A 121896-nucleotide genomic window follows, 5' to 3' on the forward strand; every position below is an offset into this window, starting at 1 on the left:
TTGTCATGTCCTGTGGCGGGTGGGGGTGGGGTCTTTAGGACATAAGGTTAATACTTTTAATAACTTATAGAATAATCTACCAACATGTTTGCACTATTATAAAGTCTATACATTGTACTTATGTATTCTTTTTACTTAGAAAGATGATGCTGATTTAGGTTTTTTGTTGGTATCAGATAGTTTTGTGTCAAATACAGTGGCCAATTTTACACAAAAGTTATTAGACATTTTTACTTTCATTTTCAGTCAATTTTGCACAGTAAAGGGGCTTTCACATATGACGTAAGTGTAAAGGGGCTTTCACATAGGACTACAAGAGAGCTGCCAACCTGCAAAGGGTAGAGGCATTTAAAGCTTTGAAGAGGCTGATTGGGCTCTGGATGTACGATTAAAGCTGCTGCACAGGGTCGGGGCTGGTGGGAAGCAAAAGCTGTCGTAGGGTTTTGTGTCATTTGCAAACGATTCATTAAAAACGAACAAATCTCCCGGGTGGATGAACTGAACTGAATCAGTTCCTGAAAGGACCCGCTTCACTTGTCAGTTCAGTTGAGCTCTCACAGTACGCCATCGGCTCGTGTCGGCTCTGTCCCGCTGGTCGCTTGTGGTTGTGTTCCTGTGCTCACTACCAGCCCCCACACACAAGTGTTTTATTTTTTAAAAAAAATCAACAAGACCAGCTGGAAATTGCTGCTCCACATGAACTGAGTCTAATGATTCAGTACACAGAAAAGAGCTGCTTTGCCCTTCACTAGTCTCCGGTGGAGCCCCGGTGAGGAAAACCAAGCGTGTGATTGAGGATGAAACTAAATTTGCTGCGTAAGAACGGGGGAGATTTCCATGGCATCACTTCAGCTCAACCACTTCTAGCCAGTGAGCCTTTTTGTGGCTCTTTACGGTCAAACAGCATGTAGTCAGCTTTGTTTTTTAACGCGCTGGAACATGTGATGAGTCCAGGTGTGAGAAAGGAGCGAGAAAGCGTAAAAAAAAAACACTTTCAGTATGTGTGTGTTTAGCAGGTGCTTTGCTGGAAGTCATTTTGATTTGATCTCATCATACAGACATGAAGATCTTGGCAGGACTCCCGGTCACATACAGACGACTGGATCATCTACAGGTCACGACTGGATGATGTCAGCCCCTGGACCTTAAACTGGACGCGAGCCGAGAACATATTCCTCATATTCTTCGCACTATATAGACTGAATAATTACTCAGGTGCCACTAAAAGATAATTCAGACCCACCTCTCCTACATACGGGTAGGCCACCTCAGAGTCGATGCCTCCGTTTTCCTCCACGTACTCGAAGGCCTTGGTCATGTATCCTCCGCCGCAGCCGTCGTTCTCCTTGACGCAGTCCACCAGGTTCTGCGGGCTGAGGTCCACCAGCTGCCCGGTCTTCTTGGCCAGCTGGCCCTCGAGGGCCCCGGCAGAGCTGAAGGCCCAGCAGGAGCCACAGGAACCCTGAAGTGAGGCGCAGGGTTGATTCGTTTTACTTGAGTAAAGCTTTTAGTTTGCATGACACCCTTTTCTAAAATAAAATGCAATGCCGTGTGCTTTACAGTTAAACAAGAGAACATTAACGAGAAAAAAAAGAGAATAAAACACAAGAATCTAGGAACAGACTCCTATGCATGTGCGGCCTACCCTCGGGTATGGTGACAGTATAAATAGATAAGGAACAAAAAAATGAAAAACAGTAACGTGTTAGAGCCTGACTGCACTGACAGGAAGTTCATTCAGGGAATTCATTCAGTGTACAGCAATGATATCCGAGTGTTTTCACATTACAAAGAGGGAAAGAAAGTCTGCATGCCTGAGTTGTAAAGGTGTGAAGGGATTGCAAAGGGTGCGCTGTAATCAGAAGTGAGGAGCTGTGTAATGTGAGAAGTCATTGTACAGTAAGGTGCTACAGTCTGTGGTGGTGCATTAGGGCTGTGATGAGCAGTTTAGCTATCGATTTGATGAACTCAGGGGAAGCAGCTGCTCTTGTTCAATTTTTCAGTTTAGCATCATTTGCTTTGAATAATAAAACAGAGACGAGACAAGAGAAGAAAAAGAAAATCAAGTTGAAATAGAAACAGGCAGCTGAACTTCTCATTTAAAAGAAAATATGAGTAAAACTCAGCGGGCAAGGCAACAGTATAAAAGCTGCAAAATACTCAAGTAAAGGAGACAAAATGCTGAAAATAACATCAGTCAAGGTGCAGCAGTTGGTGTCTTCTGCTGCCTGTCCACTAGGGGGAGCACTTTGACTTCTTTATGTCAACAGCCCAAGCAGAGCCATTTCTCTTAGTTGGACCAGAGAAAGTCACTGTTGTGCACAAGTGGGCGGCACAGTCACTGTTTGACAGGCACTTTGAGGGGCTGTCACACAATTTTACACACATTATTAGAATATTAAATATTCAGTGTCCAATATTAAATATTAAATACAATGTTAGAAGTTCATTACTGCTGGAACTCTGTTTGAGATGGGCTTGACTGATACAAGCACATAGCAGAAGTCTTAACATATGGGAGGCAGTGATATTGAGTTACTTGATATTTATAGATAATACAGAATCATTTATTTCAGTGGGTTGGGTGTCGGTTTAACCAATGTAGGGTTTTGAAAGGTGATGCTGACAGGGCCTACCTTTAGACTGAACTAGCAAGAGGATTCAATGTTTCTTCCAGAATGTTAGTGGGGAAAAGCCCCTGAAACAGCATCTGGACAGTAAGTGGGAAAGTAAAACTGGACCAGTGAAAACCTGTTTAGGGTTTGCAGCACTTTTTAAAGCAACAGTGGGACACGTCTGGCACACTTCAGCGCTTTAAATGAAGAAGTCATTTACAAAAAACAAACAATAACAACTAAACAATAATGAATAATAAAAGAAGGCCCACGCCCATCTGCCAAAATGAATACACTTCCCTTTTAGAGATATTGAGTTTCATGAAACAACATCACTTAATTTCTCACAACAATATTACAACTGTGCAATAAAATAGAAGTATTTATATGACTTAGCCTCATTTCTTTGGTAGTGAAACACATTTTAGAATTACAAAACCTATTTATTATTTGGGTGTTTTCCTTTAAAGAACAGGCTGTAGACCTGACACACATACACACACACACACACACACACACATACTGCTGAAGCTTACAGAAGCCCATTCAGTGTGTAATTAATTTCCCTGCTGTTGTGTCTCTATGAAACACTGCCTGGCTTTGGGCTTTAATGACTTTGCCACGTTTCTTAGTTTTCCTCAGAGGCTCTCAGATGACCGAAATTTTGAAATTTGTGATCGCAAACTTCAAGGGAAGAAACAAAGTCTAGGAACTCTCTGAATTTCAAATCACCGTGCCGGCCCACATGTAGGATGGCTGATAAAAATTGACAGTGTTCACAAAACGCACTTGAATCCAGGACCTTTGTGTCCTCGAGTGTGGTGACTTGCACTGTGAGACAGAGGATGTGGTTTGTCACATGCCTTCTCGTTCTCATTCATTTTGAGGAAACAAAAGGGCCAAACGGGAGCATTTTTGTCAGTTTAAAAAACACACACTCTGCTGACGTCAGGTGTATTGTCAAATATTTTTATGACGTTTGAGCAAACATTTGGTGAAACAGAAATTGTTGTGCACCCATCCATCCATCCATTTGCTGCCACTTATTCAGCACCGGGTTGCAGTAGCAGCACGCTGAGGAGTTCAGCCCAGACATTTCTTTCCCTAACCTACATCCACCAGCTCCTCCTGGGGTCCTGAGGCATTCCCAGGCCAGTCGGGACACATAACCCCCCTCCAGCATGTCCTGGGTCTGTCCCGGGGTCTCCTCCCAGGTGGCCGTGGCCAGAAAAACCTCCACAGGGTGGCGACCAGGAGGCATCCTGACTAGATACTCCAGCCACCTCAGCTGGCTCCTGTCAAAGCACAGGAGCAGTGTTTCTACTCCGAGCTCCTCCCAGATGTCTGAGCTCCTCACCCTCATCCTGAGGGGGCGCCCAGCCACCCTGCTTGTCTCTGTGATCTCAGTCTTTTGGTCATTACCCAGAGCTTGTGATCACAGGTGAGAGTTGGAGCAAAGATCAACCGGTATATTGAAAACCTTGCCTTCTGGCTCAACTCCTTCTTCACCACAACAGTCCATTACAGCGACCACATGACCACAAGTCCACCTGTCAGTCTCCTGCCCCATTTTACCCTAACGAACAAACTCGGTGAGGGCAAACCACCATTTTCCTCAGACTCAGCCTCAGACTTGGAGGTGCCGATCCTCATCTCTACCACTTTACGCCCTAATGTATGCTGAAGCCAAAACAACCACATCATCAGCAAAGAGTAAGAACGCCATCCTGAGGTCACCAGGCCCAGCAATCTCCATCCTCCAACTGCACGTTGAAATCCTGTCCATGAAAATCACAAGCCAGGCCTTTGTCGAGATGATCGCAAAAACATACACTTGGTTATTACAGCGCCGTCTTGGATGAGTGTTGTTTTATGTGCCTGAATAGCAAGGTGGAATCTGCAACCCACCTGCCAATTTTTGTGTTTTTTAGTCTTACATTTTCTGGCGCACAAGCACCTTTGACCGACAAAAATCATTAGAGGAATAAAGAAAGAAAGAAAGAAGGAGAACAAAAACAAGCAGCTTCTCTGCTTGGACCCCGAACTATAATAACCTTTGACCTGCTGGATAAAAGACCTTCTACCTCCAAAATGAACATGCTCACCGTTCAGCTGACTCTAATGTCCACAACAGCTTAGCCAGAGCACGCTCAGTGTCTTGCTCAAGGGTACTGAGGTCAGCCACCTCTGTTAGCATCACAGCCTATCAGCCGTAAGTGCTAATTTACAGCGATGTTCATTAGGTAATATACTATAATTCTGGGACTAATCTGCCTGTTAGCGGATGGCACAGATGTACTGCATATTCTAATCTGTGTACATTATGTCCCACTGAACTCAGTCCCCTTGTTTACATAAACAAGGCCTCGCCATCCAGCCCGCTCATAATGACTAATTGCCTTTAACAATCAAAGCTGTTCTCTTGTTGTCAAAGTCCATTAGCATGAGAACGGGCTGTTTTTTTCTGTCCGCCGGCACGTTACGTGATTGTTCTGTAACTGCCGTGTCCTTTCCTGGAGAGGGAGGAAGGACGGCGGCACCGATTAAATTACAACAGCGCCGTGAAATAACGAGACGTTCAAAGGTACAAAATGAAAAATGTCACGGCGAGATCAACAGAACGCATTAGAAACAGCCCCAGCCATGCTGTGGCTTTTTAACTCGCTTTTTTTTTTTCCAGATACCAAGAAACAGTCCAGTGGGACTTCTGAAGGGTTTCATGAGACCGAGATGCCAAAAAACATTGTCGAGGAACCTTGTGGTGTCTCAGCTGAAGCTAAAACATGAAAGTCACCAGAGTTGGACTTACAATGTTTGTAGATAACAACAGCAAAGGGTTGGTGGTATCTCTTGATGGTTCCACCATTTCACACGGCATAAATACTGACATTTTTACAGTTTTATTATGAAGTGATGATACACAGACTTTATTTATTTATCTACATTTATAGCACATATATTTCTGGTAATTCACATTTAAGCAAGCAGTCGTGACTGCTGGTAAACTCAGTGAATAAAAACTGTTAAGCAACTGCAATAACTAACGGTGTTAAAAATGTCCTTAACATGTTACTTGACCACTTCATTATTTTGAAATGATTAATGCCAAATACGGGCTCTGTCCTAATTTGTGTTTATCAAAATGTATTGTTAATTTTCATGTATATTTTAGAAACTGTGGCAATGAATATAAAGGAAGTGGAACATGAACAAACTGGCTCGAACAGTTGGAGCAAGTGAAGTTTTTGTGTCTTCACTATCATCATGCAATGCCACATTTAACTTTTAAAAGTTAACCTGTGTAAGATATTCACTTTAAGCCAACAACCTTCTCATGTTGGTCTAAAAATAAGGTGGAAAGATGAACTTGTGCTCACTCTTTTCTTCGTCTGTTCAGCCATGGTGGCTGTTGCTGCTGATGTCAGATACCCAGTTCTGCTTCCCCGTCTTATACCAAACAAAATATAACATGCAGCACCTCCTCTGCAGCAGAGGATTTCCATGAGAAAAAGAGCTTCTAGACAAAAGCTTTCATGAACTGGACGTTTAACTATTACTGCATTTCATCAGCTGGAATCAGAGATCAGGAAATTTAGCAAGAAGAAACTGAAATAAGGCTTTGACAGTGGCTGTGCAGGTGTGAGATGACCTTTGCCCTTTGCCACTGACCTGATTCTTGACCGGGGTCACCATGCCCTTCCTGCGGTAGTCGATGGACTTGGGCAGCCTCTCCAGCTTGTCGTCCATAGCCATGGTGAAGCTGCGGTCCCGGTTCAGCGGGACCTGGAGGCCGGTCATCTTGTCCACCACCTCCTCCGACGTCTGGAGGGACAGACGAGGCAGAGAGGCTTCACGCTTTGTGTCACGGTTTAGAGGCTTTTATTCACAGACTTACAGCGAGCATTAAAGAAGAACAAGCCTCATTTCCTCAGTCATCAATGTTACAAGTTACCAATAATGAGGAGGTCAAAGGTCACAGTAATTACAGATTGATGGAACAAAGTAATTCTGTCTCCCTGTGATGTTCATGCAAGATAGAGACGTTCTCGGGAAAGAATAAAAGGAGTAACACTTTTATATGTATGAGGAAAGACGTGTAAAATATTTATTTTTAGACTTGAGACAAGTAGAGGACGAAGACATGGGAGAGAGGGATTTGCTCCGGGATGTAAAGTATTTAAGAGATAAGTTTAATAATAAAGAGTTTCTCCACCAGAAATCTCACTTATCTGAGGAAAATACAGTGGGCTACTCTTATTAAGATATTATCACATCACAGAGGCATTAAAAATGTATTATACATGTTTTATTTATGTAATTTAATTTATATGAAGTGCTCTGAAACTTTAAAAGTGCTATTGAAATAACGCTATTATTATTATCGTCACTATTAAAACAGCTGCAAAGAATAACAGTGGAAAAGATGATAAAAGATGTGAGAAGAAGAGAGAGAAGGGAAGGAAAGTGATGGAAAGACTGAGATGAGAGGAGTGGAAGTGAAAGAGAAAAAGGACTTGAGGAGAAGGATGGAGGGTTATGAACATTTAGATTTTGTCGTCTCCTCGGAGGAGTTTCCTGGTGCCTTCATCGCGGCTCCGTCTGAACGCAGGAGGAGCTCAGGATGGAAGAAATACACACCATCTGCTAATTTTCTTTCATTTCACTTAACTGCTTTGAGTCGAAATGAAAATGGAAATGTGTCGTTCATTTCCGAGCCACCTGTTTCCATGTAAATATGAAATTGGCCATTTGCACAGAGAGCCTCAGTGTATACATGTTGCTGTCGAGCATAAATGAGGCCGAACCAGTAATGAATGCAAAAGAAACAGGAAAAAAAAAGAAAAAAAAAACAGGCGTGCTATATTTCACAGATCCTGCTTTCCATCCATTTATGATCTACAGCGTGTTGCACTCTGAGCCGCCATCAGTCACGACCGGCTGACGTGCTCGTCTCAGGCTGCAGGTGATTTAACGGCCACCAGGCTTTTATTTTGCCTCAGCAAGCAGTGTGATTTGGTGAGGTTTCCAGTCTGTGGAGCTCAAACTCTTCCTCCGCAAGGGCTGTGGATAATTATTTGGGGTATCGGTGTCTTTGTTTTTTGGAAAGAGCAGCCGCTTTCAGGTTTTTCACGTGAATTGTGACCAGTTTGAACTCCACAAATGAATAAACATCCAGCTCCGTTTTATCAGGGTGAAAGGAAACCTTGCCAAATCACACAGAAGCTTTCCGACTGCACTAAGAGGGAAAATATCTTTTCTTTGTGTTTTAGATGAACAGATCCTTCACTTCAAGTGGGCTGACGCATACAACCCAGACACAAATTTCCTAACATGCTAATACTCAGATATCATGATGCTCCAAATGCAGCGATGCTCTGTTCACACTTTCATGCCCCAATTTTGATTTTTTCCTCACCTGTGACTCAGACCTGATGTTTTCTAATCAGTGCGATCTGGATCACAGGGATGTGGTAAAAAAAAAAAAAAAAATTGGATCCCAAGGTGTGCGACCTACTTGCACCTTGTGTTTGAAAGCTCAAATTGGTTTTTTGGCAGCGTTGCCATGACAATAAGTAAATCCTCGGCTGCTTGGCTGAGCATCGAGAGCAAAGAGACAACAAATCAGAAAGACAAATATTGGTATTTGTGGAGACGCCTAAAGCTGTCGAAACTCAAAGGCACATAGCATATCCTAAATGTGTAATAAAATAATAAGTAAGAGTAATAAAAGATAGAGGAATAGAGTGATAAAAATAACGTTGAACGTCCACTCACCATGTCTCCCAGGTGGTTCATCCCCAGCTCGTAGGAGTGGATGCCCAGCGCCGCCTCCTCGTTGTGGGCTTCGATCATCCTCATGTTCTTCTCCCAGATGGCCCTGCGGATCCCCTCCTCATCCTGACACATGCAACACAGATGGAAAGTCAGTAACACCCCCTTCACAGCATCTGCATATGAATCTGTGACTTTTTTGTAAAATAATCCTCTTGGTGAGCTCTGAGAAAATCAAAAGAAGGAAATGATTACATGAAATTAGACAGTTTGACAGACTGTAGGGTGAGGCCTGTTGATGAAGATTTTTATGCTGTAAAAATGTTTGTCCTTTCCAATTTGCACCTTTTAACCCTCCTATTATGTGTTTGGGGTCAATTTGACCCCAGCCAATGTTTAACGTCTCTAAATAAATGATTAACATCATTTTTTTTGCTTCATATTTAATGAGTTTTCCTAATGTAATGGGCACTACCGGGTAAACATGAAATTGACATGATGATATGTTTTCAATGTCCTGTACACACTTTGTAACACATTGGTTATAAATAACAAAAATCTGTACTTAGAAATAATATAAAGCCATTAAAACACCAAAAATTAAAATTTCTTTCCAATTTTAGATCAATCAGTGAGATTTTATGGTGATTCGCATATTTTTCAATTGTTGCGTAATATGAGTACTGGATGTAGTGGGGGTGGTGGGGAGTTATGTTTTATTTAAAGGGCTATTTAGGTAATCAACAAAGAAACATAAAGTACTTGACACATAAACTTTGATAACAATTTTAGTTATAATAATTTTGTGGAAGTTTAAACTGCAGGGGTCAAATTGACCACAAACATAAAAGATGTTCAAAAATGTGAACATAACAGGAGGGTTAAACCAAATGTAAGATGCTCTGTGTGCTCCCATACCGTCCCATTTTCCTCAGAAGTGGTTAATCTTTCATTACTGTTGTCTTTTAGAAGCAACAGGAGACGGGAAAACAGATTTTTGCAGCTGCACTCTCTCACTGTGCATGTCGGGCCGGCCCAAAGGGCAGCGAGACTTAATGCTAAATGATCTTTAGAGCCCAGAATCCCCGTAGTGTCACATCAAACTGCACACGGCACGCTCGTTTACACCAGCCCGGCCACTTTAGTGTCTCACACTGAAATTTGATTTGTCACTTCCTGATGCCAGAGAGGATTTCCTGCCAGTGACCGTGCTGTCAGCAGAATTTAATTCAGGCAAAAACATCTGAATCTACAGCGTCTCAGTGCATCCAACACTCCTCCCTGTTGCTGCTTCATCTTAACGTCTGCGCTGACAAATTGGATTTATTTGATTTACATGAGAATCTTGTTTAGTCTAGCTTTGACACACACACAGAAACATGACTGTCTGTGAGGTTTGCGAACACGCCACGCTGTGCTGCTGATGCTGTTAAAGGTTGAAGGTTGAGAATCCGGGTCGCTGACTTTTGTTCGCTCCTCCAAACACAACAAGGTACGGCCACGCGACGCGCCTGCTAACCTGAAGGGAAAAAAAAAACTACTTTGTATTCGCGGTGTTGACAACCATTAGCATAAGTATAATCATCAGTTTCTATCTTCATATCCATTCCAGTAATGGAATATGCAAATGTTGCGAGCGGCGTTTGATTCTATTACCGGGACGTCAGCTGAAGAGCGGCTGAATTAGACCAAGAACTGTTGGGGGAATGCTGATTAACACGTTTTATAGCGACGAGAGAGCGAGCGCCGCTGTGTCCTCTGCTGATTATACAGGAGTATAATCAGCACACACACACAAGTAAGACATACCTACATGCTGGGGGTGCACGTTCACACACACAGAAAGACACGCACAGATGCACGCACAAACAAAAAAAAAAAAAATGGAAGAAACACAAAGCTACAGCATCCACCTACACACACACACACACACACGTTTCTCCAGCTGTGCAGCAGTGACCTCTAGCCTGAGGAGAAGAGCAAAAGAGATAACAGATGCTTGGTTACGGCCCAGGAAAATAAAACGGAGGTTGGCTCTAGTTTAACAGCCACTAAACTACATTTCCCGTCTTATTTACAGCCAGAAAACTGAATGGGGGGAAAAAGACGAGTGGAGCGTTTCATCACGTGGAGGTGGGAGGAGAGACCTGCTGTTACACATCCATTCACAGTGCGATATAAAAGGAAATGATGAGATTTTGGATTTGTGGAAGCTGGTCTAAGTGGAGGTTTGAGATGCCATGACATTAAGGGACTTCAATACCCAGAATTCATGAAATATGACATTTCTAAACACTAATTTACTAATGTAACAGGCTGTGTTGACACTGCTCTGTGATGTGGGCAAAATCACGATATTTTTGACTGAATACCTCGTTATCAATATTGTGCTGGTGACTGATGTGAATATGATGCCCAAGAAGGTGGAGGCAAATAGAGAACAGCTAGGACCGTCTAAGAAATTCAGAAAATTGCTGTTATAAAGCCTTTAAAACCAGAATATGACAACACATGTGGCGTATCATGATATGATGATATCGAAAAACTCAGACGATATCTAGTTTCATATAATTACCTGATCTAGTATCGATATACTGAACATTAACAGTGTAAAAAGTCTCATATTCAGTCTTAAAATCTCATTTTCTTAAAAGCAGTGAAAAAATCTGGTGGTGTGAGATAATCCCACTTGTTTCCAGTGCAGTTTCACTTGTTTGAGGAAAACTCTGCTTGGCGTTGGAATTAAGTTGGAAAAAAACAACAACAATATTTTAACCAAAACTATGAAACTAAAGGACATGTTCAGATGATTTTTTTTTTTTTTTTTTTTTGCAGTGTGCATTTCAGGAGACCACCGGTGGTGCAGCACACACACTCAAAACTGGGTCGTCATATTGTTCGAGTCACATCACTCCTCCAGCACAACATGAGCACGAGGGCCAGATATTTTCACGTGCAACTCAAAGCAACTCTGGAAATATTCCAAAATAAGGGTTTTCAAACGTCTTTTGAGGATTTTTCAAAGTAAAATTGCCGGTGCCTGATGAGGGAAAATGAATTCAGGCACGTCTAAATTTTGATTCTTCATTTTTTTTTGCTAACAGCCAATGACAGTATTGACACCAGAGTTTCATTTGAGCAACTAAGGTGAAACTGCAGCGTTTAAATGAGTGGGGATGAGATTTTTTTTTTTTGCTGTCGCTGCCCCGCTTGAATAATAAAATGGTTATATTTCTGTTAAAATCTTGTCTGGGTACTGTTTAAAGGACAGCATGCACACTAAACCACAGGCTGGGAAAATAACACACAACTAAATGCTTAATGTTTGAAAGAGAGCCTGTTTAAGGATGAGCTATGGCGATGCTTTTGTTTTCTCAAAAAAAAAAAAAAAAAAATGGATCTAAAGCCTGTTGCAGAAAAACTTCCGAATAACTGGATGCGGATGAAAAAGTTCGAGGAGGTCATTGTGAATTCTCATTGTGCGTGTCCTGCTTCACTTTTACTTCTCTGCTCTGTAACTCCATCTGCTTCATTTTCATTCTGAGCCAAAACAAAGAAGTGGAGCTGTCACTCTGCTGTCAGCACATTCCCGTTTTTCCCTGTTCGTGCTGCCTCACACACACACACACACACACACACACACGTCTTGTCAAGGACAGCACAACATTTTGTGTTGATTTTTAGCATAAACATATATATATCTGTTATTCAGAGCAACTTTGAGTGAGTGATTGGGTATGTGTGCGGCGTTTTGCTCAAGGACAAATCACACACACATTTTTTTAGCGCTGATTCTTGTCGAGCAGCGAGTTGATGTTCTATCAGCGGCTCAGAGAAAATTGCCTGAACCAAAGTGAACGTTTGAGCTGCAGTTTCCCCAACAAATATCCGCCCGACTGGCGTACGTCTGCAGGGACAGACGGAGAGTCGAGACTAACGCCGAACTGACTGCCTGGTAAATTGAGTCAGACAGAGACAGACAGTGAGTCAAACACAAAGGCGTCCACATGTCCATGGTTAGAAAATCACCTGCAGGAGAACAACAACAAGCAGAAAAAGGGGAAGTGTAAAAGAGACGGTGAGAAAGAGGGAAGCGCAGAGAGAGAGAGAGAGAGAGGCAGAGGAAGAAACCAGAGATAAACCACATAAATCCACACATCCAGGCCCACACTGACCAGGCCGTTGTATTCCCTCCTGTGTGTGAGCTTCCATTGCTCCCACTGGGCGTCCCGGGCGGCTTCGTCCACATGCAGGCCCAGGGTCGAGGCGGCCAGCAGCAGCACACACACACACGGCAACATCCTGCAAGAGCAGCGACACAGAAAACCTTTTGTTTGTATCAGGATGCACTGCAAAACTCCACAAAAATGACTGACAGCAGATAAAAAGAGATTAAAGCTGCAGGTTCGTCCACTGAGTCTAAACTGTCCTCACTAAAATCTGCTCTCAGCAAGTTTGATTATTGCAGCTTTAACAGAAAAACAAATTGCATGACACCTGGGTATACTGTCAATCAATCAATCAATCAATCAGACTTTGTTCATATAGATCTTTTCATACAGATACATGCAACACAAAGTGCTTAGTAAAACAATAAAACAATACACTTCGCTTTGGATAGAAGCATCTACCAAATGACATAATGCAACAGAAAGTATCGATCAATCAATCAATCAATCATTCAGTGTAAAACAAAACAATATTGTTTGGGTTTCAATGGAGAGTCGTAGTGTCACATGGTTTTCATTCTACCCGAACACCACAGCAGCTGACCTGGAAAGAAAACCTGCACATTTCGAGTCACCCTGACACCGAATTCACAGCCACTGGCCTCTGGACTCATGTTTCACAGGATTTTCCACCCAGAACTCTGCAGAAAACACTGAATGCATGTCCGTTTTTCGAATGGTTTTGGCATGAAATGCTCTAGTTTAGAGGTAATAAACATCGGCTCCCGGCGGCTTCATTCCAAAAGTGTCGGTGTCGGCCTCCCAAGAAACAGCTGAACTCTTCACTGAATAAATAAAATAGTTTTTCTGCTATGCGTACAGCGTACTGGGGTCTGTTTTGGATTAACTTTCCTGTGATTCAGACACTGTCTCAGCACTTTTATGCCCAGACTCAAGCCTCATTTATTCAACCCAACCTGAACCTCCGCTCCTCCTTTTCCTCCGTCTGCCTCCCTGCCGCCTTTCATTCACTCTCATCTCCCCTGGAGCTCCTCGTTGATTTATTCAATCTTGTTTTTAGCTGCTTTTTTGTCCTTTTTTTTAATCCTGCAAAGCCCTTTGCAGCAAGCCCACCTGATAAAGTAGCTCTAGAAATAAACCTAACTCGCCTGCATGCAGAAAACACAACAGTGCCGTCTCCAAACGGTCAGCAACTGGATCTGGAAACTGTAAAAAACACACTTGGCTGGAATTTTACTCAGGTGGAACTAAAACTACCAGTGTAAAAAAAAAAAATCAACAATGTGATCTTTTCCATGCAGTTCTAAGAAGGAACTAGACTCTTTTTCTATGACTGTAGCAACTAGAAAGTGCAAAATGAAGTAAAGGTAGATTCCTCTTCTCTGTTTGCTGTTTATGGAAACGCTTTGTCAGTTTATGTTGGTCCACTTTCTGCTCATGAAGAAGCCAAAAAGAACCTCCTCTCTGTAACGGATGGGGTTTAAAATGCAACAAATGGAGTAAAAGTGCAGTTACTGACTTTAATACTCAGTATTTAATTCCAGTAACTGTGTATTTACTGAAGTACTTCCTCCTTTGCTGTTGACAGGTTTCAGCTCGTACAGGTTTCATCCCTGAGTGACTCAGAGGAACTTCACAACATTAATAGCAGCCCGGCTCTCCTTCCTTATGCAAATGATTTCTGGGTAATCTGAACATGTGCAAAGGAACGGTAAGAGTCATCATCACATCAGACTTGTGGTTTTGTTTCGATTGCGTCTATTGTAGTTCTATTGTGTCCTGTCCTGTTTACACTCTGCAGCGCTCAGTCCAGGCTGCAGAAACGTCTGCTCTTACTTACAAACAACTGTGGTTGAAATCATTACAGCATAATCCTAATCCTATTAGGATGCATTCACTTTCATAGCTGAGCTTACTTTAAGAGTATAAATCTGAAGGTAAAAACTCAGTGTCTTTATTAGGAAATTAGCACCCATATTTATGCTGAACTCACCAGCAGTTCAGCTATAAATTAGTTTACCTTTTCGTCCAAATTACTTTCAGTCTCTCCTAATCCTGTTATGGCTGATTTGTTCTGTCTTAGCTGGCAAAAAAAGTCATGAATTTGCTTCCTCTAATCCTTACTCTGAACCTAACCCTGTTCAAGAGAAAGCACTCTCAAAAATGAAAGTAGGAGGCCTCAGCAGGAAATTAATGCTTGTAAATATGGCAAAGTTAGTTTACCTTTCGGTCCAAAAGTGGTAGGAGAGTCGGCTGAAGTCCTCTGAGTCTGACGCCTTCCTTCTGTCTGTGCAGCCGAACTGGGTCACCGTGTGACTTTATATTGTTTGGAGTATGAGGAAGTAGAATGGGAGCTCCAAGTCTGGGAGGAGTTTTTCTTTTTTTTTCTTTCCAAGAGGGGAATTACATCTGGTTTGTGTCAAATAGCAACGATCCTCAAACCCAGATGATGTCAGGTGTCAGATTTCAGGCGAGTGTGAGGAACTTCAAAGGCTCGTCAGTGAACCCAGCAGTCTGCCGCAGTCTGCCGGGTAAACCCGCACCCATCTGTGTACCAGCTTGATAAATCACTAATGAATTGAGATTTTGCATGAAAACATCTTGGTCAAAGCTATAGTTAAACTTAAATATGAACATTAGTTATCAGGGCAAAGTAAATGAGAACGAATGAATGAAAGTTCTTTGCTCTCGGCTTGTCTGTATCTACGTGATGCGATAAGAGGAATAAGCTTACTGCCTATAATGAAGATTTATCTTGGGGGAAATAAACTTTGAATAACTTGCGAGTAGTTTCATTAAATTCTGAACCAGTTTAGAGAATATTTGTTTTGACATGACATGCACCGAGGCAGGGATGGACATTCAGCTGGTTGTTTTGATTTGAACCTGATAACCATCGGGATACTTTCTTTAATTTTCTGGATATTTACAACTTAAACGTTTCCTCACCTGTCATGTAAATGGAAATCAATGCACATCCACATGGCGTGCTCTGAGATCAATGCAAACACTGACTGAGCTGAATATCCTGTTTGCTGTGTGAGAGCAGAGAGAAAAGTCCTTACTGCTCTATAATATCACCGACATGAATCTAATCTTTCACAGCTGCAACCTGGAGCAAATGAAATAGATTTTTTTTTTTTTTTTTATGGTTCATGTGAGTCTGCACATTGATATTAAAAGTACACCAAGTCTCCCTCTCCTGATTCAGAATAAGATAATCTGAGTGCAATCCATGGAATTCATAGAAAAGAAAGTGGAAGCTTCCACAGTTGCAAAAGGACATTGCTGATGTACAGAATCAGACTGTAAATGCCACTTTATTCATGCACATTCAACATGCATTCACTATGTGCATTTAATATGGTTGCCTGGAGGGATGAGCAGAGTCCAGCACTGCTCTGAGTGCACAATAAATACAATAGAAACAGGATGAAAGGCCAGCTATGTAATCTGGACATGGCCGTGATCTACTTATTAAAATACATTTCCCAAGCTGCGGCTATAATAAACCTTTACGATGCTTATTTTCACCACCATGCAGTCTGATTTGGGTGGTGGGTACTTCCCGGCGGTGTTAGTCAACAGCCTGAGTCCATGTGTCAGGGCTGAGTGTATATATGAACGAGTCGCATGACTGCAGCAGCTATACAGTCACACAGCAATCGACCACATGCATCAACCGTCTAAATACGGCTGCACCCCGTGTAGTTCACTCACACGTCCGGCTTGTTGCGACACACATGCATGCAATCAGGTTTGAATCAACACCAATATCGGTTTTGAATGGACAATACTCTACTACTGCTTCTCCTGCTGCTCCTACTACTTTTTTTTTTTTTTAATTAACCCCAAGAGATTTGACCACATCGCACCTTCACTGGCTTGGTCTCAGAACTGACTTAAAGATTTTATCGATGACCTTTTAAGCAGTTTGGGGCCAGGCTCCCAGTTACATCTCAGGCTGTCTTAATTCCCTGTGAGCCGCACAAGAAGGCTCTGCCGGCTGTTCCCAAACCATGCAGCATTACCCAGGGTGACGGGGCTTTTGCCTTTAGGGCCCCTAAGCTGAGGATTTCCCTGCTTGAGAGAGAGAGAGAGGGAGAGAGAAAGAGTTTCCTTGGTGATTTTTGTGCAGCTGCGGCGCCTTTGAGCGACAGGTCTGCGTTTGTCCCATATCTGTCTGTCACCGTTTGGGCCTCACTTATGATTCAAGGTGCGGTTGTGGTGCTAAAAATGCCAGTGCAGGATTTATAAACACAGCATCTACAACCTTTCATTTTAATTGCACACCGCTAAATGAATAAACAGGAGACACCGGGGAGGGTGCTCGCTTCATATTGACGTTTTATTTTCTTATTTCCTGCTTTATTTTGCAACATTTTACTCTATTTTAAGATACTTCACTTTTCTTTTATGATATTTTTAGTCCTTAACTTCTTCATTATTATAATGCACTTTGTAACTTAGTTTTGAAAAGTTAAATTAAATAAATATCATGACTAATATGACACATGCTACTATTACTGCTGCGGTTGCATCATTTCTACTCCTAGTACTCCCACTGCCACTACTAATGCTGCAACTCCTGGTTATATTATGCCTACTGCCACTACTTTTAATAGCATAAAATTTGATGACGGAGTAGAATAGAATAGAATAGAATATACTTTATTGACCCCTGGGGGAAATTTATCATGGACTCAAGTGCATGGTTGTAGCTGCCTAACAGACAATAAATATACATAAAATACAAATAAAATACAAATGGCAGCTAGAGACATACACGTACATACACACTCATGACACATCCAATAAAAGATTAGAAAAGGAAAACAGACAGAACACCAAGTTACTGCACAGTTCCCAGGCCCCAGCGTGCACAGCCTCAAGAGCTATTTAAAAGTTTGATGGAGGTGGGTGCAAAAGAGTGTTTAAAACGGTTCAATTTACATTTTGGGACTCTGTACCTTCTGCCGGAAGGCAAGAGCTCATATTCTGCGTGAAGGATGTGTGACGGGTCCAACAATACCCTCCGCACCTGCCTGAGTACAGACTGCTCATAGATGGACTGAAGGGAGAGCTTCTCAGTCCTCCCCATCACCTTCATAGCAGTCTGTACCAGGCGCTGCAACTTAGACTTGGACTGTGCCGAGAGATTGCCAAACCATGCCATCATCCCATACCTAAGAACACTCTCTATCACTGCCTGATAAAATAAAAACAGTCTATATTGACTCAACTGACAAAAAAAAGGTATGATAATTCATAGTTTAGTGTGCATCATAGTCATCGTTGGCTTGACTTGCAGATAAATTTTGTTTATTGCATGTTTCCTGACAGGTGAGTCTACATTCACTTCAGCAGAACCCGCAGGTGCATGGTGCACTTTCAAGTATTTCTTGTCGGATATTAAATATAATAGTTATATATACACTACTCACAAAAAGTTAGGGATATTCGGCTTTCGGGTGAAATTTCAGGATGAACCTAAAATGCATTAGAACCTTTACAGGTGAACTTAATGTGACCTTCTGTAAACTTTTGAATGCACATGTCCAACTGTTCAGTGTTTCAGTACTTTTTGCACAAGTTGCTGTTCTCTAACAAGGAGTTTAACGGCAAAATTCACATCAGGTGTTTGATGCTCCAGCTCATCGAGGTCGTATCATTAGGGAACGGCTGCTGGAGACTGGGGTACCTCAAATGGAGTGGCCTGCACTTTCTCAGACCTGAATCCCATAGAAAACCTATGGGATCAGCTGAGTCGCCGTGTAGAGGCTCGGAGCTCTGTATCCCAGAACCTCAATGTCCTGAGGGCCGCCCTTCAAGAAGAGTGGGATGCCATGCCTCAGCAGACAATAAGTCGACTTGTGAACAGCATGAGACGTCGTCAAGCTGTAATTGATGCTCAAGGGCACATGACAAGTTAGTGACACTGACATTTTTTGTTGTGGTATATCCACCACTGTTGTTGGCTTTTGTTTCAAGAAATTGTTTGAGATGAGGAAATCACCAGTGCATGCTTCTACTGAAATGCCCTACTTTCATGATATAATATCACTGTAGCGTGAACTTTTTACATTTTCCATAAATTTCACCCGAAAGCCAAATATCCCTAACTTTTTGTGAGTAGTGTATAATAGTTGATAGTAGAGTTTTACAATCTACGCCTCAGATTCATCCATTCCACTCAGAGGCTAACTCGTATTTTTTTTTACATCGCCACTTTATTAAAGTGCATGGTGAAACTAAGGCTTTGTAATCTCACAATAAGATTGAAAACGTCACATGTGAATTATTCCTTTTCACATGTGCTGGGAAATATTCACATATGAACTTTAATATTTCACATGAGATTTCCAGTTTTCACATGTTTTTCAGAAAACAATGTCACATGTGAACGAAAATATTTTCATGTGTTATGTGCTTTTTCGCATGAATTGAAATTTTTACACATATGAAAATAAAATTGGTCACACAAAGTCATGTGGAATTAGCATCTTCACATGTGACTGGCTCCTGAACTAGAATTTCCACATGTGAAAACATCGATCACATGTGGATTCCACATTATCACATGGGACTAGTTTCTTCACGTGAACTGGATTTTCTAGATGTGAACACATGAAATCACATGTGAGATTTACGTCTTCACATTGATTCCTCACTTTAGCATGTGACTCCATTCTTCTCATGTGGATTATAATTTTATGTGAAAATATGTTGCATGAAAATTACGTGATATTTGCATCTTCACATGTGAATTGCACACTTTCACATGTGACGTCATTCTTCTCATGTGGACGATAATTACATGAGAAATAATCACGCGTAGTTTCAGACCACATGTGGAAAAACCAACAGGAAAATCACATTTATTTCACCTGTCATTTTTTCATAAAGCTGACCGGTGAATAGGAACATGTTCTGCCAGAAAGCACAACACACCTGTACTTTCCAGAGGATTCCAGGAAATGTTTTGGCTGAAAATTCCAAGATGTTTTATGGGTCGGTTGTGGTTTTAGGGTGAACTGTCACTTTAAGTCAGTTCCCGACAGTCGTGGTTACCTGTTTGTCTTTGTAAAGCCCGCAGCGAAAAATAAATAAATAAATAAGTAAGTAAATAAATAAATAAATAAATAAATAAAAATCTGGGAGTAGTGGTTGATGCTTTTCAGTATTTGAGTTTAATTTTTAAGTCACCTTTCCTATAGCTACAAAAAACAAATTTGATATTTTCTCAGTTCGTGTTATTAAAAGATAATGCCCCTTTTTTCCCATCATGTCTTGACTATTCAAAATCCGTCATTTTCTATCCACATAAACTGTTGGGAACAGGTAGATACAGCCATTATACCTCCATTTTTGCTTTCCTGCACTGGCCTCTGCTTATCGTGATTCGAGGCGACTCCTCGAGGTGCAGCCCGGACCCTCTGACCCGTCGCGGGCGTGAGCACGGCCTGAGCTCCTCGGGCGGCGCCCCTCGTCCTCAGATTCAGGGTGGATCAGCCTGGACGACGAACTGTCCATCACCTTACAGATCCCAGCTAAAAAAATCCTTTGTTTTGTCATTTTGCTGTGTTCTATTGATTTAACTCTTACTGACTTTTAAAGGATTTGGTCATATTGATTTTTTTACTCCACTGCCCTGAGCTTCTGCCTTTATTTGTTGCCTTTCGCCTGCTTCATTGTCTCTCCGTAAAGCACTTTGGTTCAGAGAGTTATATAAAAAGACGATAATTATTACTATTTCCATCACTGCTACAACACTGCAACTACTGGCACTATTACAGTTGCTGCTGACACTACTACTACTTCTACTACCACCAGTGTTACACCACAATGCATTTATCTAATGCACTGCACAATAATACTGGGAGTGCAGATATTTTTAGCTGGACTGACCAACTGGGATTTGAAGCCTCCAACTCTGCCTGGTGCTGCACTGTGGCCACTAAACTGCACACAGACAAATTATCCTGCACAATAACAGCAAAAATAAAGTCCTCAGCAGAATGCAAACACTTTTTGCAGACCTGATTGCTTATATTTTAGAGATTTTGAACAATTAACAGCAAGTAACTATGATTTTTTTTTTTTTTCTGTCCTGAGGGTTTTGGACTATTTCTTTAATTTATGGAGAGGAATTATTACGCCCTTGCATGTATGTGTTATTGGGCTCCGTTTTGCTGCTTTTTAATTATTTTTTGAGCACTTGATTTAAGGCTTATTTGCTATTATTATTATGAACAGGAAGATTAAAATGGATATTTAATTGTATTCACCTGTGTCACTGGGAGGCGGCTGTTGCACCATGAGGAAGGCTGTACCAGCAGCGTGTTGTTGCATTTTTTTTTTTTTTTTTTTTTTTTATTATTATCTTTTTAAAATGATGTAACAGAGCCAAATCTGTTTCTACCATGGAGGAGTCTACCTTGAGATCCTTCCTCTTTGCGCTCTCTTTATGTCAGGGATAATCCGTGACAAGGTGTGTGTGTATTAAAGGCTTTTAATGCACAAGGTGGAGGCACACAACCTCCCGATGGAAAGTGAATGGCAGCTCCGCAGAGTGCATTAAAACCCTTAATGCCCACCTCCGGCTGGATTATCCCTCTTATACCATGGCTACTTGCCAACAATAAAAAAAAAATAGGGAGAGATAATTAATTTAATTTAGAAGGCTGTGAAAATTTAAAAAATAAAAAATCATGCATATCTACACAATAATGACTCATCTGGCTCAGTGTTAACGTCACGCCGGAGTCGATTGCTGGAAAGTAATAACAGCAGATTTGAAACAAGTGATTTTTTTCCATAGCTAATGTGAGCTAATACAGTTATCTCTATGCTTTATGTTTCAGTTTGGTGCTCTTATTACAAAGGCTGGCTGAGAGCTTTTATGGCCAGTGAATGAATTTAGAGCAAGTGATTAAACCACACGTGCATTGCATGGTGTGCACGCCCGTCCTCCGGCCAATCAGAAGCGAGTATTCACCTGCACCATGTTTTAAACAGGTATGCGGTTTCTGGAAAAATCAGTTTATGGAGTGTGTCCAAAGGATCTTCTTCCTCTTGGTGCTGAAACACCGCCCCCTCCCTCCCTCCCACCGCACAGTTTGATGAGAAATTCATGTAAATGGAGCCATCAGTCTGTCAAGTCGGCAGCTCAGCGCTTCTCAAGGTCACAAGCAATCTCCTGTGCGTTAAGTGCAGCGCGGGCGCCTCCGTAAACGAGCGGGCCCGGCCTCCCGTCGATGACCCCTCGCTATCTATCTGATCTATGGGCTTCTTGCGGCATCCGCTCGCTGGATTCCCTCAGCCGGGAGAGTCGGCCTTAAGCTGCTCTAAGAGTCTTAGCCCAGGTTCCTGTGTAGTCGGCCACTTTAGATAATGAGACTGGGGACCGGTGTCTCCATCGATCCATCAAGCAGGCGCCCAGCCCCCCTCCCAGCACCACACAACATACCATCAGCCTGCGGGTCATGACCTGTGAGTGTGTGTGTGTGTGTGTGTGTGTGGTCGATGGAGATGGGAATGGGTTTGGGAGGTGATAGATTCACAATCCAATATGCCTTACTAAGGCGGTTAGCAGCCGGTCAATTGCTCTATTTTTATCTGGAGCTGTTAATACAAAAAAATGTATTAGTATCTCCATCTGCTAGTTGGAGTTGAGTTGCGTAATTTTTTTGTTTTTTCCTAATTGCTGAGTAATCCATATGCATTCACACTGATGTGATCGGTTGCCGCCATTATCTTATCGCCGCAGATTGAATTTGTGTTAAGTCTGACTCCAGCTACAGTACGAACACTGAACATATTGTAAGCCCCCGGGCTCGGCTCTGCATTCTTGTTTCCTTCCTTCTCCAGTTTCTTCCAGTCGCTCTCTCGCTCCGGCAGGCCACATCTGCTTTCTATTTCAGCGCATACCGCCGAGACCCACCACAAAACTGGAAACAGCTCATCTCCCAGGGTCCTCTGCAGCGGTCATATGACCAGCCTGCTGACTCAGACTGTCATGGGACGCTCGTTTGAGTCCATACGCAAGCAATAACAAGAAGTAATCTTACATCACCGGAGTGCGGAAATGCAAAGATAGCCAAACAGCATCCCATTTTCTATATGGGTCCTGATCCGTTTGACTACCTCTGTCTCAGATTACGTAATCCTAATGCGGTGGGAGCTGCGGTTGGATGAACCTGAGGCCGGCTCCTGTAAAAACGTATCGTGGACAACATCACTTCTGTTCTCTCCCAGTCGCTCATTCATATTCTTTTGCCCCCGCTTATCGACCGAGAGAGCTCCACAGGCTTTAAATCCTGATTTGAACTGTGTGCACTTTTCACTGACCAGTTCAGAGATTAGTGCATCAGCCACCAAACAGATTAGATTGTGTTTGTGTCTCTTTTTCATTCCAAGCTCAGCTGCCGAGGGACAAACTCGCTGTCTATTCTGGTGATGAAATGTTTTCTCCAGTACAGAGCAGAAGCGTCTGTATTGGACTCAGTTTGTCATTTTCTGTTTCTCTGCACGGCTGTGACTCTTTGACTAATATCAAGTTTAAGGTCTGACATGCACAATGTGTTACATATGAGTTTTATTTTCTTAATTTGCCGTGGAATAACGAGGGAAACGGTCACACCTGGCCACGAAACTGCTTTTTACTCGTGTCCAATGACTTTTGAGCCTCTGAAAATGAACCTACAGTGTATAAAAGTGGCTGTCATTCCTAAACGGTTAATGCCCTATTTTTGTTCAGCCCCTTAAATTAAAGCTGAAAGTCTGCACTTCAGTCACGTCTTGATTACTCCATTTCAAATCCACTGTGGTGGTGTACAAAAGCAAAATTATGAATATTGTGTCACTGTCCAAATACTTATGGACCTAGCTGTATATCAGTAAATGCCAAAAAAAAAAAAAAAAAAAAAAAAGGGTAGAAGTAAGAGGTTCTGCTGGCCAGATTAAAAATAAATAATAATCCATACAGGCTTGGAATAAAACCATCTCAAATTAAAAGAAAAAACAAACAAACAGAAAAACTGATTGAGGGATTCTATAATAACATTGTATTATTATAGAAGACTCTAGACTCTAAAACAGATGCTCACATAGCTTTCACCAACAACAATAGACATTTTTTTTTACTTTTAAATTGAACAGTGGCTGATTATGAATCAAACACTGCCCACTCCTGGAGAGAAGGAAGACAAACGACAGCGGGAAGTGAACTTTATTGCCTCTCTGACCCCCATAAAACCGGATTTACCTGCACCACATTCTTCCATAGCTCTGTCATAAATATAACAAGCCGGCATTGTCACCGTCAGCAGTGATGACTCAGAGTCCTCTGATTCCCCTGATGAGGGTGATGAAAGTAGGTTGGACCTCATTAGCAACAAGAGAAATAGATACTGTCCTTTTCATTTATAAGGATCTTCTCAAAAAAAAAAAAAAAAAGTTCCCATCCCGTCGCTGCTCATTGTTAAAACTTGTGTCGGCTGCAGCAGAACTCATGACAGCTTCTCTCTGTCAGATGAAATGAATTACAAAGGCCTTTAAAACCTCACCACCTCGTCCCTTTGGGTGATTTTGAAATTTTAATCATGGGCCTATTTAATGAAGCCTGTGACTGTTTCTGATGTTCTCATGTATAAGTCTGTTGCATATGTTCCTGTGACTGAATTAAAGTTGACTTTTATAATAATTACCTCCGCCGAGGAGGTGAAACTTGCGGCAGAGGGGCTGTGTGGTCGCCCGTTTGTCTCTCCGCCGTTATCTGTCAGCAGGATGACTCAAAAACTTCTGGACAAGATTTGCATAAAATTATTTGGGAGAGTCAATCAAGTGATTACTCTCGAGGGGGCGGGGCTTAGCAAACGCAGCCGTGCAACACCATGAAACCTGACAGGGAGGTTCGTCAAGGGCCTAAAAAATGACGAATGACATCTTCAATGGGGTCTTTTCAATGACTGGACAAGGAGTCAAGGCAGCGCTGACCAACTCTCCCCACTGATTGGCCAAAAGGGGCGTGTTTCATGACATTGGGGGCGTGGCTTAGCACCTGCTGCAACATATGCCAAAGATCTGTACTCCAGTGAGTGTCTTCTTGTTTAATTCTGTGTTTTTAATCTTAGCCGCTGTAAAAATTGCCCCCTCTGGAAACGAGGCCTTGCTCTGAATAAAGGTTTGATTTGAATTTGAATTTGAATGATGAGGCTGAAGGCGATGATGATGATGATAACGAGGAGGAGAACGTGGACGATGCTCATGAATTATTTGTCGCTGCCGGCGAGATCTTGAATCCCCGAGTAACAGACTGCACTGCAAGAAAACACCACTCCTATTATCTCCATTTGTTTGTTATCTTTAATGTAATGTGCCATGATTCAGTTTGAATATCAAACTCAACTGTTACGTTTTTGTGATTTTGAACTTTAAATCATTCCATGTCTTTACTGTGTGAGACTTTTCAGTGTTTGGTCAGTTCAATCTTGGAAGTTAGTGGAAGTGGTGGAGTGGCGTTTCCCAGCATGCTTTTGGGCAACAGACATCTCTTTAGCCCCTATTTACTTCATTAGTTTGTCTGTGTATTGTTTATCATGTTGTTTTTGTGTTGATTTATTAAGTTTAAGGATGGTTCTACATTATTTGTGACTGTAATTGTCTATTCTTTTTGGTTTACCTCTATCCGCTATGAATTTGGCTAAACGACATCTTGGTTAATGTTAGTTCAAAGTGAAAGTCTGCACATTGACGCCAACCAAAGCAGTGTCATTGGTCATAACGAGATCCAGGTTGTGAAAATATAAGTCATTGCAAATTGAATTTTTAGAAAAATATGGGGAGGATAATTTCTTCATCGGAAAGCCATTATTGGTGACTTGCCAGGTATGGTTTGGGATTCGGGTGCAAAGCGTACAACAATTAACGTTAGTTAAGGCCGTAATAAACATTAAGTAACAGGTAATAAACATTAAGTAACAGTTAACTAACTATTAACTAATGTGTCTAAGAATCATGTACTAATGCTGTTCATGCTAAGGTATTAATTTATGTTATTTAAGGGTTATTGTAGATATTATTAACATTAGTAAATGCCATAATCATCATTAACTAACAGTTAATTAGCCATTACGGCATTAACTAACATTAACTAACGTTAATTGTTGTACTCTTATTGTAAAGTGTTACCACTTTTTCTTATGAGTCTTTTACATGAGAGAGTAAGGTTGAGTTAACAAATAATCATGACATGCTTCACCTTTACAACTTAAAGTATTGCATTGAAAGAATGGAGTCCTAGCAGCTGTGTTAACATTTTCAACTTGAGTTTGTAAGTTGAAACAAATTCTACTCTTAAAGTTTATTTACTCCTGATCTTAAGGCAGCGGGAAACTTAAGTTTTTAAGTTGAACTGCCTTGAATTTTTTTGCAGTGTGTAGGTGTAAAGGTGGCCCCTCCTCTCCTCTTGACCGGCCCTTTCTGGACGTGACGGCGGTATCTGTCCACTCATCCTGTAAACTGGGAGTGTTCTCAATAGCCGGAGAGCCGGGCTTCGGGTATGAAATCTGCCGTGTCTCTCCTCACGGTGAACCCAGCAGGAGCCTGAATCATGCAAGAGGCTCCAGCGAGAGAAAGCCAATGAAGAGGCTTCGGGTGGATTGAGACTCCGCCGAAGAGTCTGCTGTCTGGTCCCGCAATTTCAGGACACAGAAACTCCAGAGAGAAGAACAGGGAGGAGAGCGATTCAAACTGTGCTGCTGAGAGGCCGATGCGGTCCAACGATTGCGACTCAGATTAAAAACTGCCACTCACTGTCGCCTCGGAGAGCCCAGATCCCCAGTCATACACTCTTAGCTTGAAGGGGAGGACTACTGGGAGCCCGGCATTTGCATACCGCGCTCCTTATCTTTGAAGCACTCCTCCTGCTTCCATTTGGATGGCAGACTCAGTTGCCACATTGAAATCAAGCCTTAAAATGCATAATTTTGTTCACTATTTTATGATCGTCGTCTGTCCAACAAGCCGCGCTTTGAACGGCAGAGTTTGTCTTGTTCCATTTTTGGTTGCTCATAATTTATTTGTAGAGCACTTTGAACACAAGGTTACAAAACAGTGAAAATACACATCAGAATATACACAATCATGTACAATATACATACAATACACACACACACACACACACTTATATATACATTTGTTTTGCTTTTGCTATATCCTCATGATACCTATTTAAATCTAAAAAACAGAAAACAATAAAACGTGAATGTAAGTGTTAGGGAAATGTAGTCACGCATGTGGATTATAGCCATTTATATATAATAAAAATGATTCAAAAGGTATTTTTCAAGGATACAAGGAAGTTTATTGGTCATTATACAACAGGTTGTATAATGAAATTAAAATGTGGTTCCCTCTTGACTGATTAATTGATTGTATAATAAAGAAAATTGTATAAAAAAGAAAATTATTAAATTTTTAAAATTATTTAAAATTATTTTTTAATTATTATTTTGTAACACTTGTTACAAAATTGTTTTGTAACACTTGTTAAAATTATGTGGCTAATTTGCTAATCTCACATTGTGGATTACGCCCTCTTTGATTGTGTTTTTTTTTTTTTTTTTTTTTTTTTTCTTTCTTTGTGCTTTTGGACTTTGTGTTTTTTCCACTGACCAGTGCAGAGATTAGTGCATCCGACCCCAGAACGGGTTTTAAACTCTTGTTGTCATTTAAGCAGATTACAACAAATAGTCGCTTTTTTTTTTTTCCATTCTTGGCTGATACTGTTTACCAAAAGGATCGCTCAGTGTCTATTCTGTTTTTTTTTTTTTTTTTTATTCTTTATCTCTTGTGTTTGTTCCCGTTTGTAAGTACAATGCACCAAGGGACTCATTCCAAACTGCTGTGTTTGGAAAACGGTGACCTGATTTTTTTTTTTTTTTTTTTTTTTTTTTTATTGGTGTGTAATAATGTTTGGACAGACTGAGGGCAGCCGGCGCACCGCTCTGAGTCAAAGTGCAGCACAAAACAAAGGTGAACCCGGCTCCAGTCATTTCATCTGCATGGAAAACAAGGCCTGGAAAACAAAACAGGTCGGATTCACTCGGTTAATTAGAGGCGGCTGAGCGGCGGATTCCCCCAGAGGAGATCCAGAGGTCGGGGTTAGGGTTGGCACAGGGGTCGGCGACCGTTTGAACCCTTCCAAAAACAAACATACAACGGGCGATTTCACCGATCCTGATCCTGCATTTACTCGGTGTCCCCACATCTCATCCATACAGTTATCAATCAAACCAATAATAGCCTAACTATCAATCAACCTTCAGCTGTTTCGGGGTGAATTTGTGAAAACACCATGGGAAACTGAATGCCTCAGCACTATACTTATCAAGGAATGCCTCTTAAATTTGTCTTTGTGGTTCAATTTTGGCCTAATTATGTGAAATTTATGTCTCCGTGTTCTGTTTGGTGATGATCGAAAGAGCAATTACGTCAAAAGTTGGGCAATTTTTGTTTCATCTATTGCTCTCTTTCAAACCTTCAGGTGCATTCAGGTGCTTCTTCTTGCAGGGAAACTCATTTACCTGGTTAATCCCTCGCCGTGTGAATGCAGAGTGAGCACTAAGCAAACACAGATTTACCTCACATCTGCTGCATGCTCTGTATAAATCTGTGAATGCAAGAAGGAGCAAGAGCTTGACAGTACTACCTGAGGAATGGGAGAGCTCTTAATGATGTCACTGATGATGACAGAAGGTGCAAAGATAATAGATAATAGTAGCCTTTTGTTAAATAACAGCTGAAATCACTGGACATCATATCCAACAGGAAAAAAAAAACTGTGGGTTATGAATCACTTTGGCCACTTATGTTTATCCCTCCATTCTCATTCCCAGGTTGTTAAATACTGCCGCCTGGTCACACCTAATGGCTGTTATTAGAGGCGAAAGGCACCATTTGGCATCAGGATGAAATGGAGAGGATGGTGACGTTGAAAAAAAAAAAAAGCAAGAAAGTCTGCAAAGAGCGGTGGTTTGGTTTGGGCCGTGTAAGCCACTGGACAAGACCCGAATTTAAGTCGTGCTTCCAGTGTGCGACTGACACCGTGTCCAGGTTCCATTTTGTTGCCTAACCCTTTCTCCAGTATCGTCTTTTTAACTTCTCAAGTGCTAAGAACTGTGGGTAATCTCCTCAGACAAAGCCTGTGGAATCGCAACTTGCTGCTGAAAGTCTGCACCGGGAATCCCTCACACGTTTGCTTTTAATTTACCAGGGATGCACATTGATATCATCAACAGTATCAGCCGATATCCGCTTTAAAAATGAAATACCGCATCGGCCTGAAATGAAGGTTTGTGCCGATGTGACGTGCCGATATGTGAAATAGGTCAAATCTGCCTGCGCTGTGGTTGTTGTCAGGATTTTCTCAGGCAGAGCATCGTCCAAGCCTGTTTAAATAGGATGAGTCTTACAGTTTTGTTTGAAAGAAAATGTTCTGTAAACATAAATGCGGCATGTTTTACATGATCTAAGTTGACGTCATTTTCTTATTTTGCCCAGCGGAATGTGTGCGTTTTGAAATGAAGCGTATTTCACGTCTGCATCTGCCAGTGCGCCTTCACAATAAGAGCAGCCGTAATAAAATGTTAATTCCACTGCAGGAGAGACTTGATGCTCTCTCTCTCTCTTAGGTGGAAAAAAAATACGTGCACATACCAGTATCGGCCAAAAGAGTTGGAAAATATCGGCATATCGGACATCCTCAAAAATTCCAATATCGTGCATTGCTAAAATTTATAGCCTCGAGCCATCATGGATTATTGGGATTTACACCTGAGTGTCCATAAGGCTGGCAGTCGTACTCTGTATGGTAGAAAGCAATCATACCAGATATGAAAACGCCCTGAGCCACTCCGCTCTGTAAAGATTCATTTGACCAATGCTAAAAACGAGAAAAAACAAAAACAAAAACAACAACAGAGTGACCTCTTTCCACGTCAGGACTGGAGGACTCAGACTGCTGGACGGTGTGGTGGAGTCTGCAAATCCCTGTGTCCAAAATCCTGTACAGTACACACACAGGCACCCTGATCACACACGAGTGCACTGAGTGTCGATAGCCCGGCCCGACCAAGGATTAAAAAGCAGTTTCATACGTTCGGTGTACTGACATTGAGCACAATTAGCACATTTACAGCCCCCCGGGGGAACAGGCAAAGTTATCTCCCTCCTGTTGGAACTGGAAGCGTTTTAAACACGTCTACCTTTAATATTTTTGTCCTTGAACACGTCCAGCGCAGGAGGGGAGTTCAAAGACACAGCTTTTGTCGAGGGATCTGGGTTTTCACACGATGCGGTGTAGCTCTGGACTTTGGGGAGTGAAGGTGGAACTTCACTGACTTTAAACTCCGGCTCTGTTTTGATTCAGTAATAATTAATCTCTGGGTATAACCTTGAGTCCGTCCACCTCTGAGTTAAACCGAGCGTCGGCCCTCATCCCCGAGCCTGTTCATTATCTCTTTTTCACGTTGTGTTTCGACAGAACAAATTCTAGTAATTCGGTGTTCCTGACTTTTTTTGGAAGGCTCCTTTTTAATGCAGGCAGTGGCTTGTATCTGCATGAGGGAAATTTGTTCCTGTTCCTTTTTAGGGAGGCAGCCAGAGTTGCAGAGGTACGTCAGGAGGATAAGCCACTCCTGAATTAGCCTTGGAGATGGGCGCGCTGACAAGGCTGGAGCCGTTCACAGATGTGCTTGAAAGCCTGCTTTTCTCTTCTGATAATTGTCAACACACTTGGTATCCGGAAAATTATGCACAGTGTGGGCCCGCAAGTGCTGGCTTCGTTCCACCCAGATCCTCCTCTGCAGCGGAGCAGGTGATGCACCAAAGAGCTCCACAGACCTTGAAGCCTTTTACTATTTTCCTCCTCTTTCTGACTGTTTGCACCATCAGAAATCCAGTCTGATTGGAGGTTGCTGGTTGCTGGTCATGTAAAGATCCAATCCAATCCAATCCACTTTATTTATATAGCACAATTTAACAAACACAAGGTTTTCCAAAGTGCTGCACAGCAAGATAAAACACCACAAAATAACACAACAAAAGCAGAATAAAAAGGTAAAAAAAACACAGTAGGATAACACGATAAAATAAGATAAGATCAATTAAAATAAAATCAGATAAAGTAAATAATAATAATAAAATAATAAAACAAAATAGGATAGAATAAATAAAATATATAAAAAATATTAAAATAAATAATAAAATAAAAATAAAATAAAATAATAATACAATTATAATTTTAATAGAATAAAATAATGTAAAATGCACTGCCCGCACAGCATAAAAGAAAAAAAAAAAAAAAAAGATGGAGTTAGGAGGTCTCTGTTTAGGATTTGGCGCCACTAGGGAGCAGATATACCTGGGTGTAAACTGTCTCTGCATCTGCATGATCATACTCCAAGATTTTTAAGTGGATTTTTTTTTTTTTTTTGTGAGAGAAAATGCCGCTGATTAAACAGAGAACGTCCTCAGCCTGTTGAAAGCACGTAGAAGCCGCTCCCCTGCAGACGGTCCATCCAGCTACAGTAGACTTCATCATGTGTGCTGAGAAATCAAGCGTGACCACTGGCACACAATCCAGGCCTGACAGCTGTGTGTGTGTGTCTCATCAACCCGGGCTAACCCCGCGGCCTCGGACCACAAACACGCAGGAGGCCTTCCCTCTTCCCACAACTGGCACGTGCTGTCAAGAAAATTATCAACGAATCCTGCCGGAAACCGTCGGCGAAAACAAAGTCATTCATGATTCCTGATGCATAATCGCTTTATGCGGCCTGGTCGCCGTGCGTCTGTTCCTCCTGTTGATGCACACATGTGCTCCGACGTTTAAAGGATTAGTCGGCAACGACGGCAACCCCCCACTCACCGCATATCACACAGACAAAAAGATAAAAGCTCATTGCACAAACACAAGCCGCATTCATGATTTTTTCCGATGGTTGGTGCCACGTGCTGAGCCATCTCCAAGTTGGCTCTTGAGGGATTAGTCGACGACACGAGATTTAGCCAAAGTCCTTCGTGCCTTATGCTTCTGTCCCCTGATGCATATTTTTAGAAGGGGGTCAAGCCCGAATTGCTGACATAAGAAAATTAAATGAGCCGGGGCCTTGCAGCTTAAGCGATGCTCACTTTATAGCGGTGCCAATATTTTAACCTAAAGAAGAGTTGAGCGCCGAGCATTAGGTGGACCCTCATTAGGGAGCCGCATGAGAGAACAGCTGAGGCCTCAACAAGGCTTTAAAAGCTAAAGAGGTCTATTTGCGCGAGTGTGCTTTGATCCGCAGAGCAGCATTAGTGCGACCTCGGAAACCAGTCGACGCTCCACCTCGTGCTCCCATTCATAAAGCAGAGAGATTTACATCAGCAGGTTTGCGGGAGGTTTTAATTGTCGGGAGCGTCTCCTGGCCCTCTGCGAAGATCTGTGTTGGAAAAAATGATTAATAGGAAAACAATACCAAGGGGATTAAGACAAACTCTTACTGCCAAGCGTTACTACATGACCTTTACATGAATATGGTGTGCCAGCTCATTATTGAACAGGGCTCGCTGAAGGCTTTGAATACAGATTTGGGAGAATGGGATTAGGTAGTGTTAAGGAACAAGTATTTATCACAGAGGTGTGTTGATAACAGATTCCCTGAGGCCACCTCGGCACAGATACGGCTATTTTTGAGAATGAAACCTGATACCTCCGCTGCCTCTGAGGCGTTTTTGTCTCTGTGTGCCAAAAAACAAAAACCACACAGTGTTGCTGGCATCACAGAATTAAAAATGCAAGTACAAATCCAGTTAAAACATCCTAATCCTGATGATATGCTGGATAGGTCAGATGAACAGACCTTGGAAATAAATACAAACTGGAGCGCCGAAAGTTGCAGATGTGTGAGGTCAGCGTCTCTGCTCTGAGCATGTGCAAAGAAGCACAGCGGCGGCGTTGAAATCAGGATCAAATTTTACTATTTGTTCTGAAAAAGGGGAAAAGGATCACTTTTAACCGCTCTAAGAACACCTCCCAAGTGTTTTCAGTGACCAAAAACACCCTGTTTGTGCGGACAGGAGGGAAAAACATAAGGAAACATGCATTTTACTTCTTATTTACTACTAATTTATTCTTCTACATGATGTTGGGCTGAGTTGAAGGAGCCGGGCTTTTTTTTTTTTTTTTTTTTTTGCTTCCCCTTTCCCACTCCAGAATCTGCAGAAACTAATCCCAATGTAATATTCATGGCTATGAGAACAAGTGTACGACCAGATGGCAGTGGCAGCCTTCACAAAAGGGCGAACACTTAAGAAGGGCGCTCTTTCTTCATTTCAAAGGGTCGTCCGCTCTTCTCACTCTCGCCCCGCCAACCCCACGACTCCCTGTTGGCCCGCCGAGCCGAGCCGAGCTGCATCAGCCCCGTCTGCTGCTGATACGCCGCCGATTCCTCCCTGGTGATAAATGTTTATTTTCCCTGCACGTTTTACAGCTGAGAAAATTATTTTTGATTTACAGTGAGTAGATCAATCCCAGAGTTTCTGTTTTATTGACCAGATGTGATGGGTTGCCGGGAAATATTATTAGTCTGTGTTAGAGTAGATTTTAATGTCCTGTGATGGTCTATGCACACAGGATAATAGAGTTCCTGGGGAAATGGTGAAAATTTAAACATTTTTTTGGTGTGGAAGAAAACAAAAGATACTGAATATCAGCACCACATATTGTCCATAATTTACTTAATACTGAAAACATGTTTGTTATTATGTGCTTGCTTTGAAAAGGCAACACATCTTAATGTTGTGCGTATTTATTCTTATTATTAGTGGGCAAGCTGGCAGCTTGCTACTATTTCTTTCTTTCTTTCTGTCTTCTTTCTTTATTATTCCGTACGTTTTTCAGCCTGTTACTCTTCCTGCAGCTTTTGTTTTAGGCCCACACAATGAATTGGAAAAATGTGCTGCCCCATTTGGAGACGTTTGGAAATTACTTTTATAAGGAATCCCACTCACGGAATTTTCGCAATTCCAATTTTGCTGAAAATTTCGGCCAACCGAAATGAATGGCCAAAACTTCGGAAGGCTCCAGGGCGCAGAAATTTTGACCTGCGTCCACGCACCAAATATGAAAAGCGTGCGTCTTGTGGAGAAGAAGCGGTGTGTCAATTTTCAAACCGATCAGACTTTCCGTTTTTCCGAAATTCCAGTTTGAAGCTGGAATTTCAGACGCAATACACACTAATGGTGTCAGTGAGTGACATCACGGCTAGAGTGCAGCAGCCCTGAAAAATCGTCTAAAAATTTGGTCTTTTACTCGCTCCACTGGCCACAATTTTCACTCCACATGCATAATTCTTGGTAAAGTAGTAGGGAAACTAGTTTTGCTCTGAAAAATGTAAATACAAAAGCAAAGTAGCTTCAACTTTTTAAACGCTGACACTTAACGAGGCAGGAGTGCCAGCTCTCTCCCCCATAGACTCCCATTATATCTGGAACCCACAAGCTGAAACACACACTTTTTGAACTCGCTCTAGGGCGGGCATTTTGGGGAGTTGAAAAATAATTTTGACACAGTTTGAAAGCCCAAAGCCTCACCTTTCTCATGATGCATTTTATTTTCTGCTCGGAAACCGCGCACCATGGTCACTCTTCCAGCCTGCCCACGCAGTTTCCCCAGAAACTGCACTTTTCTAGTTAGTGTGCAAGCTGGCACCTTGCACACTCACGTTCTTCCTACTATTTCTTTCTTTCTTTCTTTCTTTCTTTATTATTCCGTACATTTTTCGGCCCATTACTCTTCCCGCAGCTTTCGGTTTAGGCCCACACAATGAATTGGAAAAATGTGCGGCCCGATTGGGAGACGTTTGGAAATTACTTTTATAAGGAATCCGACTCACGGAATGTTCACACCCCACTCCCCCCAACTCCCACACACACTATCCACCCCCCCAAAAAATAATAAAATTAAAATAAATAATTATTATTACTGGCTATCATCCCTTAAAATCCTATTCAACTTTACTGTGCTAACCTAAGCCCAACCCTAACCCTGATACAAAATTGATAGTAGGTTGAATATTAACATTAGACAGTCCAAATAAAATATGATCAAATTGGGTTCATGGTCCCTGGTCTGCACTCGCTAATCAAACAGAAGTAGCATGAAAAAGACTTCACTTTCCCTCTTTCTCTCACTCTCTCCCTCTCTCTCTCTCTCTCTCACACACACACACACACACACACAAACAGAGAAAAAAAAAAACAAAACAGCGGAGGGCATCGAGAGGACAATCCCACAAATAATTCTCCTCACATACGTACGGACGTGATGTACATCAGCTGTTTGTTTGCATCGAGCAAACGGCCACATGCTGCCGAGAATCTGGTCACACTTCTGTTCCACCGTGCAGAAACTGCCTTCTTCATATGAAACTCATTTGCAAAATTGGGAGCAGAAATAAACTGGGATCAACATTTGTCCATTAAAGAATTGCAATAATTCTATTATTCATATTTATAATACGATTTTCCAAATGGCAGTACCGCTATGTGAATATAGGCCACTCTTTGTTCGGCGACCTCTCATCAGTGTTACTTCAGTACTTTTAGGAATTTAGCAGGAGCTCCTCAGGAGGCCGAAGGTCAGGCTTCATGATTCCTAATTCCTAATTGGCTCCAGTTCCCATTGTTCATTTCAGAAATTGTCCCACAGGGACCAAATCTAATTAAACCCCTCCGGAGTTTTCCAAGAGCAGCCCTGTCCTCCCACCACACTGATGGATGCAGCTCTAAATGTAGACTGCCACTTTACTTCAGGCTACACCGGCCCTTCCACATACAGTCATTGATGATGTGCCTCCACGTTACACTGTCGTCTCCGAGCCTCTCTGCATCAAATATAGCTCAAATCCCTCGTCCAACCTCAAAAATGAATCGTGGCTATTTAGAAATAAATTAGTTTTCTTGACTCCCGGATAGGTGTCCTTTCAATATGCGCAGTTTTCACCCCAAAGCAGCAAGCAGGTCATTGTTGAAGATTATAAAAATCACATTCAGGTGAACAGGGCAATGTGTTAAATTCCAAAGTGAGCCGCCACAGTAAAAAGAAATGGGAGGACTTTTGTTCAGTCCTGCAGTGTTACACAGCATGAAGTCTTTTATCCATATTTTACACGGTCTACTCCGCCTGCTCTGGGTCCTGCTGCATCAAATATGGCAAAAACCTCAAAACAACTTCAAAAATGCATGCTGGTTATTTAAAAATAAGGCAGTTTTCTTAGCTCCTGGAAAGTTGCCCTGTGAATATACACAATGTTCACCCCAAAGCAGCGATGAAGATGTCAAAGATGAAGAAAAAAATACCCTATTTTGGGCAAATAGAATAATTTGCCAGGCCGGTGACAGCATACAGTACGACATTACAGGGCGCACTGCTTTAGAAAAATGAAATGAGAGAGCTGCTGTTCAATCTACCGACGGTACACACTGTGAGGTCTGTTCGCCACTTTTTCAGTTCTCAGGTCTTTTCTGGATGGTTGCTTGGATACACAGGATCGTCCCAAATGCATTTGGACAAAGCCTCAGGCAGCCAGCCTAAATTAACAAGGCCATGTGTTGAGTGTTGTTAAACTTAATAACCTCTTGCACCTGCCTCTGTATCAACCACAGTTTCCTTCCTCTCGTCTGTCAAGAGCAGCCTCCTGTCTGGCAGATGCTGCGCGTTCTGCTTCAGGGAAGAGAGGAAGCGCTAGGCTGCCCGGATCTAATCAGGGAACTGCAGGCAAGCGGATGAGGATTAATTAAAATGGAACGTGAGGTTGAACCCCAATCTAGCATTTCCTAGCGGGAGCCACGATGCAGAATTCAAAGCGTCCTGAAAATCTGCTTACTTTCTGGGAAAACAATCTCAGCGTTGCATGGAAAAACCCTCATTGAATACACCTTTCGACAGCAATTGAGTGGATGCTTGTGTGCGTGTGTGTGTATGCGCACGAATGTGTACTTGCAGAGGCGTGCATGTGCTCACACACTCGCACAAAAGCTTCACACAATTTGTGCGAATCTCTGCCACAGTTGTCGTCGAGGTACAATTCTGACATAACAAACACGTAACAGTGAAATAAACGCCCCAGACGTTGTTTGCGGGTGATTGTTTTTGGTTGAATTCCTCCATGATCTGCTGGCAAAGCAGCTACATTATGCGCTCATGTTTTAGCCCTGATACCGTGGCAGATCCCTCACCTCCCCGGCCCATCTGACGGCCTGACAATCTCCATCCGTCACAGTGGGGACAGCCGGCGCTGCTGTCGCCTCAGTGCACCGACACCGATAAATCACAAACTAATTACACTCTCACCTGCACCTTTTTGCGAACTCTGTCTGAGGCTCATTACAGCGGGGCTGTTCCCTCCTGTCAGGCGGTGAAAACAGTTATTGGAGATGATCTCGTGATCGGATATGGAGAGGCACAGATGAGCAGAAAACATGGCAAAATATAGGCCGTCTTGTGACAAGTTACAAATAGGCTGCTTGCTCATCAACTGTATAAAAATACATGTTATACTGGAACTGTACAGACAAAATGCACCTCAAATATTACTATATTTGCTCTCTTGTGGCACATTCTTCAACAGCACAAATTAATTATGCACAGGCACTAAACAGCTTAAGTGAAGTCACTAAAGAATAAATGAGTAGCCTACAGGTGATGGCACTGCAATGCCAAAACCGTTTCCCTTGCTTCCCTTAAGCGATAAATTCAATGCAGTATATATCAAATTTATCTCTTACCTGTCAATACTTGGACCTGCAGAGAATATTAAGGCGGCTGTAGCCTCTTGCTGCTAACAAGAGCACAAACTTGTCAAAATAACACCAAAAAAGTTTGTCTTCATTTTCCCAGCTCAGCAGGAGGCGCCATTTTCGTTCTGTGGTCATTCTTCTGCCAAACCACCCGACTCTGTGTTCAACTGTTGTTTACAATCCTGTAACCACCCGAACTGAATCCTGTTATCCTGTAACTGAATCTGATGAATGCTTTTGCGCACTTCAACCCCAAAACATCAGAGAAAAACTATGTGATCTGCTGGTTAGTGGCATAGTGGCATGTTTTAATGGCTTAGTCTTTACGAAGTTGCTGAGTACATTCATGAATCCTACTGATATAGATAGATAGATAGATAGATAGATAGATAGATAGGTATACTTTGTTGATCCCAAACTGGGAAATTCCCAACATGTGACCCCAACCTCTGGCGCCACCGTCAAGTCAAACCGAGTTGGTCTTGGGGACGTTCACTGCTGTTGTACGCCGACAGCACATATACAGCTGTGTCGTGAAGACAGGACTCAGAGGCTGCTCCCACCTGGTTTTAAGATCCGTCCTGCAAAATCTGAGTATAAGCTGCCACCTGCAAGTCCAGGTGTAAACAGCAGCTGAGTGATTGGATCTCAGGACACATTTGAAGGTCTGGGACGCTCGTGTCCGCATCGCATTAGAGGTGTAAACAGAGACATGTCCCAGGATGGATTGAAGGACGGCCCACTCACCTGACGTCCCACTCACCTGATTGTGGCCAGCAGCTGAACCGTCAGCTGATGGATCAAATCAAACTGAAGTGCAGCTCGGCTACAAAGCAGCTGGTTTATGAAGAAAAACTCCCCGTAATAAAACATGGTGCACGAAATTTGGAGGGGGTCTCTAAAATATGTATCGACAACATACAGGGTTTTTTCTTTCATATAAAATTTGGAAGCAGCCGCCTTTCTTATTCTGTTGTACTCAGATCTTATTCTGTTGTACTTAGATCTTATTCTTTATTTTTTTTTAATCTTTTTTATTTTATTTAATCTGTAATCTGTGGATACTGCTGAAAAACTGTGAATTTCCTGCGGGATGAATAAAGTATCTATCTATCTATCTTTCTTAAACTTCATGCCCCGGAGCAACTAAACATAACCTTAGACGGAGAGTTACCACAGAAATATCACAGGTTGGCTGATCCACCGGAACGGAGAACCTGACCCTCTCCTGCTGGAATACTAATTCAATAATCTGAGCGTGAAGGTGATCGGGTCGAGCTGTGACAGAGGTGAAATACGTCTTCTGTGATTGACAGCTGCATTAAAATGAGGCTGCGGCGAGCGAGGATGTCTCCTTAAATACCTGCTGCCTGTTAAATGCCATTTAGCCTACAACTGAACCACGTCAGAGCCCAAAATGATGTTCTCATGTTATTTTTCGAGGGGAATGTATTTTTCGTCGTGGATTACGTTCATCACAAGAACGTCTCTCATCTCTTTGTCTCAGAGCTAACAGGTAGATGAGGAGCCACGTGGGTCAAACAAGGGTTTTTATGCCTAAAACCTGACTGTGGGGAACAATACGGCTGCTAATTATTCTCAATTGTTTAGATGTGTACTCAGCTGTGTACAATATTAAGTCTTTTACCGACACTTCCAATAATGAGACATGCATTTTTAACCCTAACCCTAACCCTTTTCTACCAATGTCCTCATTTGCGGTTACCGCCTCTTCCAATAACTTTCAATCTAATCAGAAATTAAATATACTCATATTAAAAACCTCTGCACACCAAACAAAAATTGTTCGCTTCTCTCTCATGATCAACGCCTGTGTTTACTGGCAGCCTCGGCCTTGACCGTGCGCCACCTAGTGCCAGGGAGGGATATTACATCTCACTGCAAACCTTCCCCTAACCTCAAACAAGTACTTTTGGTGATGAAAATAGCTGAAAAGACATACGTGACATGGACCATTTTCTATCTGACTGAGCCACCAGAGAACCTTTATCCACTTTTCAAATAACATTCATGTCAAAATATTCATTGTAGTGATGTATATTTCCTATAAAGTAATACTGTGCATGAGGGGTCTTGCACATGCCTGATGTGGTTTTTAACAGCACTGGCATTTTGAAGTATTGCCGAAAAAGTCCTGATTAAGCTCTGTGGTGGCTTGGTGCAGTGGTGCAGCGGCTAAAACTGGTTTACCTTCAGAGTCACATGTGGCCCTGAGGAGGAAGTGCAACCTGACCAGAGATCCTGCAGCAAGGTGAGTCCTCGACAAGGTGAGTTCAAAACAAACAAACAAACAAAAAAAAGACCCACATAAAATTGCATGAAGATGTTAAGAGAAAGCACATTAAAAACAGCCAGGAAGGACAATTTATTAAAAAACATGGAAAGAAAAAAAATAACAAAACTGACAGAAAAATGAAACCCTGTCTCCTGAAAACTGACATTTCCCATTTGACTTAATAGAAATGTGGCCGGTTGTGTAAAGCACTGTAATTTTAGTCCTCTGAAAAACAAAATTACTCTTTCCAAAACTATCTTTGCACAAATTCATATTATTATTTTTGATCTCCAGCCAAACGCAAATTACAAAACATATAAAAGTAGGCTAAACAGATACATATTTCAAAACGCATTTAATTAAGCTGCAGACAGCGCCTTGGATAATGAGCGCACCCCTCCCCCGATCTCGCTTTGGCCTGTTTGGCTTGTTAGTGTGCGACTGTGTGCTCTGCTGCTCTCGCCACCCGCAAACTGGGTCCAGACGGTCGCCACAAGTTCACACCCAGAGGGAAGGTCTCCTAGGATGGGTGAGTTTATGTTGTAAACCAGACTGACCTACAATAAGTGCAACAGTAACCCAGATTTCATTTTTTTTTTTTTTTGCTATAATTACAAAGAAAGCAGTTATAATGAATGTGGGCGTCAAAGCATCATTAGCTTTGGGGAAATTTGGGTTTCAAAGCTTTTAATGTGTAAATACGCCTGTCGGTCAGCTGGAAACCCAAACGAGCTGCAACAGAAAGCCAAGAACATCCAACAAAAAGCACTGTACTGTTTTGCTGAGAATGCATCCACAGGAAGGGAAAAGCACATTGTTTTGACATAAAACATAAATGTCAGAACCTCTTATTGGCATTTTAAGCATTTATCTGGTGCTCTTATTCTGAAAAGATGCTCTAGCACACCAAGCTGACTGTGGCTGAGTGTGGCTGCACGCTGGCCATGTTCAGACCGCCAGCCCAACTTTGTTTTTGTTTTTTTTTTTATGTCATATCCAGATTGATTTTACACATGAAATGCAACTTTTTGCAAATCAGATCCTGTTGGAAGTGGAGGTCACATGACTGGTAGTGCAGAGAGCACAAGAGCTCAGTCCTGAAGTGTGCACAGGTGTGTTACCTGGAGACGGGAGCTCACACAGGTGTGCTATCTGAAGACGGGAGCTCACACAGGTGTGTTACCTGGAGACAGGAGCTCACACAGGTGTGTTATGTCTCCTGAGCTCCTTCACTCTCTGCACCTCAGGTGAGGAGGATGCCTTTGTTCTTGTTCCAAATCATTTGTTACATGTCATGTTTATTTTTCCACTGTTGCTTGATTAATAATGTCATTTCATTTGTTAGTTTTGTTGTTTGATTACTAAAATATAGGGCTGTATCGATCAAAGTGATTTAGTAATTTCTGTATGTAAGATTAGTGTTTCTTTGCTGCAGAAATGACACATCTTCATCCTCTCTGACTGAAAGTAAAAAACAGAAAAGAAAATGCTGGAAAATGGAACCTGCAAATCGTCTCTCCTTATTCTGTGCTCATGATAATCGAGTCAGGTCCTGTGAAACAGATCCGAGCCACATTTGCAGGTGGTTTGAAATGCGATCCCAATCAGATTTGTAGAGATCCGTCTCAGTCCGGACGCTCTGGACACTCCAACAGGATTTCAAACTGTCTGACGCGTGACTCGCAGCGGGAGACACAGCGACGATGTGAGGGACGTGCGTCAGAGCGGCTGAGCAGAACCACGTCGCTGCTGGCAGAGCGACATGCAGGACAACGCAGAAAACACGAGTCCGTGAAATAAACTGTCAGCTTGCGGACATTTCTCATGTCTCTGCGTTGGAAAGCCGCATCACCAGTGAACACAGTCACCGACGCCGACATCGTTAGCCATGCAGATCGGCTGGTGATGTCTGGACACACAAATCCAGTCAGATCACAAATCTAATCTGATCACTTGAAAATACGTAAGAGCAGACAAGATCTGATCTGAGGAGCAAATCTGATTTGCCGGCAGTCTGAATAACAGGACAGACAGGATGTGAATTAGTGGCAGAGGCCGTCAGCGGCAGAGAGCCTTCTGATTGGCTGTTCAGAAATCAGTCAAATAGTTAACAAGCGAGGTAAACAGAGAGAGCTGGCTGTGGTAAACCCTCCACAATAAAAGACCTTCAGGCTGACAGTGATAGTGCAGCTGCTACTCAGTTTGTATAAAGAAACAAACTGAAACGATGAGCCGCTGCCAGCCTGGATCCAGCCCTCGTGAATCTCCGTGTCTGCAGTTTTGAATTGTCTGGTGATCAAAAATCAGTGTGAGATGCCTGATTGGCCAGTCAACAAATTCTCTGATGCCGCCGTCATGTTGCGCGATGAGAAGTGAACAAATACAAGCTGTGATTTTACCGACAGCAAGTTCAATCTGGCAGTTTCTTCTTTCTCGACAAATAAATTAAAAGACAAACAGGCACTCATTTCAGTCAATCAGGCTAGGCTAAAGCTAATTTGTTTCTGGTTTAGTCGACGTGGCTGCTGCCCCCTCCTGGTAGGGAGAGTTATTCCCTCTCACGCCGGGCTAAAATGTGGCAGCTGCAGTCTGTGCGGTGTGTTCACGGTCAACCTTTAGCAGGAGGTGTGCGGCGATCTGACCGTCAGTGTCTCGGCTTGTGGCAGTCCTGACTCACTGTAAAGCAGAATAAGCCTCTCATCCATGATTGACACCGTTCTAAACAAACAGTAGCAGCTAATAACTAAGTCGTAATGCAACGGTAAATGAAAATGAATCAAGCAAAATATCAGGAGACGTGTTTTTATGGAGCAGTCAGAGTGAGCGGAGAGGGGAAATGGTTTTGTGAGGAGCGGGGAACGTGAGGTGCACGCTGAGCAGGTGAGCCTCCAGCCCGCGGGGGGGAGGGTCTCCTGTTCGACCGGGGCAGGTCAGTCCACCTCTGGGGACGCTAAAAAGAGAGGAGACGAGAGGATGGCACGTTTTTCTACAAAATAAAATGAAGTAAAATGGCCTGCTGTCTCCGTAACGTTCATGCAGAGGAGCCGCTGCGCTGATAAGTGGCTGCTGCGGCGCGTCGGTCCATTGACTCTGGAGTCTTATCAGCAGATGTTTGTCTGCGTGGCAGCGACTTGTTTGAAACCACGCTTGGAAAATACATTTACTCTGTGAGGTGACTGAACCAGACGAGACCGGGCTGGACCGAACTGAAGGGAAGAGAATGAGATGAAATGAAATGGAACAAACCTTCAGTGGAGTGGAAAAGACTGGACCTGAACTAAATTGAACTGAATTGAACTGAATCAAATGAAACTGAATTTGTGTCGGCTCAAATATGAACTGGGACGACAGAGTCAGAGCCGACTGGGTGACGTGATTGGACATGAGGCGTTACATGAATGCTGATATCCAGTACAACAGCACCCTGACATTTCACTGTTATGTATTACTCTGCTTTTGCGAGTGTTGTGTAATCACCATTAATTACATCGACAGCTGTGATCTACATTGTGGCAAACTTCAAACCGCGACAGCACAACACACATTTCCAAGAACAGTGGAGTTAAATTATGAATGGTTGTCAGGAGATGACGGCGAGGGGGGGTGTCAAATGACCTGGAAGCCAGACAAAAAATGAAAATAAAAAGACTGATTCATGGTTGAACCGTAGTAGCGATTCAGTTGAAAACAAGGAGAAAGAAGAGAAAAAGAGGCAAAAACAGAAGCAGCAACATTCCTCGGTATCAGGTTGTTGTTTAAACTCACTGATGGAGTGGACTGAACCGCTTTATACTGGCTTTTTTTCCAAATTATTATTTTTTTTTTTTTGCACTGGTCAGAGGGCACTTGCCTGAAAAAATATTTGAAAGGAGGTACAATATTTTTTAAAAAAAGTTTGAGAACGACTTTGTTAACTGATAAATGGCTTTATTTGTAAAAGCGACATCATACTCGAGGTCGTGCTGTTACGCTGAATATCAGCACATCTTTGGTTACTTGGCCTGTGACTTTGTGCCTGCAACCAAAACACTGTCGTGCTGATATTCAGTGTAACAGCAATCCCTCTCATATTGTTTCATTTCACAGAGGTTAGTTGAATTTTTCTCAACGGAAAGAAACCAAACTAAACAAAATAGACTCGATCTGAATTTTAACAGAGCTGACATAACTGAACTGAAATGACATCACCTGAACTGCACTGAAATAAAACCCAGTTGACTTGAACCGAGCGAATTAGCAGGAAGTAACAGAACTGTGAAGCAGGAATGTGCCAGGAAGGTTGTTAGTGAAGGTTTTGAGTTTTCTGGGTTTTGAAGATGTTTAAGTTTGCGGTATTTTTAGATCCCTGATGTGCATCTGATGAATCAGCACAGGTGTGGAGTGTGCTTGTATATTTCTGTGTGTGTGTGTGTGTGTGTGTGTGTGTAGAGGCAGGGTGGGTATTCCTAGCCTCGACTACAGGGTCGGAGCTTACTCATCTTTATAGTATCCAGCTGTTGTTCAATCCAGAGATTTGGCTGACCCATGCATATCTGCCCATCACTCCCTCCAAGCTGTGATAGTAATGTACTGTCCTGGAAACATGCCAGCACTCCCTCAGTGTAGCGGATGAAAAAAAAAAAAAAAAAAAAAAAAAGAAAAATCACAAATCCCCTCAGAGCTGACAGCTTGGGGATTTTGCCACCCATATTATTATTATTTGCACGTCTCCGGCACCCTGGACCGTTTTTACAGATACTCTGTGGGCAAAACGCTCCCTGCATGTGGATGTGGATCAACTGGGCTTACTGGGCTCAAACTGGGAATGCATCACTCCTTCATCTGTGCTTCTTACTCATTGCTCCTTATTTATTAACCACATCACCACTCTTATCACTTCCTAGGCGCATACATTTCTCCTTATGACTTTATTTTACCTCAATTTAGCCTAAAAAATCGAGGATAAGTCGATTTACAATCTCTGTGGATTTTTATGAAATCAAAGTGTTTGTATGGGTCATTTGTCATCTAACAGGAGGGGATGCCACTAATTATGAGCAAAACAAACAGAAGGGTGGGATTAATTAATCATAGATGTCGGTTAGGCCTAATCAGCTTGTTTATTTATTTATTTTTCTCTAGGATTGTAAGAGTAAAAGTTGTTTGGTAACTGCAGGGCGTCCAAAGTTGGTGTCCCGACTCGTTACTGGGGAGAGTAACGCGTTACCGCCCAGCATATGGCGCTGATCCAGTCTTAACTCCGCGGGACTTGTGTGTTGATCCAGTTGAGGCGCGGCGAAGCGGCGGGATGGAGATGCGGAGGACGCAGCAGCATCAGCACCGCGCACGGAGCGCAGCAGCAGCAGCAGCAGAAGCGGCGGCCGCCTCTCCACAGCATCGGCACGTTATAAAGGGGAAGTCGACCTAAATTATTTCAGTAGCGCAATTATCGTAAAACTCCCTGGAGGTATTCCGCAGTCGCACAAAAAAAGAGAAAAGAAAAATGAAGAAGGAGGGCGAAGAAGTAAATTGCGCGACTCTAATGTGGCAGATGTTTTAAAGTCTCGTCAACATTTAGTCCGCAGCGGGGAGGAAAAAGAGCTCCTGTCCTGTCCGGGGAGGAAAATGTCTTTATGTGGCGGAGGGATGGCGAACATGAAGAGGATGGAAACGCTGTTTTTGCGACGGTCCCCTCACTGAAACCTCCAGCTGGTGAGTTGTGTCTTGGCGCATGGGGTTGTAATTTCCCCACATTTGTACTTTTCCTCGCCACTTTTTTTTTTTTTTTTTTTTTTTTTTTTTTTCCAGTGACCGTCCTCACCTGAAACTTCTCTCAGGTGTTTAACCAGTTTATAGACCACAGAGCCGAACAACTCATCATGAATTTGCACATTTTGTTCTGCAGAAAGAGAAAAAAAATCCTTATTCCTGGTATAATCCCCCTATAGTGCCTCACACTGTATCTATTGGATTCAGTTGAGTTTTAAAGCGACAATATCGTGCTTTATGATATATAGGCTATATTTTTTAAATCTCCTATTTCCTCCTATGTGTCCTGCAGAAACCAAGTGTCACTGTGGCACACAATAGGCTTCTGTATTCATTGTGATTTTATTGTAGCCTACTTCTGCATTTTTAAATCCCATGATATCACTATTGTCCTGTAATATTCCTATTGGGATTTATAATGTGTCTGTGATATTAAGCAGTGCGTTAACAGATTTTTTTTCTCTCTTTTTTTTTTTTTTATCCCCTGTGGAATTACTGTAGGATTTTCTCTGGCAGAAATGATGACCTATAATAGCTGCACGGCATTTTCAAGTTCTGCTTTGATATTTGTGGCTCTATTAGAAAGGAGCCTGAGATTTATGATGGGGTTGTAATAGAGTTGTTCTGTTTTACTTTTTTTTTTTTTTTTTTTTTTTTTTTTTTTTTTTCCATGTGGGCTCCGCGTAAAGGCTGGAGTTTCCCTGGACAGTAGTCCAGTTGTTTAGCTCTCATTTTCTCAAGTCTTCATGTTCATCCAAGTGTCAAACAAAATAAATTCCTCAACAAAAATGCTCATGTTGTCAATAATACCGCTATAATTTACTCTAATATCGCCAAATATAATTTTATCTGTGTCTGTGGTGCTCTGCGGTGAGTTTATGGCGTCCCTTTATAATATTCCCGATGTGGACTTTGACTTTTTGCTGTGATGAAAGCTCGTAAATGTATCATAGGATTACGCAGCCTAGTTCTTTTTCGCTGGAGTAAATCTTTTTGCTGTTGTTGCTGCTGCTGCTGCTGCTGCTGCTGCTGTTGTTGTTGTTGTCACTGAGCGTCATTCACGTGAACAGACATGGTGCAGTAATCCGCTGGATAGGCCTAGTTTGTCCCATAAACCTCAAAATGGAAAAAACAGACGCGGTGGAGATGGCAGGACGTGTGTGTGTGTGTGTGTGTGTGTGTGTGTGTGTGTGTGTGTGTGTGTGTGTGTGTACCTGCGTTTCAGCGGGATTACGCTCACAGTGCGGACCTGTGAGGTGCGTCCTCACACGGGCCAGGCGGATACACTCAAGAATCTGTGATCGCACCTCCATCACCTCCAGCCTCACCTCCAGCCTCACCTGCAGCCGGGGTGGAGAGGTGAGGCCAGCCGGGCAGCAGAGAGCCCCCCGTCCTCCCCCTCCCCCTCCCCGCTGTCATAATGAGGACGCATATCACAACAGTGAAGTGTGGCAGGGGAGGCAGATCAACATCAAGGGAGCGCCAAGGATTTGACGCTTGGGACTCTGCCAAATGGGCAATTTAATCAGAGGGCATTTTATGCACAGGAAGTATGTCAGTCTCCTTGTTAGGGAATGATTTATCTGAACCATTATATTGGGCGTCCAGTCCAGACCTCAATCGATTTCACCCTGAGGTGATGTATGCCACATTTCTTTTATCAAACTCTTTGCTTGGTCATGGGGGTAGACATCCACAGCCAAGCTGTGAAGTGGATTTTTGTAGACTTTTACAGTTTCCAGTGGACCAGTGTATTATTTAGCTGATAAACTAGGCCAAAACAGCCATAAAATGTCACATATTGGACTGTTGGACTGGAGGTTCCTCCCTCACCACAGCACAGAAAAACATGGCATTTCTTTACTGGTTAATTCCATTGTTCGACTGTGTTTTTGTAAGTTATGTTTCATTTAAAGGCAGCAGCTATGTCTTGTCTGCTGTCCTGTGACTTTAACAACGTCCTACGTGGCTTATACGCTGCTGCACACCAAATTGCCCTTGTGGGCCAATAAAATAAATGAATAAATGAATTGAATCAGTGGGGTGGGCCATCCTGCCTTAAAGAGCTGCTAACCTTTAATTTCATTAGTCTTGGTTTCCATGGGAAGTTTTCATGTCCCCACAGTGGTGAAACACTGTTTGAGTGCATTAATGCATGCACACTGAATATATGAATTTATTTTACCATGAAAACTGAAAAAGCATATTCTGCTTTAGAAAACATGTCAGCCATTGGCCTCTTCCGTATTAAAACATATCGTCATCGCCCTTCAAAAAGCCGATTGGTGGACCCTTGTTTCCAGGGGGGGCGAGGCTGCCTGCACGCTCACTGTCACGTTAGAAGAAATGAGAATGTTCTCTGAAAAGTGTTTTACTGCAGCTTTGACTTTCCTCCAACGGCAGCCCATTATAACAGGCTTAGCTAAAGAGCTTTGGACCTGTCTGCAAGGATGTGCATCTGAGCCTGGAACAATGCGCGTGCAGATCCAGTCAAAAGGTTTTTTACACTTACAGGCCATGAGATTAACATCACATTTACATTCCAAACCCTTCTTTTTGTTCCAAGGGATAAACCTGGCAGTGGCGCTGTCCCGGGTCGGCTGTCTCTAAAGGTTTAGGTTGTTCTCTGTCTTTCCCGTGTCATCCGGGAAGCCCTCAACCAGACCTGGCATTTGCAGGGATTGTGCATAAAAACATGTATCCAGGACAGGATCTGTGGCCCGTGGCACGCTGCCCGCCGCGCACACAGGCTCTATTCAGGCCACGCAGTCATTTGACGTTCGCCACCGATATGGCCTTTTGTGGATGAACTGCAAGGTCAGATGCTCACAACCAGCGGAGAAATTCAGTCAAAACACGCATGAGGACTTGAATGCCACCGGCCCGGGGCTTCAGTCCACAGTAGCTCTGTGCCGCGCGGCAGCGGTTTGCAGATCCTGCAGCTGAGAGGCTTTGCGTCTTTATTCCTACATGATTCTTTCATGCCTGACAGTTTCTATCATGTCATGCTTTTTCTCTCATGTTACATGTTTTCTTTCCCAGTTGATTATGTTTCGCTGCTTTTGAGTTCGTGTGCTATGGCTGCCTCATACTTTGGTAGCCAACTTGGGACAGAATTAAGTCGGGTTTCATCAAAACCTTACACTGGTAGCACTGCAAAAAAAAAAAAAAAAAAACGATTTAGTCTCATATTCAGTGCTAAAATCATGATTTTCTCAAAACAAGACAAAAAATCTGCCTGTGGGATGAAATAATCCCACCTGTTTCCATAGCAGTGTCACTTGTTTCTGCTCTTTCTCTGGGAGCACGTTTAATTCTGCTGAAACGAGGCAGAACGAGGCATTCAGAGGTAGCGGGAAAATGACGCTCGATTCAGGAAAATTCTGCAAACGAGTCGATAAGTATCAGAAACAAATGGGATTATCTCGTCCCAGGGGCAGATTTTTTTCACTTGTTTGAGGAAAAACAAGATTTTCAGACTGATTATGAGACTAATGACTCGTTAAGATGGGGGATTTTTGCGATGATACGTCGGGAGACAAGTGGTTTAATGCGCTTTCAAGGCCCATGATTACATCAGACGCTTTTATGAACGCACCTGTGCCTCCCTCAGTGTTTTCAGCGGCAGCGCGCCCACGCTTTAGACAAGTTTTGGGCTGCTATAGGGTAAACACATCTCGGCTTTAGCTGCGCCGTGCATTACATCACTGTCACACAGAGAGACTGCTGACTTTCTCATTTCTGTTGCGAGCATCATTATCCCCTTTGTTACTTCAGGTTAGCGAGCTGACGCTTTCTAGATAATTGCGTAGCAACAGGAATGATGTAACGCTTGCCGTGTGCCCTTTCAGCCGCCGCGCTCTGTTACCGGCGACGCTCACAGATGAGCTTTGCTTTGAGCGTAAGTGGTAATCTGCAAAATCCCTGTTTTTTCATCATGGCGGCATCTTTGGCAGCATCTTCGGTGCTGAGAGCTTCTTCTTTTTGTTGTTGTTGCACTTCACTTCCCAGAGATCAGTGCTGCATTTCTGTGAGTTTCTCTACTTTGTCTTTTTTCTTTTTCTTTTTCTTTTTTTTGGGTTGTTGTCTGTTCATCCATGGTGGCTGTCAGGGCTCACGCTAACTACCCAGTTCTTCCTCTTCTGTTTATTCCAAACAAATCACAGCTGCCAAAAAACACAGACGCGTCACTCTGCAGCGGAGGATTCAACCCACAAAGGAGCCACCAGGCAGCGTTGAGTGTCGAGAGCCGCGGAAAACAAAAGCTATCATGAAGTGACCACGTCTGAATCACCGCTGAGCCGCAACATGAACATTTATTTACACCAAACACTGATAAACCAAATACCACGTCGGGCTGTTGCATCATTTCAGTGGAGAAAACATAAAAAAATCAGGGTGTGTGTTTCTCAGAGCATTTCCATTGCCACATTCAACACACTGTAATTAGTTTCAGTGCATATTTAATGTAGAGAGGGGTCAGAATCCGTTTTACTTGCCCTGTTCAGTGAGAAATCACAAGCAGGTCCTATGTAAACTCCTAAAAGTAGACGTTTTGCTTCGTTTGAGCGGAAGTATATGAAGTTAAGTTGTGTATAAGTGCAGTGTTTTTCAGCTAAATCGAGAGAAAAGGAACTTGGAACCTGAATGCTGCGGACGTAAACAGGAAAACATGCAGGGCTACAAAATATTGCACTGGATTTCCGGGTCTAGGTGCGTATTTCTATGTAAGTCAGGGGTTCGGTGCCTTGCTCAAGGACGTTCTGACCAGAATTTGTGTGGCGACTGCCAGTTATGGGATGCTCTCTCTCTCTCTCTCTCTCTCTCTCTCTCTCTCTCTCTCTCTCTCTCTCTCTCTCCCACTATCTCTCCAAATGATTTGCCTGTCCCCCTTTTGTTTTGCCTTTGTGCCACTATGGCTGCCTGACTGTGCTGGAATCCAGGTGGGATTGCGGACCAGCCGCCTCAGATTAGGAGGCAGGTAAAGTGTGCCAAAGAGGGAAAGCTCCACCTGTCCACGTGTGTGTGTGTGTGTGTGTGTGTGTGTGTGGTGGTGGGGGGGGGATTATGGCGTTGATCGCTTTTCTGTGAGACAGCGGAGTGAAAGTGTGACAAACTGTAGTGACTTCCTTTTCTTTTTTGGTCATTTTTTTTCTCCTGTTTTTGCTGTGGAGAGGTCAGCTGGACTGTTTCCTCTCAGCCTCAACATTTCATGGAGCTTTAGGTCGGACGGAGCTTCCTTTGTCGGAGCTTTTGAAACTTTTTGAAGAAGTTGTGGAAAAGTCCATGCCACCGACGCTTGAGTCCATTTGTTTGCCCCTTGTCGGCATCCGATGAAATATCCATAGGCTGCTGGCCTAGATTTGGAGACGACGCGGCTGCAGTTGAAGTTTGGAGTCAGTGTGTGCAGGAGTTTGGCGAGAAGTGGATCGGTTTGATCTGTGTTTTGTTACATGACTTGTTCCGGGGAAAGAGCCTTTTGTCTTCCAGTCTTCCATCAATAAGTTTCTCTTTGATAACCCCCCCCCCCAACACACACACACACACACACATGCACACACCTCTATGGATCCGACCCATCAGTGCTGTTAGCTGAAACGACCTAATTTGTCACGTCACATCGGCGCTGCACTGAGACTAATTCCCTTCCCTCATTTATTTGTGCTATTATTAATATTGCAGACGGTGCACTTTGCGCGGCGTTTGCACGGCGCTTTGACTCTCTCCTCGTCGGCGTAAGGAATTACAACAAAAGTGCTTCACCCGACGTGGCCCGGATCTGCAGAACAAGACTGATTGGAATGGGCTGTCATTGTGACCCACTTCCACCTCACACTGCATCGGTGTAAACGCTAAAAAAACACGCGGGTGCGCATCAATCCTTAATGCATCTCTCTCTCTATCTGCCCCACACGCTCATTTACTCAATGTCCATATAGCTTTCTCTCTTACAAACACACTTACTCGCTCTCTCATATGCGCACAATCACACTCCCTCACTCTCTGTCTTTTTTTTTTGGGTTTTTTTTTCGATTTCAGTTTCAACTCAGCTTGAGGTGAATACTAACGGTGTTGCCAAAGTACACAGAAGTCGAAACAGCTGATAAATAAAGGAAAATAGAGAGACAAATATTGGTGAAAGCGACAAAAACAAAGCAGGAAAAAGTGGATGTGCATGCGGTGTGTGAGTGAGAAACTCACTGCGTGTTGCATGACAACAATGCAACAGTGCACATCCTTTGTATTACTGGAAGGTGTACTAATAAATCTTAAAAATACATGTTTCTAATTATTTTTCTTTTCATTGTGGGAGTGGAGGAAGGTTGCTCACATGCTCAGCCTCTCACTCATTTTCATTTTCACTCTCTCTCATGGAAACACTCACTGATTCTCTTTCTTTCTCATATTTTTCACTCACAGCCAAACCACCAGCATCCAACCACATCATTTCCAAGAATCCTCAACCACCTAAAAGTTAAAAATGCGCCATGAAAATAAAGAAAAAAAACTATGACACCCTGATGAAGTAAATCCATATGACTGCGTGCGTTCAGAGGCGCACAATTAATATAATCACATTTGTCACAGGCACATGCTTGCAGCCAGCCCGGACCTTTATCTCTCCTCCACATGGCAAACTCAAATATGCAACCAGGCAAACGCACCCTCGCTCGGTAATATTAGTATTCACAGAGTCCATCTGCACTCACTTCACAGCTGTTTTTTTTTTTTTTTTTTTTTTTTTTTTTAAAAACGACTGAGTTAGAAGCAGCTCGCAACTTTCCGTGCAGCCTTGTAAACTTTTGTGAAATGAGCACAAACCTGGAAGTGCAGATTTTGCTTCCCTGCATCAGGATGTTGTTCATGTGACAACAGCACAAAGGTTGGCTAACGGTCACGTTTATGCAAGAAAAAAAAAAACAAAAAAACTTTAGATACGGTTAAGGTTGTGGTTGAATAAGAAGAAACTTAAGCCAAGCATTAAAAATAGAAAAGGGATCGTTAGCTGAGAGCTGATCGTGCACATGGTGATTATTTTCACTGCTGATGATTTGGACTAATTAATAATTTAGTTCATGTCGAGTCAAAAATAATCACAGATGCTCATGGGAAGTTAGCAGAGCTCAGAGTGCAAATTGCTGCCTCAGTCTGACCAGCAGCCAAAAAACCCCCCACAAAATATTCATTGTATAATTATTAACCTTTACTTAAATTTTAAAATCATTGAAGGCCGGCCCTCGTTCACAATGATGTCGAGTAAAATTACATAAAAAAAGTACAAAAGTAATAAAAGATACAGGGTGAAGGAGAACAGATAGTCAAAGCAAGTATATAAATGCAGATAATTAAAATACTTAAAAGATACAGAGGCAGAATGATTCGTGATCATGGATTTAATCTGACCAGGTTACTTAAGAATTAATTTTTAGGGGGTTTGTGATGATTTGAACCGAGAAAAGGAGCCAACTGGCATCTTAGTGAAGCTGGAGTGAGCAAAGGTTTGGTGTTTGGTGTTTTTACTTGACTAATACCCAAAATGATTATTAATTATTGACATACTTGATTAATTTCCTGTTGATCGGCTCATTCATTAAGTGACTAACTGACTAAAATGCGTCTGGCCGCTCTCCCTCTCTGACCTCCACAGCTTCACCGTCAGTGCCGGGCCTCCTTCCTGTTTGCAGTCATGTCTCCTCCACAGAATCCTCTGCGTCTTTCTCACTTTACATGCACGGTGCACAGCGTCAGCAAATTGTAGTCAATTTCTCAAAAAATTTTTCTGGAGAGCGGTCTCTCGGCGGCGTCTCGCTGATGAGGCTCCGCTGCCAAAGCCGGAGGGGACGCGTGTCCAAGTGTCCGCGGGCGACTTCTGCTCTCCAGCCACGGGCCGACAGCTGCTCTGCCACAAACCTTTTAATATTTGCTGCGAGCGTGTCGGAGCTCTCAGGGGCCGCCACACTGCAGCAGGTGCCAGAAGCCAGTAAACACACACACACACACACACACACACACAAACGCCCACACACAGGCACACAAAAACGCCCACACACAGGCACATACATTTATGGATGCACAAATGCACAGATACACACGCACAATCCAAACACCATTAGCAACACCATCACCGTAACACACTCAGGCATGCTTTTAACACACACACACACACACACACACACACAGACACGTCATTACTGCCACCACATGTCCAGACACGCATTAAACAAATTGAGAATGTACACACTTGAACATGCGTTATGTAAAACTGCTGGGGGGGAGTGGGGGGGTTGATTTAAGTGAGGACTGTTTAGACTCAACTGACACCAAAATGCCGAATGAGCACATAATTTGATGGTTGAGTCCATATGGCTCTCATCGCCTGGCGGGCTGATTGATTACGTGCTCATTCCACTTTTTTTTTTTTTTTTTTTTTTGTCAGACGAGTAGAAACATCCTCACTTAACTCAACACAAGGTAATTTTCTATAGTGCACTTTCAAGTACACTCAAACACACTCATACAGGCACTCATGCACACACACACACACACACACACATACTCATATATGCCTGGGCATGTACACACACATGCACACGTTTGTACACTTGTACATGGAGTACATCACACACATTCACACCCAGATTCAAGGGTTTGAGCGCACACACACACACACACACTCCACCACCACACACTCAGACGTGTACTTAACATTTTGAGCACGTAAACACACACACACACACTCATGCCCTTGTATGCATCAACACACACACACACACATGCTCACACACACAAGTGCAAATATATAACCTCACGCTCTGTGATCCCTGCTGTTGTTCTGTTCCAGCCGCTTTAATTGGGGATTTGAGCCAAGCTCTTGTCTTTCTCACTGTGACGGGATAAAAATAGCTCTTAGACAAGTGTCAGGGAACGCGGCCTGGCTTCCACCGCGCATTCTCTGTCAGATGGGACGTATGGCGCAGCGATTCCTGCCTCACTTTTTTTTTGGGACAAACTCCGAGTGGGGGAACCGAGCCCGTCACCTTGAGGCCGACCTGAAGCCGTGTGAGACCTCCAAAACCTGTTGCGCCGCCGTGGAAACTTTTTGCACCCGAACTCTTCATCTCAGTAAGTGCTCGCTGTCTGCCGGCTTTTGTCACATTTCGGGTCCCAAAGTTGCAGGGAGCGGCTGAGTCTGATAAGGTGAAGCTTAAAAGAGAGCGGAGCCCGGAGCGACTTCCTTCCGTCTCAAAGCTAATGAAGCCGTAATCGAGGTGAAAAGGAGAATTCTTAGTTTATTTGGGAATCATCGCCTGGTCCCTGCTCGGGGCCGTGTTGCAGCGAGATAAGGATGTGTCTTAGCACTTTGGTGAATGTGATCCACAGCAGAAAATGTTCACTGTAGCACTTTGGCGAATCTGCTGCGCACTGGAAATTTTCTTATGAACACTTTGAGGGAGGGGGGGGGGAAACACTCGCCAAAAACACTCAGTTAAGCACTTTGGCAAATGCGATCCACAACAAAAATGCTCATTTTAGCACTTTGGTGAAGATGTCGAACGCTTAGAGCAGCTCCGTCCAGCCAAGCGACGAGTGAATGTGCAGCTGCGTGACAAAGAAGGTCCTAATTTTAACGCCGGGTGGCAACTGTCCACAGATTGATGTAAGGCGATAAGGGCCGGGGTGGGACTTGATGAGTTTTGTCTGATGACAGAGGGGAAAGACGGCAAACCAAGCACAGCCGGGGAAGTTGAATTCTTCCAAAGAATTAAGCGAATGCGGGAGTTTACCCAAAACACCGCAGGACGCTGCCAAATTAAAGCCTGAGGGGCCGTTACAGCCGATTGGCCTCAGTATTGATTGCGTTTGGCGCTGTGGGGGTTTACGAGTTAAGAGCTGGCCCACCGTCGGGGGGCCAGCTCCGGGAGGAGTGGCTCTGCAGAATTATGCAAAAGGTTTACATAGCAGCACCCGAACGGCGTTATCATATTGATCAGTCAGGCACTGTGTGCTGTGTGAAGACCCAGTCAGCTGGAGAGACAAGCCTCAGCAGCTTCCACCACACAGCAGCTTACATGGGAACACCTCTCCTTTTAGTCCACTTTACCTTAAGTATACCAAATTATATCAATAATACACTATTCATAATAGGTGCGGCTTGTTGTGACATACACTGCAAAAAGTCAAAATCTTACCAAGAGTATTTGTCTTATTTCAAGTAAAAATGTCTTATTTCTAGTCAAAATATCTCATTACACTTAAAATAAGACATGATCAGCTAAGAAATAACTGGAACAAGCAAATTTTTACTTGTTCACTCGTGTCACAAGTAAAAATTTGCTTGTTCCATTGGCAGAATATGTTTCTTGTTTCTAGCAAATTTTAACTTGTTTCAAGTAAATTTTCACTTGAAACAGGTGAAAATTGTCTAAAGACAAGTTATTTCTGAGCTGATCATGACTTATTTTAAGTGTAATGAGATATTTTGACTAGAAATAAGACATTTTTACTTGAAATAAGACAAATAATCTTAGTAGGATTTGACTTTTTGCAGTGTAATGCCAGTGTATTTTGTATGATAGACAAAGAATTAGAGTTTGGAGAAAACATTGGCATCAACAAACGTATTAAACAATATTTCCCAATGCAGTTTATTTTGCATTTAATAAAAAGTCATTCTTATTAACAGCAACGTTGATGCTAAATTTAATGTTCGTGTTCTTGCTCATGTTAGTTAATGCATGATAACATTAGTTAACAGACATTTAATGTATTGTGTTACCACATAAGGTTAAAAAAAAAAACATCACTCACACGTTTTTTTTTTTTTTTGTATTACAACAAGATCTAGTTAAATCATTGTGAGGTTAAACTATTTCTCTTTTTCCAGAGGAGCTGTGAAAGCCCCTCAAGGACCCCACTCTGATGCAGATTCTGCGCATGAACAGCTCTGTCTAAAAAGATGAAAACAGGAGAAGTTAGACTCGGAGCTTTGATGGTTTCAGATGTAAAGTCTGAGTCTGCCGCAGAGCTGGAGAGAAAGAATTGGGAAAGACGACTGCCAGAGCATCTGCAGTCTAAGCCCTTATTTGCTTATAAAAATTTGAGCGAGCCGTCTGTGGAGCCACAGAACAGACTCACATTCATTTTGCACAGAGCAGCTCTGGACTTTGACAACAAGTTTGAGCCGGTTTTCGCCCTCGGACTCCGACGGAGCCGGCGGTGCTCACAAATATTTATTCAACTGTCGCAGACAACAGGGATAACGCCGCTCAAATCGAGTGGTATCCCACTTTAATCTGTGCCGTGTCATTAATAGAAATGTAAACTGGTCGTGCGTAATAGAAAATACTTAGTGTAATTAGCACAGTAACACAACACCGTGTGACTCTGAGCCACACAGGGCGAGAAATAGGCTTTAAAATTACAAATGCATTTATGCCCCTCACTTTCTAATTTGACAGGCAGGGTCAGTTCTTGCTGTGGCTCTGGGGTCGCGACCCTTGGCCGCGGTCGAGCTGCGTGGTGTGTGCGGAGCCGCGGAGGAGGAGGAATCCCTGATCCCTGATTGGCCAGGAGGGGGGCTCAGCGGCTGACAGCCCACCGGCCTGAGATATCACACACCTGCCAGTCTCTGTCTCTCACAAGTCGGCACAGGGGGGATCAACACATTTAAATTGTGAACATACCCCCTCCTCTCCCTCCCTGGTACTACAGCCAGATCACACTGGGGGCTTAAGTGGGTTTTCGACTGATATGGGTTTTTGAAACCTGATTGCCAATATTTGGTGTCAACACTGAATGTTTAAATTGGACTATTTTCATTTCATCTTATATTCAAGCCAAAACATTGAAGTATTTAGTGTTTCCCCTCAGATTTGTATTCTTTACAGGATGTAAAACCCTCTGAAGAAGCACTTACACTATCATGAGAAACTAAAGCTTTGCAGTGAAACCCAGAAAAATTCAATAAATCTAGGGTTAGCAGCGCTTTAAGGAAAGTTAAACATACACCTATTCCATCGTAAATTAAAGACTGATTTACAAAAAAAAAGAAAAAAAATAAGAAAATCAGAAATCAGAAAAGCTTTTATTGTCAATGTATGTAAATACGACAAAAGTAGCAGTGGCACTAAAGTGATGCATCTCCAACATAAAACATAAGAAAGACATAAAAAACCCAAGACACAGGGCATTTACTAAGATCCACTAAAACTGAAGGGCAATAAATAAATAATAAATAAGTAGTGCAAGTATATCAATATCATTTAAAGTGCAATATTTAGTGTCAGCACCCATGAAACACTAAAATTTTTGGTCCTGAAACACTGAATAATTAAATAATTCCAGGGTTAGCAGCTGTGTAAGGCAGGTAGACTGTATACCTATTCAATAGTCTTCAATAGGCTCTGAGATACATTAGACCTATCAATTAAATACTGATTTATAATAGATGAATACATAAAACATGCAAAAAAAAAAATTGGATTACAGGCTGTTTTTTAGTAGCTCTGAGGAGAAACCTCCACCACATCTCTCAGTCTGGGCTGGTCATTATCCATTGTGGCCTAATAAAACACTGGTATTAATATTTATGCAACACAGAGGCTTAATTAGACCAGTCTAACTTGACAATCTAAGATCAGACTCGTCTTTGGCTAAGTTTGTGCAGCTGGTCCCTGTATTGGTCTCACACATCAGGAATCTGACACATCGGGCTGCCAGGGGTCCCGAGTGCCTCTGAGCACAAGTGTGGGGTTGTGAGTCAGCGCTCGCAGGCGGGATAAGAGACAAAGAGCGCACAGCTCTGCCACTCGGAGGGACGGCTGACACTCGGGGAGCTGTGTGAGGGCGACAAGCTGCAGGTTGGACCAAGCTTTGAAACACGCTGAACTATTTGGATTGTCTAAGCTTCATGTACATTCAGTGTCAGCGCATGATATCTCTAAATAAGTGTATTGTTGCTTCTGTTGGAGACTTTGTTTTTAGTGGGGACTTTTAGGAATAATGTGAAAACTATAGGCTGGTCTCGTTTTGTTGATCACCTCATGTTTTATTCATGTTGAAAGGCCGAACCTGAACACAATGGTGATAAAAAATAGATTTTAGCCAATGTTGTTGTCAGTCAGTTGCCCAATTTTAAGTGTCTGTTTTGATTTGCCTTTGATTTTTATGATCCACAGTGCATGACCGTTATTTGTTTTTGTAAACATTTGGCATTTATGCTGCTTGAGATTTGAAAGCGGTGATTCATTTTGACACCGAGTTGTAAAAATGACTTTCAGTCTTTTCACTGTTTCAATTATCATCATTCAAATTCATTATTTGTCAGAACCTGTTATTTAACTGATGTGCCTCCTTCCAAAAACATATTCATGATGGAAAATGATTAATACATGAAATTTGTTTGTCAGTTTTTCAAAAAACAGATGGGTCCTTACTTTAATGATAACTCATTGTGTTTTACTTTCATGCCAGTCATTCTAAAAGTAGGCATCATTTTTGAAATGCTGAATATTTTATTTTGGAAAAGCGCTGCTCAATATCAAAAACAGCATCAATGAAAACATATGGATTCATTTTTACACTCCTGGGAAATTTCCTTTTCAGAGATACTTTGATACTTACAGCAGAATACACTTTTATAACAGCAGAATACACCTGTACACACTTTAGCTGAGCCTAAGAGTTATTTTCTGTTTATTAACAGTTCATTCCTAAAATGCAACATACAAACAAAGAACAGAAAAGAACACAACAGATAAACAATTGACTTACATTACTCTCTCCCCCTTAAATTAGTAACCTAATTTCTCTTAATTTGGTGATATCAATTACTCTGAAAGGGTACGCTTTTTTTAAAAAAAAAATGCTGGATGTCTCGATTTCACATAAAAAAAACAAACTTAAAATATTCACATTTCACTGGGGCCTCATCAGTAAGCAGGGGTCTTTTCGCTTTTGTTTTTTTCAGGGCACATCATCCGGTATGTTGCCACTTCCATGAGAGTAAGCACTGTTTGATTTCTCTATATTTCAAGTCTTAAACTGAGATGGGAGGATAAAACATGCAGAGTAAAAAGTGTGTGACGAGATGTATTCTTTGATAATCAGTAAAGTAGGGATTTTGTTGTCTGCGGCACAGAGATGTAGGCCGCTCTTATCAGCTGCAACATCTGTTTCGCACTGTACCCTGCTTACGCTCGGCTGTTCAAAATGTGCACTTTTTGTTCTGCTCTCTGTCACATCCTCCCCCCAAAATTCCTAATGTGCAAAGGTCAGACGGCGTTTCTGGATGCCATCCCAAAAGTTTGTGAAACCTCAGCTTTGCACTAAAGGTCAGCTTTTTTCCATTTTGTTAAGACTACTTTTTTTCTCTCTTTCTCTGTCTCTGTTCTGTCCAGGCCATTCTTGAGGACATGTTAACAACAGAACCACATCTCCACAGAGGACTTAACCCAAGTCTGATTCCATCTTGATTACCACTGGTTATGAAAATCTGCACCCCCAGGCTGAAACGGTAGGTCCTGACACAAGTTTGAATGGGATTTAATCTAAAAAAAGATCCAATAAAAATGGTGTTTGCTCTGTGTTTTGAATAACAGTGTAAGATTAAACTACTGTTTACATGTTGACGTTGCTGCATGGGTTGTCAAAATCATAAGAACTTACACTTTGTCTGTCTCTTCCTCAGGCAGGGGGTAAGATGTTTGTGGAGTCTGTTGTCCGATGGGGGGCATGGAGCATCCTGCTCCAGTTTGGACTGGGTGTATCTGCAGGAGGCTGTCCTCCACGATGTGTGTGTCGACCTGACCCATCAGAAGTGATCTGCTCTGGCAAACATCTGACCTCAGTGCCAGAGGGCTTTTCCAGTGATGCCAGGCGTTTGGACTTATCCCGCAATAAGCTTAAGACTGTGGGGCGCCGACAGTTCTTTGGCCTCCTGCAGCTTCAAGACTTGGACCTCAGTGATAATATAATCTCCATGATTGAGGTGGAGGCTTTCCAGGGCCTGCAGAACCTCAGGACTCTTTGTATTAAAAATAACCGACTCAAGATCATCCCGGTTGGGGTATTTTCAGGCCTGCCCAGTCTGCGCTTTCTGGATCTCAGTGAGAATGAGATTCTAGTTTTCCTGGACTATACCTTCAGAGAAATGGTGAACCTGCAGACGCTGGAGGCAGGGGAGAACGACTTGGTGTTCATCTCTCAGCGGGCTTTCACTGGCCTGCACAACCTGCAGGAGCTCAACTTGGACCGCAGCAACCTGACCTCCATTCCCACCGAGGCACTGTCGCAGCTCCAGAGCCTGACCCGTCTCCGCATGCTACGCCTCACAATCTCTGCACTGCCCAACAATGCTTTCCGCCGGCTCCACCGTCTGCGCAGCCTCCTGATCTCAAACTGGCCAGCGTTGGACACGCTGGCCAGCAACAGTCTGATTGGTCTCAACCTGACCTCATTGGTCATCAGCAGCTGCAATCTCAGTGTGGTTCCTTACTCAGCGCTTCGTCACCTTGTTTATCTGCGCTTCCTGGACCTGTCCTACAACCCCATTACAGTCATCCAAGGTAATCTGCTAGGGGACCTGCTGAGGCTCCAGGAGTTACACCTAGCTGGGGGGAGTCTTCTACGAATAGAGCCAGGGGCCTTCAGGGGACTAGCCTACTTTCGCATGCTCAATGTGACATCCAATCAGCTCACCACACTGGAGGAGAGCGCCTTTCACTCAGTGGGGAACCTTCAGGTCTTGAGGTTGGATGGGAATCCCCTGGCATGCGACTGCCGACTTCTCTGGGTGGTCCGCCGGCGATTACGCTTGAACTTTGATGGACGCCAGCCCACTTGTTCGTCTCCTGATATGGTACGACAGCGTGAGTTCAGGGACTTCTCAGAGAAGGAGCTCCCGAGGCTGTTTACCTGTCGTCCCGCCCGTATCAAGGACCGTCGGCCACAGGAGGCGAGGGTAGAGGAGGGCACCACAGTCCTCTTCTCCTGTAAGGCTGAAGGTGACCCACTTCCGGCTGTCACCTGGATCTCGTCCCATAAGTCTGTGCTTTCTTCAACAGGTCGAATCAGGGTTTTGCCCAATGGTACTCTCGAGGTCCGTTTTGCCCAGGTTCAGGACAGCGGCACGTATCAGTGCTTGGCAGGTAATGCGGCTGGGAATGACAGCCTGACTGTCAGTCTGTACGTGAAGGGGTTCCCCCGTAACCGCACCATGCCCTATTTCGCAGAAGAAGGCTGGATAGAGTCTTCAAATTCCCCTGCTGCCAACTCCTCGGCTCAAATGGCCAAACCATACCCATTTGATGCAAAGACGCTGGTCATTGCCACCACCATGGGCTTCCTGTCCTTCCTCAGCTCGGTGGCTATCTGTTTTGTCTTCATGTTCTTCTGGAGCCAGAGCAAAGGCCAAATCAAGCACACAGCGACTATTGACTTTGTCCCTCGCTCCTCCATGGGTGGAGGAGGAGGGGATGGCGGGGACAGTGGCAGGTTCACCATGAAACTTATCTAAAGTCAAGGAACAGTTGAATAAGGTCATTTTATTGACTGTGACTTCTCCCGCACTATGGAGGCCCCAGTGGGACACTCAAGGGCACAGACCTCTATCAGGAGGCGAGGCCATTTCAGAGGGCACATCAAAGCCAATTAGTCGAGCTAGAGCTTGTTCTTTTCTAATTTTAGAGCTGAAACTTAAATCTCAGTGCTCATTTGGCTATGCCAGCTATCTAGCGAATATCTCACGATCCTGGAAAAGAAAGAAATTAACCTTCTGAGAGCGGGACTGGCACATGTTTGCTGTGCAGTTGTTTTTTTCATCAACTATTTTGAATTAGCAAATGACCATTTAGCTACTTCAGGTCTAATCTCTTGATGTAAAATATGATTTAAAAAAAAAATAGTGGTTATCTGTCATGCATTTTGGGAATTACGTACATAAAGACAGTTTGATTTTGACACATTATCGACACATTATCAAATATATCAGGTGCTTGGTTGAACATCCATATAGTCCGAGTGTGCTCAGCTTCGTGTCTTCACTTGCCAATACAGGCCAACTGAACGTTTGCCCTTTTGACCCGCGGGTCGCTATTTCTGCTTACCCACAGAGGATCACTTCAGAGACTGGAGATCACTTCAGCTCAGCAGTGGCTGTAAGACTGCAGAGGCTCACACACTGACTATAGCATTGACGACAGCTTTTGATACTTGCAATAAATGTTTAGACTAGACTGCTGTAGCCAAGTAGTTTATGATACTCATTTGAAGCAAACCTTTTGGTTCAATTTGGACAAGCCTTTTTTTTTGGGGGGGGGGGGGAGATTTGCAGCATGTTTCAGGTATGCTGCCTTTGAAGTGTTTTTTTGTTTTGTTTTAATTTTTTTTTTTTTATTCCATTATGGATACTGCTCAGTATTATTGATCATATAGGAGTATAAACAGATGGATGACTAGATGCTTCAATGTGCATAGGAATGTATCCTAGCTCATTTCATATATAAACAAATTTAATCAGGTCCAAATTGGATCATTGTCCCTCTTCTTATAATTAAAAATTCATCCCGTAATTTGACGACTCCTTGATCCATAAGAATATTGTACAACTTTTTTTTTTTTGCACATTTTTCATTTTTACCCACCAATACATGCAACACAATAAACTGAGAACTATGTGCCTGAGTAACATTCTCACCACTGAGAGAGAGAATGGTCACCTAATCATTATCATCTTGTAAATATCAAATATAGGTCAAGGACGTTTCTGTCCGCTGGGTTTATTCTGTCGCTTTATCTAGTTCTGGGGATTAGTGTCACTCAAATACGCCACTCTTGTTCTATATAAACTTAACTGTGTAGATCCAGCACGCACAAAACAATAATTTGTAATGCCAGGAAAAAAAAAAGATGTATATTATGTACACAATACTTTCAGTTTTTGTTTGTTATTTTGCTATCTTGTTTATAAGATATAATGTTTTTTTTTTTTTTTTTTTTTCATTTTACATTATTAAATGGCTATATTTAAACCTGTCTTGTGTCTATGCATTGCTTTGAATTCTTTTATGTAACGTCTTTTGGCTTATTACCAAATTTAACAAAAAAACAAACTCACTCAGATCCAATCACGGTAAAACCAATCACGCAGTGGATCTTCCTCTGGCTTTATTTGAAATGCCTCTTTGGCTATTGTTAGGAATTTGGCAAGAGACGACTATCTTTTCTTGCATAACTAAAGCACTTAATCCGTTGCAAAGACTTTTTGTTTTCAGCGTGAGCAGGAAAGTGGCCTTGCTGCGGCTCTGCAAGATGACAGAGATGCAGTCGGCAGGTAGTTTATGTACTGTACGTTTCTTTATTTTCTGAATTATGAAGGATTATGTCGGCTGACAGACAGTGGAGAAGTTAAGACCCTCTCTCCTGCAACCACATGGCACCTCTGCCGGTTTAAAAGATCAGACCTCACAAAGAATTTACCAGCTTTTACTGTCTCCCCTGCTGCATTTCATTCTATGGTAAGTGACCTGCTTGGTTTCCATTAAAACCAGAAAAATGTGCTAAGCCAAGAGTTAACCTATGAATCCACTGCTATTCCCCAGTACAGTTTAGAGGCTTGAATTGCTCTGAGTGGGTTCAAAAGATGGCAACTCATTTTGCTCCTCTCATGCGGTTGCCCAGAATAACCCAGAAAAAAAAAAAAAAAAAAAAAAAAAAAAAACTGATAATCACGTGTATGAGCAGAGATTTAAACCCTTTTGGATTACCTCTGCATGTCTCAATCTGTTATATAGGTCTGTCTGGCGGGTGCTATCCTCAGGCCCAGCTTGGCCTGTCATATTATCTATTTTAATACAACTATTTGCTCCCATTGGACAGAAAGCCAAGGGGCAGATTAAAGTGGTGTTTATAAGCCACTCCTCCCAATGACTGGCAAGCACACACCACTCAGAACATTATGGACTCATCACATCTGCTCTTAGGTTAGTTTTGGACTCCTGTTGTGCTTTTAAAGTAAAAAAAGATCAGCGCTTTACCATGAAGAATACATTTTGCATTCACATTCAAGGCATTTGGCCAACGCTCCTAACCGAGGGTCAGCTAAGCTTTAATCCCTAGATCACCAAAATTACAAGCAGCCAATGGCGAGGACAGCAAAGAGCCACTGTCGGCAACACTCTGCCCCCCGACAACGCTCCTGTGATCACAGAATCAGCGTGTAAGAGCAAAGTGCCGGGAACAAACGCAGCGTAAAGAGATGAGAGGCACGGGTCGAGTCCAGGTCCGGTCTCGAGGGCGCCTTTAAGACATCTCGGACGTCCCGTGACCTCTCGTTCCTCTTTGAATCAGACTTGGGCACAGGTGGATGTGGATTTGATCTTTTTTCTACTGTCTAGAGTTATTTTTGATGAGTGGTTTATTTGTCCAGAGAACAGCAAACAGACAGAGGTTTGACCTGTTCATGTAATAGTCCACTGATGTCAAGTGCTGATTAGTCATTTCCCATTTACTTGTTAGTTTGAATAACAAATAAAATGAATTTGGTACATAACTCCTGCAGGTAGACGAGGATTTCTGTTCATTTTTAAAATCCCTGCACCATTACTCTGCAGATATTTGACTATTTTACTGTTCCTCTGCTGGTATCTGACTTCAGTAGGAGTAGAAGTACTGTCACTCTGCTGGTATTTGACTGCAGTAGAAGTAGAAGTAGTGCAGTGAACATCTACTGCAGTAAAATACAAAATGTCTCATTTCAAATGTCCTGGCAGTAAAAGTGACTGAGCTCCTTTTTCCAAACAGTAACTGTGTTAGCTGGGATCTTTTCCATGCAGTTAGAAAAGGAGGAGAGAACACGCTACAAACTACATGCTTTTAAAGGGGGATTACGCCCAAAATGAGGTGAGGACCCTGTAGACTCAACTGACACATGCGGAATAACTTCATAAAGTGATGGTTGAGTCTACATGGTTCTCATCATCCACACGTACTCCAAAATTTTGCCAGCTGAGTCTTCACTGCAGTTTTTTATTGTCTAGCTTTTATTGTGAAATTTGGAAAAAAGACAAAAAGTGAAAAGCGACGAAGCAGAAGCAGGTTCCTCCTCTCATCTTTGCTGGCTGAGCTTTTATTGTGAAAGGTTCCACAGTCTGTCCCTGATCATTTGATTCCCTTGTAATGGATGTGATTTCAAATGTAGTAAAGGTCAAAGTAGCTCAAGTAAAAACTTTACTTAAGTGAAAGTACACTTAAACTTGACTTTAAAATTTTTTTAAATGCACGAAAAATTTACTGAATTACAGCGACATCAGTGAAAGCAATTAGTTCCACCTTTGATGTGCATGGGCTTTTTTTTTTTTTTTTTTTTTTTTTTTTTTATGATTCCTTGACTGGGTCTTGACCCTGGCCTTGGTTTGTTCTGGTCTTGCTCTTGTCTTGACTTTGTGTCATCCATCAGTAGATCCTGATAAAAAACACTAATGACCCTGGTCTTGGATGGACTTGACGGAGGCGGTCGTCACTGCAGCCTTGTTAGGAAGAGGAACAGAAAAGACTTTTTTTTTTGCAGCCAATTAAAACGAGCAGAAGTGAAAGGATCTGATTCACCGTGGAGATGGTGACGAGGGGTAAGTGCTTTTTTTAGACGACTGAGAAAGAGGGCTTTTTCTCGGCTTGAATGACAGAAAAAAGGGGGAACGTCTCTACATAATGACACAAAAATGTTCACAAAAATCCCTGATCCAACTTCATAAGAACCTTTTCTGTTCAACTCACAGTCCCACCAAACTCAAATGCAAATCAATAAAGTAAAAAAAAAAAAAAAAAAAGAGCATTTATATCTTCAAGTGTGGAAAAAAGTGAGCTCTGGTTTCATCTATGTTAACTTTTATGTTTTATGCTGAGATATGTTTAAGGTTTTTATCACACCTGCACATCTTGCAGCTGCATTTTTGTCGCTGCATCTTATTTATCACATCGCGTCCGCATTTAGTCCCTGTGAGCTGCTCTAAACTAAACTAGACTAAAAAAGATATCTCTATATTTAACAAACCGCACACATTTATGGTCTCACACAAAGTATTGCTTTCAGCCACCCTCCCTGTGATCCTGTGGCCACGGCTTCATATTGGTATTCACCAGCAAGTGGTGCTAAAAGCCCATCATTTGACGGTGTCTCTGTCATTCATTATAGTTAGGAAGCATATTCTAATTTGCATTAATTATCTGTGAGTGTTTTGTTACTACACAACAGGCAGCGAGGCTTGTGCTGCTTTAACGTGATTGGATTAGAGGGTGGAGAATGGAAATTTGGTGATGTTCATAAAAATGATTTAGTTATCCGTTCTGTACAATTACTCCTTGTCTCCTAGTACGCTGGCACGCACACACACACACATGCACACACACACACACACACACACACATGTTCTCCCATCCTCTCGCTCTCACGCCCGCTTCCTCTCATTTTAATTTCCATCTATTTTATTTGTCTTGTGAATGTTTTTTGTGAATTTTTGTTGTACCATTCTGTTCTCATTCAGGTTCTGACAGTCCAATCCAGTTGTGACTGTGCTCATCACCTTGACTTTTTTTTTTTTCACCGCTTTTTATTTGTGTTGAGATGAGATGTTCATGAGCTTCCTCTTTTTTCTTCTTACTGTCTCACCTGCACAAATCGCACCTCTTCTTCCTTTGTTCATTAGCACGGCACTTCATCACTGTTTCCACCGTGCAGCTGAACAAAACGAAAATGAGCTGAACTTCTGCAAGGTGACGGCAGGTGCAGGTCGACCCGCAGACAGGCAGGGAGCGTGACCAGCACCTGGAAGGTTGTTGGTTCAACTCCTGCCACCGGTTGTGACCTCTGAGGGGTGACTGGAAACTATACTGGCCACTAATGCTGCCTCAGTGCCCTTAGCAAGGCACTGATACCCAAACTGCTGCAGAGGTGCTGCACTGAAGGTGACCTAGGGTGTGTATATATATATATATATATATATATATATACATACATATATATATATATATATATATATATATATATATATATATATATATATATACGCATGTGTGTGTGTGTGTCCCAGAGGGATATTTGAAAGGACAAAATGCTCAGTCTCCTTGTGTAAATTAACACATTAAGTCATCGTCTTCCCCTCATTCCTCTCCTAAATCAAGGCTCTCTGGAGGATTTCCATTCCAACCAATGACGCCAGCAGCTGCTTTCAATAATTAACATGTTTCCAACCAGAGAGGAGGAGCCAATCGGCGAAATGAGTTCCTGTTTTATTTGGTTGGAGCGGAAACCTGCAGACGAATGACCAACTGCGTGCTCAAGCTGTTTCAAACATTTGTCCAATAGCCAACATTTACCACATGGAAGACTGGAATTTTAAATGCAAATATTTATCTGGAGGCAGAAAATAATCTCATTGGTTGAGTCCAACCTCAGTGGGTGGAGTCAAGGAAACACATGATTTGTAATTTGTTTTGCAGCTCAGCATAGCTCAACATCAGCACACACACACACACACACACACACACACACAAACACACACACACAAATCATAGTAGACAGGTAAGCAGCAGCACAGCACACATGCAAACTGTAATCAATAAAAACGCTTGTCCAGTACAATAAATACATAAATAGTGATAATAATAATAGTAAAAACACATATGCAAATAGGTAAACAATGTAGTGTGCACCTGCATTAAAAATGAACAAGGTGAAAAAAAAAAAAAAAAAAAAAAAAACAGCATAGAGGTGCAGTTAAGAAATGACCTGCACAGTAATAACCCTTATAAATAAAAAATGCAGAGTGGTAATGGATGTCAGCATAACCTAAAGTGCATTTAGGACATTTTATTTCCAAAGCCCACTGAGTTCAATTATGTCTGTTAAGTTCAATTACGGTTCTAATTATAAGAAACTTAATAAAAGTCCAACTACATAAACGTTCAATTATGGCGAGGCCAGCTAATATAAATCCTAATGTGCTTGCTGCAAACTGACAAATTACATTTCAGCCGTACTAAGCAACCTGAGCAATAACTTCAAACTGACCATGCTCACCTATAGCTGTCTATATAGGCTAGTTAAACAAAATAAATGAATGAAAAGTGACCCGCTGCCATTTCTATCTTCAGTTTTTATAATCTATCAGAGCAGAGTTCCTTCACTGCCTCTCAGCTGTGGTTCGATGACCTCGTACGTTGAGGTTTAACTCAGCCAATGAGATTATTTCTGCCTCCTAAGCAGCTCTGTGAAATATTTCTATAGCTAAACTCCAATCTGCCTCACAGTGATGTGAAGGATCACAGAGGGGCTTCCACGGCTCCCCGCTGGGTCCGCTCCTCTGTGAACTCACTGGTGTTGGACCAAGTGAGTCCTGCCTGGGCCCTGAAAAGGGCAACCAGCTGGTCTGCACCAGGTTTCACATGAAACCCCACAATTTAAGCCTGCACTCAGGTTACATCTGGATTGTCTCCCATGCATGAGTCGACTGTGGAGATTTTAATAGGTTTCCCCGAGGACCCAACAGCGTTTGGCCTGCTTCTAAATCGGGACATACAGGAATATGTATTTGTCCTTTCTCCTCTTTACCATTTAAAACAACAGTAGCTGCCCCACCCCCTCCCCACCCCCAAGTTTGTCTTTCACAGAAGCCCAAATGACTCTGCTATGTGCTTTTTTGTGTGTGGATGAAGCCTTAAACACAACACAGGGAGCAAACCCATTAGCATGGAAACATCCTTTTTCCCACTGATAAGCATTTGCCATTTGCTTGGCTATACTGATGCATTTTTTCCAATTTAAGTCAATTAACTGTAAAGATGCAAGCACAGCAGAGCCATAACGCTGATTCATCCTTTTTGGGGCACCCAAGGGACCACTGACAGATATTGATTAGGTGGTACAGTAGAGGCAGTTGGCAGGGTAATGTCATTATTTGCTGTTGGTGTGATGACTTATATGCAAGCAGTGACAGATGAACAAAATGGCTCTCTGCTTGTGTCTTCGCAGCAAAGGCTTATAGGTTGCCTGCCCTGGCGAATCGGGTGAAATCAGAGGGAATCAATGTATTTGCACGGGAAGACGCTGTGCGCAGTGGGACCTGATTAAAACAACATTAGCAATCTGAAATCTGAGAGCTGGAGCCTGTTCGACATTAACTGGGCGTTGCAAAAAAAAAAAAAAAAAAAAAAAAAAAAGCCAAATTATTTGAGCCTGTATCATCACTGTGGAAACTCACAAGACGCACTGGCATTTTAATGGTGTCAAATGAGGAAATCTGTGAAAATCGTTTTTTTTTTTTCTTGGTTCCCTATCAGCAACAGGTATGACGTGTAATCCTACATGCCTTTAACTGTTTCCAAAATTTCCACAACAATACACAGTGTCGCTTTCTGCCGGTTATTCGTCTTTTCGTGCAGTCAAAGTCTCCGTTTGCAGGCGATTTTTGCAAGCCCACTTTTCTTTTTTGCGCCCTTGATACACTCCCCCCTTTTCCTTTTGTTTCCGAGGTGGAGCCTGATACCCCGACTTCTCCAAACTGGACTGTCGGCAAAGCAGACAGACAAGATAGGACTGGACTGGGACCAGTAGTCAGTTTGCACCGATCTGGGACGCAAATCGGAGAGAAACCATATAGGCGGCTGCAGGAAGGAGGATTTTTGGAGAGCGTTTCCTTTGACTGAATAATTGTACAAAGCGGCCATACACCAATGATGAATTACTTCATCCTGCTGTCGCTTCTTGCCACGGTTTTCGCTGGAAAGTCACCTCGGCTGAAATTTGTTGTGCACGGTAGGCATCTCTGTATTTTCTGGATATTGTCTGCGTTCAGCACAAGTCATTCAGTAATATTGCGCGCCTTGGTCCTTGTTTTATTAGTGGTTGCATATGAATGAGTGAATGGATGGATGGATGGGTGACTGAATGAACACAGTGCGAGTTTATAATCCTGAGCTGATGTGGGCAGTTACTGTTATAAATGTATTTATTTATAATGGTCAGCAGGCTTTATTTATGTTGTTTTGTCCTTGTCTCACACCTCTACGGCCGGGGCAGCACTGAACAAGCTGCAGCAAACTGCACGGATAAAGCCATACTGGTGATGTGATGTTACCTCTGGATTGATCTGTTAAAACACCGCCCTCCCCCCATCGCCCAAGTAGTAAATTACGCGCACCCTCTTTAGGCCCTGCACACATGTCCACTGTCTTTAACACGATGAGCTTTTAGAGCAAAACTCACCCGCTGGTGCCTCATCTGCACATTTACTAGACGCACACCCAGCTGGAGTGTCGGCAGTCTAGTATTATTAATATTATTCTTAGTTTTTCCAGCTGATTTCATGTTTAAAATTTGTAGAAATCAGCACTTCTCATGTCTGTGTAAACACATCGAGGCATTTTCATGTGTCCAAGTTGTGGGTCTGTTAGATTCACTTTCTGTCTTTTCTGCTTTTTCTAACTTGTGCGTTGATTTATCTCTGCTGTATTGCGCTGGTTTCTCGTCACTGAAACGCAACATCCCCCCCAGTTGTTTACCAATTAAGGCACCAAGCCTCTAATTGGTTTTTGTCCCCTCTATCTGCTGTGACTTAGGCTCCTCACCTCCAGGCGCTGCAGAGACACTATAAGTCCTACAGATAGAGATGTGCAGTATAAAGGTCAACAGCGCGCACAAAAAAAAAAAAAAAAAAAAAAAAAACGATCTCTCCTGTACCTTTTCGAGGGAACATGGCGCCTGTGAGCACCCACCACTGTGAGCCTGTACCCTTCAAACACCCGCCTGCCACCGCTGAAAGCATCATGATGGTGAAAAATGTCTGTTTGGAGGTCGACACACTGTAGCTCTCTCTGCCTAAAGAGCTGCAATGCAGGTGCTGTGCATGAGCTGACGGGCAGCTTAGTGCTGCAGCAGAGGAGCAGCTCGAAGAGAGGAGCAGGCTCAAGCAGCGGCCACCATAATACACATAAATACATATATATACACCGAGAGAGAGAGAGAGAGAGAGAGAGAGAGAGAGAGAGAGAGAAATGAATGGAAAATTCCATGCTGAGCCGAGCCGAAGCCCAGTTATCTATTCCACTCACGCCTTTTACACCTCGCACAGTCCTCTGATGTATTCACAATCAATAGAGACGGGGCTGTGTGTGCGTGTCGTGTTAAGATGCACTATCCCTCCCCGCAGATGAGCAATACAAAATGGACAAGACGGCCCGGACGTGCCCGTCATATCAATCAAACTTGTTGTTATGCAATTGCCCGCAGACGCTCCAACCTGAAGGCACCGACACACAATGTTCAGATGGAGAGCGGCGGCGGAAACACCCGGGGGGGCGGGATCGATCCCGGCCGCAGTTTTGAGCCCCGAAGTACAACCTTGGCGAGGATCTGGCGCTGTTTCAGCACCACGAACAGCGCCGGAAGCCTGTGTGCATACTGTATGTGTGTGTGTGTGTGTGTGTGTGTGTGTGTGTGTGTGTGTGTGTGTGTGTTGCATTCCTGCACTATGAGGCCCCAGATGTCCTCGCCAGGCTGAAAAAATGAGGCTCATCCTCCACAGTGAGGACATTTTAAGGTTCTGATTGAGATTTTTGGTTGTGTTGCTGCGGGTTCGGGGGAATCAGTGCAGCTGGTGGAGGTTCTCTCCAGTCCTGTGGCACCGATGTGTGTGTACTGTGTGTGTGCCTGTGTCTGAGAGAGAGAGACACACACACACACACACAGGCGTCCTCTGGGAACTCATTCAAGAGTCATACTTTCCTAAAATCCACTGTAGCTTTTTTTAAAAAAAAAAAAAAAAAAAAAAAACTCTTCCCCAGAATGACAAAATCCAACTTATTTTTGCAGAAGGACACATGCAAGAGCTATATACATCTTTACCTGTCATAATTCAAGGACAGAGGTGATGAAAACCTAAAAAAAACATTTGTCATTGAATAAATTATTTGATCGATTATTTGGCGATACGATCTATTAATCGCTTTGAGAACTACTTTTTGCCTCTTTTGTCACCATCTTTTGAATCTGCCTTTGCAGTTCATATGCTTTGACAGTGAGTGTGTTTGTGCCTCTTGCGAATAAAACCTATTTGAATTGAAGTGAACTGAGAGAGAGAGAGAAAGAAAGAGAGAGAGAGAGAGAGAGCTGCCTTTGTGCTTGTGCTTACACTCAAGAGAAGGGAGAAGAGAAAGATAAGAGCGAGAGAAGAAGAAAGAGAGACAGAAGGACAGACATAGATGAAGAAACGGATCAGAAATGCAGAGAATATAAGAAAAGAGAGTTAAGGGAAGCGAAAGAGAGTCAAACAGAAGGGCAGACGGAGAAAGCGCGAGCTCCATCGCTGGCCGAGCGTTACATCCCAAATATCAGAACATTTTCCCAAAGTTCAGCCGCTGTGTTGCAGCTGACCTTCTCCTCTCAGAGCGCGGCCCCAACACATCAATACAAACGCTCCGCCGAACCTGCCAGTTTCATTTGAATTTCTTGGCATTTTTTATTTTTTATTTTTTTTTATTGCAGGTCTTTCAGGTCCACCTACATCTCCTGCTTTGTAGCCAGAGCTTCTGTATAAATGAAAATAGCAACTGGCTTGCTTCTCCTCTCCTGCATCAAATCACAGCAGAGCTTGAAAAGAGCCTCAGCCTCATCAAAAAAAAAGAAAAAAAAAAAAAAGAAAATGACTTGCTATTACTTTGTCTCTCTATATCCAGAAGCCTTTGTTCAGGTACAGAAGAGAGCTATTACCATAAATAGGGTTCACAGCAGGTTTTCTCAGCTGTTTCAGAGGCACGTGGAAGCAGGAGCTTGTTTTTTTTTTTTTTTTCCATCCATTTTGGAAATGAAGACGTATGCATTTCTCAGCTGGGACAAAATGTGGCAGATGCAGAGAAAGTCAAAGTTCAGTGTCTCGTTCAAGGGAAATTAGGCAGGGACAGACGTGTTTCTGTTTCATCTTTCTGTTTCTGGAAGTAAATTCGAGTTTCATTAGCAGCCGTAACGTGTCACTGATGTAAAACGTACAACAAGAGCGATCAGATAATAAAACAACCGTTTATTTTTCTGCAGAAGAAGTCAGAGCCGTTGTGATGTCGACCCCGTTAAGAAATCACATTTCACTCCCAAGTTCTCTCAGAGACACCGCACTACACTACCCACAAGATTTAGCGAGTTCCCACCGGCCAGAGAGGATGCTGTTACCATGGAAACGCAACGCTCGTTGGCTAGCAACCTGCATCCGTGACTGTCAAAGCTCCACCACACTTTTGCTGTCAGACATGATGTCTTTTTTTTTTTTTTTTTAGAGATGAGGACAAGAAAATTGTTGCAAATCTGTCACCACTAATATATGATTATATTACATCAGCTTTTTTTTTTTTTTTTTTTTTACTCAAGCCTCGTGAATCTGCCACACACCGAATAAAACAGTGTCTGGGAACATCTAAAATTACACATGATTGCAGGAACAAATTGCATATTGAATTCTGAAGTGGGTCTCATGCAAAATACTACGGAATCCACCTACGGTCCTGTTTTTCTTTTCTTTTTTTCCATTAATTTGGATGATTTTGCTTACAATTCTGGGATGAATGGGTAGTTTATTCCCATATACAGTCTTGTGCTTTAGCCTGTTTTTTTTTTTTTTTTTTTTTTGGCTCTCATACCAGCAGTTCATATCTAATCCTCAGTATTTGCACATTTGCGGTTTATTCTAATGTCTAAAGGACTTTTGTTTCTAATTTGACCAAACATATGTGATGCATTTTAGCCTCATGATTACTCTGGTGATGTTTTTGCTCTCCTCTGAAATCCAAGCCATGTTTCTATGTAGCCTCTCAATCTAATCTAACGCCACAAAGGGCAGTTACATCAGATTCAATGTGTTGGTAAGTGAAACCAATTCATATAGCCTGAGGTCCTGCAGCAGCAGATCCCTGTCGGCTGCAGAGTAAATGTAGATTAAAAACCAGAGGTGGTCGGCTCGCTGCCATCGCTGCTGCCGGACCATGGGCCGACCTGCCCGAGGAGCTTAGGCTGCTAAATCTGGATCATCTTTTAAATAACTTCTTAAAACTCAATTTTACAGAGTTTCTTTTATGCGGCGACCTTTTGTTATTGTTTCTGACCTCCGTGTTATTACTGTTCCCTTTGCTTTTATATTTCAACTTTGTTTTGTTATTGCTTTTGCCGTTCGGCGTATTTTATTTTATTTTATTTTATTTTTTTTTTTTATCCTTTCAGCCATCTTTTTAACCGTGCTCTTAGAAGTGCTCTGTAAATGCAGGTTGTTATTATGTCTTTGGATATTACAAGTGAGTCATCAAATATGCAAAAATACATTCAGTGGGCTCTAGTGTTTCAAAAAGCACAACATATAAAGACGTGAAAGGCTGAGAAACTGGGACTTGAAGTAGGCCTTCATTAGGGAGCTAAATAAATATATTTTTACATTCGTCATGGGTCCCTGCTCTCCATGTTCTTTTTTTTCCCTCTTTCTTAGAGGTCAATTTAATTCAGTTCAGTTCATTCATCAAATTATAATTATTACCAAAGGACACTTTTCATAGCAGGAATATTAAAAAAAAAAAAAAAAAATTAAAGGTACCCAGTGTATTTTGTGACCACCAGTGGCGCTATTGGAGCAGTCATGACATTATTTACTGTAACACACCTCGAGGCCTCCAGTGCTGCATTGCTTTTATACGACATTGCTTTTGTGGCCACAGGATTTTTACCTCACATGACTCAGATAGATAGATACTTTATTCATCCCGAAGGAAATTCGCAGTTTTTCAGCAGTATCCACAGATTACAAGATTAAATAAATAAAAAATAAAGAATAAGATCCAAGTACAACACACTAGAGATCTAGGTACAACAGTGTGCAAAAAACAATGTGCAAAAAACTGTGTGCATAGGCGTATAAAATGTGCATAGATGAAGGTCAATGATTGTTCGACTCATGTCCTGTGACGTTTCGTGACGAGGAGTTTAATCCGTAATCTCTTCAAGAATAACGTTTACCTTGTTTTTCGGGAGCAGAATCTCCCGTAGGTGACAGATAATCAGCTGTAAGTTTCTGCTTGGACAGAAACCTCTGTTGCATATCTTGTTTTTATCACACGGGGGCAACGTATTCCACACACCAAGGTAAAACAACATAAACTGAGGCTTGGCAAACGTCTTTTGAGGTGGGAAATGGATTCCACTTGTTTATCGGGCCTCAAGGACACGCCGTGTGTTCTGATGACAAATGGTGCATGCGAAGAAAAGCCAGTGTGTTTAAAAGGAGCTCACCCCTGTAATCCGTTTTGGTCTGACCCCCACAGAGCCGCCGAGGTTCCACTTTGTGAAGCCGGAGAACTACATCAGCATGTACCACCAGGAGGGCACCAACACGCTGTACGTGGGCGGGCAGGCGGTGGTCTTCGTGCTGACGTTCACCGACAGAGGGGTCCGCGACCTGCAGGTATGCCTCGCGTCTTCACCTGCGGTTGATGCATCCTCACCCGCCATGATTCAAGGACAGCAGAGACGATGGAGAGCTAAAAACATTTCGCCTTAGAGAGAACACTCTCACGACTCCTGCAGCTGCTGAGCGGGTCGGGGCTTGGTGTCTTGCTGCAGGGCACTTCAGCAGGACGTGTAGGAGAGCGATACACTGCAAAAACTCAAAATCTTACCAAGATTATTCGTCTTATTTCAAGTCCAAAAATGTCTTATTACTAGTCAAAATATCTCATTACACTTAAAATAAGACATGATCACCTCAGAAGTAACTTGTTTTTAGACAATTGTCTCTTGTTTCAAGTGAAAATTTCCTTTTTTCATTGGCAAAATTAGTTTCTTGTTTCTAGCTATTTTTCACTTATTTCAAGTGAATTTTCACTTTTTCCACTGGCAATTTTTGCCAATGAAACAAGCAAATTTTCACTTGTTTCACGTGAATTTTCACTTGAAACAAGTGAAAATTGTCTAAAAACAATTCACTTCTGAGGTGATCATGTCTTATTTTAAGTGTAATGAGATATTTTGACTAGAAATAAGACATTTTTGACTTGAAATAAGACAACTATTCTTGGTAAGATTTCGCGTTTTTGCAGTGTAGGGTCAAATAGACAGGTCATGTCATGTTCTGTTCTATGCGCCGTGTCATTGTGACCGGCACTGGCGCCAAACAGGACAAGTATAGGCTAAAAACATGAGTGGGAAACATCTGGCGATTTCTGGGAAAAGGCAGGCACACCACACGCACACTTATGGTATTAAGTAATCAGAGACCGCGGGTGGGAGTCCAAGATAAGCAAGATTGAAAAGGGTTCTCACACAGGAACTCGCTCGGGAAGTTGGGTTGGCCAAAGTGTTAAAAACAACTCACACATGAGGTCTAAAAAAGGATGACACAATCTGTAATTTGGAGAAGAATTGTCTGTGACCTGCGTTGTTAGTAGAGCCGCTGTGAAAAAAGAGATTCCCCATGTGATACCTGTGTCTCGACCAATCTGATTCCTCTTTGAACCACCACTTTCTGCCACGACAGACGCATGGTTGTTTTTTTTTTTGTTTTTTTTTTGGAGGGATTGAACCTGGGAGCTCTCAGCTGTGAGATGATCTCTGGTGTTGGAAATTACCAATAGCAGCCAGATTAAGACTGCTAGATCTTTAAGATGGTCTTTTCTTTAAGGCACTTTGGCCGCCAGTATTTTGAGGTCCTGGTCTTTCATTAAAAAAAAAAAATAATAATAGTGAAAAATGCTTTTTGAATCTGCAGTAACACCAGTGGTGGCGGTAACAAATTACTCAAATACCTGTTTTTGTGGTAATGTCATCTCAACACAATTGTTTTTCTTTTTCAATTCTTGTAATCTGTATTTAATTTTGAAATGAATATACTGTCACTTTCTACCAAAAAAAGTGAAAATCTAAGTCAGAGTAACTCAAATAATCCTAATGTAATCCTTTCTTTAGCAACCAGAAACACTGATTCTGCGGTCCTTTGGGTAACCAGATCTTACCTCTGTGGTCTATTATGATTTTTCATTAGATTTTTATGTATTTATTCATTTATTTATTTATTTTTAAATGAGTAACATTATTTTATTTTACCCCGGGTCCTGGCTATAAAAGTTTTCTGTGAGCTTGATGTAAAATGACAGCACACACATCATAACCAGTGACACCAGTGATTTTGAAATGTTTGTCCCATTTACAACAGTTTTCCCAGAATTTACACCGCAAACAAACCTCAATGCAAATCATGTGGGAGCAGCTCATTTGCATTTCCTAGTACAGCAACAGAAGTTCTTGGTGGTTATTTTGGCTGATTGGTGAATGGACCATAACCTTAACCCTAACTTGGGGTTAAGGTTATAGTTAGGCATGAGTTGGTTATGGCTACTACACTGCGTTCCAACTTATTATGCAAATGATATTTTTGTCCAATTTTCCTAAATAGTCAATGAAAATGACAGTCAGTATAATTTTCAAGTCACCAACAGTTAGAATATAATTTGATTTTTATTGAACAAAACTCAAAATGATAACAGTATTTTTTTTAAAAAATAAAAAAACTCAAAATATACTGTTCCAAGCTATTATGCACAACAGATTTTCAAAACATTTTGTAGGTTGTAAAGAACTGAAAATGGTCATTTGTTGACTTTGCAGCATTAGAAGGTCATATTTAGGGACATCAAAAGCTATTTCAATCAAAAACATCTTAACAGGCCAAATTACATGTTAACATAAGAGCCCTTCTTTGATATCACCTTCACAATTCTTGCATCCATTGAACTTGTCAGTTTATGGACAGTTTCTGGTTGAATTTCTTTGCTGGATGTCTGAATAGCCTCCCAGAGCTGCAGTTTGGATGTAAACTGTCTCCCACCCTCATAGATCTTTTGCTTGAGGATGCTCCAAAGGTTCTCAATAGGGTTGAGGTCAGGGGATGATGGTGGCCACACCATGAGGTTTCCTCCTTTTATGCCCATGGAGCCCAATGCCTCAGAGGTATTATTAGTGGCATGAGATGGTGCGTTGTTGTGCATGAAGATACAAAATGTTTTGAAAATCTGTTGTGCATAATAGCTTGGAACAGTGTATTTTGAGCTTTTAATTTTTAAAAAAAAATACTGTTATCATTTTGAGTTTTGTTCAATAAAAATCAAATTATACTCTAACTTTTGGTGACTTGAAAATTATACTGACTGTCATTTTCATTGAGTATTTAGGAAAATTGGACAAAAATATCATTTGCATAATAAGTTGGAACGCAGTGTATTAGGGAAAGCCTGTAAGAAATGAATGTAAGTCAATTAGAAATTCTGCCGCTGTGCTAAGACAAATATGAAAATCGCTCATTTTTCAAATTGGAGTTTTTGGTTGAAACACCCAAGAGACACAAGAAAGTTTGAAGTTCATTTTCAGTTCATGGATAAAAGGAAGGGAAGATGATGCTGAAGTTGTAAAATACACACGCCTGCTTCGGGAAGAGATGTGCGGTAGCCTGTAGACGTTTTGCAGCTGAGCATACAGAATCACTGCTAGTCCTTCAACACTGAGCTTTTTTTTTTTTTGCGTTGGATTGGTGGTTTATGTTCAAATGAAAGAGAAAGCACATAAATCCTCAGTCAGTTCCATTGTTTTTTTCCAGCCAAACTGAGCCTTGAAAAAGGTGAAGTGTTACCACCCCCGGCTGAGCTCCGGTTACCGGATACGTCGGGCTGACAGCAAAGTTAGTTCGCCCTCCCGCTGGCGAGGGTGACACAGTAACCCAAGGCCGGGCCGGGAGAGAGGAGACTGCCGGCCAGGCGCTGACCTAGTTCAGCAGCCGAGATGCAGCGAGGGCCGGGGAAGATGGGTCATGCATACATTAATGGAGCTAAGCTTATCTCTCCCTGCGAGGAGGGAAAAACATAATTCGCTGTGCTAATAATGTCAACATAGGCTCAAGATAATACTGTGTGTGGGCTGGTGTCAACACTGACTAGACCAACAAATGGTCGGCGCTGTAAGTGTGCCGTTTCGTCTGAATATGACTCGGCCTTATTTTTTGTAGTGATTGCAGGCTTAGCGCCGGGTGTCATTAGGTTTCATTCAGTGCAGCCTAAATGACAGGCGGACAGTTGTTAGAGGAATAATCCACCCTTAAAGAAAAAAAAAAAAAACTGCTAATGCCAGTGTACTTTGCATTGCTGGGCCGTTTTTGCTGCTCGGCGGCGTGTGCTCACATTCGCACGGTTAACTAGCCGAACATAAATGATGTGATTTCGAGTCGAGATGTTTTTCCGGCGCCGCCACGGGAGGGTTCAACAGCAGAAACATTTAATCAGTTTCGGTGTCAGCGCCTGAAAATCAAAGAGCACCGGCTTGTTTACAGGCGGCTCATTTTGCACCAGTGTTCAACAAATATTACCGGGAGAAATCTATCATAAAAAGACAGTTGCGTCGATATGCCGTAATGCAGTGCAGACACAAAACCCAATGCATTCGGAGTCAAACAGGAAAAACTCTGTTGATCTTCCTGTTGCTCTCTCCCGTTACACTTGGGCTTGACGATTTCTCCGTGTTACATCAATATTGGGATGCAGCACTACATTTCTTCGATTTTCGATATCGATATATGGTGATAAGTCTTAAGTGTGAGTCCTCTGGTTTTATAAGCTGCAGCACAGTAAAGAGATGCAGTTATCTGACTCATTATACCGCTCTTAGCTGTTCTGGTATCTCCTCCACCTGCTTGGTCATCGTATCTGTTGCGTGCCAGGCAGATAATGCATCCTGAATCAAATCACGACATAAAGCTTCTTCTTTTACTTGTTTTATTGTCCGAACAGACGACAGTGCAAACACAAGCTGACTGGCTGTCCTCGTTGCTCTTTTTCCCTCCTTCTGCGTCTCTAGACATGTGACCTAACTCAGTACATGACAGTATCCACATTATCCACATTAGTAATGATTATTGACATTTTATTAGTGAAAACACCAATCGTCAGCTATAAAACATCTACATAAGATCGATATCTCGGTATTCGGTCAAACACATTGTGACATTGTGATACCCAGTGAAGTATTTCTGGTGATTTCTGATTCTGATAGTTAAGTTAATTGTGCAAAATAAATCAAATTTTCTTGTCAAAAAGCATTGTCGGAAATGCTCGCTGTAGTAGAAGTAGATGAGGCCGGTTGAGAGAAATCATCACCAAATGACCATCACAGACTGGTGATATCCAAAGGATCTAAAAGTGGGTTTTTCTTTCAGTGTGAATTGTTTTTGCATTTGAAAAAAGGGGGTTTGTTGTTGCTTTTCTGAAAAAAAGTGTGAAATTACTCGGCACAAGTTAACCCTTCGTTCCGCCCACAGATCCCAGTGGTGACCGACGAGACTGCAAAGGCCACGTGCATGGCAAAGTCGGCACCGCCCAAGGTAGAGCCTCGCACACACTGGTGATCACTGCTGCAGAAACACCATCCTCATGGCTGTCATCATCATCATCGTCATCATCATCATCGTCATCATCACCAATGTAGTTAAGTTAGCCCTGCCATGTTTATTTTGTTTTTCTTTATTTATTTCCTCTGTGATAAGACAGAAAGCGAGAGCAGGAATCCGAGCAAACATGCAGATAAAACATAAAATAAAATAGAAAGAGGACAGAAATGACTCGTGCAGATGCGATAAAATCACACGGGACATTTTTCCCCTCCAAACACTGAGCGAGTGCACACATGAGGGAGGAACAGCAGAGGAAAACCCAACAGGAGATCTCTCACACGGACGGAAAAGATCATTTTTTCTCGCCATATTGAACCTGAAGTCAGTGTGAGCTGTGGTTAAAGCTCCGAGACACGACTTGTCTTCATCTCAGATCCTGTGAAAGCTTTGAAGCGGGAGGTTCATCTGAATGGGACAGGATATTGCTCTGCCTGTCATTCCAAATGGAGCTGTCTCCTGTAGGGCCTCTTCCTCTGCAGAAGAAAAAAAAAAAAAAAAAAACCTTCCTGCCATTGTCAGCCAATCAGAAACCGTCTCCTATCTGTTTAACGGTGCTTTGTGTGGCATTTTAATATCACTAAATTATTACCACATTAATTCTGAGAGATTAGTGTAATTACTGTAAACAAACAAAACCATCACTGAGTGGCCCGACAGCCCCCATCAGCCCCGACGCCGCTTTTTTTCCATCATCGACCAGCAGGTGGGAACCGACGGGAAATCTGCTGCGCTGCTTTACGGCACCCAACAGGAAGAGGGCGCTGTTCTTCCACTGCAAAATGAAGTTAAAGCTTCCGGAGTGTTCTGGCAGCTTCTGGCAGATGGTGGCACAAACACTTCCAACCATGTTGAGCCTCCGTGGTTAAGAGGAAGGACACGAGGAACAGAAAGGGGGCAGGAAACAGCAGGGTTTGTGGGAAATGTAGTCTAGATTTGGCAAAACACCATCATTAGCGCATCTCCAGGGTCTCATTTGTTAATTATAATTTATCCAAGGTATCTCACTAAAATGGTCAATGAAGTACGACACTGAAAAATGCTGCATGAAGAGAAGCAGCGAGCTTGCAGCAAAGTGTCTCATCAGGACTATTTTTGTGTCCCTTTGCTTGGAAGTGCTTGTAATTTATAGCACCATTGATAGCCAAAAAAAAAAAAAAAAAAAAAAAAAAAAAGTGCATTTTGCAGTTTCCCACCTTTTCTGTTTGATGTTGTCTGACCCACTGGGAGCCACTGCCTCGTTACGTTATTTAAAAATGTTACACAGCAAATTTAGGAAAGTTGTCTCTCTGTTTTTCTACTTTTCCCTCCAATCTGTCATTTCTTTCTTTTTTTTTTTTTTTTTTAGTACATTCACCCACCGCCCATGCCCCTTAAAACACATGCACGGCCACACACACACACTCACACACACACACACACACAGAGGACGTTATGTGGACTCTGCAGCTGAATCTAAATGCAGCCCTGCCTCTGATCCCAACCTTTAATCCAAGTCCTAACCCTAAACTCGCTTTATCCTTAAAGCTCCGCATTTGGTGTGTGAGTGCCCCAGCTGCCCCTCTTTCTCCTCCCTCACACACACACACACACACACACACACACTTGCTAGCTAAATGACAGACTTTAGCTGAGATCCGTGCTGGCCTGGTTTACAACAATGTCCAGACTGTCAGTAATTAGCCCATATTTCTAAAAAAAAAAAAAAAAAAAAAAAAAAAAAAAGGTGAGAAACTGGGGTCCTGGAGGCACAATTATTCTCTATAAACCAATCAAGGAGTGTCTCTTTAATCCTCACTGTAACCCGAACCTAATCCTAATTCTAACCTCAACCCAAAACCCATAAGTCATAACCCAAAGTAGAGATTTTTAAGTCACGCAAATGTTGAATGTCCACAACTACCGCTCACAAGAAGAGTACAAGTCAGCCAGTTACACACACACACACACACTCACAGAGGTGCTTGCCCTGTTTCTCGAAGTTTGTTTTTTTTGTTTCAGTCTCATTTTTCTCATCCCTCACTTCTGTCTGGATTTGCAGCCATTGTTTTTTTTTCTGTATGATGCTTTTAAAAACGCTCTACAAATAAACTTGTCTTGACTTAACTCAAACATCGCCGCAACCCAAAAAAAAAAAAAAAAAAAAAAAAAAAGAGCCGCTCAATTTCAGCTCCCTTAAGGTTGTGTTTAGTATTCACTGTCATTCCCCGTCCCGGTGCGTCCTGGGAAAGCGGTCCATTTTCTGTACTTAATGAAGAGGTGATGCATATGGAGTGCTGCGGCCCGCTGCTGCAGGGCTAAGCCTCCTGCCAGCTCCCTGCCAGAATGTTCAGGGCGTGGATCAATTCCAAGTTTTTTTTTTGTTTTGTTTTGTTTTTTTTTCCCCCCCAAATCTCTCTCTCTCTCTTAATTTCTCTTCGTCTGTCTACCTTCCATTGTCTTCATGTTTACCCCTCTGTCTCTCTCTCTCTCTCTTTTAATCCCGTTGTTTTGTGTCTTCATTCTTTGTCCCTTTCTCTCTCTCTCTCAATTTCCATCCCTCCTTTACTCTCAAGCTCTCTGTTTGTCTTTAATTCTCTCTCGGACATTGTCCGTCCACCTCTCGCTGTCTCTCCCTCTTTTTATCTGTCTCTCTCTCTCTTTCCCGGTCTCTTGGTTTTCTCATCTTGTTTTCCCCACCTTGTCGTCCTGCCATTTCTCCCTGACTCTCTCTCTCTCTTTTAATCAGTCTTTCAGTCACTCTCTATCTGTCTCATTGTCCCTCTGCCTCTCACTGCCTTCTTTCTCTTTCTCTAATCACTGTTTGACTCATTCTCTCTCTTTGTCACTCTCTCTCTCCTCTCTCAATCTCATTGTCTATTTTTGTCCCTCTCTGTCTTGCCTTTGTCTCGTTCTCTCTCTCTGGCTCTCTTGCTTTGTTCCTCTACCTGTGTGTCTCTTAATCTGTCATTCTTGTTTTCTCCCTCTCTCTCTCTCTCTCTCTCTCTGTCTCACTCCTTCTCCCTCTCTCTTCCCCACAGTTGGAGTGTGATAATTTCATCACCGTAATCCAGAAAGTAAATGACACCTTTGTCGTGTGTGGGACAAACGCTGGAAGCCCCAAATGCTGGCTGCTGGTAAGAGGTTGATTTGATCATACTCTCATATCCTTGAAATGTAGTTACACAGATTTCATTGCTGCCACCACAGATGGCCCACTTTTTATTGCACGCTGGCTACACTTGTGCTGCATGGCCGGCCGAACGCTGTGTCCAAAAGTCATGACTCTTCATTTGTATGTTCGGTACATCCTAAACCAATGTACTTACTCGCTAAAAAAAGCAAAATAAACCTTTTCTGAAAAATGTGTAAGAACCCCACTCATTCACTGAATTGAAAGCCTGACTTAGTCTTGTTCACTGGCCAGGAGTTTGACTCTTACGCTGACACTTCAGTCAATAAAAATCAGCGTTATGCTGCACAAACAGTGAGAGCATTTGAAATGAACATTTTCATAGCCGTTTAGAGGATGTTTGTAGAAAATAGATGTTTTAAAGATGATCTCGCAGTGTGAAAACCTTGCATGACTGGCCTGGCTGGAGGATACCGTGACTCCGGGCCACTTGAAATAATTGTAAAATTGATAATATCTCATATCACTCCCGCAGACTTCCCCCTCTTCATGCACTTGCAGATTAGATTTTCCAATAGCGCCTGCAAAAGGAGACACAACCACGAGTACTGGGCGCTTTTCAGCTGCCATTTTCTTCACCACCAAAGGAGCCAGGTGGTGGATAAAACTCTTCCAAGAGCTGGTTGGGTGTAAAGCAAAAAAAAAAAAAAAAAACATCCTCCACTCCAATAAATGCCTTAATTGCGATCCTATGTTCATCTTTTAAAGCATGCATTTTCCCCAAATGTTCTACAACGGCAGCTGTTGCCTCGTCAAATATTGTTCCCCGGCTCAAGTCGCTCGAGTCACATTTAAATTTGCTCAGTCGTGCCGTTCCTAACAACAAACCTAACGCCGAGTCTCGGATAAGTCTGCTTCTTTTAAATGCTGCCAATGAAGTCTGCAGACCTTTCTCAAGATGTGGCTGGTTTGCAAGGTTAGGTGAATAAGCGAAACAAAATATATCTCTTTTACGGAGGAATATGGCTTTGATGGAGTGTCAAAATAGGTGAAGAGAGCTGTGTGTGCTGGGTCAGGGCCTTGCTGCAGGTTGTCATGTCACTTCGCCCTCTGACAGGTAAATGACACCGTGCTGACCGACGCCCAGGGCAGCGGGCAGATAGCATCGGCCTCTGACATTTCACCTCCTTACCCCTCCCAGAGGTCCATCAGCCTGTCTGCAGGTAACACACACACACACACACACACGCAAAGTACAGGTCTGCTCGCTCTCAGGACTCAGCTCTTTGTGCACTGTTTGGAGAAAATAAACAGCCCCTGCTCCAAATTGCTGCAAAAGCCCTTTTCAAGAAAAATGAAATCACTGAATATTCATAATTTAACATCACAAAGCTGCAGCGGGGAAGATTTTTATGTAACAAGATGTGGTGTACGAGCCCTGCCAGCGGCCTGTGTAACACATCAGCAGAGTTGTTTGCTCTGTCTGAGGAAGTCGGCGAGTTCATGACGTCGCCGTGTTTGGATGCCGGCTGCTGTTCTTCACGGGGCTAAATCCTGAGTCGGTAGCAGAGGAGGGGAAAATGATCACAGCAGAGTCTATTCTTCCCAGGACAACTAAACGATGCAAATGCAGCGCTCGCCTTATTTTATAGTCAGCGCATGGTGTGACCTCGGGAAGCTGGGTCAGCCTTAAAAGAGAGCAGCCGAACTTTCTGCAGCGCTTAACTCGGCAAGCCTCAAGTGAAGCGACCTTATGATTAAATCCCACCGTCACTTCTTCTTTTGTTACCTACAGGCTGCTGTGGCTCCTCAGCAACTTACATGTGTAGTGAAAGTGTTCTCAGCTCGGCATTTCACAATAAATGTCTCTCTCAAAACTGCATGATACTGTGGCACTAGGAGTATATCATAATTTAACCATTTATTGATCGACTATATTACTACAGTATCTCTAACATGCTAGAGCCATAGGTGCTGAGTCACTTTAATGCCTTTGACTAAACGGTGTAGAAATTTCTCGTACAGCAGCAGCTCGAGCTCAGAGGCGCATTTTCAGCAGCAGCGACACTACTGATTTACTATAGGAATATCATAAGAATACTGCTAATACTATTACTATACTATAAATACTACTATGTATGTATTGTTGTAATATAATTGTAGGTTTAAGGCACGTGCACTTTTTTAATGCACATGTTTTTATATTATTTCTTTCCTTCTCTATTTCCTATAATTTCAAAAGCGCATTTTCAGCAGCAGCGACACAATTGATTTACCATAGGAATATCATAGGAATACTATTAATACTACTACAAATACTACTATGTATGTTTTGTTGTAATATTATTGTAGATTTAAGGCAGATATGTTTACATAAAGCACATTTTTTATTTACAAATTTCTAATGCATATAATTCATATAATTTCTTTCTTTTTCATTTTCTATTTCTTATCATTTCACTTATGCTTGAGCTAAGAAGCGCATTTTCAGCAGCAGCGACGCTATTGATTTATTATAGGAATATCATGGCGAGACTATTAATACTGCTACAGATACTACTATGTATATTTTGTTAATATTATTGTAGGTGCAATGCACATATGTTTACATAATTCACATATTTATATATATTTTTAATCAAATTTCTAATGCACATATGTACTTTTCTATGTCTTATCAATTTACTTATGCTTATACATATATTCCTCTTGTGAATTTGAGCCACTGCAACTGGCCCAGTTTCCCCCCGGGGGTCAGTAAAGTATTTCTGATTCTGATTCTGATTCCAAGTGGCAGCGTGTCTCCGTGCGTCTCTCGCTCTGTCTGCGATCACACTGTCCTTGTCACTTTGATCATGAGGTGAGGTGCGTCTCGGCAGAAAAACGGCATATGACATTTTTTTAAAAAAACCTGTAGTAAAAAAGAGGGAGCAGCACCCTCACTACCATTGTGAGAACTTCATTGTGCTAAATGTAAAAACTAACCGTCTTTCATCTGAAAGTGAGAACCAACTCTGCGCCTCATATCACATGACCCCAACACCAATCAGCCAATCAACCGCCGTTATCGCCAGCAGGGCTAAAAGTACACCCATTATATCACATTATCCAAATCACAGGCTGTTGCGGAGAAGGGCGCACCATTCCAACCGCACAGATTTTCCCTATTTTTTTTCCAAAATGTAATTCAGGTGATGGGTGCAGACGCTTCTCCACCCACAGGAGGCGACACATTGAAGGAGTGAAATGCAAAGTGTGTCCTGAACAGCTGTGAGCGAATAGTCGGACTCGCTCTCTTCAGTATTTTTTTTTTCCTACAAAGCTTCACAGACGGCCTTTGCTTGTTGAACCGCTGCGCGCTGATGTCACCTTACAGGGTTTCCGGTTACTGACGCACAAATTTTCTCACAGATGCCCCTCATTGCCATTTTGAGCCACTAACATTGGAAAGTTGCCTGGTGCAGCATTCAGTCGTGGTATTCAGTCAGTTATGGTACCAGAAGTTGCGGATTTTTTTTTTGTATGTGCTATCAGTCATTTTATGAGAGTGGGTGTCACTTTTTCAAACGTTGCATATCTTGTTTTGGGAAAAAAAAAAAAGCTCCTCCGACTCTTCAGATGAATCTTGCTCATATGAGTCAATACAGTGCAGCAGCGGCAGAGTGGCACTTGTGCGTCTCAGACTCCCAGGAGCGATCTGTCTCTCATTATCACTCCCTATTCATAACATGCAGAGAGGCAGATGCTTTTATCTAAAGTGCCTTGCAGCCATTCCTGTAAAAGCAAGATATGTTAGTGGGTTTTTAATAAATGATCATGTGGTACTTACCTAAGTTAAACATAGAAAATCTAAAGTGTGATATCACTTACCGTGGAATAATGCTCCATGCACGTACCTGAATGAGAAATGTCATTAGTTTTCCTTTTCTCTTAAAACGCTGTTGGGTTTTCAGGGCGTGTTTTGTGCTGTGATTTTGTCTTTAATTCCTGAGGCACTCAAACTACGAAAACAGTCTTTCTGAGTCGTGTGTGTTTCAAAAATATTCGACTGTATGCTTGATGTCGGCTGCGTAAGTGGCCGTTATACAGTAGACGGAGAAGCTTTTAAAAGTATCATGAGTGTCTCCATAATAGCAAGAGACTCACAGGCCTTATCCTGGCAGTATTACAGTGCTACACAGGGAATTCGACCTCCAACCCAGGCAGTTTAAATCCCCCTTTTGCGCAGGACTGATATTACCTGAGGAGATCACTGGTGATTTTTATCCCTTGCCAAAACTTCGACGTGCATAATTTGTCAAGTAAAACTTCCAGCGCAAATTACCTCCCGCGTTTTGGCGAGAACAGAGGTCTGCTGATAATACTAATCCCATGCAAATCCAATTCAGCCTTAATTTGTTTTTTTTTTGTAACTTCTTATTCTTATCCTAGATATGCAATTTCTATCCTCCTTCTGTCATGAAAAAATGGTGACAATAGTGGAATCTGCAGAGGAAGATTTATTTATTTTGTGTCACAAACTTCAAGTTTTGCTGCACCAAATAAAGACATGATAAACTGTAAAACCTTACCTTGCACCTTGCTTATACCTTATAAAATCCCCTTATAGCTAATGCAATTTTATCTGCAGCGAATTTAATTTCCTGTGTGAATGAAACGTAGAGGCTGCGAGGTAATTCATTAATTACGAGGTCTCCATATAATGCCGGTGGTGTGCCGACAGAGCTTTAATGCCTTCTGTGAACCTCTATCGAGTCTCTCTGTACTGTCTGCTGAGCTGAACGGCCTCACGATAACTAAAAAGACTCCAAAATGAAGAGATCGTTCATTAGTCGCAGCGCTAGATGAGCAAGGGACAAATGGGCTGTTTATAAAAACCGTCTAATTCAGATGGATGGCTTGCAGTGACACTGCAAAATCCATATCATTAGATTTAACGACAGGTTCTGCGCTGCAGGACGCCGGTTCAGATGGCGATCGATTATTTGACCAATGAACCGGTCCTCTGCTTGAGTAGTGCAGCACTCCCAATAACGATCTGCTCTAATTAAGTCATTAGTGCCATGATTCCAAATGCTTCCCCTTTGCATTGCTATGGAGACAGGCTGCTAAGTGGGGTTATTCAAACATGGCGATGCGCTGATGTTATTCGGCGCAGTCAGCTATCCGGCCTTGATGTCTTCTTCGCCCCCCCCCCCCCCGCTTTCCTTTTCCTCCTCTCCTCGCCCGTTTTGATACCATCTTCTCACCGTTGTGGCCTTCTGGGTTTCTTGTGATCTGCCTGTCTCTGCTCTCTCGCTTCTGTCTCTCTCTGTGTTTAATTTTCTCTCTGTGTGCCCTCCTCTCCTCCCGTCTCAATCAATCTCCTTCTGCGCCCCTCCAACTTTCTCTATCCGACTCGCTTCCACTCTCAACCTTGTACCAATCTCTCTCTCTCTCTCTCTGTCTCTCTCTGCGTTCTCCTTTTTCTCTGTCCAACCCCCACCTCTCCATATTTCTTCTGCTGCCTTAGATGGGAGTCTGTATTCTGCTCTGTCGTCGGTGGGAGGTCACGCCGGCTCTATCCGACGGACGTTTGGCTCCCAGAAACTTCTGAAGACGGAGAACGTTTGGCTGCTGAGTGAGTAGGAGGGGAGTCGCATAGGAACCGTGCGGGCTTAGACTTGTGAGAACATAGCGGATAATGAATGTGGTGGGTGGTACGTGGCCATGTTTTCACACAAGATTATCCAGCAGCCTCATGGGAAAAAAATATCATGTAGGCGGATGCACCATCACCCTGTTTATGGTTTGGGTTAAGGGTTATTCACAGCAATGGCAGCCGGTGCCGCACACTGTTCCACAGTGAGGAGGATTATGTGTGTTAAAGAGATCTGAAACATGTAGCAGAGAATGAGCACAGCAGAAAATATCCGCTGTAACCCCGCTGCTGAAGTTTGCACTTGATTCTTATGATATTACATTTTTAAGTGAAACGATCTGGCTGTGGGGTGAGATAATGATCTCTTATGTTTTATGCATTTTAACATTTGACGGGTTCTTCTCTCCAAAAAAAAAAAAAAAAAAAAAGAGATGCAAGCATGAAACGAGGCAGAACATTGCACTTGCCTCAAGATGATGTTGCTTGACTCGACACATTTCTTGAAAGGAGTTGAGCTGCAGTGGAAACAAGTGAAATTATCTCACCTAACTGCCAGAACGTTTTAGCCGTTTTAAGGGAAATGAGGTTTTTGGAAGCACAAGATGAAACTGCTTCTGGAGATGGACATTCTCACTCACTCTCCTCGTGACGGTGATGCAGATCCACAGTTTGCCGGCGCGGCCGTGATCCCAGCCTCGCAAAAGTACAAGGAGGAGATCTACTTCTTCTTCAGTGAGATCAACAAGACGGCGAGGGTGGACGAGGAGCCGTACAGGGCTCGCATCGGCCGAATCTGCACGGTGGGAACCCCGTTTATATTGCTGTTACTGTGCAAACTTTACTTTTCCCCTCAACTAGAAAACTGTGAAGAAGAGATAAAATAAACGGCTCCAAACCTGCTTGGCGTGGACCCACCCTTCGTACGCGAGTTTTGTTTAATTACAGTTATTGCCTATTTTCTAATGTTTACACATAGTTGACACGTTTCCCAGTCGTTTTACAAAGCATAGTGCATGTAATTAGATTTTTTTTTTTTTTTTTTCAAACATTTACATTGTCAAGCTTTAAATGAACTGCCTTCCTGGCTAACTAGGATGCCCCAAGTAAACGCATAAGTGATAAAACAGAAACTCCGACAAAACCAATTTAAGGCTTGGTGCATGCTGTGATGGATTATTTGGCTCGGGACAATTTTAATCTTTGGACAGGCAAATGAAGCCAGATATGCCCGACTGTGTTGACTGTGTGCAGACACCAGCAGGAACAATGTAGAAGAGAGGGGCAACCGAGACCGCTGGCACAAACAATTACGCTTTTGATGCATCGATGCGCGGGGCTCAGTGTCCCGTCTCATGATTTCAGCATCAAACCGCTTGCATGTCGTTCCCAGGTGGACGAGGGGGGGATCAAAGCCCTGCTGCCCGAGTCGTGGACCACCTTCATGAAGGCCCGGGTGATGTGCGGCGCCGGCAGCACTCAGCAGCAGTACAACAACATCAAGCAGGCCGTGGTGCTGACGGCGCAGGACAAGAGGGCCGGGGTCATGTACGGCCTGTTCGCCAACGCCTGGTGAGCCGCGGCACATTGTCCACCCCGCCGTCCTGCACGGCCACATGGTGCAGAGGGACGTTCATCAGTACGATTGTCCCAAAATTGCCCAAACACTTTCTTCCGCTGTTTTTATGGGATTTGCGTTATTAATTCTGTCTGAATCTCTTCACCATGCCAACTATGAAGAGAAACCTTGTACACAGTTTACTGATGTATTGTTAGCATGATTTCTGGGTAATGAAGTCCTTCAACATTTGTGTGAGGCAGCATAGGCTACGGTGCATACGGAAAATGACTGTCCATTAAATACTTTGAACCATTTTAAGACAATGTCAGTCAGTGTGACAGAATTATGTTATACAGTGGTGGAAAAAAGTTTTCGGACACCCTTAAAATTTTACACAATCTCACAATCTCAAATGTTATCATGAAATATTTGTGGAAAAATCTTTTTTGTGTTTCAAAAGGTGTGGCTGCATTAGACAGATACAAATAATACAAATAATATTTTTTTGTTTATTTTTTTTACAAGAAAAACTAACAAAACTAAATTGTTGACAGTGTAATCTTTATCTTCAGGCGTGTTTCCTGCGTTAGGTTCCTTGTTTTAGCCATTTTTGTGTCTGAAGAACTTTCAAATGTGCTGGCTTTATATAGACACCAAGCTTGGCAACAAAAATTGTGTCTTTTAATGAAAAGAACGACCTTCATCACTGGTACCAAAATGACCCAATACTCAAAATTTCTTATGTATTTTTATGGAACCAATCAATTTGAAGTTTTTAATGGCTTTTCTAGGATTTGTTGAGTATTTTGGCTGTGACTGTACTAAAAGAAATTGCACTTGAAGACCTAAGAGTGATTTGTTAATGCAATATTTCACAAATGTATGGGGTGTCCGAAAACTTTTTTCCACCACTGTATCTTCCTGGATGAACAGAGCTCGTAAATCACAATCCAAAAAAAAAAAAAAAAAAAAAAGAAACGACTTTCTTGGAGAACAGCCTAAAGGTCCATTTCGATGACATTCCCTTTTAAGTCGTTCTGTCATTTTGTTTGAATGACAAAGGAGCGTAATGCCTTGGGAATGCAATTTAGGATGCACAGTCATAAGTGAAGAGGAATATAAATCCCAAAGGTGGAAAAGCAGGTTGCAGCACAACTTTGGAAGTGAGGCAGAAAACAAACCAACAAAAATTCAGTTGGAATAATCGATTGAATCTCAACTTTAAGATAACTGAAGGTTCAGTATTGACTTTGTTATCTATTCATGAGAATTTTGCTGACAGTCAAAACAGAAGAAACAGATAATGCAACGGGACAAAACGGAAAATACAGTCAAACAGATAAAACAATAACACATTCAACTGCATCCATCAACCCACACACATAATCAGCACCTCCTGATGCACAAACACACAATCTGTGCACTGAGTTCTTGAACACGTACATCTTATAATGCGTTTTGGCATGCATTTGACATTTTCTCATTCCCATATTTTTTTTTTTTTTTTTTTTTTTAAATGTGAGCTTCCAAGCTGTGTGACTTTGTTCAGTGACCGTGAAATTTGAAAACACTGGAGAGAGGCGTCCTGTTGCGTTTCGCCTGAGGAAGACCAATCAAGGAAGTAAAGCTGCTGATTAAATCATTAAAGTGGTAATTTGTAAAATCCTTGTTTCTGATTTTGTTGCCCTGTTTGTCGCCGTGCACTCGCGGCGGTGGTGTTTGTGCGCCGCGCGCTTCCCAGAGATCGCCTGTCAGTCACACCGAGCGGGCGAGGTGACGTCGTCCTCCTTGGAGTTTCTCGTTTTTGTGTCCGTTCAGCCGCCATCGCTGCTCATGATAACTACCTCATGTCCTCTTCTTCTGTTGATTACACACAAACTGGAAACATAAAACCCACGGCTTTCTGTGCCGGTGATGTCACGTCACTTTACACCACGTTACATAACGTCGTGTTATGCTGCGTTATGCTACGCTGCATGAAGTTGTGCCATTTTGTGTTACATTACGCTGCATCACGTTAAGTTGCATTACGTTAAGTTACGATGCGGTTATGATACGTTTTGTTGTGTTATGGTACGGTATGTTACGGTATGTTATGCCACGGTGCGTTACTTTAAGATATGTTATGTTACTATACATTATGTTATGTTACAATATGCAGACGATGCCATGCTTTTGAATGACTCTTCGGTGCAAACGATGGGAACTGAGGCGTAGTCAAGAGCCGTTCCTTTCATCATTGGGCCCAGATTTCACTGCCGGCCGTAATCCAAAGTCGAAACAAGTCACAAGGCTAACGTTAACCTTAGCCCCACCCTAACCGTAGCCTTAACCATCCTACACCAATGGAGCTAACAAGTGGTGACGAGTGTTAACGAGTGCTAGCCAGTCAGAGGCAGAGTATGGTTGATTGTTACTGGAGTCAGGGTGGGATAGTGCAGTCCAACTCAGAGGCAGACTTTGTGTTTGGAAGGGAAAAAAAAGAGAAAAACTTATTTGCATATCAAAAATATCATATACTATCAGTTTTCCTTCAAAACAGCCGGTGTTTTGCTCTCATGGAGCCATAAGAGCCGGTTCCTATCACTTCCTGTGCAGCAGGAAAGAGCTGCCACACACCAACACCACAGAACAGCAAAAGGAAAAACTCTCACATTCAACTACATGTAACTGTCTCCTCTTGTTATTTCAAAGGATTATCTGTATTTGTCTCATTTTTAATATCATGTAGCCTGTCACACAGAGCTTGGGCAGTGATAACAGCTGAGACAAACCAAGTGCAAGGAGAGTAAAACCAAAAGTAAAAACGGTAACAGCATCACTTCTTTGACAAAAGAGACATTTTTGTATTTCCGTGCAGCTGTACAATTTCCAAATTCTGTATATATATATATAAAAAAAAAATAATAAAAAGGGTTAGTGGGATTATTCTTTTCTGAATGTGTTGCTCTTTCAAACCGGGAGTCAAATCTTTTGTAACCCGGTGTTCCCACTCTCTAAAGAAAAAAAAAAAAAAATCCATGACAAACCTTTATTGTGAATGTGATTGCACTTCCTCCTCTGTGCCTTTTCTTCAGGGGCCGAACAGTGATCTGTGCCTACTCCATCGAAGACATTGACCAGGCCTTCTCAACCTCTAAACTGAAGGGCTACAGCAGTCCATTCATCGGCAGCCGCCCGGGGACGGTAAGAATACCCAGCAAGATTATTCTGCTGCACTCAATTCAGCTTTTCTTTTTTTTATTGTTAAAAAAAAAAAGAAAGAATAAAGAGCAGAGAGAGTGAAAGAATCCTCAGTGGTGTGAGTCAGCTGAGTCGGGTGAAAACGCTGCAGCCCTGTTTTGGAAAGGCATGAGATGATAACGGCGGAGCGGCTGTGAACTTGGTTGTCTGAGGGCGTTTGTGTGTGTGTCCGCTCGCCCTCGCAGTGTGTCCGCAAGAACTCGACGGCGGGAGGCCACAACGACATCAAAAACCTGGGGGTGATCAGGTACCACCCCGAGATCGAGGACGTGATCCGTCCCGTCGGCGTGGCCCCCCTCGACCTGCTCTCCGACGATCACATCACACACACCGTGGCCGACATCGTCCTGGCGGTCAACGACGAGCACTACAGTGTCCTGTACCTCGGAACAGGTGTGTGTGTGTGTGTGTGTGTGTATGTGTGTGTTGCTTGATGGTTGAAATACACTATTCACAAAAAGTTAGGGATATTTGGCTTTCAGGTGAAATTTATGGAAAATATAAAAAGTTCACGCTACAGTGATATTATATCATGAAAGTAGGGCATTTAAATAGAAGCATACACTGGTGATTTCCTCATCTCAAACAATTTCTTGAAACAAAAGCCAACAACAGTGGTGGATATACCACAACAAAAAATGTCAGTGTCAATAACTTGTCATGTGCCCTTGAGCATCAATTACAGCTTGACAACGACGTCTCATGCTGTTCACAAGTGGACTTATTGTCTGCTGAGGCATGGCATCCCACTCTTCTTGAAGGGCGGCCCTCAGGACATTGAGGTTCTGGGGTACAGAGCTCCGAGCCTCTACACGGCGACTCAGCTGATCCCATAGGTTTTCTATGGGATTCAGGTCTGGAGAAAGTGCAGGCCACTCCATTTGAGGTAACCCAGTCTCCAGCAGCCGTTCCCTAATGATACGACCTCGATGAGCTGGAGCATCAAACACCTGATGTGAATTTTGCCGTTAAACTCCTTGTTAGAGAACAGCAACTTGTGCAAAAAGTACTGAAACATTGAACAGTTGGACATGTGCATTCAAAAGTTTACAGAAGGTCACATTAAGTTCACCTGTAAAGGTTATAATGCATTTTAGGTTCATCCTGAAATTTCACCCGAAAGCCGCATATCCCTAACTTTTTGTGAGTAGTGTAGTTCCAGATGAAATAGTCAGAGATTCAGTTCCCACCAAAACTCTTTGCCTCCGATGGTCTGTGGGTGTCTGTGTCATTGTTTTTGGAAAAAGCTGCTCCTGATGAGTTTCTCAGATATGAATTTTTGATGTTTGTACCTCCACAAAACAATATCCAGACTAGAAACCCCGCTAAATCACATTACATTAAGTTAACATGAAAGGCAGGACCTCCCCCCTCAAAAAAAAAAAAAAAAAAATGTATTTTTCTGTATCATAATTCCACCTCATTTACATCCTGAGAAGGGATTTATATGTAGTCATTACCTCATTGTTATTAGCAGAATCCTGCCTCTCTGCTTCTCCCATCAATTAATACTACTGTTCTCTCTCTCTAGCTGATATCCCACTGGTTTGCCTGTTGCTTTATGCCCCACTCCAATATCCTGTTTCAGCAGGAGATACATCAAATTTGTGAAACAAGATGCTCCTACAATGGTGTTTCATTGTGCCTTCAAAGTGGAAATCTACCAAAATATATATATTTTTTTTATTGACTTTGACCTATTCCAGCATCTTTTTTGGTGACTGCTGTGGTGTTTTTGCATTGCGCTTCCCAGACATCACTTGTCAGTCAAGCAGTGGAGGCGGTACCCCTGGTGCAGACTGCAGGGGGCAGCACTGGGGCGATTTCCCCTGCAGTGCTATGATTGTGGAGTTATTGCCCCCTCCTAATCCTGACACTGTGCTGGAAGCAAAACAGTTCCACATAAGGACAGAAACAAGTCACATTAAAAACTTACAATTAACTACATATTCCTTTGATTTTGAAGCCAAACTCCCATATTGATCCCTGATTAGCTCACAGCATCACTCTGTTGTAAGCTACATTGTAGGCAAATAGGACAAATTAACCCATTAAATCCAGACAGAGCAGAACCAGAACAGCCCGTAATACTAATGCCTCCAACAACTCTTCAAAATCTCTTATTTACTTTTGTGATGCTTCGAATCGTTCAATATGATTCATCGATCGCTGAGTATTAAGTGTCAATGGTAGGCTGTTGAATGCGGCCAAATCAAATTATTATTTTGTTATTTCCCCAGTGTTTATGACAAGTCGGCTTGTATGGGCGGTGATGACGTCTTTCTGCTTGGATTTTGCTTTTCAGCTGTGATACCCGGGTTGTAAATAATGTTAACAAGGTGAAATCATTGCAGAGGTGCGTGGTGGACCTCTGCTGAATTGGCTCGTATGTCACCACAGGCACTGAACGCCTCGGCGCCGTTTGCACTAAGAAGAAACCGCCGGCTGCTTAGCGCGGTGACGCTCCCTCTCCTCTCAAGGCTGACAGGCTTCTCGGTGATTGTCTCATTCCCGCTAATTACGCTGATGTCTCACAATCAACGCGGCGATGCTTTATTCATGTTAAGATGCTGCACGCCGCTCCTCTAAATAACTCAGAAGTGGCTCAGTCGTGGCGGCGGGGGAAGAACAGGAACGTTGAGATGAGGCCAAGTGTGCCGATGTGCCAGGCTCGTTTTTTTGGCTGACGGAAATTTGATGCCCAACATTCGAAAGTTCCCAGCGGCGCCGAGGCGACCCGATGGACGATGATTACTATGGCAACCCAGAGAGAGAAAAAAAAAGAAAATAACCAGTCATTTAGCGGATGCTCTTATCCAGTGTGACAAAGCACGCCGTGGCACAGTAACCTTAAATTCCTAGATCACCAACACAGCAAGCAGAGCGTTGTAGTGCAGCGAGACGCACAAGGTCAAACTGGATTAGGACGACTCCTGGCTGCAAGGATTCGCAAGACGCTCCTCGGATCGCAGCGGCAGTGCTGAGGTAACTCGGCAGGCACTGTCGCCCGTCGCGGTCCTCCTCCAAAACTGGCCTGGTGTATCACTCTCTTAGATAGATTACTATGGCAACCCTGACAGATCATATGCTCACGCGGGTAAGAGCATCCTGCCACTTTGAAGTTTGCCAAAAGATGAGTAAAATGTCATCTTTTTGAGCATGATTTGCGGCGGCTGCAGCGGATGTGTACTTGTCATTCACTAAGCGGTTCTGGGCTGCTTCTAAGAATAGCCGTGAAAACAATGTGTGAGGAGACAGGATGATGGCCTCTCGCTGTGGGCTTTGCTAACTGTGTCAGTAATGGGAGGAGAAGCGTGCGCGAGAGCCGTGAGCCGCCATGGGCCTCTGTGTTGGCCTAAAAAGAAACTGGAGCAGTTTGACTTGTACTGGGGAACAGGTTGTACTGGAGATCTGCCTGCAACACGCCGACAACAAAATGTTTCCCTTGTTTTTTTTTGTTTGTTTTTTTTTTCTTTCTTCCTCTGGTGAAAAGGAAAAGAAAGACGTGCTCCGGCTTCCTCCTGCGCGATTTGTAAAACAGATTATTCTCTAAAATTAAAATTGCAGGTCTCTAAATCCACTGATCTATTTTATTCCTGATTAATGGCGCTCCTTTTTATTCCTGTTCAATATTGCATCACCTTCACTTCAAACACCGGCGATAAATATTCACAGGCTTGTAATAAGTAAAGCTCATCCATCTGCGTAATTAGTTTCAAACGGCTCCTGTATCCGTGCGAATGATGGAGAGAACCTCCCTTCTTAAAATAATCCAAACTTTGGTGAGACTGACGGTTCTTCTCGGTGGATTTCTGCATCAAACCGATCTGAAAAGCTGAAGTAACCACCTTGAGACCAGCGACAGTGACGTTTTAACCAGATGCATTTTGTGCAGCCTTGGTGCGTTTATCTCCCCCACGCCGATGGAAGTTACAATAAATACACTTCAGAAAGAGGCCGGGAGACACAAATAGCTCACGTTAATCTTTGTGAGAGAAGAGGCGAAGCTTGATATCTGTCTGGTAGCCTGGCAGAGGAGAACATCTCTGATATTTCGAACATCACATATCTTTGGCTGCCGCGCCGGCCGAGTTAAAAGGGGTTCTTGTTGCGCTTGGAGCTCGGGGAACGGGTCAAAACCCAGTAGTACGGCGCCCTCGGCTGCAAAACCATCACCTCACTGTACCGAATGTTTTGTTTACACCGTGACTCACCGGCTGTTTCAAGTTATTTTTATCAGTCTGGGAAAGTATCATCTTGTCGTGTTACAGGACTGACAGGTTGGGTCTTGGCGAGGGGACTGATATCCTAATTTCTGGATGCCACTAAGCTCAGGAGTCTGTCTCTCTCTATTTATGTGTGTTTGCCTATTTGTGTTGTTGTTTTTTTTTCCCCAACCTCCTGGTTCAGTGTCATAGCTTCATATCAACACCTTGGAGCCCGCGAGCCACCGAGCAGCTGGACCATACGTGCCATGCTCAAGGGCACCTTCAGAGTGGCTGTCAGGGGAGGAGAGAGGATTACTCATCCAATTTCCCCCTCCCACGTGGGGCCACATCGCCTATATTCTGGTCACAGTCGTCTGGCAAAGCGACGTGTTTAGATGCTGCAGGAGGAGGAGGAGTCGGATGTGTTCGGTTTAATGTGCTGACCCAGAATCAGGGGAAACTGACAGGATGGTGTCACACCGTTTTACCGAGTTAAAACTGGAATTAACTCATTTAACCCGATGAACATCTTCACATGTGCAAAGTGACAGAATATTCCATTGGACAGCCTGAATTTAGGTGCCTGCGGTGTTTATTTCAAACAATAACTACATTACTTTCAGGTTCATGTGACTTGCTTTCATTGTGTTTTCATGTTTGGCTTCGTCAAAGAAAGTATTTTGTTTCTTTTGAATTCATGTGGTTTATTTTCAGTTGATACAAGTTAAAAAGAATAGACTGGAGTGCTTTTGGTGGCTTGATTATTGTATTGATTGGCTGCACTTGGTCATTTATCTTGAGGCGTACATCTTGGCTGTGGTGATATTTACAATGCATGTGCAATCACTTATAAAAATGTCTCACCTCCAATGTGCATGTTCAGTGTCGATGTCCTACTTACACACACACATATATGCTGTATACATGCATATAGTATGGGTAGTATCCCGTTTTGAAAGCAGCCGTGGTCTGAGGAAGCTGCAGCCTCAGTGTGCAGTTATTTTAAATCGCAGACAGAAGGCAGCCCAGCAGCGTTGTGTTATGCTTGCAATGCAAGTATTTCAAGGGGCGGCAGCAACAGAGCTGCTTTGGCAATTAGTGTTTGAACACAGTAACAAAGACAAAAGACTGTTCAGATAAAAAATGCAGCCATGCTGTAGGCTATTTATTGTATTATTATGTATTAGGCTTTTGTGTCTTCATTAATTTGATTTTACTGATTTCAAATCGATCTGAGCGATGCTTTCACCACGCAGTTGTTTTCAATTTAAAAAATGTAATGACCAAGATATTAGATTGGGACCCGGGATTGGCAGATAGTCAGATTGCTTGGTTTCAATCAGAGACCAGAAAAGTTAATCGTGCCTTCTCGGGTCTCTCATGCATTTTCCTGTCAGCCTCATCAGTTTCGCTGAAGCCCCTTGTGGCTCCCGGGGGGCCGCCAGTCCATTTGATCGTGAGTCTGTTCTAAGCCTCTCTCTTATTTGCCGGTTTGGGTCACTTACCTTGAAAAACAGGAACAGGTTAGAGGGAATTGTTCGACTGTGCAGTACAGTGGCAGGCACAAACCTAAAGGACCTCTCCCAGGTGTGAAACGTCAGAGCTGCGGAGAAGGCTCTGACTTCAGGTCGCCTCCATCTGCTCGCAGTTATAATCTGCCAAGATGCAGGACCAAGAGATTTAGGAGCTCAATTTCCACGGTGCTATTGGTCTTTTGAGTAACATTACGTAGTTCTATGTTTTTTTGTGTGAATCGTTAGTGTGTTGGTTGTGGATTATGATTGTATGCACCACTGGCTGTGCAACAAATTGCTCCTTGGGGATGATAAAGATGACCTTGACCTTCATACTGTGGCCAAAGCTGCTTTAGTAAAAAAAAAAAAAAAAATGAGCCAAGTTAAGAAACAGTCCAGGCAGTTTTGAGACAAAGCCAGATCCAACAAATCCAACAAATTGAGTCCTGTGCAAGACCAGGACCAAAACAGGCTGGAAACTATAAAATATAAATATAAATTGGTATGTAAATCTCTATCCAGCAACTTAATGCATAGAAATGGACAAAATAGATATTTGACGAACATTATAAATGAAACCACTTAAAATGTTTTAGTCCCAGGGAAAAAAAAACACCAATAAAATGACCCATTTTCAAATATTCTAGTTAAGTGAGAAAAAGCCAGATCAATAATCAGTAGACTAAAACACGACTGAGTCAAAACAAATTGCAGGAAGTGTAGTGTTGAAGCCGAAGCCTGAGACGGAGCTCGAGTCCCGCGGCCCCGCTCGCCGTAACGTGTCACTGGCAGCGAAAGCGGTGATGGAGCCGTGACAAGCCGCGAAACCTCGAGGTGTCCGGAGGAGAAACTGGGGCAGTGAGCGTGCGAGGCCGGGGGACTGTGGGGAAATGGAACGAGGGAGCGGGCGGCAGCGAGGGCTTTCTTTTCCTCTTGTAACTCACTGACACGTTGAGCACCAGAAGAAAAATAAATCTGCTCGGACCTCGCCTCAATCACGCGGCTGATACGGCGGCGAACACCCTCCCACCACCACCACCACTCCCCCCGGAGGTCAGAACAATACACTTGTTTTGAGTTGACTTAAGATTTGAGATCACAAGCTGTATTTTTCGTGCGTTCTGACGGGTTGAGGTGGCAGTAGCCTGGAGGTTGGAAAGGCAGGTTGGTGGTGAATGGCTGGGAAATTATGATCGAGGGAAAAGTGAATGAGTGTAGCTGTCACAGGTCTAATATAAAAGAACTGGTGGCTCTAGAGTTTAGGGAAGCCGGGATCTTTGTACCAGATGGGGAAACAAATGAATGGATTCAGTCCCCCATGATAAAAAAAAAAATGATCTTGTGCCCTCGAGCAAAACTTAACCCTAACTACTCCACTGTGTATGAGACTGGATCGGTGTGGAGAAAGATACTGGGAAAAGGCTACAAAGGCTGGAAAGGAACATGCGTGCTCAGCAAACCTTCCCTGAATAAGTTAAGAAAAAACAACAACAACAAAAAAAAAAAAAAGAGCTTCATCCGGCAGATACATGAGTTCAGCATTGTTGCCTCTTTTTCCCCTCCCTTTTTTTTTTTGGCTCCTATCATTATGCTGATACACTGTTTTGATAGAAAAGGAAAAGGGAAACAGTTAACGCTCGCTTGAAAATTGCACTAGACAGGATAAAAAGAACAGATGAGAATAAATTGGTCAAAATGAGGGATGTTATCTGCGCGCGCCTACAAGCTGGAGAGGGTCTGAAGCGCGCGGAGAAGAGGGGAAGAAGTCCGGGCGTCAGCAAGGACGTGGGCCGCTAATTACAGCGAGGAAGTGCGTCAACATGCAACAGAGGAAGGTTTCAGAAAATGAGAAAAGAGGGTATCGCTGTCGTCGTATTCTCATAATAATCTGAGAGAGACGCGACAAAAGAGACAATGAGCTGGACCGTCTTTTTTTTTTTACAGGCGCCGTTTAAAACGCTGAAGTGATTGTTTGGAGGTTAGAAGAAGAGTGGGAGTAAACAACAAGAGTGATGTTGGCTTACTTCCCGTCGTCTTCGCCGGGCTTCGGGCTCGTGTCACCTCCTGACACGACTGCGGTCCTCCGGCGCCGCTCGCTGCGCTTCGACTCAACCAATGAGAGCGTTTCTGCCTCCAGAGCCGCTCTGCCTCCCAGAAATATTTGTATACCTAAAAACTCCTGTGTGCCATTTTTCCTTGGGCCCTCCAGCCTGCCTGAGAGTGGAAGCTATTTAAGATTTGTCAAAGGGATTTACAAAGCAACGGAGGGCATAAATACAGACAGGAGAAACAAGAGAAAACTAAAAAAGCACACATTTTAAGACGTGACACCTGAGCGTCTGTGTGGGTGTGTGAGTGTGAGTGTGTGTGTGTGTGTGTGTGTGCAGATGTGCGCGTGTGTGTTTGGAAGACCTATGATATCTCTTCAAGTTTATTTAGAGAGCTTGTCTCAGAGGAAAGAGAGAGAGAGAGAGAGAGAGAGAATGAGCCCACCTAAATTTAATTAATCAACAGTCACACATCACAGAACAGATTAAAATACAGAAATATGACAAAGTGGAAACAGAAAAACAAAAGAAAGCACAAGACACAAAATTGCATTTTTTAGAAAGACACCGCAAGCCAATCCTACGCAGCAACGCCAACTTCATATTCCCACTGCGTTCAAGGGAAAACTCTTATTAGGGAAGAAAAATGCAGGAAACTTTGGGCTGACTGATGCAAAGAGAGCCGCCCCGCTGGGACAGCTGCAGGGACAAAACAATAAATTGGACAGTCAACATGGACTCTGGCATTAAGATAAAAAAAAAAAAAAAAAAAAAAAAAAAAAGTCTCCCCTGTGTTTACGTTGTGCTTCCTTTTCCTGTCTCTTCCAACAGAACAAGGCAAAGTTCTCAAAGTTCTTCACACCAGCGAGGAGGCCTTCATCATATCTCAGTACTCTCTGTTCAACAACGAGGGTCCCGTCCTAAACATGGCCATCGACCCCCAGAAGGTACGAGGCACCGCGCTCCAGGGCGGTCAAACGCTTCGTGTCGTGTTTTTCCTGGAAACCTCTCTGGGCCGCCGCCCCGACCTTGAGAGGTTACTGGAGAGGACGTGAACGGAGGAGCTGAATGTGATGATGTGAAAAAGAAGGGATCAGGCTAATTCAGTTCATTCCCAATGGGGCTCTTGATAAATGAGGCCCGTATTGGCCTTTTATTAAAAATCAGATATTGAATCAGCATGTGGACCACATGGCTCCTCTCCGTCCACAAGTACAGACAGACAGTCTATAAAAACTGAAGCAAAATGAATTTCCTGTATATTTTTTTCTTTTATTCATTTCATTATGCTGTAAATCTTAAAATTTCATCTGTGACAATGAGTTTTAATGTCATGTAATAGTTTAAATATGTGTCTCAGATGCTTTTCCATCATGGATGTAATACATTTATAGAATACAACACTGAAAACCTTTCATTTTTGTCATGAAACTGCTTCAAAACTGGTTAAAAAATACTGGCAGTCTAACAATATTAGCCTAGATATCACACTTCAAAAGCTCATAACACTTGAACCGTAGTTTCTGATCCAGTTTTGTTTCATCATAAAACAAGCATCCCATTTGTTCTCACTACATAGCCTATATTCTCCTATGCAGGGCCATCTTTATGTTGGCACAGCGATGGAGGTCCAGAGACTGCCGCTGGCTGACTGCAGTCGCTATGGCGACACATGCAGGGAGTGCATCCTTTCTCGGGATCCGTACTGCGGCTGGGACAGGGCCAGGAGGAGGTGCATCGCCATCCCCCCTGGATACAACATCAGCACCGGGTATGATCAGACATGATGTCACTCCTGCAGAGCTTCTGCTCGGCTTCTGCAGGGGCTGACGAGGCCGACTTTTACTTTGAAAGAGGTCAGGGTCTTCCGTGTGACTGCACGCGAAGGCAATTTCAAAACCACTGTGCTGTCAGTGCTGTCAGATCTGAGGCACAAATCTTCAATAAGCGTGTGAGTGTTTTTTTTTTTTTCTTTCCAGGAATTTAGAGTAACCTCCTCGCGCTCAGATTGACAAGCATGCAGTTTTGAAATTGTAGCATTGGATTTGCGATTGATTTCTCACGCCCTGCAGCTATGAAACTTGCTCCAACTATAAAGCATCATGTAAACCCTCACTGCACAGAAAGAAAGAAAGAAAGAAAGAAACCACCAATATCGACAGCCGTGCATTTTTATGTAATAGTTTTGACCGAATTTCACCGGGTTGGGACTTATTGTTCTCGCTCCAAAGGATCCTGTGAGTCCTCAGTTCAAGTGAGGGCGTGAAATCGGAAGTATTAAATTGTTCTTGGACGGCACAAGCGCGCAACAATAAGCCGGTGGCTCAATCGGCACCTTTCTTCCTCGCACATTGTTGAATCATTTGTCTGCACATGTTTTAATTTGAGAGTAATAGAGTCTGTGCTGATGTGAGGTTCATAAGCCAGCCATCTGTAAAGCCACGTATTGCCGCTAATTCTTTCTCTCTCTATTATTTTCCAACAGGGCACTCACTCAGAATCTGGACCAGTCGAATGCCTCCGTTTGCGGGGAAGCTGCCGGTGAGTGCCTATCTGCTCTCTCCACTCTCTCTGTATCTTAATTAAACCAAAATAGGAACTTTTTCTGAGCAGCTACAGTCAAAAGATGATTATCATATAATTGAGCAGAGTCCACAAACCCACGGGGAGAGTTTTTTATATCAAAGCTTGCCCTGCTTCAAAGCTCAAAGCCAAGTTATAACCTCGACTAATCTTGACAATTAGTCCCCTCTGACGGGAAGGGTATCTCCCCAAGTGATCTGCTCTCTCTGTTGCATATATTTCCTGTTGTGTCAGTGGTGTCACAGTCGTGCCTATGGATCCATTTACAGTAACAAGCCTCGGTCTAACTCCCTGGGAAATAATACTGCACTTTAAAGAGAAATGCGTTTGAATCTTTTAACTGATATCTCCCAAACGAGGGACTTTTAGGTCGGCTACTGAACGTTTACAGCGCCAGATCTCGAGTTACTTTTCTGTTTGTGGGAACCCGAAGAGCGAGGCCCGCTGAAATGCAAATGCAAATCCATGCAACCAATCACTTTCACAAAACTTTTCTCATTTTTTATTCTGTTATTATTCTTTATTTTAAAGTTTCCATTCAAAAAACAAGACATATGCACTGCGGAACAAAAACTATAACAAGAACTGGTTACAGGCTGAACGGCTGTGTTGTTTTATCAATCAGCGATAGAGACAGAAAGCAGAATAGATTACCTTACATTGCTATTATCGACTTAAACAATATTCCCACAGGTATTTTGTCAGTATCACACTTAGTATTTTAAGTCCCCATGAAATAACCTTCCATCGCTTTTACCTTTTGGAAAAAAATAAAAATCTTTAAGAGTGATATCATGCTCCACCAGCAAGCATAGGTAAAAGTTTCGATCAATAAACCCATCAGATTTTTTTTTTTTTTTTTATAATCCCACCCTCTCCACCAGTTCCATCAAATATGATTGTTTCTCTCCATATCTGATATCCTACTGGATTTTAAACTTCATTCTTGATATGATGTTTGTGATTGGATTGTGGACATTAAGGGCATTTTAACAATGCACATTTTTTCAAAACACACCATCGTTTTTATGGTATAAACCTGACCTCGAACTATGTAAGTAAGTCAGTGCAGGTTAGTTTCCTCAGTCACATGAGCTGCTCTAACGTCTCTAATAAAAACTGTATCTGTGGTCATGCCTCCCCTAAGACGTGTATTTTCAGCAGCACAGACGCTACCGAATGATCATGGAAATATTACAGGGATATTATAGGAATATTATAGGAACACAGCAGGCAGCAGTGTGTCTCTATGATCCTCTTGCTCTTCTGCGACGACACATTGCCTCTTGTCTCTTTGATCATGAAGGCGACGCTGCTCTTTAGAGTATACAGGCCACAATTTACTATAGAATTAAGTGTTTACAGTACATAATTTGGGGAATATTACAGATCCAATCCAATCAGATCAACTACAAATCCCTCTGCTACTTCAGCACCACGGACAGCACCGTGGATTTATCATATAATTTAGGTATAAACTCTAACCTCAGTCAGATGAAGGATCAGTGAGAAAATCAAGAAAGTAAGATGCCATTTCATGGGATCTTTCAAAAGACAGACCTCTTATTTTGGAGTAAAACTCTTCGTTTCTGCCCCCCTGCAGCTCTGAAGCAGCGTAAAACCTCCCCCAGAGAAGTGGTGGTGCAGTCGAACACCTCCGTCTTCCTCCCGTGCCCCGTGCGCTCCTTCCACGCCACCTACCGCTGGGAGAAGGACAACTGCAAGAGGGACTACCCCTGTGTGTTCTCTGGGGACTCCTGCGTCCTGGGACCCGTTGTGGACACGCCCCTAAAGGAGGGCGTCTTCCGCTGCATGGCCACCGAGGACGGATTCAGGGTGGAGGTCATCTCCTACAGGCTGGTGTACAACGGCGGGCCCCTGGCGGCCTCCCTGGCCTCCACCTTGGGGCCGTCGCTCCTGCTCGCCGCAGCCGCCCTGTGGCTCCTGTAACTGCAGCTAATGCTAATGCTAACCCCCTCATCCTTATTGGCTCCCGATGACAGGAAAGACGAGGAGCCGCCGGTACAAGGTTAGGTTCGCAGAGCATTGAAGTGGTTGGGCTGTACAGTGACTTCGATTCACTTTTCCTTCTTGCCCTTTTTTCCCCCCTGTACAAATTTAAAGAAACAAAACAAACAAACAAAAAAATATCCTTTCAGTCCGGAAAATGCCAGGGAATGAATGATCCGATTCATTATTTCTCAGTGTAAAACAACATTTTTGCAAGCTGTCTCAACAATTTGTATGCATCAGAACTTGGAAACGCATACGGTAATATTCAAACTCACGTGGCTAGGGGTTGCTGTCTTGAGAATTTTATCTAGATTCAACAACGATAAGTGCTTTGCGAACCTTGCCTCTCTTGACTCAAAAGATCAATCCTATGAGTCGGGCAAAAAAAAGAAACACCAATACCAGGCCAATTCTTTTTACCGTTTCTCTTATTTTGAAATCTACTTGATTGTGCTTATTTGTGAATATGTAAACCTTTAATACTGCTCTCTCATCTACACATACATCTTGTTGAACTCCATCAGTATAGCTCATTAGTATTTAGAAAAAATGTCTGGTATTGAGATTTAAAAAGCCTTAACACTTCTGGGACATATAATACCCCTAAGCACAATTTTGCAGTTGAGGCAGAACACTGCAGACCCGGTTGGACTCGGCGCTATAATTGGTGCGGCTGAGTCTGAACGAAAACGCTGGGAGGAAGTGTCAGCTTTTTGACAGGAAGTAGGCGGATGGGCAAGAGCTCATTCTCGAACATCACTGTGTCTCAGCACCTCCTCCTCAGACAAGGCCGTGTTTTTTTTTTGCATCTTTTTATCAGATGGTATCAGACATCGTTATTACGCCTTGTTCACAGCTTTGTCCGTTGTTTTTACACGCTTTTCATCCTCTCCCCCCAGAGCACCGGAGCAAAGCACTCGCTCTCTTGCGGCACGGGAATGTGCGACAGCGTCTATCCCCCCCCACTTTTTTGACGCAAATTTACCTGAATAAGCCCACCCTGTAAAATGAACACATTTCAGAAGGAAAATCTCAAGTGAAACAATAACAGTCAAAGAATAATCATCACCATCACTGTGTCTATCAACTCCACTCTGAGTGTGGCAGTCAGTCGTATTTTCTGTTTATTCATTTATAAGAAAAAGATATTGGTTGCAAGTTATTTTCAAAAACCAACAGTGGAATTTATCTTTTTTTTTTTTTTTTTTTTTTTTTTTTTTTTGAGACTTCAGGGTATGTTGGCGGCATGTTGCCAGAGCGAAAGCCGGAGAAATCCCAAGTATCTGTCAGCCGCTGGGAAGCCGAGCCGACGCTGACAAAGGCGCCCCTTAATCCGTTACTGACATCACAAATTGTCCGATCCCTCCTCGACCGGGGATGAGTGACTCCCCGTCTCCGCCGGCCCGACAGTGCATAAAGATGTGAACAAGGTGTTCCGCGAACGCATTTTCAATAAATATATACTTTCATGATCATTTACAAGGGCAGGCGAAGCGAACAAGGAACTGCACAGACGATGTAGTCGAGTTGCATTTCGTAGTTTGTCAGGAGAAAAAAAAAAAAAAAAAAAAGGCTTGTACTTATACCCGTGAAGTATGTTATGTATTTTATTGCTCCGCCAATGCTGATTCCTACCATTGCTGCCTACGTATGTGACGGTTTGTCTTGATGGTTCGGGGTTTAATGCCATAGTTAATAACATGTTGATGTAACCAGTGGCTGTGTTCACATTACAGGCCTGAGTGCCCAAGTCCTACATTTTGCTCAGATCTGATTTTTTTTTTTTTTTTTTTTTTTTTGTTATCTTCACTGTTCTCATTCCTGTTTGGAAAGTGACCAACATCAGTGGTTTTGCCAGTTCACCTTTTCAAAGGGTCAAAATCTGTAAGCCACGGTTTGGTTTGCATCACAGTTTGGCTCGAAAACGCACACCAAGAATACCGGAAAAATGTGAAGGGGGCCTTTTGCCGAACTTCTGTAAAGGTTGTGTGAAGTAGCAGCAGAAACATTTCAGAGAAGTCGCTTATTAGGCTGAATGTTATTAATCAAACGCTAGAATGTGCTTGTGTCCAAAAACAAGAACTGTGGTGTGGAAGAAAAAAAACGAGGACGCAAAAATCACAGGTTTTCAGTTTTTTTGGTAGAAAATCTGACATCGGTTTGTAGGGACCTCTGGCCTGAGACGACCTGCATGACAACAGATGACATCTCATCTGTAATGACAGCAAATCACGGAGGCTGAGAGTGAAATTACAGTCCAAGTGTCAATTTGCAGTGACGAGGCGTCGAGCGTCACTTCGAGCGCGGTCGGCTGGTGAAGACGCCGACTCCCACGGTTGCCGTCGTCGTCTGCATCTTTTTCTGAAGGGCACCGCGACGAAGTGACAAACCACATGAATCCCAGTCTGACCAGTCAGACTCCGGTCACGTTGCTGCATATCAGACACATATTAGGAAGATGTTGAAATAATGTGGCCCGAATCAGAATAGAAAAGCTTTAGTTTCCTTGTGTTTTCTGGTGTTCAAACTGCTGACAAACAGTCAAAACTGGGTCACATGTAGGCAAAAAAAAAAAAAAAAAAAAAAAATCAGATTTGAGCCATTACCACCTATAATGTGAGCCTCGCCACTGAGTGCTTCACATTTGCCTCTCTCCCCAGGGACATTGGTGCAGATATCCTAAAAAAATGGTTATTTTTCATACTTGTATCTCTATGCTGTGAAACAAAAGGCTTGACAGATTTCGACAAGATCCCTCACTGAAGTGCAGCAGCAACCACAACCAGCAGCAGCCACAGTCTGACGAGAGAGAGAGAGAGAGAGAGAGGGAGGGATAGGGGCTTGCAGGATTAAAAATCACAGACACACACACACACAAAATAAAATTATATAAAATAAAATCCTGCAGCATCTTTTCACCCAAGCGCTCGTAACCCGACCTCAGATTAGATATTACCAATGCTCGTGCATGCTGACTGAGGTGCAAAGCTGATTGCAAAAAAAAAAAAAAAAAAAAAAAATAACAATGCAGTTGTACTACTTCAGCAGCACCGACACAAGTGGTGCGCCGAACCTTATGAATACTAATGAGCCGACTGAAAAAGTAGGCTTGTTCAGTGATGAATTATGCAATGGATTAGCATGTCCTCCCGAGCTTTGAAAATTACCATCAAGTAATGTTACATAAATCTGGCCGTGCCGAGCTAACCGCACTGACAGAAATGTCATTAATAGCTAATTACACGATGGAGGCAGCTCGCCACGCACCGCGAGGAGAGACTCTGTTCTACAAGTCCACGTTGCGGGTGCAGGAAGTTTACATCGAGATGTGTGTGTGTGTGTGTGTGTGAGAGAGTCCAGGCTCGGGGTGTCTCTCTCCGGGCTCGGTTGTGTGTGTGTGTTGCTGCGTGCACAGGATTGAGGATCTGCTTGCTGCATTGCACTGACGCGGGCTACTGACTGTGCCAAAACGACGCTGTGTTGAGCCGCCTCATCCGCCCCGCGCTCCCGCTTCTTCGGTTCCTTCTGCAAAGTCCCCTCGCTCCTCAGCTCGCATACTTTCTTATCCCAAACATGACTTTTTTTCCCCCCAACGCACGCTCGGAGCATATTCCTGTGAGCAGTCTTCCCCCCACACACACACAAACACACAAACAGAAACAAACACAAGCCCATCATGCATATTAATCTCTGTCTTTTTGTCACCAACAGGACGGGAAATTAACACCAGCCACCGGCCAATTAGCTGGTAAATATTAAATTAGGTAAATTAGCCAATGCTACCAGCCAGTCTGGCAGGTAACCAAGAGAACACACACACACACACACACATGCAAAGAGCCATTTTCCTGTGTAATCGCACCTATTTATTGTTTGTGCCGTTGCATTTCGAAGTAAGAAAGCTGTGATGGGAAGCCGTGCAGAGACGCTCAAGCTCGAGCCGAGGCTAATAAGGGCGTAATGAGGCGCTGTCGGCCATTGCCGCCGCGTGGTGCGAGCTCTCCGTTTCGCCGGTGAGACCGATGCACTGCAAAAACGCAATATCTTACCAAGATTATTTGTCTTATTTCAAGTCAAAAATGTCTTATTTCTAGTCAAAATATCTCATTACACTTAAAATAAGACATGATCACCTCAGAAGTAACTTGTTTTTAGACAATTTTCATTTGTTTCAAGTGAAAATTCACTTGAAACAAATGAAAATTTGCTTGTTTCATTGGCAAAATTTGCCAGTGGAAAAAGTGAAAATTTTGAGATATTTTGACTAGAAATAAGACATTTTTGACTTGAAATAAGACAAATATTCTTGGTGAGATTTTGAGTTTTTGCAGTGTGACCTCGTGTCGGAGCCGATGGTGTTTGTCGTCCGAGGCCGTCGCGAGGAGCCGGCGCCTCTCTCTCTCTTCGCCATCCTGCACTTTACTCACCGGTCATCCTCAACGCCACAGGTCTTTGCTTTAATGTCCGCGCGCCCCTTTGGCTTGTACACGGATTTAAAACATCAAACATCTCGTCTCTCCGCCACGTTCGAGTCCTTCGCACGGCTGCTACATCGAATTCAGATTGCGGTCCGCTCGCATCCGACAGCCTGAGAGGCGACTCTCCTTCAAAGCAAAGCTCTTGATTTGCCTTCAGGAAACCATTTAGGTAAATCGTGCCATCTGCTCCAAATGAATCGACGTCGAGTAAAGTGGGTCGTTGTTTTGTTTTGCTCTGGGGTTTTTTGAGTGTCAAGTACTGTACATGATGTGTGCCAAAATTCTGTGTCTTGATATATCTTATTTTAAAAGTAACATGCCAAACTCTATTAAAAAAAAAAAAAGAGATTTATATCGGCGCCATGCCAGTCTAATGCCACCTCATAACATGTATTTTTAAATAACATATCTATAGTGCAATAGATATTCATGTAACAAATCCATAATGACATGTGTTTCCCTGAACTGAACATGTGCGGTGAAAATTAATAAAGTATTCAAATAAAGTGTACGGAATTATGTATTTAATTCATTTGAGATGCTGAGAGAAGTGTTTATACTGTTTCTGTTCCTTTCATGTTGTCCTTTTTTTTTTTTTTTTTTTTTTTTTTTTTCCAAGTGTAGTATTTTATGTTGCTGCTGGCAGTGCCCCCAATCCACCCAGGCATTTGTTCAAGTAATCTAGACAGACAGACGGAGGGAGGGAGGGAGGGAGAATACAGTGTGCATATCAATTTGCAATAAAGTTTAACCTCCAGTTTATGACAAGGACAGGGGGTGTACGGGTGTTTGTGGGACTTCACTCGAGCAGAATATCGTGGAAATGTGCAGATAACACGGAGCACAAAATGGTCGACGCTCGGCTGGAGCTGCCTATCGAGGCGGGGAAGGTTCAGTTCGGCGCCATCTGCTGGTGAGACGTGGTGAGAGGCTGCGGCCCGTTCACCGTCTGAACCCGCCGCCTGACACGAAACAGAAATGAGGCCTCCGCTCGTCATTTCTGGTGTCAGTTTTTATCAGAGTTTCCGTTTTCTCTCTCGACGCCGCGGCCTCGACCTCGGCCTGTCACAGCGCCGGCGTTAGAGTCGAGAGCGCCGCGCACCGAGGCGGCAAAACCAGCAGTCAGCTCCGCTAATCAGAAATGGACTGGAACAGCGGCCGGTAGTCAGCCCATCAGTCAGAGGTGTCACATCAGCACCATTTGAGAAGTAAACCCCTCCCCCCGCTTGCTCTTATTGACTAATCTGCACGTTTCACTTGGGCAGCGAGTCAACAGCCGTCAGTTTGAACACATTCATCATGTAATAATAATAATAATAATAATAATAAAACTTCATTTGTATAGCACCTTTCATACAAGAGTTGCAGCTCAAAGTGCTTCACAATAAAAAGAAGAACATTTGAAAACACATGAAATAAAACATTAGAAAGAATAAAACACAGCACAGGGTGGAATTAAAAAGAAAAGGCTAAAATTGAAATAAAATTTGAAATAAGACAAAAGTTGCAAATAAAACAATAAAAGACAACAGTGTGGAATAAAATAGGAGCTAGTTAAAGGCTGGAGTGAAAAGGTGGGTCTTTAATCTTCTTTTAAAGATGTCTAGTGAGCTGGCTTCCCTGATGTCCAAAGGTAGTGTGTTCCAAAGCTCAGGGGCGTTAGTAATAAAGGCCGCTCAAGTAAATCGTCTTCCTTTTCACTAACAATACGTTTTTGTTTTTCGGTCACACATAAGTGAAAAGGGGATGTTGTTTACCTCTGACAGTTTCGGGGGTAACTTCCTCCTTCCTCAGAAAGCGTCCAGCTGACAGCCGGCCAACACCAGCCGTCAGTCCCACGTCTGATCGAGGCTTTATAGTCAATATCTCCATATTGACACAGGACTTCCTCTGTTGACACGCCGCTCAATTAAATCGCAAAGATCAGCCGGTGAAATCGGTGGTTTACCTTTTCAGGTTGTGATCCTGATTCTGCATCGAGTGTGTTCCGATTTTCTTCCATTGCAAATAGCAGCCACCACTGATGAGACTGAACTGGACGTATCTGCTGGAGAATAATCAGCGTCAACAGTAAGATGGTGGTGGCAGGCCCGTAGCAACAAGGCAAGCAAACCAAGCAATTGCCTGGGGCCCCGAGCTGGCCGGGGGCCCCCAGGCAGCGACTGGTTCTGAACTAAATGCAACGACAAACTGTGTGAGTGCCCCTTTAAATTCTGTGATGCTCAATGCAGGATGAAAGTGCAACGACACACAAGGGGGCCCCTCCTCACTAGTTGCTGAGAGTAGCCTGCCACTGGCTCCCACCAGCCAAGTGTGTGATTTCTGCAACCACAAAAAATGAAAAAGTTTTATGTTTCTGTGGTCCAGGGGTGTCAGCGGCGGCCGAGGAAAGGGGGGCCCTCTAAGTCGATTTTGCTTGGGCCCCCCGAATTCCTTGAGACGGCCCTGGGTGGTGGTTAACAGGGACAAGATATTGAAATTCAATATATTGCACAACATAAGGTGTGTTATGCAGGATGGAGCTCATGAATCCTGAGGAGACGGGTCGCAGTGAAGGTCAGTTTTCTCAGCGAAGTGTATTTAACTTTGTTTCCGGCTGTGGAAACTTTGACAGACTCTGATGACGGCTCTCGCTGAGAACATGAAGAAGCGTGTCAATCATACATATTGTGGCTGCAGAGAAGTTAACTGCGATATCGGGTACATTTTACGATGTTTAGCGAATGCCTTCTAGAGAGGTTTGTGTCTCACAAAGAAAATCCAGAGTCCAGAGCAGAACCATATTTTCTTGTCCATGAACTTTTCTGTTAAGCATCTTGCGTTTGCAGGAATGTGAATCATGTGTCAGATCATATTGTGAGGAGAGAAATCATCCCATCACTAAATAGTTTTATTAATTAGCAGTGATGGGAGTAACGGCGTTATAAATAAACAGCGTTACTTTTATCAGTAAAGAGTAATCAAAGAAGTTGCTGTTGCCCCCGTTACAACGCCGTTACCGTTACTGACAATAAAATGCGCCGTTACTAGGCTGTAGCTGAGCTCACTGATGCAGGCTTCAACCGAGCAGGCTCTCTGTCAGCAATCACAGTTGCTTAAGCCCTGGATCTTTCTTCAAAAGCCCCGCATCTTTTTAGCTTTATTATTATTATTATTATTATTATTATTTTATTATCTTATTCAGAAAATGTGCGTCTTGTGGAGAAAAAGCGGTGTGTCAATTTTCAAACCGGTCAGACTTTGCAGTTTTTCGTAACTTATCAACATGCATGGAGAATGACTGAGCACAAATTACAAGAAGCACATGTGTTCCCTGACGGCAGAGCGGATAGTGTCTCTGCATGCCATACAAAAGACCGGGGGTTCAATTCCCCACTTGGACAAGCTGGCATCACCACTTTAAACTATAATGAATTACTTTTTCAAAGTAACGTGCCCAACACTGACAATGATAGATGAAACTTGACAGCAATGTCCACACTGCAACAGCAATGCAAAAATATATGCATTAATAAGAGGATTTAAGAAAAGAAAAAAGTAATCATAAAAATTACTTTCCAAAGTAACTGAATTACTCTTCTGCAGCAGTAATTGAGTAGTAATCAAAATTACTTTTTTACAGAAGTAATTAGTAATTGTAACTTATTAGTTTTGTGAGTAATTGGTCCCAACACTGTTAATTAGCTTAAGCATTCAGCAGTCACCGTGAAGTGATCAGTTCCTCCCTAAACCTGCACAGACACTCTCCACACTTCCTGACTTCACACACTGTTGGCCAGATGCCAAGGACCTCCAATATGGCGGCCAGAGGGGATGTGTCAGTGTGATGCTGTGGTGAAACACACACACACACACACACACACACACACAGCAGGTAATGACAGTGACATCACACAAAACACAGCAAATTCCATCATTTCTTAAATCAAATCAGTGTTTTGATTAAGAGCTCTCGGTCAAAGTGACTTGATCTATTTCACCTGACAGCCCGTGCTTCTTCAAGTCTTGGCTTGAAACACACACACACACACACACACACACACACACACACACACACACACACACAGCTAACCCTAATGCAGGTCAGTCGGGGCTCATCACACTGTTTTTACCAGACGTTACAGGAGTGTGTTGCACAAGTCAAGTCCTGACGGTAACACCCACCAACAAAGAGGTGTCATTGTCCAGGATCGTGACTGTGTCTTTGTCTCCTGCCAGCTCACCGTGTCTCAGCACTTTTCACACACACACACACACACACACACACACACACATACACAGACACACACACCGTCCTGTCCCTCTGTCTCCGTGCTCAACCTGTCATCAAACACACCCACAGTTAATTCAGTGAGGGAGCCCCCGCCCCTCCCTCTCTGTGCAGCTGGTGTGGAAAATCATTTTCTGGAAACAAACACACACACGCGCACACACACACATACACACAAACACAGACACACACAAGCGCACACATGCATATGCATACTTTTGCACATGCACACACACACACACACACACACTTTCAGGTGACTCACAGCAAAACACCTACATATGTCAATCCTGCCTGTGACTACTCTCACTTGCACGCACGCACGCACGCACACACACACACACACACACCAGAAACCTATTTCAAATTCCAAACACACAACCAAATGACGATGCACTTATCATATTTCCCTTCACCTTGCGGATTAATAAGTTAAAAATTGTCAAATGACGATTGAATATTGACTAGTAGCACACACACACACACACACACACACACACACACACACAATGTTTGTATTGTGTTCATCAGCTCTTCTTCTTAACCCCTGCCAAGTTTTTTTTTCTTTTTTTTCTTAATTATTAATTTTTAATGTCAAACAATTAGACTTCAGAGAGCAGTGAAAGTTTTCCTCTCACTTCTGCCTGAGAGATATTTTCTGAAAAAAAAAAAAAAAAAAAAAAAAAGTGCTGTTGGAGGCTGTTCTCAGTAGAGAACTGAGCTGCCTCTGGCATTTTCCACATTCCTAAGCAAAACACACACACACACACACACACTCCCCCACACACACACACTCCCACAAACACACACACAGAGAGAGAGAGAGGGATAACAGAGCGGAGAGCGTCGGTGCCAAGCCGTCCGGTCTTGAGTCACTTCTTGCAACATTTTCGGGCAGACAGCGCTGACACACACGCTGCAGAGAGACGGGCTGCGAGAGGGAAACCTGAGCACCGAGTGTGACCGCTCCTCTCCCCTCACACGCTCTCCGGGTGAGTTCTGCTCCTCTTGTCTGTTTTCCAAGTTTCTGATCGTCTCTGTGAAAACATGCACACCTCCATCAGGGCAGCAGCTAAAGATTCATTTTAAAACTCAATCTCGCCTCCTTGTTCACTGAATCAATTGTGCTCCATCTCTTTAAATGTCAAAAATATTGAAAAACACCCCAAACAAGTTTCCAGAGTATTGATTGTATCATGATAAAGAAAAAAAAAAGAGAGAAAAGAGACAGAGGCAAACAAATGTTGACGTTGTGAATCTGAAACCAGCAGATGTTTGGTATCTTTACTTAAAAAATGACTAAAATGATTACTCACTTTTCAAAATTTTGATTGGGTAATTTTCTGTTGATTGATTAGTTGATTAATGGACAAATTGTTCAGCACTAACACTTTATAGTACAAACTTATTATAGCATCATAAAAATACTAATTATGAAGTTACAAAGTGCCTCACAGAGATAAAAGCAGTTATCATCATTGATCCTTCAGTCATGATGTTCGGAGTAAAACGCCTCATGAAGTGTTTCTGGTTTCCGGGCACGACCATGTGATGGACTCGGCTCTGTGCGTGTAAACAGAGAGATCAGACTTTGACTAAAGGGTGAGTCATCTGTCCGTCCGTCGTCACTCATCATTTTGTGGAGACTCTTCCCTCCGTTCGGTCTAAACGCTCGTCCAGAGGTGATGTTGTCCTGCGGAGACGCCAGGCAGAGGACGCTCTCTGTCCTCTGTCCCCTGTGTGGCGTCAGAGCGGACAGGACGTGAAGACATCAGCCGCACGACATGCAGCAACAGGCCGCTTGCATTTTAGAGTTTTACTTTGTAAACACTTTCCTGACACAGGGCAGCTTTGGAGGCAGAAAAAAAAAAAAAAACATCTCAAAAACAGTTTTTTGAGGTGGGAGGAAAGTGAGATGGTTCACTCGGACTCCTGGAAAAAAACACAAGGTCATCTCTGTGCCAAAACTAACCCCTCAGCTCTGATCATCAAAATGGATTTTGATGCTTTTCCTTCAGTTTTGGCTGTTTGATGTTTGACGGCACTTTTCATAAACCCCAATCAGACCGACCGTTAGAAAAGAGCTGGTGATTATTTAATTAATGAATAAAAAGGATTTAATTAGCGTATAAAATAGAGTTCAAGGCACGCCCACACTTCCTCCTCTCCCAGATCTCCACATGCATGTGCGTTTTAGAGCGTACACACACACACACACACACTTCCTTTCTTGTATGCAACCCCTGAGGGAGCCTCTCCCCAGAAGATGTTTTTACCGCAGGGAACCATACTTATTGGAAATTCTAAGACACACACACACACTTTCACTGGTGACGTTTTGCCCCGCCCCCCTACGCTTTAGCCACGCCCCCTTTCATAACTCATTAACCGTTTCTCGTAAACACTTACAGGAGGTGTCACCGGTTTCAGCAGAGACTTTCCATTTCAACGGTCAGATGATCAAAACTTGCGATGTTCACGTGAACTTCATTTGATAAAAAGATCTAACACAGCGTTAAGTGACAATATATGTGTTATTATTGCACAAGGTTAATTAACATGTAACGCAAACAGCAAGAGGGTTGGGGTGAATGTAGTTTTTTTTTCTTCCACTAATAAAATGACATTTGGCATATTTGTCCGAGATGCTGTACGTCTGGTCTCACGTAAGGTTTTCAGAATCCATAAAAAAGTAGTTATGAAGTATGAATAGCTAACATAAGCTTGGGACATGACATCAAATTAAGAGCTCATGTGGGAATATTGTAAACGTTGGGATTTTAAAAATGTTCAAACGCTGTGTTCCCAGTGTTTTAGTGGTAAGAGTGCCTGTCTTACCTCCTGTCTGTCTCACTCGGCTTCAGTCTGATGTCATTTATAGTCCAGTCATTTTATGAAAAAACCTAGGACAAATTGCAAGAGAAGCAAACTCAACTGATTTTGGATCCTCAGTTTGTCCTGAGTGAGGGAAAAAAAAGTCCCAAGGAATCCCATTGGTGGAAAGTTTTGAAAATCACCTATTTATGACCATATAATACCAAAAAACACGGTTTTTAACACACAGGGGAAAGGGGTTCGAAATTTTACTTTCAGATATCACTATAAAAATTCACAAGTTGATTACACACACAAAGACAAGAAAAAAAGTCAATTACAAGTTCTTCGAATTATTCTGTTTACACATGCATATCACACATTATCTGATTTGATATGCGCTAATAAGGAATATAAGGAATAAATGCCAGAAGAGACATTTAAACAGTGAATTAAAAGGTTACTATATATATATAGTAACCTTGAATTAAAAGATTACTATATAACAGTGAATTAAAAGGTTACTATATATATAGTAACCTTTTAATTCACTGTTTAAATATCTGTTCTGGCATTTATTCCTTATATTCCTTATTAGCGCATATCCAATCAGATAATGTGTGATATGCATGTGTAAACAGAATAATTCTGAGAACTTGTAATTGACTTTTTTTCTTGTCTTTGTGTGTGCAATCAACTTGTGAATTTTTATAGTGATATCTGAAAGTAAAATTTTGAACCCCTTTCCCCTGTGTGTTAAAAACAGTGTTTTTTGGTATTATATGGTCATATAGAGGTGATTTTCAAAACTTTCCACCAATGGGATTCCTTGGGACTTTTTTCCCCTCACTCAGGACAAACTGAGGATACAAAATCAGTTGAGTTTGCTTCTCTTGCAATTTGTCCTGGGTTGACCCCAATTTTGGCCTAAAATTACTGGACTATTAGCCAGAAGAGCTGTGGTCCTCTGGCTCCGTCCACTGAGGTTTAACTCAGCCACCGTGATTATTTCTGCAGCTGTATTTCACACGGCAAACAGACTGCACACGTGAATCTGAACTTACTATGTGACAAAAAAAGATATTTAAATGTTTGTAAGGAGAGAGCGACAGGTTTTTTGTCTTTGGAAACAAATCCTTTTCATGCATTATAAAACATCAGATGCAATAATGACATAATGCGAGCAATAGGCAACTTCTTTCTGGCAGCGAAATAAAACTTAACTTTTAAAAGGCTGAGGGACTGACACAGATTAGAGATGAATATATTTTTCTTATTGGTTTGAGAAAAAAAAAAAAAAAAAAAAAAAACTGTTTTGACTGCAGGTTTGAGTCCAGTTGGTGTTTCAGTCTTAGTTTTTGATTTGCCATTTGCAGGGAGGATATCCCACCTGAGACCAAACCCAAAACCTGAACTTTCTCTGGGCCAATCGAAGCTCTTCTTACCCCACCGCCTCACTTCGTCATTAACACGGTTAAGGTGAGTGTGTTTTCTCATCCAAATCTCGCTCAGGGTGAAATGAACAGCCAAGTTTTTAAGAAGCTAGTTCTCCACTTAGGCCTTTGCATGTCAGCGATGTTCGAATCCTGAAAAACAAAAACAGTAAACACCCCTCTCCCAAAAAAGGAAAACTGTAAAAGTTCTGGGTGACACAAACAGCCACACTGTGTAAACCAGGATGACCTGCTGGAGGCTAAAATCTTCACAACTTCAGCAAAACTGCAGCTGTGTTTGTGTGCGAGACGTGCAAACACACAGCGTCACAGCACCAACGAGTACAGAGCATTTAATCAGAGAGACGCCATTCATGTGTTGCGTGGCCAGTGGGCACAAAGGCAGCACATGTCAATGAAGTGCTGTTTGCCACCAACTATTGACCGCTGGGTAAATATCAGATGTAATAATAGAGCTCGGAGCTCATTGGATGGCGCCAGTCGCAGCATATCAGACAGATATCATAGTTTAATCAATGATAGAGCCATTCATCATTTCTCTCATAACCTGGTTGCTAATGTACCGTAGATCTAAGCGGCTGAAAACTCACCTGGCACCGTGGAACCAGAGTCTGGATCAGGAGAGAAATCTGACGAAAGATGACATTTATTGTGAACAAGAGAAATGTGAAGTAGATTATATTTTGTTGTGAACAGAAGGAAATCGTCTTGTGGTGCTTAGACCCCAGAGTATAAAGGAAGCCCCCCCCTCCCCAGGAGCCTAGAGATCGGTGCTGGTGATGAGGAGGGTGACAGCTTGATGAAACCTCTGATCGGAGGGTTTGATCCGGCGTCCACAGATGTGTGTCGGCGGGTCACGAGACGCCGCGGCGCTGAGCTGACAGCTTTGTGACAGCAGAGAGACAGAGAGAGGACATTTTTAAAGTTTGACAGCTTACAAGTGATTGAGTACAGGCGAGCGTGTCAGGGTGTGATTGGATGAGGACAGGACTGAGGTAAAGATAGCGGGAAGCGGTGTGCATGTGCAAGGAGATCGTCTTCCTGATTTACCTTTGGCTCAGCTTCAGAGGGAAATCATCTGCACAGCCATCACCACCTGAATACTGCAGCTTTTTTTAGATTCATCAAAAAAGCTGGAAAGAGGTGGCTTTCCCTCGATCTGTCTGTCTGTCTGTCTGTCTGTCTGTCTGTCTGCCAGACATTAAAACAAAACGAAAGATCAAATTTAGTGGGCAGAAGTTGAAGTTGATTAGATTAGGGCACTGATCCGGATCTGAGATTTTGGATCATTTTAATTTTTTTTTTTTTTTTTTTTTTAGGCAAAACTATTACGCTGCACTCAGCATAATATAGTTCTGGCCAGCTTTGTTTGTGCTCTCCTCAGTGTCTTGTAGTTTGCAAAGTGATTTGTTCAAGAGATGTTTTTCACTGTGACATGAGGTTACATGATATGGTAAGTTTCACTTTCTGCTCCACCACCATGCTGTTGCTCAACTTTTGTTTTTTGCTGTTTCTTCATCTTATGTTTTTTTTTTTTTTTTTAATGTGTGTAATACCTTCTTATCTTATAGGCTCTTCTCTTCTGTTTTGATCGTGAAGGATTCTTGTCTATTTTTTGCTTTTATCTTGAGGCACACTCGGTGCCTGTTGATGAAATCTGCTGTATCAATACAGCAGATTTGACTTGACTCCTGCTGCCACACAGCTGCTCAACAAGTCTTATCTTTTGCAGCTACAATTTACTGGAACAGGCCACCTAACCAGCTGATTGAGGTGACTGGATGGTTTTTTAACAGCATCCTGTGTGGTTTTACTTTAGAACCGTCACAAAATATGTATCTGCAGCATTTATGCAGGATCGATGCACAGCGTAAGACTGGTGCCAGTGCCACAACTGTGAATACCAGCTGCGCTCGGAGGGGTTTTCTGTCTCATGCACATTATACAACAATGGCTCTGTCACACTGAAATATTTCCTGCTACGCTCTTTAG

General features: G+C 42.8%; 3 protein-coding genes and 1 long non-coding RNA gene across 5 annotated transcripts in view; 3 read left to right on the forward strand and 1 right to left on the reverse strand.

Annotated features, from left to right (window-relative positions):
* The window catches only part of LOC115373209 (cathepsin K-like), a 38349-nt gene extending 23482 nt beyond the window's left edge, over positions 1 to 14867 (reverse strand). For both annotated transcript variants that reach the window (XM_030071481.1, XM_030071480.1), the window contains exons 1-5: positions 14801 to 14867; positions 12563 to 12689; positions 8391 to 8513; positions 6285 to 6437; positions 1244 to 1462 (exon numbers count right to left, since the gene is read on the reverse strand). In XM_030071481.1, coding sequence (XP_029927341.1) covers positions 1244 to 1462; positions 6285 to 6437; positions 8391 to 8513; positions 12563 to 12688 — 621 coding nt within the window. In that variant the 5' untranslated portion in view covers position 12689; positions 14801 to 14867. The remainder of the gene's footprint in view (positions 1 to 1243; positions 1463 to 6284; positions 6438 to 8390; positions 8514 to 12562; positions 12690 to 14800) is intronic.
* Positions 13079 to 17615, forward strand: LOC115373212 (uncharacterized). The gene is made up of 3 exons (XR_003929512.1): positions 13079 to 13091; positions 15365 to 15366; positions 17507 to 17615. It is a non-coding gene; the product is annotated as an uncharacterized LOC115373212 (long non-coding RNA).
* Positions 17616 to 45315: 27700 nt separating this feature from the next.
* Positions 45316 to 63093, forward strand: lingo4b (leucine rich repeat and Ig domain containing 4b). The gene is made up of 3 exons (XM_030072070.1): positions 45316 to 45407; positions 59864 to 59979; positions 60154 to 63093. The coding sequence occupies exon 3, from the start codon at positions 60166 to 60168 to the stop codon at positions 61978 to 61980; it is 1815 nt and encodes a 604-aa protein (XP_029927930.1). The 5' UTR covers positions 45316 to 45407; positions 59864 to 59979; positions 60154 to 60165; the 3' UTR covers positions 61981 to 63093.
* Positions 63094 to 70073: 6980 nt separating this feature from the next.
* Positions 70074 to 106957, forward strand: LOC115373584 (semaphorin-7A). The gene is made up of 14 exons (XM_030072069.1): positions 70074 to 70272; positions 75807 to 75946; positions 80840 to 80902; positions 83989 to 84084; positions 85198 to 85303; positions 89593 to 89700; positions 90382 to 90521; positions 91112 to 91290; positions 94357 to 94465; positions 94708 to 94915; positions 103124 to 103239; positions 103891 to 104063; positions 104778 to 104833; positions 106479 to 106957. The coding sequence occupies exons 1-14, from the start codon at positions 70191 to 70193 to the stop codon at positions 106823 to 106825; spliced, it is 1923 nt and encodes a 640-aa protein (XP_029927929.1). The 5' UTR covers positions 70074 to 70190; the 3' UTR covers positions 106826 to 106957.
* The last annotated feature ends 14939 nt before the right edge of the window (positions 106958 to 121896 follow it).

This window comes from Myripristis murdjan, chromosome 16, assembly GCF_902150065.1.
Source record: "Myripristis murdjan chromosome 16, fMyrMur1.1, whole genome shotgun sequence".
Classification (NCBI taxonomy): domain Eukaryota; kingdom Metazoa; phylum Chordata; class Actinopteri; order Holocentriformes; family Holocentridae; genus Myripristis; species Myripristis murdjan.

Coding starts and splice junctions, on each gene's coding strand:
- lingo4b (XM_030072070.1), top strand. CDS start 60,166: ATGTTTGTGGAGTCTGTTGTCCGATGGGGGGCATGGAGCATCCTGCTC.
- LOC115373584 (XM_030072069.1), top strand. CDS start 70,191: ATGATGAATTACTTCATCCTGCTGTCGCTTCTTGCCACGGTTTTCGCT. Junction 84,085..85,197: donor GCCCCAAATGCTGGCTGCTG/GTAAGAGGTTGA, acceptor GCCCTCTGACAG/GTAAATGACACCGTGCTGAC. Junction 104,064..104,777: donor GGATACAACATCAGCACCGG/GTATGATCAGAC, acceptor ATTTTCCAACAG/GGCACTCACTCAGAATCTGG.